The sequence below is a fragment of the Rhea pennata genome, chromosome 4 (assembly GCF_028389875.1).
Source record: "Rhea pennata isolate bPtePen1 chromosome 4, bPtePen1.pri, whole genome shotgun sequence".
Taxonomy (NCBI): domain Eukaryota; kingdom Metazoa; phylum Chordata; class Aves; order Rheiformes; family Rheidae; genus Rhea; species Rhea pennata.
Genome location: NC_084666.1, coordinates 36362733 through 36506911, shown reverse-complemented (window position 1 = coordinate 36506911; position 144179 = coordinate 36362733).

Here is a 144179-nt window from a genome sequence, read left to right as displayed (position 1 = left end):
AGATCTTGAACGGTCATGTTGACACATTTTCAACAAAAGGAATCAGTTCTAGATTTCTGAGATTTTAAAGCGTTTAGAAGGATTACTGTAGTCTGTGCACTTCTCCGTGTGCCTGTAATGCACGTTAATAGTAATCACTTCTAAATTTTAGAATGATTGATGTTTGAAAACTGTCAGTTAAAACCTGCAATGGGACTTTTTCTTCTGAGTTTCTGATACTGTTGAGTGATCTATTTAACATACTAGCAAATGGAACTTAAAGCTAAATGTAACACAACCATAGTCAATATTTTAAATGTATGTGCCTAAGCTTTTAGTCACTGAAAAATACCAATGGGCATTAGTCTCCCAGGAATGATGCAATTCCTTGTGAAGTGTTTTATCCTGAAGCAGAGCAAGGTGTTGGACAAAAGTAGTATGAAACCATCTCCAGACAGCTACAGCATATTAGCAACATAAGAAGGAACTCTTATACTTCTCTATACAGAAGGTGATCCTGTCAAAGATGGAGAAAAATATTCTGTTCTCAGGGTTATACTTTGATAAGGTTCAAGGGGTTTATATTTTCAATAATGTCCTTTTAAATTCACTGAATAGAACATGTTTTTGATATCTATTTGTATTACGAAGAGTTTCTGCAGGTCACCCAAGGAGACTTGTGCAGCATCATGGGATATTGAGCTTGTAGCTGGGCCAGTCAGTCCAGCTATCTGTATATAGTAAGAGGTAGTTTGATTTCACATTTATGACAAGTACTTTGGGAAACTTCACTGTTTCAAACTGAGGCAAAAATTTGCACTACCTTAGATAGTGCCTGCTTGCTTCCATTTCTTTGCTTTTCAGCCTTTTTCAATGGATCTTAAATTTTCTGTATTTCTTTGTCCCTCTAGAATTCATTAACTCTAGCTCTAGAGTGCAAAGGAGACAATTTAGATGTAGCAGTGTTCATATGATTCTGATTTTGAACTGAGATGTCTAATCAACACCTCGGTATGCATTAGTTTGCTCTGCATGCTGCCTAGGAAGTATAGCCTAACGATGTTTTTGATACTGCAAATATTTGCAAATGAGGGGTTTTTTGTATATATTCTCTGGGCTGGATGAACAAAGCAAATGAAACAGTTTGGCACCTCTTTTCTGATGAAATTAAAATGTTCTGAATTGTATTTCTCTTTCTCTTTCACTCATTATATTTGGACTTGTACTATTCAGAATGTTCAGAGCAATATATGTGTTTATAGGTAAAGTTGGGTGTTATTCATAGTATTTCATCTTAAAAGCACTTTTATCTATTGGTGGCATTGTCCTTATTAATGCAAACGGTGGTATTTCTGAGTCTCGTACATAGCAAAGATTGTATGAGGGTTATTAACAAGAACTTGTTACAGATTTTGTCATAAAAGTATTACAAAGAAGTACCCATTTTGTAAGATGAAACCTTTTCAGACTTCTTTCATTACTTGAAGACATAACATTGTCTTTACAGGTCTTTTGAAGTTACAGTTTTTTAGGTGGTTAAAAAACCCTCTTCCAATATTTGAAAAGATCAGCTAAAAAGATGGCTAGTCATAGAACTTCAGGGCAAAACCCAAGAGGTTTTGATCCACAGTCTGTTAACGTTCTGCACATTTGTGTTTTCATTCATACTAGTGCCTTCAAATACTTGCCTACTTTAAAAAATACATATCTTTTGTTTTATTTCACACTAAAGGTCTCATTCAGAGAGGCACTGTAAAACAGTGTATCCCCTTTATGTTGCTCTTTTTGGGAGGCAAGGAATAGTGAGGCCTAATGAGGCATTACATGAGTTATCAACATGACTTTATGGTGGACTTCAGTAGCTTTACATCAGAAACAGACTTACAAGGAAAAGACTTAAGTGAAGAGTTAGTGCACCATGATACCATCTTTCAGTGTACAGGAAGAGAAAGTTCAGTACCAAGTAAAAAATACAGATTAACAAAAGCGAATTGTTAACAAAGTGCTATGTTTATTTTGTTTAATTTATGATTACAGAATGAATTATCTCATGAATGATTTTTCAGTATTTTTGTCTAGTTTTTCAAAGATACATATTTTTAACAAACTTCAAAATAATTTATTCTAAGTACTGTAAGTAAAAACTTTCAGAAGAGCTAAGAAAAATAAATGTTTGTGAAAGGCAATTATTACAAAATATTCTCAGGGTTTTCTAACACTTGTAATGTGAACATGCTATATTGATGGTGCCAAAAGTGATTACATTAGATATATTGTCTGTAGTGTCTTTCTCTATTCCGCCTAGTTACATTTTATTTCTGCTTATATGTCATGTCATTATTTGAGCATGTTTGTCACAGAACCTTCTGAATTAAAATCAATGGGACTAGAATATTGCAATATATTTTTCCAGCTTATAATCTTTAATTCCATATACTCATTGATGACATGTCAGCCTAAGACTGAGCTTAGTCCAGTAGCTCAGATTCAGCTGTGTAATGTTTCCTCTAAAATTATGTATATATAGTTAAATATGGTAAGATATAGAGTATGAAAACAGCATAAGTAAAGTTCACTCTTATTGATAAACAAAACTCATCCCAATCACTTGTAGCAGTAGAACCTAATACTTTTTGAATTCTTAAGATGTTAGATTGGACTAGATGATCTCTAGTTAGATTGGACTAGAGGTCCCTTCCAACCTTACCAATTCTATGATTCTATGATATACCGAGGTAGTTTTGTTTACAGTGAAATGCTGCAGGCAGTATAATGAAGTTTGATTAGTTAATATGCCTTCATCCTCTCTTGCTTAGAACTGTTAGTGCAAAAATTCATGATACAGATTTTCAGAAAAAAAATTGTAATGGTATTCTTTTTCAGAAATTTTTTGTCTCCTTCTCCACTGAATAAAGTGCAAATAAAGGACATGGGTGAATATAATCACTATAATACTACAGACATATTCTGGACAATAATATAAAACTTGCATACTTAAGAAACCAGAATTAGCAGTTGGAAGCTTTGGATTTTGGATTTTATTCTTTATCATTATAGAGTTCATCAAAAATCTGAATTGCTGACCCACAGCAAATAGTTATAGTGTTTTTTTTTTTTTTTTTTTTTTTTTTTTTTTTTTAGGACATTTTGAATCAGAAAAGTGAAAATAGTGACACTTCTCATGGAGTACAAAAATTTGAAAATTTTAAAACTGGTATACTGGAGTACATAATTTGGGCTAAATCTGACATTAAACTGAGCCCAAAAGAGCCATTGTGCATTTGAAAATACAAGTACAGGAACTATATAATAAAGCTAGAGAATAGTTCAATAGAAAAAGTTCTTGCACTTTGTCAGGATACCATAGGATTGCATCTCCCCTTAGCTAAAGGAAAAATTGAGGTACAGCACAAACACGTGAAAAACTGACACCACTGAGATCAGATCAAAGTTGTGTCTTGCCCAATATCCTGTTTGATCAATTATGAATACCTAGGAAATAGTGTGAAAACAGGGCAAGTATACATTGATAGCTGCCAGCCTACTTCCACATGAGTGTCTGAATCCACTTCTGAATCCACTGGCACCTCCAGTGGATTGTTTTTCTATGAATGTCTAGTTCTTTCATTGGTTTGAAGTTGACGCCTTCCCCTTCCAGCTTCATTTAATAACCCTGTATTTTGTATTAGAAGAGGCAGTGAATTAATTGTTGGCAGTTGGCTTCATCCGTAACACTTGTGAATTTCTAGATCTTTGTCAAACCGACTGCAGTGTTAGATTTTCCAGGCTGAAAAGTTCTGGCGAATGTAGTCTATCTGATGCATGTTGGTTATAGAGCATGTATGACATCTGAATTGCAAATAGAATATGATACTGGCTGAGCCTTACAGACTAATTTCAAAATGTTCAGCAGTACAGCAAATCAAAAATTGTCATCAATTCAGTCCAAAATATTTAACTTTAATTAAAGGTTACACATATAGTGAAAATTTTGAAAACAATCAAAATGATGATTTCCTGTGAAAGATTTTGTTTTAGAAATCATCTTCTTGTGAAAAAATGTTTGGGAAAACTACCAACTGGTTCTAGATGTAGAGGATAAAGTAGATTAAGATTTTGTTTTAGAAATTATACTCTGTGAAAAATGTTGGGGAAAATTGCCAACTGGTTCCAGATGTAGAGGATAAAGTAGATTACAGAGAGACATCTCCCTTCCATTACTGTACTGCATTGCCACAATCCAGATGCACAGTCACTGCAGTGTTAATCAGAAGAATTTTAACATGATCATTTAAAAACTCTGTTTTGTATTTTGACTAAGCATCTATATTAAAAAAGAATCAATTGAATTATATATGTTGAATGTACACTTTTATCCTTTTAATTGTATTTATATACAATATGTATCTAAAAATATAAGTTGGTTATTAAATATGTTTGTAATTACATTTCAGAATTCACATTTTACTTTAGTAAGATGACTTTCACATCCTTGTAAAGAAGGCATTTTTGCATTTTGTCTTAAAATGTGAAGATTTTGAAACTTCATATCTTCTCTATAGAAATCAAGTAATATTATGTTTCAGCCCCTTTTGGAATTTACTACTTCCTTGGCTCTCATAAAGCTTTTCAGAAAAATGTTTTATGATAATGCAATTGTCACTGTTAGAAATACACTTATATTTATAATTAGATTATATGATAATATTTAGTTTTATACCATAAATTACATTTACAGTAAATTACTGTAAATTATCATTCATATGTACTTACATATTTGAATTTATGAAAAAGACATTAGTGCTATTTCTTAATACATTTCTGTCTGTCTTTATTTTTCTGAGTGATTTAGCAAGTTAGCTTAAAAGTACATGTCAGAATTAGCCCTAAATGTGCTGCAATTGCATTTCAATGCAGTAATACATTCTAAAAGAAACTTCCTGAGGTGATCTGGGATAGGTTACAATACTAGTATCACAGCTGTCTTTCTAGTTATCAATACTCATAAGTCATACAGTCTATAGTAAGAACAGTAAGTTTGAAAGGTTAGAAATACGAAGAAAACTGTGACAGAGGTGATAGATTGTATGAAATGACTATAATCTGAAGATTTTGTATAAAAGGGAATGTTTTGTGTTTGAGATACGTACCTGCATTTTTTGCCCTTAGAGGATATGCACCATATGATACATGGGGTACTTCTGAAGTGTTACCTGAGTATTTTGATAATTTTAACATTGTATGTTAAAGGGTCTGTTTAGTGTAGAACATTGATAACTGGTTTTTTGTAGAAAACTATGAGATGAAAGTTCTCTCATCACATTCTCAAATAAATTCTTATTTCTAGGTGAAAATAGTTTGGTATATTTTTTAAATCTGAATTCATCAAACAGAGAGAAGGAATCAGAGTACGCTACGTGGTAACATACTTACAAGCAATGCATTATACTCAACCAGAACTCATGGTTGATCTCAGTCACTGAATAAGCTTTAAGTACCATTCCTTGAACACCTTATGAAGCCGTAGTCTGTGAGTGATTCTGTGTGCATCTATTGCATGTTAATGCTAAGTGATCCAGCACCACATTTACAGGTATGACCCAAGAAACAGCTCAGAAATTTTAATCTTCTGAAAACACTAGAAAATAATTTTTTTATTTTTCTCACACAAGAAGTAGGTTGCAAGATATATATGTAGCTGGCTGAATAATTTATAGTAATGTGTTTTAAGATTCTTCATCTTTAAGATCCACAGAATGTTTAGGAAGATCTTAATTTTCTTGCAGATATTAATTATTCAAAATAATTTGTCAAAGTATTTGTACGAATAATTCTGTTTTATGTTCAATTCTGAGCATTCATGCTGAACTAGATAGCAATTGTTCTGATTCAACATATCTAAACAGGTTCTCCTCCTTTGTTTAATATAAGAAAGGCTTATATACTTATATTAATTAGTCTATTAAAAATAGCAATTCATTTTTCATGGCTATTATGTGAAATTTTTTAAAGTCATCAATGTAGTTCAACTATTTAAAAATTAAGGAAGATATTATTAAAAATTATTTTGCAGTATTTGCCCAATAAAAAGAATGTACATATGTATGCCCTACAAAAAAACTCAGTAGCATCCTGAGTGCATACACTGTGAATTAAATTCAAGCTTCTCCATGAATTGCTAGTAGGGACATCTCTTTGTATTTTCAAATTTTTTTTTTATGATTTGTTTCCAGCACTGTATCTTGCTTCTGTCTAACCTGTCTTTTTGGTTGGCGCTACATTGTCCCACTTTCTTCTTTGATAGAGGTCTATGCAGTATATGCAAGGTGCCAAGAAAAGCAAAAATCTAAAAAGAAATCATGAGACAGATTAAGATACTGCAAAGTGTTTGGCCTCAGCTGTCTAAGAACTGATACAATAGTATACAATTGTGCAAAACTACTTTTAAAACATCTTAATTTTAATTAATCTTGGATTCAGTTTAGCATTTGCTATTTGCTATTTGATGACTCTGATCCTTTAAGTGCACACACATTATAGAGGAAAAGGATTTTTTCCTTGCAAATGATTATTGTAAAATTTGCAGCGAAAGGAAATACTACTAACATACATATTTGTCTCAGTTTCTACCTGTAACTTTTCAACATTCAAAATTGGAGCTATATTTATTAGATATGTTTTCCAGTTTATTTAAATACGCGGTTATCAAAGAGTCTCTTTCTGGTATTTTGTCTTCTTATTTTATATAATCTCTTTTAATAATCTCACATTGTTGTGTTCTGTATAGGAACTGATACCATCTTTCAGCTGTATGTAATTCAGGAAAGGCAACAAAAACCAAAACAGAGTACTTTAAGAAAATACTGATAGTTAGTTTTATGATGAGATGTTAGTCTTCACATGCATGTTTGAAAGGAAATCAGATGTTGAGGATCGCTACTGTGACTCACATTTTTGGTTCCAATCTTGTAATTTAAAGTACATTTTATCACATGAAATGGCCCCTGCAACCGTATATGGCTGTGGTGAATGAAAAGGATTAACTAAGAGGTAGAAGTTCATCCTGTGCACACTTTTGTGAAAGGAAATAAATTAGCTCTGTTTAGAGCTAATGACTCTGTTTAGAGTCATTTTAACAGCAAAACAGAATTACAGAAGTAGAAAGATTATCTCTCAATAATAGTCATGAGCTGTTCAGAGATTGCGTAGAGTTTTTGTTAGGTGTCTAGATAGCTGTCCAGACTAGCTGTACGCTCTAAGGGTGTTCTTGCTAAATAACAGAGGCATTACAACTGGGGAAAATATTCCATATTGCCAACATTATTTGTAGCTTGAATTGTGTTTACTTTCAGTAAGTACTGAAAGTACTTAAGCTCTTTTGAAAATTTTGGTTTTAGTGTAGAGACTAGGAATGGGGGAAATGGTACACTGTGCAGAGCCCTCAGTTGGTGCTACAAGATGTTTCTTTTGTAGTTGAAAACAGCCTGGCTGGAGCAATAGAGCGCAGTCTTGTTGCAGGTGAATTTCCATTTCTGAGTCAACACTACTTAGGCTCTGTGCAGTGCTAGATTAAAATGATGAAAGATGAAAGCTGGTGACTATACCTGGCATGTGCTCTGCCATGCATATATACCCACTCTCATAGAACTGACTCTAGAATGCCTAAACATAGTGCTCTATAACATCACATACGCATACCCTGAGTAATTTGGTGAATTGAGATCAAGATTAATACCATATATTTTTCACAGAGTTGCTATGATGATTTATCTTTATGGCTGCAGTTTTCAGTAGTGCTTAGGTTTGATTTATCCAGTTAATAGCTACAGCAAAATGCCTTCTTAACTCAGTAGAAAGAAAAGTAGAAAACTCTTAGCACATTTTTGTGGTAGTTTTGTACATGTAGCAGGAATTCCTTATATATTTCTGCTAGAAGTGAATGCTCACAGCAGTAAGTGTTGTGCAACATACCCCTATTATTAATGAAGCCATGAGATTCTTGAATGGAGAGAATAATGTAAGAGATAATTAAACACGGTGCTATTATTTCTCTAGGTACTAAAATGTCCTTGTGTTTTGTAAAGTTTTTGCAGAAGTCTTCTGAAGTGTTAAGGGGCTTAAATTTCTCAGATATATAAACTTTATGCATATAATAAGTGGATGTATATTTATTATTTAGATCACTGCAGAGTTACTTGTGCATTTAGAGTAAATATTGGTAGTACCAGCATTTAGGTATTACATCCAAAACATGTAACTACTAATAGAGCAATATCAAAAGCCTAATGTCATCATTTACCAGTTGAGTTGATTTCTAATTGAAATAGTAGAAGTAAAGGACTTCTGAAGCCATTGCATTAGATCATTTATACATGTTCTCACAAGCTTCTGAGCTACATGTACCCAATTATTTTTCAATTAAAATAATAAACAAATGATATTACAAATACTTTATGCAATCTACCATAGCAGAAAGATGAATACAGAATAAATTTTCATTTGTTCATTCATATGGGGTTTATGTTGTTTTTCAGCAAGTGCCAGGCAATATGACAGACTAATGATTCTACATGTACAATTCTAAATAAAGTCACTTGGGCTTTGACATAAAATAGCCTGTTGTCTGGAAATGTCTCAATAAAAGTGTTTGGGTTTATTTCATATATCATAATTTATTTTATAGTCTACATGTAATTACTCCTGCATAGATGGCACTAACTAAACACTAACAACACTAAAAACAAAAGTATTAGTGTAATGTAAAACAATAGACCAGTAGACTTAAGATCACTGATACAGTCCAGTGTCTTGGAACATAAAGGCCATATCATGAATCTACAAATCCTCAGTAGTCTGAAGTAAGATAATGAACTATGGGTAAGCATGTAAACGGAGAAAGAATTCACTCCTGCTCCAAAGACTCAGCAATCTGTTGTGAATCTGGTTTTAAATTGTACCTCCTAAGAAGAACTTGAAAGATTTGAGATGTAGTAGTAAGGACTGGACTGGATAAACTCAACAGTGTGTTAGAGTGATTAATAATCATACAGTGTGGTGCTAGTAAGCACCAGTCTAGTCTTCTGAGTAAGAGGATGACTTGTCCTGACTTTATTTGGCTTTTAAGGCTTAGAATGACAAGATGAAGGGGAAAAATATGTAATCAGCAAAGATTGGAGTTTGACAACAGTTTAATGCTATTATATTGGAATAAGTAGAGTATTCCAGATTTCTGCAGTTTTAGAGATTAACTTGTAAGAAAGGTTTGTTTATATCTTTTATATTGAATAGGATCTTAGATTGCCATAGCTGCTCAGGTAAAGTAAAAAATAGAAAATCTGGACAGTTCACAGCAGGTTTTTTATGACACTGTTCTCCCAAGTAAGGAAAAAAGGTGGAACTGAGTGAAGGGAACAAATGTAGAAATGAGACATGCTGTTTAGTATGTTGTAAAGAGCAAAGACAGTGCAATACTTCAGAAGAAGGGCAAATGAAATCCTGAATACCTGAAGGGATTGCAAACCCAGATGCAGAAACATCCACCATGTCACAGAGCATAAATAGAAAATGTGCCTACAAATATGTGTGTGGTGCCTTTGATAATAAGTCTTTTTAAAGCATCTTTACACATTTTCTCTTTGCTTTCTTCTCCTTTCCTCAAGGAGCTAAAAATGACAGAATAGATCTGGACAGAATCACAAAGCCATCAGCTCCTGCTATCCCAGGAAATGACATCATATGAATGGATCTCACTGGTCAGGATTTTGTTTTCACTATTCTGGCTGAAGTAGTGTTCCAGAACTCCTAAGCTGTGATGGCTAGAATTTTTTCTCTGGTTTTCTGCTTACATTATTGATAGCCAGTTATACATGTTTGTTCTCGTGGCTTAGGTTTAACCTTTCTTCCATGGCATTTATTTATTAGTATAGACAGTAAACATGTTCCTTCTCAGATTTCATTTCAGTTGGCTAAGCAAATAAATTGCAAATATACTGGTTAACTATCATAAGCAGCTATTTATCTTTCTTTCCTAATTCATGAACCCAGTACTTAACGCATACATTCTAGTGGTTTAAATTGTAAGTGCATGACTCTAAATTTTGAATTTAAAGATTTCATTCCATTTCTATATGTTTCTGTTATTCTAGTGCACAAAGTCATAAAGGTCTTTTTGTAAGATCTTCCACTCCTTCTGTGTATTGAAAATACTAAAATAGCATCAGCAAACTTCATTAATACACTGAATTTTATAAGATCCACCTCATTTTAAAGATCTCCGCTAGTAATCTTCCTTCAGACTCTTAACTATATATTCTCCACATTATCACTCTTCTCACCATCACCATCTTCATCTTACTTAAGTTCTGTGAGACTGATATGAAAAGCTTAACAAGGTCCAGCTAAAAAATCTGTCACATTTATTTAAAAACTATTGTTGGCCTAACATAGTTTTGTTGGCAATCTAAAAAGATTGGCCTAACAAAAATCTCTTACCCTTTTTTTCCATGTCTTTGAACTTCCTTTGCTTCAAGATTTTTAACATCTTGTTTAGTCTAAGTTTTTCCAGATATCAAAAACAAAATTATAATAGATTTCTTCCTATGTTACAGTTATGGAGGAACACACTACTGGATTACTGTTTCTATGAGTAACATATAAACTGTTTTATTGTATGATTCCTACTATCTCTGTTGAGTTCAAAAAAAGAAAAATAGTTCTATTTTATAATAACAAATATCTCATAAATTGAACTCAGTTTTATGCTTTATTTAATTTAATTCAGATTTTGAATGATTTTTAGAGATCAAGTATTTTAAAAGAGTGGAATTTGAGGAAGCAAGATGGTAACCAAAGGAATTTAAGGCAGGAAAAGTCACCTGAGTCTGATTCTCATGTTCACTGCTACTTGTGCAATATAGAGTCCAAAAGGCTGTATAGAAATTTACTCGGTATGCTTTCATTTATCATAGGTCACAGAACTATTTCTCGTCCTTACAAAAAATGTTTTGACTAAAAGCTTCACTCTGTATAAATTTTATCTTCCAGCTATTACATATGGCACAGTACAAAGTTATGACAAATAATACAGTTCTAGAATGTCAGTGAATTATACTCGCCTCTATAAAATAGAGCATAGGCATACGTAAAACAAAATGAAAAACTGAAATGAAAACAAAATGACTGTGAAAATACTACCAGTGAGCATCTCTCCTGTATGTGAACCTGAGTGAATTAATTTATTGAAATAATATCCCAAAATAAAGTAATTACAGAAACACTGATAGAAGTGTCACTATGTGAAGAAAAATATTATCTTCTTGAATCTTACCTTCATACTCTAGAGATGAAACTGATGAATTCAAAAATTTATAGGAACAGAGCACCCGAATTTGTACATTGACAGTTATTTGAACTGTGAGTGGATTATTCAATAATACATTAATATAGCAAAAGAATGGTTAGATGAAATTTTCAAGAGTGCTGTCTATGGAACACAAACTCATGCTTATGTATTTAGTGTGTGGGAGATCTGGACAACATTTATATGTGATTGTAGAAGCTGTAGAGCAATCTGTACTTACAACTCATTGTAGTCAGCTGCAACTTGTGCTCTTTTCACTGATCTGTCCATCCTGGAGCCAGTTCTAGCATTCCTGATGTCAAAGAAGCTCATCCACAGTAAGGTCTGTTCCATCATCTCAAGCCCCTAAAAATACTATGCAATTACAGTTTTTAGGTGACAAAGACATAATTCTCCTTGGCATTTACTTATGAAAATTGTTTTAAAAAATCCAGAAGTTCTCTTTCACTCAGAAATTGTGCATTAAAAGATGAAGAAACTTTTTTGAGCTGCTAGTTCAAGATGAGAGGGAATGTTCTGGCAGATGATGAATTTTAAGAACAGTAATTATACAAGAAATAAGATATAAATATGTATCTTAGGGCATCTAGTAGACTAATTTAAAACATTTAGGGTATTATACTTCCCGTCCTTAAAATTAGGAAGTTATTAAGTGCCACTGATGCACTGTACAGCAACTATAAGATTAAAACATAGGAATTTTTTCCTTTGCCCATTGGTTTTCTGGGACTAGTCCGTTTTTATGAGGAAGCTGCTAAACATCTTAACATTTGCTTAAATTTAAGGCCCTCAGATTTCAAGGAATTAGAACAGTTACAGTGTAATAACTCCAGGTAATATGTGTGTGGGAGGGTGTTTCTTAGGAACTGAGACCCAGCTTCTTCCATAAAACTGAAAGTTACACTGATCTGCCTTTTAAAACATTTTGACATCAATAAAAGCAGTATATGAGCTATCCATATTAGTTATTATTTTAAAATAAGAAATTCACATGAATTTGGAATTCAAATGTAAAATATTAAAACTTTTATTAATTTATTACATATAGCAATTCTTTATGCCTTTGTTTCTTCAAATACAGATTATTAGCATTGTAATACAAAATGTGATCTTTTTAAAGGATGTTTCATTTTCTCTAAGTTCTCTCAAGACTTAGTTCTATCTACAGAGATATTTCAGAATTCAGTGTTGTTATTGTGGTTTTATTTAGAGATTTTATTTTTAACGTGTTATTCTGCAAGATGAACACATAACACATCATTCTAACAGCATACAATGGTCAACAAAATAAAGTTCTTTCCCAGTACAAAGTGCTTCTTTGTCATAACCATATTACTTTCCTATTTTGTTCTTTAGTACTGAATTTGACAAAAACACTCTATGTATTCAGTGGTTTTGTCTAAACTGTAAATGGGAAGCTGCAAATACAGTTTTTTTCAAATAACTTCTAAAATGACTGTAAAAATAGAGAATATAACCATAGAAAATGAGACTAATTATAAAATTAGTTTAAGAACAGCAGTGATTATTATTTTTTTAAAGATAATAAATATACAAAGTATATTGGATTTATCAGTGTATTACTTCTCTGCAAGTTCTGTTTTCCACATTGCAAATATAAGAATGAAAAGCAGTATAAAGTCTTTATGTGTGAGAACTTTTCACAACTGATTTTTTACTATTTAAAGAACATTTGTAGCAAGAGAGCAGACTTCAGCTTCCCTGTAAGATACCTGAGAGAATTGGGCTTTGTACAGAGACTGATGAATATTCTGAAGGTGAGATGGAGTGGGTCCATTCCCAGCCCACAGGCAAGCTCATAGCCACAGTACGCCTCTGCTGTACTCTTTGTTTTTCTTTACCCTTTTTGAAGGCTTTCTGTCTCACCAGATCTGTATCATCTTAAATATTATAAATTAAATAACTCTATCATCAGACATTGAAAGCTGAAAACTGTTTGCTAGCAACACAGATTTCCTTCTCTTCTAAGTGAAATTAAAGCAGAATTTTACCTGTCTAGCTACTGTGCATTCATATCCGAACAGTACTATTCACATCACTGAAGTGATCCAGAATGCTTTTGCTTGAATAGAAGTCTTAGATGTTGTCAAAGCTCTTCAAGCATCTGACAGCTGGTAGCTTTCACGAAGAGCACAGAATGAGACTTAATAAGAGATAGACTACATGGATTTCAACAAAATAAGGAACAAAGGAATTTAGGAAGAGGAGGAATTAGGGATCACAGAACTGCCATGCAGATGGGAAGAAAGGGATGTTCATGGAAGAGTAACAACCCCCACAAAAAGCAGCTGGTTATGGGAATGAGTTACTTTGATGCAGAACCTATTGTATGTGGATATAACACAGTAACACTGGAGTAAAACAAAGGAAACCAACTTTTGTAAAGAGAAAATCAGTCAGTAAAGATACCTTTATGTCACATAAGTAAAATGTAAATATTAGAATATTCCTTAAAATTTACAATTCTGAAGGGAAAATAAAAAAATGTAAGGGACTTGCATTTAATACATAGGCAGTGTTAATACGGAAAAATGCCCCAAAATCCATTGGACCCATACTATTTTATTAATATTTATTTTTTTTAAGTTGTTTTCCCAAACCTAAACAATTATTCTACTCTTGGACTTGGCATACCTACAAGGTTACAGCTGAAAATTTTTCTCTGACTTGTACAGTATGTCTGCATGCGTGTAGTGCATTATGTAGTTACATAAAGTATATAGTCTATCTGTATATCAATTTGTTTTAGAATATCTGTTAAATATATGAACTGGCAGTACAAGCAGTGGTTCTAGTTATTTAAGATGGTATCATCGATAATGACACACTTTGCATGATTTTGTTTGTTCTCCCGTGATATATATACATATGGTAGCAATTAACCAGAAGTGTTCTGAGTTTGTGCCTGGTGAGACGTTTTTTTAGGTGTTTGTACATTAGTAAATGAAACTTCTGTAGGGAAGATGTTGCCCTAGTGAGACAGCCATCATGACTGCTTTATAACTCAAGATGTTAATGATATCTTCACAATCTATGAGACACCTTTACTTCGATGTCCATGAAGTTTGAGCTCAGTGCAGAAATTCTTAAAACCAATGGAGAACATGCTAAAGGAAAAATAATGTCATGGTTCATTAGTGTGCTTCCTACACCAGGCAATGTACAAGAATTCTAGTGGCAAATCTTAGTAAATACATAAAAGTGATATGAAGAAAAAGAAAGGAATAATGTTAGCTTTGTTGGATGGTAAAGGGAATTGTTGGTATTTGTTCCATGTTGCAGGTGATTGTAGTTCCTCTCCCTGGAATATGTACTGGTTTTTTGGAGTGTAAAAAGAAATGTGATACTATTTCTTATTTTCTTGCTTCATTTGTTTAACATCTATTTCAAATTAAGCTTGGTCAAAAGATTTGGTCAAGAACTTACTCTGTAAGGTCTTATCTTTTTTCCCCAAGTATTACTATTTCTTTGCTTTTGCAGAGAAAAGGGACTCAGACTTTCTGGACTCTCTATTATGTACCTATTTATGATGGCATTCTAGCTTAATAGATCCTCTAAGAATTTTTCAGAAGATTTTGGTCAAAGATTTTGCTTCATACCATTAATAAGTAAATGACACGTAAATTCAATTGCCAGAAAATATTTTTCTTTCCTTTCCTATTCTAAAGTTGGTTTCAAAGTGCAGTCCTAATAGTAGGTCAGTTACCTGATAATTAAAACTGATGGATTTTTCTGATTATCTATTTTTCTGATTCTACCATCTACTATCTCAGTCAAAACATAAGGTAAGTGAAATTTTCAAGTACCTCAGATAATTTCCAATATTTATTGTTTCAAGGGAGAGGATCATTTATTATCTTGAAAGTTATTTTGTGATTGCTGTCTCATATAGAGCATTAAAGTCAGCACCAATGTAAGAAATTGAAACTGTTAGTCAGGTTTAAGCACCCACTTTGTATTTCTAACTTCATCCATACAGCTTGTTATATAGCAAACTTTCTTCCTCCCTCCCTCTCTCCCACCTGTAATGGTTCTGGTTTATCTCTATTGTAAATCTAAGATAGAAAGTTATGCTTTGTTGTAATTACAGAATATATGCTCTGATCTAAGAGCACAGTGAAAAGGGCATGAATTGGTATTAATCTATATAATTAAAACACAAGGAGTCTTAAAGAGGGATGTGCCAGTCTCTAGAAATTTTAAATGGTGACTTCTGATGTACTCTCTTGTAAAGTATATAGGAAACCCATTGTATCTTAGGAAATCAAAGCGAAGCTATTTTGGAAAAATACATCAAATTATCAAGGCAACACATGTCAACAGTTTTGTCTACAATACTCTAAACTACTGGATCAAAACTATCTTGGAGAGTTTTGCTACAGGAATCTTAATTTACTACCCGAGTTTGATGTAAGTTTCATGGCATTTAAGAGGTAGGTGCTTTTAAGTAGAAAAAGTCTTTAAAGATTGTTCTGTGAAATTATCCATGTTAGCCTCTTACATGACAGTGATATAAGAAGATATTTTTTCTCCACTAAATGTGTTTGAGATCCTCAGGATGTGTAAGGAAATACAACATGACTGTTGTGTAAGCATACAGATGGAAACAAACTATAGAAAATCTTGAATTTATCACAGCTCTATAAGTAACAGTTACACTAGGAGGGGAGACGGGAATTCATATGAACTTAATCTGGTGTAAATATGTTCCCAGATGTTATAAAAACTATCTTCATCTGCTGCTTCTTTGGAAAAAGAAATCAATAAAGGAAATCAGACATAACAAATAAGAATTTCAGGCCACATGATAGTAGAGAGACCTAGCTCACTTATATCCACACACCTCTCAATCAAATAATACAGATACTGCAACAGAGTAAACTGAAGACACCCTGGCAGCCAAACAGACTTTGATCACTTTTGTTCATAGGTGTGACTCATATTTCCATAGCCTCTTCTTTCTAAGTTGCTGATCTTCTCTAGACTGCAGTGTGTGTACTCAGTGAACTTAAAGCAGCCTTTACTCATTCTGCAGACAGACATTTAATGCTCACGCTGGGCCACACTGATTTGGTCTTAAAACATCAGATAAACCCTCTTTGTTACAGTTCCTTTTGTCCAGTGTATTTCACATTCTGCAGAGTAAAATTAGGCAAAAGATGAGTTAGTTTTGTAATTACAGTGTTTTCATTAATTTAATTTTATAGTAGAAGGAAAGTTTGAAGATACTAATTTGCCTACATTTGTTTTATTTTATAATAGTGGGTTTGTTTTCATGATCCATTAAGATTTTATACACAATACTTTTATAAATATATATATATATACACACATATAAAGGCCAAGAAGAGTTCACTTTTGCCCCAAAAGGATAGAGGGATGCAAAAGGCATAATGGAGACTGCCTTGGTTTTGGGCTGTTTGTAGTGGTAGACTACATATGGGAAAATGATGTAGTGGCAGAAACATGCTATGTAGCCCTTAGTTCTGCTTCTCCTCTTGGACCTGTATAGTGTCTTGTTGGATGTAAAATATGTAATTATTTGTTGTGTGTTTTGTTCAGAGTGGGCTTTGTGCAATCTGTGAAGTACTGTGTGCACCATATAAAGCTGAAGCTATATGTTGCATATTCTGGGTGTGGCATGAAGGTATGTGGGAGTTAGGGTATTTAAAGCCTGCTGAGGTAATGCTAGACAACTGTGGGCCAATAAAGAGGGCCAAACTTGGTGCTCTGTCTATACTGGCTGTTCAGCGTGATCCCTGCATCGGGCTATTCCCTAAGCTGCACCAGTTTTTGCTCAAAAAAAGAACCAAGGAAAGAAATAATATTTAAGTAACATGGATGAAAAAGTTATCAGGCCCTGGAACTGAACTGCAGGGCTGTTATTTGATAGCGTAGACAAAGCCATAGTTTGCTTCTGCTAGATCTACACTGATATTGCCTTACTCAGGAGAGTTAACCAGATCCTGTTGCTGTATCTCTAGCAGTCATAATAATTGTTGACCCATGCAGAATACATATTACACTCCCTCCTGAGAATGAAAAGCTACTGTGTTGTCTCAGGTCTCCCAGAGGCATTATGACTATCACAAGCAGAGAGCTTCTCAGAAGTTGTGGGAGTGGTGCCACCTTGCTGCAAAGTCTTTCTCTAATGCTACAGGAATTATAAATACCTTTATAAAGAACATTTCAATCTCCAGTCTGTCTAGGGAAAACCCTAAAAATAACACATCTTGTGTGGTCATTTATAGTCAGAAGTACCAGTTTAAACACAGAGTATGGAAGAAACAGGTGAAAAGTGAAGCTTTTTGTTTTCCATAGCGATGGAAAGTCACCCAAGAAGACTTGTTCACTAACACTGGGCTTAGATTTTGAGCTCTCTAGGAAGTCACTGTACAGAGGATTTCCTGAAATGCTGTCTTGTCTTCTACTGCCTTTTAGTTAATGGTGCTTTGTAATCCCTGGTATTCAAATCCAATGAGATACTTTTTCATTCCTTTTCTATTCATTTGAAATTCTTCATTATATCATTACTTGCTTTTTTTGTGACTGTGTCTAACCTTTTAGATGTAATCATTATAAAGCTTCACAGCAATAGTGATCACAGAAAAATAGCATTTTCTGTATATCAAATTCAAAACCTTTTGCAAGGTTGTGAATATTTACAATGCTTTGGGTGCAAGAAAGACAATTACCAGAAAAATACAAACATAATTCTTCAATAAATATATTATTTAATTTTCTATGGGGATATATAAATAATGATTTCCAGAAACTAAGGCTCCTTTCTGCTTTTTTCATATTTAATAGTTTACTTCTCTTTGCTGCTTTAGTAATTAAGTCTTACGACATTCCAGAAAGCATAAATCCTGCTTAATAAGATATCTTAAATGAGATATTTAAGTTTAGAGCAACCTCTTGCTGTACAAACAAAATAAAAAAAAAGACACTTACCCAGGATCTTAACAAGCTGTTTTGCTTTTACCTTTGAAACACAATTGAATGTAAAGTAACATGGTCTACTCAAACTGTTCTAGCCTGGTTGTTAACTAGAACCTCCTTTTGAAATTCATTGCCTTCAATTACTTTTTTTTTAAAGAATTTTAATTATGTGCCTGAAAAGAATAAAGATGCTCCAGGCTCCATTTGTTTATCGTGGAAGGCCTAAAAAAATGAGGACAGAGCTTCCCAGCTCATGCAGGGGTTGCAGAGAGAGAGGGATGACTTTTAATTCGACAAGTTCAGAGAGATTTCTTAGTTTGACGCGCACAGCAGGAGGTCTTTGAGCGCCTGGCAATACTTCAGCATTCTGCGCTTTGAAAGTCTTTCCCTGCAGCAGAAATTGTATCAAAAGCCAATGATAATATTCCCTGCAAGGTAAAGGACCCTACTGAAGATTTCTAGAGCTGTTTATTTATTCATCACAGTTTTTTCTTTTAGGACGTATCAGGCATATAGGTAATAATTCACATAGATGATAGAAAAATGTATTAAATAAATAAATAAATAAATAGAGATCCCTCATTAATCCTTCACCTTTCCCTAAGTTTTCTGTAGACCATGTGCACCTATAAAATTCGTTGTCATTCTCTGTCACATATTCTGCATACAGTTTTTACTTCAAACCTCAGTTTTTCCCGATTTTTAACAGAATTGTCATTTCTGGCTGTCTTCGACCCCCAACTGAGTACGTAACATGTTTATGGCCATTTCCTTCCACTAAATCCTCAAAGTGATTGATTAATTTTACAGAAGGATATTCAGTCTCTTAGGGGTCTTTTTAAACCTTAATTTTTAAAGTAGATTTGAGATAACTGTTTCAGAGCCAAGATTAAAATCTTATTTATATTCCAGTGATCAGAGTTTTAGTGTTTTTGCATTACTTTCATTTGAAAAGTATACACATATGTTTTCCTTTCTGTTTTTGTTTTGTTTTGTTTTGTTTCTGCAGCAGAGCTGGGACTGTGAGACTACGACAACCTTTCCCTTGTGTAATGTCAATGTCGGCTATCACTTTGGCAGAATCAGCCAGCTCAGTGAAGACAGAAAAACCCTCCTTCTTTCCTGTTTTTTCATCTGCTGGTGGCATTTAAATGACCTTCCCTTATAAATATTGGTGAGTGACCTCATGGGGAAAGCAGTTCCTTGGTGCAAAGGAACTTGTTTCAGAAAAACAATGGTAACCTGACAGTTTTCCATTTTTTTTCAAAGTATAAAAAAGCATATGCATTTTTTTCTCTTATTTAATAGTAAATTGAAGTATTTAATGGCATTTATTTCTCTGCACTTGAGAAACCTGGATCTTTTGCTTTGTGCTGCCTAGGTGGTATGGAATGATACAATTTTATCATAACACACCAATTCTGGCAAGATGAAATGTCCTAAGTGTAGGAATTAAGAAAGCCATAGCCTGCTTTTTGGGGCTCTCCTGATTTGGGGAGCATGTCTAGAGTGGAATCACAGCGCTGCAGAAATTCTGATACCCACAGGGCAGTCCAGGAAAGCTGTAGTAACTGTAATAGTTCCACAAGGCTGTTCTAAATTATAAAGCTTAGTACTAAAAAAAGTTTTCAGATCATTTGAGGCTATCTCAGCTGATTTATCCTGATCGAGACATGCAGTATGCCTAAAGGAGTTTTCAGTGCTGGTAACAGATGTGTAGATAGTGAAAATGCCACCTATGCCCTTAATTCAGCAATATTTACAGTATCATAATATGGAACACTACAAAGTACATACATACAAGAAAATATTTAACCTGACTGGAGTAGTTTGGAAGCTGTAGATCTGTGGAGAATCTAAGACTGGAAATCATTATACAGATACTATACAGACTGGAAATTATTATATATTTATTCTACAAATGTTGCCATAAAAGAGTCACTTAGCCAGCTGCCATTCAGTGTTATCTATGTTATTGTAATTAGTTCCTGTTCAGACTACAGTGAGATAACTGTGATGTCTGATTTATCACTCTGTATAAGTAATGTTTGGGGGTTTTTTTATTATTTTTCTTAACCACGTGTGTAGGCTATGTCAATTTTAAGGAGCTTAGCAGCTTCAAAAGAAATATTAACTGGAGAGTCATCATGGCACCAGCCTAACAAAATAATGCCTTTTCATCGGAGGAACACTTCCAGCAAAAGAAAAGGCTGATATATGTAGTGTATGGGTCTCTTGTGCAAAAAATGAGGAATGGTAGCATTTAGAAGTTCCCAAGCTATGTGTTAGGATTGTAACTGGTTTCCCTGGCTATTAGCAATGAATATCAGAGGATAGAGTGGAGAAGAGAAGGAAGAGGGCAAAAACTTAGCAGCCCTGCATGAATGACTATGTTCTATGAATGTTCATTCTTTCTCTTCCTTTCTTGCTTTCTTGCTTTCTGTAATAACTATGTCATGCTTATTGCTTATTTTTGCATTAGCATTGGCATATAGAGCTAAATCAGTTATCAGCTTTGGTTTTGAGTATTTGTGTGGCTCTCTTAGAACTGACTTTAGCTTTCATCCTTTTCAGGGGTCCTAGAAATAATGATTTCAAAAAATGAAAGAATAAATAAATATGATATTGGATGGATACATTTTCTACAGCTTTATATCTAGTAACATCATGCTAGTCAGAACCATATTCTACAACTTCTGGTTCAATGATGTATATGTTAAGGTTTTGTACTGCTTAAAACATGAGAGAGGGTGAAGTTTCAAAACATTTTGACTTTGAATGTCCTTCCTTAGTGGTGGTGCAATTTTAAAGTTGTCTATCAACTCGTTTTATTTTTTTACAGGAGGTAGCATAGCTTTACAGTAGCTATTCTGAACAACTTACTACTTGATCATTTTTGAAATTTTGCACGTATAGCTGCTTTCCTTAAAACTGAATAAACCAGAACTATTGACAGTCCTTAACGAACAGTTAAAGACATAAATAGATCCTCAGATTTTTTTTTTTCGTTTTCCATACAATATTCCAAGTATAAGCATACAGATCACAACTCATTATTTTAAATTATAATGACATTTTTGGAACTCTTGTCAGAGCAGCTGGTATACTAATCATAGATAATGGGATGATTCTAGGCTCTTTGGGGCCCATGTCAATTGCTGTATGCTCAGTAAGAGAATACAGCAGCTCTGTAGAACCTGTGATCAGAGGTGATCATTATTTTGACTGTTTATTTATCAGAGCATTTCTGATAGATCCTAGGACATGGCAACTGCTTACCAATCAGCTCTCAAAAAAATAGTGGTTTACTTGTGATTACATCTAGCATTAGAAATAAGTGACAAAAAAATCTAATAATTTCTAATATGTTTTCTAGTTTGAATTTCTCATTGATACAATCATGTACTTCGGCCTGATATGCCGGATGGTTCTATAGTCAGTAAAATACTGTTTCCATTATATGTTGCATATATTTGATATTTTGTTTCAGTTTGACATTACCGAAAGTGTAAAAGGGCTTACTTTAAGAAAGCAGCAGGAGAGAGTGAGAAATAAATGTATTACAGAATCACAGAATGGGTAAGGTTGGAAAGGACCTCTGGAGATCATCCAGTCCAACCTCCCTGCTGAAGCATGGTCACCTACAGCATGTTAGACAGGGTTGCATCCAGGCAGGTTTTGAGTAGCTCCAGAGAAGGAGACTCCACAACCTCTCTAGGCAACCTGTTCCAGTGCTCTGTCACTCTGACAGTAAAGAAGTTTTTCCTCATATTCAGGTGGAACTTCCTGTGGTTCAGTTTGTGCCTGTTGCCTCTAGTCCTTTTGCACAGGACTACTGAAAAGAGTCCAGCCCATTCCCGTTGACACCCTCCCTTCGGGTACTTATCCCCATTGATAAGATCCCCTTTCAGCCTTCTCTTCCCCAGGCTGAAGAGGCCCAGCTCTCGCAGCCATTCCTCATAGGCAGGTGCTCCAGCCCTCTGACCATCTTCATAGCCCTACGCTGGACTCTCTGCAGTAGCTCTATGTCTCTCTTGTCCTGGGGAGCCCAGAACTGGACACAGTACTGGAGATGAGGGCTCACCAGGGCTGAATAGATTGGTAGGATCTTATATCATATATAACCTGTTGTATCAGTACAGAGTTAATCCATCTCTGATTGCAGTTTTTTTAAAAGCCTTGTCTATTTTCAGAAGTTTTTGGAAAAATCCAGTCTAAGCTCTGTCACAAAAAGCTTTAAAGACAAGTTTACCCCTTTGAAGCCAGTAGCTCTGAACTACTTAATGAAGGCTTAATGAGGACACTTCCTTGCAGCTTGGTTCAAGTATTGATTGATTGCACACACTGCATTAACTTTTAGTAGTATAAACTATCATAAGTCTTAAACAGTGTTGTTGTCCCTAAGTAAAGGATTTTGCTTTAAAAGGATATACATTTTTCTTTTTATCTGTAAGTTTTCTCTCACTTTTAATATAATTTTCTTGTTCCTTCCTGAACTCTTAGGACTCTGACAAAAATGAATATGTAATACTTTTATTTAAATTAAAACTTACAAACTTCCAGCTAGGCAAAACAAACTGCTTTGGGATCTAGAACTAACAAAGCCAGATTTCTTGTAGACATGTTGTTTTCTTTCTAATTTAAGATATCTCTGCTGCAACCTCAATTTCCCTATTACTCTTATCTCCTATAACTCTCTTTGACTGAGAAACAAAAGAGCTGTGGTTAGTCTGCAGCTCTGAGTTTAAGCCCTAGCTCTCTGACCATTCCTAATTTTAGATATCTGGCCCTTGCCAGTCTCTGACTGCAGGCACAGGCTTTCCCAGAGCCAAGAACATGAGGAAAGCAAGCTTCTGAATGAGCTTCATCTTCCCCTACATACAGTCTAGATATCAGCCATACAGTATTCCTCATTTCCTCATTGATGCTGGGAAAGTTTAGAAAATAAGAGGAAATGGAAGGAGCAGAAAACTGGAGCCTCATGGTTAGTGTACTACTGAAGAAAGAAAAGATTCCAATCCTGCTCTCAAGGGCTACTCCTGTAGTTTTTACTGAATAGTCATTGAAAAAACACATTTTCATCTTATATTTTATTTGTTTTTGTATGTTATAGATTTTGCACTTATGGAAGTAGATACATTTTTGAAATTCGTTTATTCAGAATCTCAACCAGTAGAAAAAAATTCATTTTACCTATCTATATATCCTACATCATAACTTGTTTCACTTGAATCCAGTGGGAATTCAGGGACAGCATTTCTTCTTCAGTTTTTCCTGTCTTTCTGTCAGGTATGCAGATCTTCTATGTATGTTTTTCTACGATTACCCTACAAATATATGATTAAAAGGGGATTCTGGCACCTTGGTTGTATCAGACTTCGTTAAAGAAAATTCACATGCATTTAATCAAAGTGGGAATGTGTGTATACAAACAAATAAGAAAATTAATTGCTATAAAAAAGGAGGAATTTAAGGCCAAGTGAACTTCTGAATTACCAGTTTGTTGCTTTTGGTCCTGGTAACTTCTGATTGACATAGCCATTGCATTACTGTTAAAGAAACCAAAATGAATAGAGCATCAGTCTGCAGTTACACTTTTGAATGGTCAGTGATCTGTGACAAGCTGACAGCAACCTGCAGCCAAATAGAAGGTTTGCCAGCCAGCAAGATATATACAGGGATACATTAATTAGGTCTTGGCTCAATTAAATATTCAAGCAGACTAAAGTAGACATGAGAGATGAAGATAGTTTTTAAAAATTATTTTCTTTTACTGTCCTGCCTTAGGCATTTTCAAAGTTTTCACAGTTTGCAGTTTTATTTATGTCTTCTGGCTGCTGCTCACACTATTCCTCATCTGCTCACACTATTCCTTATCAGACTTTCGAGGCTCAGCTCTAGTTCACTGTATGATATGCTACAGCAACATTAGCAGACATAATGGACTAAATTACAGAGGTCTGTTTCCCTTGCATGTCCTCAGCAATATATGCCAGTACATTACTTCTGTTCTAACATAAAGCATGAACTTAAGCATATCTACAGATCTTCTTTGTCTTCAAGTCATATTCTGTGTTCTCCATTTTGTTTGTGCTGGAATTGGCTTATCTCCACAACAGTCTAGTTTGTGTGTACACATTCCCACTTTATAGGCCAGTATAGAAGGCAAATTTAGACAGACCTAAGAGGAGCCAAATTCAATCTTCAGGGCAGTGTACATGATTTTATAGATGTTGCCCTGCCCAACATATTTCTGGCATAAAGGTAAATCTAGTAGGTTATGCTAATTTATTGCTGTAGTAGAAGAGAATATACTGTATATAGTGGAAGAGAATGTGTGTTTATTTTATTAACAAAGAGAAATCCTGCTTCAACTGATGGAGTCTGACCTGCTAATCAGAACCATGTACAGATATAGATAGGATTTATTGTTTTCTGATGTCAATATTAATAGTAATAATTAACATATGATTAATTTATATATCACCATGAAATTTTGAGATGAAGTTAAATGTGTTAAACTTTCCATTGAAAAATACAGCAATAGGAAGGTAAGATTGAGAAAATTAGGTCTTTAGGGCTAAATGAGCAAATCAGTCTGGTTTAAAGTTTTCAAAGGTGCCTATGCATACCTATTTTGAAATGGAATTTAGACATTTAAGAGCCTATGATCCACTCATTTGCAGCTTTGAAACTGAACTAGTTGCTTGAGAACTTTCAAAAATCTTACTAATTTTTTTTTAATCAAACCGTACCTGAATGAAACATTCACAGCAAAGCAAGGTCCAAATCCTGCAAGTATAATAATTCCTTAAGGACTTACATGGAGGTAAAATCACTCTCAAGATATGGACAGTTAAAAAGGGGAGGCCTTTGCTCCATTGTGAAGTGCCCTTACTGTGTTAGGGCAGAAGTGTCTCAGGAGAATACTGAGGTCAGGCTAGCTCCAGGCATTGATAAATGCTAAGTTACCAGGAGCTGAACATTGGGAGAAAGTATTTTCCCCTCTAAGTGGTTCTGTACTCTCTAACAAGAAAGAAACTGGATTCAAATGAATGCACATCTTAAAAAGCAGCTATTCTTCCTCTGAAAAACTTTGTTAAGTGTTTTATTTAACTGACTAGTTTGTACGATTTCCTTTAAAAAAGAAATTAGTTGTTAATATCTTGGGAAATATTTGTGTTAAAGGTCACATTAAACAAAAGGCAAATCTAGACTATCTGAAGAGTCTGGAGAAGATGTTTAATGCAAATTCTTTTTTTAAAAAAAGATCTGTGTCACTGCAGGTCATCTCTGAATATTCTTGTTGGGGTTTCTCTGTTGGATATGCAATCTCAGCTAAATGTTTTGAAGAGGAGGAATCAAATAAATTGCCCTATTTTGGGTCTTTCTCATCTGTATACAGTTGTGAAGCTCTAGTAGACCTGAAAATTGCCCAGAGACAAACTTTAAAAAAATAGAGTGCTTTTGAGGCAGAAAATTGCTTTTCTGCAGCATGGTCTAAGGGACAGAATGTGACAGGAGGACAAGGAATTGTCACTGTGTAACGATACTGTAAGGCATATCCTACATAACAAAAGGGATCGTTTGTCTCTTTTTCTGTCATTTTAAACTACAAGAGATTTAATTGAAAAAGTTGAAGGTGTACCCCGAACCAAGAAAAAGGCATTTTAATTTACAATTAAAACTGAAAGTTCGTCCTTTTATTCACCTATAATAGCTGTACATTGCTGGGCACAATGTGGTGCGGATGTCTGTCTACCACTGCAGAAGCCTTATGCACAACAGGGAGAGTCAAGTAAAAATACAAGCTTATTGTACATACATGTCAAATGTTAGTGTGATTCTTCTAGTATAATAAGAAAAGAAAGTGGTTTGTGTTTTTGATTAGCCTCTTGATGTTTGAGAGTGGTTTTGTATGGCTTAATTTTCCTTTTTATGGCAGTCTGTATGTATAAAACAAAATGAAGAAAGGAGTGGAGAGGGAAAGAAATGTGTCATTTATATACTAAGGATTTGAGGCTTCCTTTGGGCCCATTATACATTAATGGGTCAGCTGAGATTTATTAGGATATGTATATTAATCTTTATACATATTCACATACTGTAATTGTTCCTTTGGTACTATAATGTGATTAGCTGTGAATTTGTACAATAGTAACAATAGTATGGATTTCCATATTACAGAACAGTAATAACAAATGGTTATTAAAAATGCATGTAAAGTATGGGATGTGAAATCACTTTCTAGTTTTCAGTAACACAGTTATGTTTTGTTGTTTTTAAATACCAAAATGCTTATGTCTTTACTGTAAAGTTAAATCTTTGAAATCTTGTTTGAGCAAAAATTCTGTGTTCAACAAACTGTATGAATGAGTCTAAAACTGAAAGGAGGATCAGTATTGGTTTCTCATAGAGACAGAGGTGTGGATTTTTGCATTACTATTTTTTAAAAATATAGTACAAAAGAATACAGAAAATAACAGTTATGTTCAGTAGTAAAGTTTTCCTGTATAGCAGTGGAGTTCAGTGTGGAAGGAAATATATAGATAGGATCTCTGCCTGTTCCCAGATAGGTAGCCAGATCAGCACTGATACAGATACACTCCAAAACTGAGGGAGCTTCCCTCCTGGATCTGGAATAGCATGAAAACATCATTTCAGTAGGCAATCCCTGTGTGATATACAGATACGTAGGGAGAAGAGTACAGTTACATACGAGGAGGAATAAAGAAGAACTGTTAATATTAATTTTATGAGGCTAAGTATTTTTTTGTTTCTCAGATGGTGTGAACTAGAGAAGTCATTTTCATTTCATTTAGTTTGCAGCAGTAGTAGTTCTGTATGGTACAGGGTTGTACACACTCCTCTGCTTTTCTGTCTCTTCTTTGGGATCAGAAATGGAATGAGTTCCTGAACTTGGCTCTGAGAGAGACACAGAGGCCTGATGCTGAGATCTTTTTACATTCTTCTTTTAGGATACCTACTCCTTCCTCAAAAATGGAAAAATTTCTCTCAAGCTATTTTCATATGGTAGGGGCAATATAGTAATGTTCACTTAGGAAAAGCTGATTTACTCTTGCTTTGTGATTCATTAGGGAAAGGGTGTCTTGTCTGACTTGTCTTTCCTAAGTGATCAGCTTCACAATATGTTTTGAGGAATAGGAGAAAACGAAAAAAAAGGGGGTGAGGGAAGGGGAAAATGGCCTTCCCGTTCCCTTGTGCCATTTTTTCGCAATGTCCGAACAAGTCAGTTTTTCCAGTCCTGCTTCTGCTACTGAATTCTGTCCCTTCCTGATCTTGCCACCAAGCTTTTCCTCCATCTGATCACCTCATGTATTTATTAGAATTACAGTAAATCAGTCTGGTAAAAATATATTCAAATATTTGAGTCATCTGGGGTAAATTAGTGCCAAACAATGAAACAGTCAGTGCAACCACAGCAATATAAACTTCTATTTCCAAGCACACGTTTGATAGTATCTGCCACCAAACAAGAGGCTGAATATAAGGATCATTGGGCATATCTAGAGGGTATGGTGCCCAGCCCATGTTATCTTCAGATGTACTCAGGAATTTTTTTGAGAGTGTTATTTGTCAGGACCATTCTAACAAAACTATGAGGAAAACAATGAGAATTAGGAATATTTATCATTCTATATGCCTCTGTGAATTATGTACAAGACTGTGTTTGTGAAGCAAACACCAACAGGTATGAAAAAGTAGCCATGAATATATTTTAGGAGTAAGATGAGAGCAGCAAGAATCTGACAGAACTGCAGTCATGTAATTACAGATGGGTTAAGAAGGGCATTGGCCACTTGCTTTTCCCACATCTGGCCAGTCTTGGCCATACACTGCCTTTGTACAGCTACCCTTGCCCTTTTCCCACTGAGATTTAGTCCAGATGTAGCAGAACCAACACAACTTCATTAACTTTATGAGATTTGCTAGGCATTTTGAAGGTGGTGTTCACTCTAGATGTTGTAGAAGCAGATGAAGGCATCTGCTTTTACACCTAATAGCTCTTAAGAAACAAAACCTGTTGCTGGTGTCAAGTTTTGCCACACTATGTGTAAACAGTGATCAAGACTGTTCCTGTAAATCTTAACAGCAACTGGATCTTCAAGCCAGAGAACTGCTATATATCAATAATGACAGCTGTAAAGAGAGTGAAGCCCTGCTTCTGGTAGTATCTGATTTTGAAGCTCATCTTTCCATAGTGGAAGGAATACCCATGATACATTCTATTGCTTTCTTCATGTCTGTTGTAGAATCTGGCACACACAAAATATGGTAATAGCACAACCCTTTAAAAATTTAGCTTGTTATGTATCTGTGAGTCATGGACTACATTTGAATATTTGCCCTCTGCATGTTGATGCCACTTCTTATACATATGTGAAATACAAGAACACAATTATAAGGGGAATGAAAAATAATCCTATTTATATCAAAATATCCTCATTTACTAGTCATCCAGCTGTACAAATTTAAGTATCCTTGTAGAGATAGAAAGAGCATGGAATTCCTGATTATCAAAAAGCTCTCCAGTCAAAATAATAATAGTAGACACTGTTAGCGTAACAGCAAATAATTACTTTGCTATTGTGATAGTTTTGCATATTAACAGGATGATGGAACAGAAAAAGGTACATCCATCTCCCAAGTGTATTTTCTCTGTTTCTTATGCTCTCTCCTTTTTTTTTTTTTTTTTTTTCCCCATTTTCCTATAGTCATTTCTCCCACAGAGGGAATTCTACTTTAGTTTCTTCGCAGCTTTTCAAGTTTACTGTATTCCTCTAGGATTTGGAACTGTATTGAATGCAATATACAAAATATAGTATTGGAACCTCATGTGCTTGCTCCTGGGAGCGATAGTTTGTCCATAATCCATTGTTTTTTTGTGTGAAGTTAGGAATCTTTTCCCTGACAATTATTGTGCTTTTATCAGCCCAGTTTCATTTGCTATCCTGTTGTCTGTTCATTCTCTTAATACATTTTTTTTAATCTGACTTATCTTTGCTACCTTGCACAAAATGATATCATCAGTACTCTCTCCCATTCTGTTGGTGAACTCTAATATGTTGAATATCAGTCTTGAGCATAAATTTCGGTGGTATTTATGTGCTGTGACCCCCCTTACTGAAAAGATTGAATACATACTCCTACATTTTGTTTTCTGTTTTTCAACCAGTTATTTACACATGAGAGAGACTTCATTCTTATCCTGTGATAGCCTGGTTTCTTTGAGATACTACTCCTTCAGCCTAAAGCCATTTGTTCCAAGTTCGACCCAAATGCCTTTTGCAAACTGAAGCAGACTATATCCATCAGATTTATTATCTTCATATATCACTGACACCTTCAAAGAGCTCATTAGTCATGATTTTCCTTGGCTTTCCAAAACTTCTGTGCAATTGTTCTTTAATTCTCTTCTTTCATGTATGTGTTACCATTTGCCAGATAGACTTCAGATTTACTCTTTGGTGATTCCCAAAACTCTTGCATCACAGTTCCCCTTTTTCATTCATCTTATATGAGAAAATTTTAACCAATAGATTACATGCTGCAGTGGATAGAGCAAAACCTGAAAATAATGGGGGGAAAAAATCATTCATTTTTGGCTTCATGTTCTATAAATGCTGCTTTTGCAGCTTCAACACCTGGTAGTTCAACAGGCTCCCTGATACAACCTGCTTTTGATATGTCAGAGGAAAAAAGGGATTTTTTTTCATTATACATTTGAAAAGTTTTCCTTTTACTTTCTTTGTCCTATCCTATTGTGTCCTTATATTTAATCCAATATTCTGATAATCTCGAACCTGAATGAGTTTGCATGAGCTAGAAAAAGACAAATCCACTCCAATATTCAAAACTTATGCAAAATGAACAATAGTGAGTAACTTCATTATCTGTTTTATAGCTGTTTCATTCTTGTACAAACTATAGAAAAAATAAAACCTACCTTATTCCTGCTCATGGTTACATGCAACTTAAGTAGAGGGCCTTTTGTCTTGCATTTTACATGAAGTCCATGAACATTCTGTTGAGTTCAAATGCTTCTGGAATTGCTGTAAAATGACATACAGGAGGTAGGCCTGTGCCATTTGCCAAATGTTTCTGCGAGCTGCAACTAAAGCTGCTGATGTCTCATTGGCATACTGCACTACTTCAAGGCAACTACTCTTGGCTTGCATTTATAGTCCATTTTATTTTGGTGCAAACTGATCCCATATTTTCAATTCATATTTGATCTGTCTTACTTTTTATTAATCTGTAGCTGCAAAAGGGAGCTAGTAAAAGGCAACCATTAAAAGCACAGTTCTGTGCTGTGAAATTTGAAATTTCTAAAGCAAGGTAGAATAGTCCAAACCCCATTTTAAGGCCTATGTTATTTCAGTGCAAAGAATAGGCACATATGTGCAGTAAGAAATATATTGCGGAAATAGATTAAAAGTCTTCTGAGCTGTTTACATAACTGACATAATGAGTACAGTAAGATAAAAAACATTTCATGTGATGAAATTTCATAAAATATGCTTTATTTCGTTTTGAACAAATTTTTATCATCTGCTTAATTAGTATTTTCAGTTAACTAATTTAGAGAGGAGCATTTTATAGTTGTGAATATATTCTTTTAAATAAAATTAAGTAGATCATCAAAATTCTTCATGTTGGAACATTGCTTACCCAATAACATTCCTGTCATGCTCTTCTATTCAACTGAGATACTCTTCTAGAAACTTTAGGAACTTAAATTTCCAAAAGTTTTAAAAAGATATTTTCAGCCATCTATGGTGCTTTTGCTTCTTTGACCTCATGAAAGCCCTTAGGTTGGATTCACTTGTTTGCTATTTATAAATACTTCATAGTATTTATGGAGCTTTAGAACGGGTCAAAATACCTCCAAAACTAAACACTTCTCTTTTCCATGGAAGGAAACACACTGGAAACCGTACAAGCAGTGCAGGATGTATTCAACTTAGACCTTCAACTGAATTCCATTATTTCATACTTACCCTTATACAATGATTACAGTTAAGAAGCAAATCAGGAAAGTTTCTCTTGATTAATCATTGATTGTGAAAAATGTAGTAATTCTAAATTATATTATATTAAATAAGCATTATGGATGATAATAATAACACTTTCATGTTCTGAAAGTACCTAATTGTCTACTGACTAATTTGTTTCCAAGTGTTCTGGCAAGCTTTTGCATAGAGAGCTGCCATTTCATATACAGAGAAGAAAAGTAATACATCTGAGACCCCAGAAGGACTGTGTTTCAGATGCAAGTTTAGAAATGTTCTTTAAATGTTAGGGATTGTTCTCTCAATCAGTTCTTAAAACAGAGTTCTCAGTCTTATAATGTGACTATCAGGCCATGCCTTTCTCTTTCAGGACTAATTTTCAAGGCATTGGGGCACACAGGGCCAGGACAGGCATCCTTCTTCAGCATGTGTGACAGACCAGTGCTGACAGACCAAATCTGACATAGGCTAGCATAGTCCTTATGATTGCCCTGAGGTGTTTACTGTGCTGCTGCAGCCCCCAAGGAAATGTCAGTCGGGAGTGGCAGCGCTTATTGTACTCATTGCTAGCGTAGGCCAGAAGGAAGGTTCAGTTGCTATTACCTGGGGCATATAGGTACTCAGTTTCCTCTGAACTCAGAACGCTGGCACATAACTTACACCTGGCAAAGACACTTCACATGCTAATGGTACTCACTCTGTGTGCGTGTGTGTGGGGGGGAATTATACATGATTCCTGCACCCTTTGGGACAGCACAGCCACATTCGATTACTACTAAAATTTACAACAGTCTCCTACTGACACTTACGACACACAATTTGTACAAGGATCACATTTTAAAATGTGTGACCTTTCCTTGATGACAAAATAACAGTTCCTCAGTATTCATAATGATACTGTGAATACAAAGAGAATATTATCTAAAGCATAGCTGAAAAATTCTCATGCATTACTAGTATAGTATTGTAATTTGAAAATGAGATTTCTCTGTTTCATGAAACAGTGATCTTTCAGAGTTTTTCAGGACTCCTTGCAGATGTTCAGGTGCATGATAGAGTTCAAAACAGGTTAAAATTAGGCCAAACTTTGGAAGATAAAAATGTTTATATCTCTGACATTTTGATCTGCAGGTGTGGCTGTAATCAGCAAATATATCATACTGCAGCAGCTTTGTTAGAGAACTTAAGTCTTGATACTTGAACAGCTTAGATGGAGGAGAGAGCAAAAGGGTCAAAATTCAGCGTGTTCAGGTGGATAACTATTTCCATTGAGTAAATCTAATGCACTGCATTTTACAACACAGAAGGCATCTTGCCATGCACTTTGAACAATTTTTTTTACCTAACCTCTCTGCTTATTATTCACCTTCATTCATTTTTTTTTCTTTTTCTTTTATCCTTCATTACTTTTTAAAAGCACTAGCAGGCCAACTCAAGTTTCTGGCCCCTGTAGAAATAGCAAGAGGGCAGTTCTGTGTTTCCAATGGAACAGTTTTTCTGAAGGGGTGATCTATCCCAGTGCACAATACAGAGTTAGAAAATTGTTCTTCACAAGACACACACTGCTTACAGTAACAGGAAAACAATCAATGTATTTCATATGATAAGATAAATTATTTCCAGAAGAAATAATTTGAAATTTGTATCAAAGCAGCTTCGTAATGATATTTTATTTTTCTATAAGTATTTTGTCATTTGTTCTGCTTTCACCTAGTTACCAGGTAGGTTTCCTACATGCAATTAAAACATCACTTCATGACTGAACACTAAATGATACAAATTTCCGTATTTTTATCTATAAATGATTTATTTGAGAATAGGAGGGTAAGCACAGATACATTTAACTTTGTATGCTATTTTCAAACTTTTACAAATACTGTATTTTTTTCTTCTAGCCTGCCTTTAGTAATTTTTTTAGAAAACATTTATATTATTTATGGCAAGGAACAGACTGTAATGTATTTAACAGAGAATTGTAAGCTCTCAGAGAGAACAAAAGAAAGATAAAATGTTTTAGAATTTTTCACGTCTTTTCTATGAGAAAAAAATCTGACTCAATGTGGAGACAACCTACACATAGCCTTTCTCCACTTGCCAGTCAGCCCAATGGAGCTTTCTTTTGACTCAGCTGGATATTGCTACTATTTTCAGATACAGAATGATCCTCTTTGATTTTGTACTGTATTACTGGATAAAGAGCAGGGAGGGAGAGGTGAGGCACACAGTAACTGTATTGCTGTCCATTCTACTCTTTGACCATGATCTTGTAGATACACTTGTGGTTTTTGTGTATTGTTAAGAAAAAAGAATTAAATACATTTAAATCATATTGGATGACACTAAAAGTTCTAAGGTATGAAATATAATGAATCTTTATCTAATCTATTTTTAAAGTATGATTTTAAATTGATCAAAATCTAAATTAACCTTCAATTCAGAGAAGAAAGAATTGGCAGGACTCTGTCCTTATGGATTAAGAGATATAGTTCAGTCTCTCTATATCACTGATTTCCTTTGTAAATTGTATGTTCTTTGTGAGCTTCTGTTTCTTCTGTGCAATATGTGGCTTGTATTCCTTGAGTGCTTTTAGGACTAATGTGCCATGAAGAGCTGTGGTCACATAAATACCTAAAACACTCAGTTTCCATAAACATGTAATTTTCATTTCATATCAGTTTGTATTGTTTTTATTGCCTGGCCATTAGAAGTGCGAAGAGGAAGGCTGCATGAGGCCTCTCTAATGCTTGGGCTTCAGAATATCCATGCAGTTTCAGCATTTAAGGAAATGAAGATAATTATTTTGTTCAGTTCCTCTGGAAACATATGGATTGTACACTCTTTATATCCATACCTGCCCCTAAAAGATGCCCTGGAACATCTCAGGAAGAAGCTACACTCATTTTAGTGAGGTAGCAGTGGACTCTTGATTTGGCAGAAAAATCAAGGAGGAACTCAAATGAGGCTATTCTCACGTGTCACTATTGTATACCTAGCTTGTAAGTGGTTTTGATGCCAAGTTAGACATGTATTAGAGCCTGTAACACCTTCCAATGCCAACAGCATTACTAATAATATACACATAATAAGACAGCAGTTCCTTTAGCTCTTAAGAGCAGTTCTTTGTACAACCTTTTTTTTTTTCAGTAAAACACAAAATTTATCCACTATGCCTTGTATTAAAGAGAGCAGAGGGAATATTGCTGCCTAATTAGGAAAAAAAAATCTGTTTTTCTAGTGCTGTTCTGAAGAATATTTTGTGTTTTAAAGGAAGTAGCACACAAAAGCAAAATCTACTGGATCAGAAATTGGCTATTTCGGCTATTGTCTGTTTTTAAATGACTGTTGTTTCATTTATCTGATCCACTTTCAAATTAAAACAAATTATCTAGTTACTTGTCATATTTAAGTTAAACTCAACCATTTACATCCATACTTACTTAAAGTTTATTTTCTGCCTGAAGTCTGAAAAACTCTCTACGCCCACAAGCCTGTAACTATTTACCTAAGGACGCAGTGGGCTCGTTATTAGGCTGTTCCTTTGCCACTGACTTCAGGGCCCTCAGCTTCTCTCAAGATTAGACCACCAAGAAGAGAAAATGGCAGTAAGGAGGAATATTAGTACTTCCACATTTAGAACTGTTAGGATTTTAGACCTGACATCCAGAAGATCATAAACTGACATAGTAGGAACTGCCAACTACATTTTTAATGGGCTGCTATGGACTTAGAACAAATATTGACTGAAGAAACAAATAGACAGTTTTTGCTTCCATGCCACAGGAGTGAATGTGTGTGCACCAAACTAAACTCTGTTAAATTAAGGTCAATAAATATAAGTACTTTACTGTTGCAGTTCTACTCTGCAGTACGAGAGCATTTTAATCAACAGGAGCACCAAAAATTCAATGATATTCCCATTACTGCAATTCAGGTAGTCAATAAAAAACAGAATCTAAAGTATTTCACAGTGAAGAAGATTGAATCACCCTGCTAAAAACTTTGCATCACATAATAATAATAAAACTGAATGAGTATTAAATACAAATATAATAAAAAAATTACCTTTAGGAGATGCTAATGGTCACTAGACCAAAACCTTTTTTTTTTCAGGCAGCTACAGGCACAATTCATATATCATATGTGAGTTTTCAGAGACGTTCCATATCTTGTAGTACTATTTGTAATTTTTCTGCATTTCTTTCCCTAGTATGTTCTACATAATTCTTCTGTTACCAAACAGCTCTGAACTTATAACTTTTAAATTGTTTAAATCTCTTTAAACATGTGACTTTGATATAATTTCAGATAAAAATAAGCTATTTTAATCCCTTATTGTACAAATTAACAAATTACTGGTAGTAAATTAGAACTGTCTGACACTAACAGCTGACTATGCAGTGATCTGCTGCACTTTGCCACTTTCCTTAATAGTTTGTCTTGGTTAGATTCTTTATATCAGAAGTTAGCTTAACTGTGCTTTGAGAATGTGTTAACAAGGGTGTTTGTTTACTAAAACAAGCCACATTATTAATGAAAAATTATAAGACAATATGTATTCCCTTTTCTTACTAATGTGAGAATTGGCTGATGTTCCATGTTGTAATCAGTGCTTTCAGAACTCAACTTGAGGCAAAAAAAAGGATGCAATGAATCCCTTGTCATTTCTTTGTGGTCCATTTTGGGTTTTGTGTCAACTTTATAGCACTTTTTACAACTCCATTCATCAACTCTTCTCCAACACGCCAGATGCTTGTTGGAACATGGATATGGTTCAGCCAGGCCCCCTGTGTGCCTCTCATTTAAAATGAGCTTTGATTTCACTGATAAAGCAGTAGTAATGCTTTTGAATGCAGTATAGATGTTGTTTTTAAATAGTTTAAAAAAATAACTGAGAACGTATAAAGCATTATGAATACTTACCTTCCTGTGGTTATTTATTTTGGAATATGGTTTTAAAAACTTGCACTTCCAGAAATACATACTGCTGTGAATAAAATCTATATGGTCTTTACAACTTAACTTAAAATTACGATTTTGTAAGTGTTATTATGGCAAACTGTGCACCACTGGGCAAAATGTTGATGTGATATCTTTAAGAACAAAACAAAACCAAAATCATTTAGTTGAAAGAATATTTTTTAAATGTGATTAGCTAACATACAAAACATTGAACTACATGTAACTAGCTCCATCGAAGGAAATAACTGTGGTGACGAATTACCTACAGTTTAACAGTCTCCTTCGCTTGATTACTGATATATACTGTACCACTATGCTCTGGGCAGCAGTATGCTAGTAGCATCATGGAGTTTTTGTATAAGCTGTATCCACGAGGGAGCACTTCGAAGCCCATGTCCCTTTGCATGCTATCCACACAGTGATCAGAGCTCCAGTTTCATGTTAATTCCTCTTACTGCTTGGCCAAATCAAAGCTTTCCTTCTTCCTGTCCTTGAAATCTACTGTAGTCCACTGTTTCTTTGTTGACTCTTTTGTAACACCTTTATGATCCTACATTAGCTATTTGCTTTTCCTTCTCGGTCCTATACAATCCTTTTCCTGTCTTTTCTTTTAAACCAAACTGAATTCTTAGCTTCATACATGTGCCTTTGATGCTGTGTGACTCTTTGAAGCACCCTCCCCCAGCCTGCTCCAATTCCTTTGATGGAATCAGGGAAACTAAAGGTGTTTCTTGACCCTTTGTCTTAACTCTGTCATGCCATCTTTGGAACAGGACATGAAGAGATATTGGCATTTGAGCCACTTCAAAAACCACAAAAAGCCTCCTAGTTTAAGAATAAGTTGCTGGGATGTGGAAATGGGAAACACAAAATGAGGTGTAAAACCCTGCTTCCTTTATTAACAGTACTCTCTTGTAATTCTTCTGAGACCACAGAATTCCTCCAAAGGAGATTTCATAAGAAACCCCCCAACTATTCCCTGCGTATGCACATGTATGCACACATATTTTTTAATTTTATGTCACTATGCGTAGTCTGAAAATCCAGCAGTGCTCATTCACTGACTGCCTTGGCCTTCTCCTGCAGATTCTTTATTTGCCTGTGAGGATGCTGCCTATTCCAGCCCTCAGCTGCAAAATCATTTGACTACATTTGATGTAGAAATGGAGCTGAGGGTATCATACTCCTTCATTTTTCCCTCTTCTAAGCTACCATCTTCTTGCAGGAGAGCTGACTGTCAGTGCTATGCAACCCATACCTCAAATTCAGGAGAACCTACAAGCTCTTCCAGGAACTGAAAAGAAGAGTTGCATCTTCCTTAAGCTTGCCTTGAAATCATTTCACTTATTCATGGATATTCTCTACCGCTTCGTTATCCCTTATAAATAAATCCATCACACTGAAGACAGAAATATCTAAAAGGAAAACTAGACTAGTTCTGTAGGAGAAACATGCATTTTCTTTCTTAATTATTTACAGCTCCTGCCAAAGGTAAAGAAACTAGACCTATTTCTATAAAGAGATATAAACAAATCAAGATTTTACCAATCTAATTTTTGACTGCTCTTCAATTCCACATTGGAAATGGGATTGCTAATGACATATAAATAAAATCACTCTTCCAGATAAGTTCTTTTCCAATCTCATTCCAGCAGACACTTTTATTCTATCCTACTTTAAACTTTTCTCTAGGATACTGCTTCAGGGTGCAGTTGATGCCTTTGACACTGTGGCTTGGTCAATAGTGGCAGCAGTTGCCTTGAGAAGACAGTTCCTCAGAACACCCATCCCATGTAAAAAGTCTCCTCTTTCATATTAAGGACCAGTTTAACACCCTAGGATCTTGAGGTGGCATTCTGCAACAGGCATAACACAGAGATCCTTTGTTGTGCTCCCACCAAGAAGAATCAGTTCCCTTATATCTGTATGGGCTATAGCTTTTCAGATACAAATTCTGCCTGAACAAACCAATCCAAATTCCTATGCTCACTACCTAACGTTTAGTCTCAGGTATGGGACTTCAGCACTTAAAATATCAGTGCTACAAACCATGGCACCAATGCAAAAATTCTTAAAGGCATGGTGGAGAACTCTATTTTGCCTTTTACTGCAACAACCATTATATTCCCTTTTTTTCAAGTGTTCTGCCGTTTTTCAGACTGTCCATCAAAATTGCATCACCTGTGGAAGTCTTAAGATATCTGACAAACAGATTTTGCCTGCAGTAGCCCACAACTAGACAGTCTAGTTTCTGGAGATATCATCTTCTAGCTCTATCTCTCTTAGAAACCTTATAGAAGCCTGCTTTGGTACAAATGCAGTCTTAACTGTAATAGGGTTTTACAGCAACTACCTTATCTGTATTTACAAAAAGCAATGGGTGCAGAAGACGTATTTCAAACTTACGAATCTAAACTTTTAAACTGAAGTTCAGTAAAGCCCTTGCTTCCATAAGGAAAGTTGTTTTGCAGCTCTCAGCCTATGGGAACTTCCCTAGTTCAGCTTTCACATCAGAAATACCTTCAGATCATGCTAGGCTACTCTTAGTTAGCCTATTGTCAGGAATGAACAATTCATGTCCTTTATCTTCTTATGAGGCAGCCTTTTGAATCTTTTGAATGCTGTCTTCTGCATTTATCTCTGAAAACACCCTTTGTGGTCTCTCTTCTGCAACAAGGATAGCTGAGATTCGAGCTCTCACAGTTAATTCTTTTGCACTGTTTTCCGTAAGGACAAATGGTAGCTTCCATCTGAAGCTTATACCTAAAGAGAATTCTAACTTTCATGTATTGAAGGAAGTTAACTTGCCCTTCTTTCTTAAACTTCACATTTCTTTTCTGGAAACAAATCTCCAAAAATTAGATGTCTTATAAAATGTGGACATGACCTTACAAGAACGGTCTTTTTTCATCAGAAGCTGAAAGACCCACAGAACTACCAGACTTCTCTCAAAGATGTCTGGTGTGTGAAAGAACACTATGAAAATCGCTAAATCTGAAAAGTCCACTTGGCTGCAATTCAAGCAGAAACAGTGGCTTTCCCATGAACTTCCTACTATTTGACATTTGCGGTGCAGCCACCTGGACTTTTCACACTTTTACTGAATGTTACGCACTTCCTGAAGTGGCTAGAAAAAACGCAGTCTTCGGGAAGTCCAATTCTGTCTTTACTTAACTAGAGTGTGAGGACCTCCTCCAGTTGTAAGGGTCTATGTCTTGTAAGGGTTGCTACATAGAATCTTTAGCACATAAGTGTACAATGAGACAATTGCTCCAAACAGAAAGGTGAACTCACCTGAAATTGTTACTCTTCAGGATATCTGTATGTATATTCAAAATTCCCTCACCTGACTTTCCATCTCAAAATGTTATCTGACTTCTCAGCTACATTAGCTTAGAGAAACTTAAGGACATGGTCTGCCTCTTTTATTATTCTGTGGATAGCACACAGGGGTGCATGGACTTGGAAAGTGGCTTTATGGATACTATCAAGGTAAAAAGTATTGAACAGCAATGCTAGTGCATTGCTAGCCACAGTGTGAACTAATACCTGTTTACAAAAGATAATACCTATTTACAAAAGACTGCAAGGTATCCTGTCTTTATATCTTATTGATTATTCATATCTGACAGTGGTATAGAGCTGTTACTAGGGTTAAAAATCTTTTTTAACCAAGCAAGGTAATGTACTTTTAATCTATTCTTTATGAAGGTACTAAGAAATCTGTTTATCCACGGAAAAGGCACGAATACTTCACATACATTACTAGAAAGGGCTGAAACTCAGCTCTCCATCTTTCCATGGCATAATCCATTGATTCTCTGCAATTTACAGTCCCCAAAGTATTCAGAAAAAAAAAAAATAAAGGGCTGATGTCTTCTCGTATTAGGTAGATGTTAAAGATGGTCTGTCACTTTTAATATGAGGAGATATATTTACATCCTAGCCTGAAGTCCTTCCCCCAACAACAGTCCTCAGGGCAGGTAAATATATTTTACTTACTGCATTTTAATGGTTATATTGATCTATATATCATCTTTAAATATCAAGTGAAATACTGTATTAGCTCCATTGTTCATGTAATCCAGTATTCTACTTCTAACATACACTTCTAGCATCAGATACTTCAGATGAATGTGAAAAACTGCTAAAATTGCCAGGAATAAGTTAACCTCAGACAAACGTTTCCTTCAAACTTTAATTCTCAGTAGTTGATACGTGCTAAAGAAGGATTTTTATTTTTTGTTGACCGAGTTCTTTTGAAAGGCAGGGAGGGGTTGTTCTACTTTTTTAAAGAAAAAGATGCTTGTATTTGCAGTCAGTCAACAGAGAGAACAGTCACAATAGGAGAACATTATCACTACCTGATCCACTACGGAGCCCCATTCACTTTATTGATCATTGTAAAACTCAGGTCCAGCTCCTCCATTAACATCAAACAGTGAGAAATTCACATGTGGAGTTAAATTCTCAATTGTTTCTGTCAGGAGATCTGTCAGGATCCAGGATCCATCTACTTTGTGCTGCCTGTGAAGGATAGGGTGAACAGATTAATGTAATCTGTTAATGCAATTTACTGTAGAAGTTCTTATTAGCTCTCATCTGTTTTGTAACTCTTTGCTTCTGAAATGTTCCATGTCAATAAGTATCTCAGATTAGTAAGAATGTGTGTGAGAAAGATTAACTGTTACAAGTGCTATGATAAACCTTTGTAAGTATAACATGTAACCAAGCATCTGCATATTTTTGGACTGAAAGAGTAAATAGATCTGCTTGATTTTTATTCTTTACTTTGTATCCGTTGATCACATTCTGTCATTTGTCTCAATGCTAAAACTAGCATCATTTCTATTGCAATGTTTCTGGTCTCTCCAGTTTTGCCTGCTGTGTCTAAAATCTTTTCTTTTTCTGATCTCAGATGATAGAATGGAACACACAATTTCAGAAAGCAATGCATCATTATTTTTAAATTGTATTTTCATTTCCTTCTTTTGTGTGCTGGCTTGACTGTCACAGTTTATTGTGAAGACATTTTTTATTAGGATTTTTTTTCTTTTTGAGAGATTAGTTAGTTTTGAATTTAACAGTGTGAATGAATAATTCCTGTTGTCCACTAACATTGAGTTTTTTTCAGAGTTGAATTTCATTTGTTGTAATATTGCCTCTTTGCATAGAATTCTTACTGCTTTTTGAAATTCTGTAGTATCTTCTCTTGCAATGCAAATAGTTGTGTAAAAATCTGCAAATTGGGCATCTCGTGGTTTGCCAACATAGTTTCCATATGACTTGAAGAGCTTATCTGCTAGATCTCACAAGGTATCTACTTCAACCAGTTTTCTTTACACTGAAAGCCGTAACAACACCCAATGGCTTTTCAAATGAGCAAATTGTACCCAGGTGATTTTACTGGTTGTCTTATTTTGCGTTCAGTATAGGAAAGTACAGCAATTCCAAGGTCTTAGCCAGTTTACTATGAAGGAAAATTTCTTCTCATTCTCAAGTCTGGCAATCTAAAGAGGTGAGAAAGACATCGCAAGAAAGATGTGCCTTACTGGTTCAAAGCATTAGTCTGTCCAAACCAGTGTTTTGCTCTAGTTGTGAATGCTAATGTATCATTACTGTTTGTCCATCTCCTTGACAAAGATAGCTTCTTGCCATGCTTAACCTTATTCCATCTGCGGAATTACGACTTCCAGCAGGATGCCCGTAAGCTGTGCTCTGTGTTTATGTTTCCCTGTCAGTTAGGCTGACTAATATGTTTAAGCCTTGGAGAAATAGTCCTTTTCAGATCCCCAATGTTACATGTTAAAATACAAACTGATTGTATTTTCAATTATAACAGATACAATTTTGAATTGCATCTATTGTGAATACTTAGTAGTACACATAGTATTTATTGGTGCCATATTTCATTTGCATAAAGTAAATATAATTAGGCCACTGAAATCTAGAACACTGCCAACTTTTCAGTCAGTGGTTATTACTTAGTTTTCCATCTAAGTGAGTCAAATGCTGGACTCACTTCAATTGGAAAAGAAAATTTTAGTAGCAAAAATTATTATCCATTATTTTCAAGACTTTTAAGACTATTTAAATCCTGGCTTCAAGAGATATTCCACAGGTGTCTGTCAAAGGTGAAATCACCCATGGTTACATATTATAGGCATGGAACATTTGTTGTTAGAGATGCTTGTTACTGCAGGATCAAATTTAAGTTTTATAAGTTAAAACTTTAAACATATATCTCTATGCTTCTTTCTGTAGGCTTCTAAGTAGAAATCTTGGATCTTGTTTTTCATTGTAATGGTTGTCTCCTTTTTCCACCATTTCTTCTTTAAGGCCGTGCATATTTTGCAATTCTTCCATAATACGTGTTTAAGAAACTCTGTGATAAATCTGGGAATTTTTATTTCATTATTTTTTTATTATGATATCCTTTGGACACATGCAAAAAAAACTGAATTAGATTTCTCTTTGAATTCCCAAAGGTGCTGACCTTGCATGTTAATATGTTCATTGCTAAATATGCTTACAAATTTTTATTTGTTTCTGACTCAAAAGAAGTCAAGAATAACACCTTTGGACACCTTATCTTTATCTAGAAGTTGTTCTAGACATACCACTGTTGTGATATTCCGCTAATACATTTATGGAATATACATGAAATGTTAGAATCCTGTAAGATATAAATGCCCTAGCAAATCTAATTAGTGTCAGAAGTCACCCCTGGATTATCACAAATATAGGAAAGTGCTAAAAAATATTTTTCCTCATCATGTTACTGTTTTCATTCAAAGACTGTGAAACACTGGTTCTCATGGTTTACATGCAAAGAGGATTATTTCCTGTAATATTTAAACTTTCGACATTACTGTGCTTTCACTGGAAAAATATGTAAAGCCTTCTACATAGATCTGTTCATTTTCTTGGTGATCATAAATAGCTTCTGTAAGACTTGACAGCTTGGATGTTCCCTCCTGAATTAAATTCAGGCCATTTGTTGGGTAGCAAGGGGAAACTCATATGACAGATGCCTACACCGGCAAGCCTGGAAAGGTTCTAACAGCATAATAGTTACTCTTTGGGAATTATTCTTCTCATAACAAAAGTCCATTTTCCCCTAGATAATTAAAAGAATATTAGTTTATTTCTAAGACAAGGTATAATAAAAAAGCTCTCTAAACAAATTTGTGTTTTAAAATATTACTGTACATCTACTTTGCTATACAAATTTTCCTTTGATTTATATATTTGAAAAATAATGCTATAATTTTATGATCATTAATTAAAAAGTCAATATTAAAAAAACATAAGGATGTATGTTGGGACTTTGGGACTTCTTGATGTAACATGGTACATTTGTGTTACTGTCCACAAGTTCAAAATGCATTTTCCAACAAAATATAAAGCATTCATTTCATTTAAATAATCTATAAGGATAACCTTATTATGAACTGCCTTCAAAAATGAATGTGTATTTCAAACAGCAGCTGAAGCTGTTTCATACAAAAATATATGTATTTTCAGTTGTAGAGTGGCCTGAACACAGTAAATACAATTTTCTTGTATTTAACAGTTTCATGGTGTCATCTACATCAGATATTATTTCTCAGTTAAAACAAAACTCCAAACATTTAAGAGTAAACACATGGGAAGAATGTGAATGCTTGCATCAAATTCTTTTATGTTTATTTTCTCAGGAATAAAAAATAATTTACATAATGCTTTTCATTCCTACTGTTGTACAATAGAATGGCAAAACCAAAAAATACTCTTCCTCTAAGTGGACCCATGCATCAGCTAAAACATTTCTGTACCTATAGCCACAATACTCCCTAACTCCATTATTAACATTAACATTTAAATAGCTTACCATGAGTAAGGTTTGACAAGGAAAGGTTTGACAAGGAAGAATCAGATATAAAAAAGTGAGATTTGCTTGTGTTCTTTTACAACATCTACCTCTAAGTATAACTGTAAATCCAGATGGTCAATATGTATTTAGAACTGTATTTATCTGTTTGTATTATTTAGATGCTTTATGTAGGTGCTGGGGGGGGGCTATTGCTGCAGAAATTGAAGTCTCTATATGTCTGAAAACTAGGCAATGTAATTATTTGCCTAAATATAATTTTACATATCTAATTTTAGATTCATAGTGCTGACCATAGCTTTTCAGGACATTGAATATTACAGAATTTTCAAGATAGTAAGAGACTCTTAACGTATAGATGTCCACCAACTGAGCTTTCAGTTAATTCTAGTTCATGTCTTTTCTCTGTTAGGGATCCTGAAGGCAAAAAAGTGTAACAGAAATTCTTAAAATAATAAGTGGAAATACATTTAATTTTCTGTAGAAGATAGAGTGATACATAAAGCATGCAGGTTGAATTTTTGAACCTTCAGTAATGAAATAACAACCATGTCATGTCATTCTTTTCTGCTACAGTGTCATTTATCCATACTTGACAGAAGGATCTGCCTCATTCTTTATACATTTACTTGGAGCTAGAGGCCCAGGAACTACTAATGTTACATTATACATCTTGTAGCTTAGTCACTTCAGTGGTATGTAGAAACTCATCTGCTCGGTGTTCAATTTCTGACAGTGTTCATCTAGTGCAAATGAAAAAGCTACTGCATAATTTTTTCCCCCATGAATTGATGACATCTTTCCCAGCAGGAGGAAATCTCTATCCCTGTTAGTTTTCAGCAAATAGGCAGATTGCACGTGCATATTTTTTTCAGTAAAGCCAGCCTCTCTCTTCTTCTTTCACAGAGAATCTTCTACAGGGCATAAAGAAAACAGGACAAAGAAGGAGAATTCATCTTTTCCATGCCACACATCCAAAATCTGTGATGTGAGACCCTGCTCAAAGCAGTGTAAAAAGAGAGATTTCTCTTGTCTTAAATTTTCTCTGTTGTTTTACAAGAATCTCTTTATTTCACATACTCTCATTTTTGTTTATTTAGGGGAGGAGAGAGAGAGATAAGATTTTTCTTTTTTTTAACTTCTGATACTTACTAAGGCCTCCAGCTTGTTGTCCTGTTTCCTGCCTCACTTACTGTTCTTCTTTTGTTCCACCTCATTTTTTCATTCAGTCTGTCTTAAGTAAGTTCTTTGCCTGATGACACTTGCAGAAGCAGAGAGTAGTGAATTTTTATGGATGTGCTTGATGCGCTATTTCAGCAGCTTTCAGAACTGATCAGATTTAAATTTGCCCTCCTGAAATATGGAGCCTTTATGTTCACACAGAATAAACCCGTGCCAAAAACTGAGCTGTGTAGGTAGCCTCTAAAAGAGTAAAGATGAACTAAAATGTATGGATGTGTGTTCTTCTATTGCTATTTTGATTAAAGATATTTCCTTCAAAGAATATGGCAGAGTTTTTGCTGCTGCTGCTTTCAGACATAAACATTCAGATAAAAGGCAACATGGAATCATTTTGAGACAGTCAAGTTGAAATCAAAGAGAATTTTCAACAGGTTGGCAATGCTTGTGTCTGACTGAACCGAAGTTCCATGAATGTATCATGTGATTCAGAAAATGAAGTTTTTGCAGTTATTCTTCATAAGAAAGTAAAATTAATAATTTTTATCATTCAGATGAGAAGGTTTCTGTAGCTCAGTGAATCAATTGGTAACACATGAAGAAAACCTTTTTTTTTTTTTAATCATAGTAACATATGCGATCAGTGATCTTGAGAATTCACTGAGTTTGCAGCTGGTGTGGTATATAGGACATAAAAAAGAGAGCAAAGCAGTGATTTTACTACATTAATTTCTACCTTAGTAAGTAGCAAGAGATGCTGCCAAATAATTGCAATTAATTCTGCACAGTTTGGCACAACTGTCCTTCCCTACTGTGGAGAAACCTAGATCTGAGGTAGCTGAAGATCTGAATTGGCTCTCATAACTGGAGAGAGGCGTTGCCTCCAGATGAACGTTGCGGACCATAATTTGCAGTGCATTATAGAGAAGCTCATTTGTAGGTTATATCGCTTAGGTTGTGAGCTAATGGGGCATCAGGTTTCCAGCCTTTGTTATTGTCCTTTAAGAACATGCCAGTTGTCACACAGAGGAGTCTGGGGTTTAAGAGCAGAAATCGTGTGCGTGTGCATGTGTGTGTGTGTGCGTGTGCACGCGTGTGTGTGCGTTCTTTACTTGATGGGTATGATCTTAACATTCTCATGAATTTTCTCATGAGTGTTGCCTTCATGTACAAACAAGTGCAGTCCTTTAGATTTTAGCCGTGGGCGTATTTTCCCAGTACCCATCTTACTAAAATCTATTGAACATTCCTTCATATCTTTTAAGGCACTTCCTTTTCAGCCACCGTAATTTACTGTCAAACATTTTAGAGGCAAGCCTAAAAGACATATTCTTAAGTGCTTTTTATCTGTTAATTTCAGTCTTTTCCTGAAAATTGGAAGTATTAACTTTCTTAGAGAATTGGTGAATATCATTGAGCCAGATATCTAGTCAAATATGAAGGAAGTAACCCATTTAATTTTATTTATCATATCCAAATGCAACTTAAAATGGAGTGGTTGTACACTGTTATATTGTATTCAGAAGTGCCCACAGAAAGAACCCAGTCAAACATTTGGACCGTGAACCGACACTTCAAACAATAAACATTTAATCCTAGTTAAGCAGAAGCATTCATGATAATTTTGGGTGTATTAAGTGGAATTTGTCAGCCTATTGATAAATATTAAAAGCGAAAGCAGAAAAAATATATTCAGAAAGTTAGTTTTGCCTCAGCTTTGTGCATTTTAAATCTTCTGAATTACTTTATTTGAAAGGAAATATTTAATTCAGAGAAGCAGAGATTTGCTGACATTCAATCCACTGCAGGAATAGGTAAAAATCATCCCTGTTTTTGCAGCTAAGCAGTGTAACAGTGCTGCTCCTTTTTTTTCCCCATGATATTCTGGCTATTGTGTTAGTACTAGTGGCAATAACAATAGTAGACAGTAGACCTGAAATACACTTACATTGTGTGCATTCACAGATGTAAATGCATACTACCTTTTAAAAATGCAAACAGGGTATACTGATCCGTTTCCTTAAGCAAGCTTGCATTTCCCATAGAAAAGTCATGTAAATTTCAATAGGTTGGCTTGAGAGATGGGAAAATTAAGCACTAACCAAAAGAATATTCAGGCTAGATCAAATAAAAAAGGTGATGCTGGCATTCACTTTGATTTCAGAATTCACTTGAAAGAAAAAAGAGAAATCGTCTCATTGAGGACACTTGCAAAAGCACATAGATTTTAGGGTGCTAGGGTTTTGTTTCAGGTTAATATTTAAACTGTCAGATCTCTAAATCTAGGAATAAAATTCGAAAGAAATATATTTCTTGGCAAAATTTAATATTCTTTATCTGTAGAAATACCAGACGAATGACTTTGCTTGCAATATTTAACTGTCAGGATTCAGCTTCAGCCTCATACAGTGTAGGGGCTTCATGCAGGAGTACACATCTTCACACGGTTGTGCATATTTTGTATATAGCTTCACATAATGCAGGGAGTAATTTATACTCAGATCTGCACAGCAAAGGAAGTGCCCTCCATATAGAGAAACTGTTATGTCTGTGGCACCATCTTTTCTAGCTCCAGATTATGGAAATGTCTTTTCATCTGTGCAGGGCAGCAGTTGTGATTGGGAAGCTTGAAATATAGTTCAAGGCTGTGAGGTACACATCTTCAGAAAGGGTAATTTTCCCAAGCAGAAAGACTATCCTTCAAATCTTTTCAGTGTTAGAGAGAAATCCCCAGGATGGTAAATGCAATGGAGTGGGAAGGTGTCTGCCTCTCATGCAGGCACAGAAGCAATGTACATCTCTGGACTTTAACAAAATAATACATTTAGGAGGAAATAATACATTTCAGGAAGAAAGATGAACTGAGCTATTTCGCAGTTTCACTTTTATTTCCATTATGTCCGTGAGCTCTTGAAATTTCACAGAAAATGAAAATGTGAACCACAAGATACGAAGATATGCAGAAATATTCCCTTCAGTTTTCCAAAAAGTGTTCGGTAGCTCTGGCCTAGTTTAGTTTTGATAGCTTAGTTTCTCTTGGGCAGCCATGCTTTATCCCTTGAGTTTAATTTTGCTTGACAAGTTGGGATCTTAATATTTGTTAATTAACAGTTCATTCTCTCATCAAAACTGCAGAGCTCCTGAAAGACTGGATAGTATGTCCCTCAAGTTGTGCCATACATAATTGTTGCACCTGTTATAGTGCCTTGGGGCCCTGCAAGTCCGTGGGAATTAGTTAATCCTGAAGCTGAATGTACTAGTGCTATTATTTTTCTCTACATTTAATAAATTCTTGGCCTTGATGTCCCATAAGTCATTCCTCTGCATCTCTGTTGTCATATGCTGATATCAATTTTCTGATAGTACAAGCCAAATTGTTATGGGGGTAAAGTCTATCATCATTAATTAATAGATCAGTTAAAGTGATGCTATGATCTTTATTTTATCTCTTTGATCATTTGGAGGATATCCTTCCTTTATTAATGTCATGTTCCTCAGTCCAATTAATATATTTTATAGATATTAAGTATTATATTATAAAGAAAACATTCTTTCTACATGTTTGTGTTTGCAAGATCTTCATCTATTTTTAGTTGCAGAAATGTAGTTACAGAAATAAAATTATATTGTCTCAAATTATGCAGAAACTTTTTTGATATGACCATCCAAATTAAACATTATAAATGAATGAAGGCCTTATTTGAATTTGCAAATGAGACATTGGTTAGGATGTGCAGGGGGAATGAGTGAAGATGCTCAGAAGGATTTTAATGGCAGGTTATAATGTAATTTAATTAGCCATTAAGCAGAACGGTATAGATTCATTTCATATTAGGTGCCAGGTTTTTAACTGCTTGCATTTAGAAGCACCTGGAGAAAGGGAAGAAAATGCAAAACCCTGGAAGAAAAAAGTTATCTTCCTTTACTTTCTGCCTATTTATAGCCCAGTTGTGGTTTTGGTTATGTTCTACTCTTTTTGATTTCAGAGTGATGCCTCCCATCTCTGGGCTAACACGTTTTTTGTATGTGGGTCGGCCATGTATGAGCTCTGCTTGCTTCCTTTCTGGAAGTAACATCTTCTCTCTACAGTCAAGACAGAGTTTCTTGAACCTGGTGAGAAAGGGGTGTGAACAAATTTGTACAGTCAGCACAACAACTCAATAGTCTCAAAAAATGTAGCAAAAGAATATTTATTAGACCAGAAGTTACTCTGTATGCTTATAGCAGCAATTACAAATCACGGTTATCACTGCAGTCACTGTTTTCAGACAGGGAAATGCATATCAGTAAATGAGAAGTGTGTGATTCAGAACTTGTCACTCACAAAGAAGTGTTTCTAACAAACAAAGCACAATAAAAGTAGGAAGAAAGACACAGTAGCTTCGTATCTGCGATTCACAAGAAGTACATGATACACGGAAGATATACCAATCAGCTGTCACTTCAAAAATAAGGATTTTATTTATTTTTAGCTATTTCATTGACGAAAATGGGACTCCTGAAATGGCAAGCAGTAGGATGTCTTAGGTAGCCAAGCACATCAAAATGTGGTGCATAGAGTGACTTTTACTACTCTTACTATTTAAAGACCTATTTTCAGGAGCTTATTAACTACTAGTGATCCCTGAGGAAAAATACCAAAAGCTGAGGCTCTTCTGATTCAGCGAACTTGTAATCTTTTGTATTTAGTAGTTTACTTGTAAATGTCTTAGTACTAAGAATGTAAGATGTGTAAATTGTCTTCAATTTGCAATAATGCTGCTCCTGTGAATGCACTTGGCATGTTTTGCCCTTTCTGAGCATGTTTGACTCGATTTTGTCTATATGTCTATAAGACTTCCATGAACTTGGTTTGCCTACATTTCTTTTATACTAGAGCAAAACAGCTATTCTGCTTTTTAAAGATCATACTGTACAGGCTCCCCAGACACACTTTTTCTCTACATAGGATGCCCACAGTACATTCTTAAGAGTCTGAACAGCTTTTAAAGAGTGTCTTTGCATAAAGCTGTATAAATAACTGATTATGGTGTTGTTTTTTTCAAACTGAAAACTAAATAAAAATAATTTGAGACAGATCATTTTAAAGATTTAATCTGTGAGTAAAAGACAAAACAGATCAAAAATGTTTAATTTAAGGAAATTAGATTTTCCCTTTAAAAATATGAAAGTCGAATGTTTCATCTTGAAAAAAATCATAGCTCAGGCAGCTCAGTGGCAGTGCTCAGAATTTTTACATACTTTTTTCACTCAAAAAGTTTCTGCAGAAAAAATAATTCACACATTTCTGTGGTGTGACTAAATTTTAGAGGGATTGTGAACAAGCAGGAACTTTGCAACATTTTGCAATGTCACAGGACACGAATCCTCTTTTCCCCATGTTGGCTTTTTCCAGTCACCCATTGAAGATGAACAGGGCCAAGTCCCTTTCCTGATACTGCCTTGACCAGGCAGAAGATTAAAAATAGATACAATTTCTTTTTCAAATGAATAGCAGTGTATTTCAGTTTTCTTAGATGCAAATCAGAATTTTCCTGCCCCTTAGCTTAACAGAAAAAATACGGCACCAAACACACCATTCTAATTCGAACCTTTGAGCTTCTGACTAATTATATTAAACTAAGTGAATTATCTATCTGTGTCAGTTATGACTGCTACATTAAGAGAAAAAATTTACAAATGGGGAAAGTTTGTTTCATTTACTGTAAAACATCTCTGTTTCAGACAAAAATGTTCTTAAGGCAATTGTCAATTTTTGGCTAATCAGAATAGGAATAAATTTGAAGTCTCAACTTCCATTCTCTACCACTTGCCTTTAAATTTTGTTTTGTTGATTTTGCACTACCCAGGTTTCCATGCCCTGTCTCAGTAATGAGCAAGCATAACCAATCTTCTTCAGAATAAAAACATTGTCTTCTTCATTAAGGTGGCTTTAGATAATGTTCGAATAGGTTCTCAGGGAATAAAAGACCTATGGCTGTTCACAAAACCAAAAACTGCAGGAGCAGAGTAGGGTTTGGGGTTTTGTTCATCAAGGAAACCATGAGTTTTTTAAAACCTAGAATTTACAACAACTTTCCAAGTAGTTAGAAATAAAAAGATAGTAGTTCAAAGAAACTCCTTATTATTATTATTTGTCATAGTGGGAGTTTAGCATAGCATCCTTACTAGCCACACTCTAGGAAGAAATACAATTAAAAGACTCAGAGAGAGTCTTTTACCTTTAGTAATTTTAATCAGTGATACATTTCCATAAACACATTTTTTCTGTAAACAATTTGCAAGGGAATGTATTTCATGCTGTTTTAACATGCTGAGACCAACTTTATTCTGATACATTCTGGTCTTTTAAAACAACTGAAATAGGACCCATTCTGTGCTTGCTGGAGGGCATCATGTCACAAAGATTATAAAACTATAAAAGACTGCATACTCCCTATGACTGGCCTTGAGATGTCTAAAATTACTTATTATTAGAGAGTTTGCAAATAACCCTTTCAAATCTTTCATCTGATTAAAGCTGTGGATTGTCAGTTAACATATAAGCTGTTCCCTACAGTTGATTGTATCCTAAGTACCTGTCTGAATTTTTCCACTGGTCTGATAATATGGTTCTTGTAATTGGTTTAAAAGTTAAATTTAAAACAGCTTCATGCCATCCTGTGTTTGATCTAGGATTAAACTCAGGTGTATGAACCCAGGGATCCCAGATTATTATTCTGATACATATGAAAATTTATTTTTCCTAATCAGTAGACCTTCCCTCCCCAGCCGTGTGAGAATTGAAGAGGTGTTCTTAGCCGTAGAAACAGCCTTCTGTCAAGATTTATCTGTTATCCATCAGAGATATTTACAGGTTTTAATCAAGATATTTTGTAACACTATAAGGCAGTTTTGATATTTTGAGAGATTCCATATAGTAAAACACACAAAGAATCTTAAAAAAAAAACCCAAGAGAAGTGTGTTCTTTCATTAACAAAAAGTGTGTCTGTAAAAGCAGTTTCAGCTCTAGTCAAAGTGGAAAACAAGGGTTTTTTGAACTCAAATGGAATTGCTAATTCCCTTCAGCATTTAGACCTCTAAATCTAAATCCAGGGTTTTGGCCATGCGTTTCTATTCAGTGAACTTAGACAGAAATGCATGGCATATGCCCCCTGAAATAGTATCTACCAAACAGATAGATGCACTTCAAAAATTTAGATACAATTAGTTTTGTGTTCTTATGTCAGCCATGCATGCTTTTCTGTAATCTTTGAGTAAATCCTGAAGCTCTGCTTTATCATAATAGGTCTCGTATAGGTTAGGCTGTAGCAGTCAGAAACAATCTGTATGTCCCAGACACACAGGCAAATAAAGAGAATAAGAAGTGGGGCTAAGCTGCCAAATCAGTTTGGTGACCTAGTTCCATTATAGTATTAGCAATTTTCTGCTCTCCCTGTATCATATAAGCACCAAGAAAAAAAAGTTTTCCAGAGATCACTAGCAATAATGGATGATAAATGATTTGAAATGCACAGAGCAGCAGTATCCTTTCCATAAAATAAATCACTATGAGGAATCCTGTTTCCTGAGCTACATTAACTTGCAGTATCACTGCGATGTGCTAATGGCTGTTAGTGTTTGTTCCTTCACCAAGAAATTTCAGCTTCTCTTCTTATTTGAAGACATTTCTGCAGGATTAGATCTTCTTTTCTACTCTGTCTCCCATACATGCTGGAGTTGAGTTTTCCATGACTTCTAATTAGTAGATTTTTCATACCTTAAATTCATTTTTACTTGCCAAAGATCTCAGCTCTGTAATTGAAATTTATTTTGGTTTTGCTTTTAGGTTTTAAAATACAAGTATCTGTACAATGTTACTATCTCTCAGGAGCTACGCTTGAGACTGCAGTACTTCCCAGCATTTGATTCATATTTCTAGCATCTTACCCCTTTTTTCTTCAGTAAGGTGCTAAAAAGCTTTAGCTTCATTATCTTATCTTAATTCCTTGTTTTCATTTTATCTACCAACTCAACTGAGTGAGACATGCAAGTCTGGCTAAAACTGAACTTAGAAAACCAGGGACAAGCAATGAGCACTCCTACCTCCCTCTGGGCAGGAATGGAGAGAAAACACTTCTCTCCAAAACAAGGGTCTCCTCTTTTATGTTCATTTATGTACTCCCTCCCTTCCTTTTGGCCTATTTACTACCTAACAATTAATCAAATCTATAAAACAATGAGATATTTTATGAGCTTTTTTGGCTTCTGATGGTACTTCCTCACAAAACAACTTTTTGCTGAAGGCTGGAGGTCTGACTCTCTCAACCGGTTCTTTGGCGTAACTTTTTTTAGGCTGTAGTAGTTTCCTGTTAGTAGTAATGGCTTTCTGTTATTTTAGCTTCCACTAAACTAACCACTAGCAACATGTTTTATCTTTCATTATGGATGATGCTATGAAAGGGTTATGTACAAATTAGCAGATTTCTTGCTTTTTCCATCAAATTCCCCACTCTTGCAATCTCTGTTTCTCCCTTCAGTGTCCTGTCGGTTATCACACATCACTCTGTGTGTGTGTGTGCGCGCGCATGCATGTGTGTGCATGTGTGTGCATGTGTTTATGTATATACACACACATATACATACATACATATATATTTATGTGGAGGTATTATTGAAAATATCGGGTTTTATATGTAACAATTGGATCACTGAATGTTTTTAAACAAAGGAGAAACAAAAAGAAAGTCTTTTTAAAAGAGTTGTTATTTTCTATATTTTTACTGTAAGCTTTTAGACAAATATCCACAGAATATTAATGAATTAAAAGTCGTAGTTAATCTAAATGTTTGTCAGTTTGATAAAGCCTTTTTTTCATAGACTTACTCTGTTTCAAAATGTTGTATACTACATGGGTTTTACTAGGAGCTTTTGTTATTTTATTTCATTATTGTTAAAATACTTTAATTCTATCTTGAATCAAGTTTGATTTTTTGTCTTATATCTTGTTTGTCTTTGACTACATTGGGAATGAATGTGTAAATATTAATGTGATAGCATTACACACATACTGCAGGAATAAATGGCAGGACAAGGTACAAGACAGAAGCAATTGAAGAAGTATCATAGTGACATACGGATCTTCTGGTTATAGTTCCATGTTGATGTATACAAAAAGCAAGGGCAGCAAGCTCAGTCAGTGAGTGGTATTTGTATTAATTAATTTTGATCCATTGCCATGTTTGATCAGTAGTAGAGAAGATTCAGTAAGTAACAACAGCGAGCTAGGGGAAAACAGACTGGAAATCAGTTTTTATATTATTTTTTATTGAATTAGCAAGTTGGCCGTTGTCATATGTAACTGAGTAGGTTCCACCAGGGCACAAGCTATTGCACTTCAAAACAACCTGATTGGGATGATTTCTTTTGTCACACTACTAGATGTGACCTTGTGTCCCAGTGGATGGTTGCGTTCTGTGTGACTGACTTCTTCCTTCTCCCTCTGTGCACGTGGGCCTAGTTAGTGATTCTGTCTATTAGACCAACCAAGTAAACATTGTATGCCTTTGGGGAGCAGAAATATGACACTGGCAGTGGACTGCAGTTGCTCCCTGTCACTGTTTTTTCCCCCTACTTTGCTTTCTAAAGTTTTGTTTTGCTTGATAGAGGAAAACATCTTTTGCCTGGAAGAAGGAGGTGTAAGGCAGCAGTTATCTAAACATGATACAATGCTCTAGTTTAGTTAGGATCCAAGTTGTTATGAAATGCAGGTTTAAAAAGATTTTGAACATGGTGTTTGCTTCTAGGAATGTTTTTGCTTATTACTAAAACTTATTACTCTTCTACATTCAGTGAAGTTAGACCCTGACAGAAGAGCTTTGCTTGTGTTTTCCTATATGTGAAATGCTACATATCCTTAGCAACTTAGGCATGTCATGAGTTCTCTTGGAGCCTTAGGGGTTCAGGCATGTGCCTCCTGCCCAGGAGGTTGTCATAGGTTATTGAAAAAGTCTTCTTCCAGTCCAGACACTTGTGATACTAACTCTCAAGCAGCATGTCCTGCTCTCTTTACTTCTGGATAACATTGAAGTAGTGTGTTTTTGATTCAAACATTTGCTAAGATGTCTTATACAGAATATTTTTAAAAAGAAACAAAAAAGAAAAATTGCCAAAGTGCCATCTGTTTTGTGGAGTGGGTTTCTGTCAAGCAGTATTGGATGATTTATTTTAAGAAAGTTATTTGTTTATTAAGATAAGAAATAAAAAAGGTCAATTTGCTTGACTCCTGAGTAGCTTGCAATCAGGTATCTTACTCATGTTAACTATTGTATAAATAGCATTTAAAACACATGCACTACATATTAATACAAGAAACAGATACTTACTTGTGTACATGCATATAGTGATACACAGAGAACTCTTAAAGTGCTCCTTATCATACATTGATCTATCAAGTGGGCAGTTTGGCTGTTCAAATAAGTGTTCCTTTATCAGTTTTTATATTAATAGACTCCTAAATATTTGGGGAGTTTTGTTTGTGATTTTAATAGTTAAATCTTTGTATATTAAATATGTTTAAATGCTTCGGGGCAATGAGGAATGTAGCAAAAGTCCTATTTAAATAAGGAATATTGCAAGTCAGGCAGAGTATAAATGCAGTACTTTTAAATTATGTATATTATCATTTTATCTGTGGAAATTCTACCTGCAAAGTCTGTGGTTAGGAAATTGATTTGCCATGCTAAAGTACAAAAAGTAGAATCCTTACCAAAAATAAATAAAAGGGACCAGAGTTAAAATAGTATAGAATAAACAACTTGTAACAAGATCCATGTTTCTTAAAATTAATTTTTGGTTTAAGGCATCAAAACTAGGAATGTTTTTCCATCTTTTCCATAAACCCTTTCAAAAAAAAAGAAGTGTTTTCATTAAAAATATACAATTTTTAAAAAGAGGGGGATGTTCTTTCACTCTGTGTCTATGTTTGTGTGTGTGTGTGTATACATATATGTATATATAGGTAATTGTTTTGGTTTCTTTGTATTTGCTCCCAAATCCTGAATTTGCTTTTCTTATCACTTTGTGGCCATTTTGCTAAAAATTACATAATCAGAAAAATATATTGGTGGTTATCAATACCAGAAGAGACACTAGAGAGAGTGTAAAGATAATGAATGCCTCAATAGAACCTGAATACTTTGAATAATTTGCGTAGCTGACCTGTAATGCACAAAAGAAGCAAGTACTGTTAATACATGATGAAAGTACATTTTTAGTGATAAATATACAGTAACAGGCATTTTTCCCCCATAAGCAGTTCAGCAGGAATTAAAAATAAATGTTTTCATTTGTGTAAGATTTAAGATAGGTTAAGTTATGAGGGATATTGATCATCTTGCTTCAGGATATAAAATAATTGCCATCAGAGACTGAGGAAGAATTCTGTCTCTCTCTCATGGTACAACAGGCCACATACATCATGGGCTTTTCTGTCTTCCTGTGAAGTACCAGTTATAGGTCACTGCCAGAAGCAAGGTGACGACTGGAATTGATGGACCACTATCTTTTTCAGTAACTCTGCTCTGGTTTAGTGCAAAAGTATCATCAAGAGTGAAGAAAGATCGCAGTAATCCATTCTCCAAGCTGGGAGGAGTGGCTGATACACCCAAGGGCTGTGCTGCCATTCAGAGAGACCTGGACAGGCTGAAGAGTTGGGACCTCATGAGGTTCAACAAGGGGAAGTGCAGAGTCCTGCACCTAGGGAAAAATGGTCCTTGGCACCAGTACAACCTGGGAGCTGATCTTCTGGAGAGCAGCTTGGCAGAGAAGGACCTGGGAGTGCTGGTGGACGACAAATTGACCATGAGCCAGCAATGTGCCCTTGTGGCCAAAAAAGCCAATGGTCTCCTGGGGTGCATTAGGAAGAGTGTTGCCAGCAGGTTGAGGGAGGTGATCCTGCCCCTCTACTCAGCCCTGGGGAGGCCTCATCTCCAGTACTGTGTCCAGTTCTGGGCTCCCCAGGACAAGAGAGACATGGAGCTACTGGAGAGAGTCCAGCATAGGGCTACAAAGATGGTCAGAGGGCTGGAGCACCTGCCCCATGAGAGAGCCCCATGAGCTGTGAGAGCTGGGCCTCTTCAGCCTGGGGAAGAGAAGACTGAGGGGGGATCTTGTCAGTGTGGATAAGTACCTGAAGGGAGGGTGTCAAGGGGACAGGGACAAACTCTTTTCAGTTGCCCCGTGTGACAGGACAAGAGGCAATGGGCAGAAATTGAAGCACAGGCAGTTCCACCTGACCGTGAGGGGGAATTTCTTCCCTGTGAGAGTGACGGAGCACTGGAACAGGCTGCCCAGAGAGGTTGTGGAGTCTCCTTCTCTGGAGATACTCAAAACCCGCCTGGCTGCAACCCTGTCTAACATGCTCTAGGTGACCCTGCTGAGCAGGGAGGTTGGACTAGATGATCTCCAGAGGTCCCTTCCAACCTTACTGATTCTGTGATTCTATTACTGTATTTATATAATTTATGTTCTTTACTAGAAATTTTCTGCTTCTGAATTTGATTTTTGCACTACAAGAAAGTAAATGGAACAATGTAAAAGCAACAGAAGATCACATACTAGAAAAACATGGAAATGTGCCCAAACTACTTAAGGTGAATTTGTCAAAATTTCTGTAGATTATATTATGAGCACTTTTACTCAGAATTTGAAGAGGAGTAAGTCAAAGGGATTGACTGTAAAGCAGGCACGTTATCCATTGCTATGCATAATTCCCATCGTCTTTCCCATTAAAAAAAGAACTGCTGTGTGTCTGCTGAGGCAGATCCAAGGTAGCTTTATATCTGACCCTTAGTTTAAGAGAAAAGTTTCTTTTTCTATATCTGCCTAAGGAGTAGATATTTACACTTTGATTTTTTTTCCTTCAAACTTGGTTTTGCATTGCATCTGCACCTGAAATCCCCAGCAGCCTGGCAGATTGATTCCTGTCTTGTTTGAATTCCATTATAATTCCTCATAATTAATGGCAGAAAGATGATCTAGTGCAAATCATAGGAATTTATGATCTAGGAAATCTTTTATTTTTGTTCCAGTGAATACCATAAAGAGACATTTCTGATTCATTTTTAAAGGAAAACAACTGTAAGAAATGCCAGAAAATTAATAGGAACTATCTATAAAAAACAAACCAGTTGATACTATATTTAGTATTTTAAAATGTAAGTCAAGTACATGTGAAATTAATGTGGTGTACAGTAAATGTTTCTCATATAAAAACATTTCTATCAATATGTGTTTTGTTTTGTAAAGCCAGGTGATTTCGTGTCATATGTACAACTACTAATTTCATTTTCTGAAGGCAAAATAGACTGATTTTTTATTACAAGCAGAATTCTAGTGCTTACAACTTAGTACAGAACAAAATGAATAGCTGTACTTTTAATTTCTTCAGCATGATTGGTTTATAGTGATTTGCACACAAGAAATAGTAATAAGCACATCTTACAATCACAATTACTTTTTGAATATTTATGACTAAAGTCATGGTTTGACTGCAGAAGTATAATATTTAGCTGTTTAATTATCTCTTCAGTGACCATCTGTATGTTTGTTTGAATGGTCTTGAAGGCAATATTCATTGCTTTATACAATCCCTAGTCACTACCTGTTATCAAATAATACTGCTACTATTGCTTTCTTTTACCTTTCCTCCTCTGTGGCTCATTCCTCACCATTGAGGTTCAGCGGGTCACATGAAAATGAAGATAGTGGAATTATGAGTTTGATTGGATTTCACAGTAAGAAAGAAAATCAAGTAGGACTTTTCTGTATGATCTCTTTGTAATATGGTATAGCAGTTGCTGAACATCATTGAGTCTATTCCATTGCCCCTTTACTGTTGGCACGCATAACGCGTATGTATTAATGGCGTTAAAGAATGTAAATGTAGGAAAGAAAGATACTAGCCCAGACTACCAGTAAAGGATCCCTCATTCTAGAAATTTTCATTACAAGATCGTTAATTGCATGTAAAACAGTTATCAGTTGGCACTAGTGATTCTGTAAACAGAATGTCAATCTCATTTACTCAAAGTCTGTAAGGAATTTGTGACAGTGTATTTGAGAATTCTGTTCTTACTGTGCTCCTAATTTTTGAGAAGTTGTTAATACAGAGTACATGAACAGAACTACGGAAAAGCTGTACTTTTCCTTATCACATATTCTTAGAAAATTCTAACATATCAATATTACTGCATTATTCTTGCTCCAAACTAATTATGGCTGAAACATAGCTGAAAATGAATGCTGTGCTTCCAAACCAAATAACAAATTTTCACTGATCTGCTAAGATCAGTGGTTATTTTCTTTGTTTACTTTTGTTTTGTTTTCCTGTGCCTGGTATCTACAGTTGTCTGGAACAATTGTGCATGGTTTCTAATGTGCTGTTTTGTTTTCTTTTTTGTTATGCCTGTTGGTACGTAACTCTTAATTGCCGTCTCATCAAAACATAAACTTACTGGTTAGTATAAATCTGTTTTGTCACTTTTAATTTTATGTAATTTTTTTTTAATGTAAGAATTGTTGAATCCACCCTCTGCAGAATTTTTTCTTAGAAACCAGGATCCACTAGGGGCTGGGTTTTTCCAAGCAGATTGAATGGCCTTAAAATTTTAATAGTTTTAGCAAATTCTGAGCAAATTCTCTTTTTTAAAACAGGAGAATTGAGGGAGCCATACATTGTTTTAACTGGTTGACCAAATATATAAGCATTATTTTAGATCCTTTTTTCTCAAAAACTTTCATTATTGCTAAAATGGAGCTAATTTTGAGTAGTAGTATAGGAAGGAATCCAAACAGTCCCTAAAAATATCAGTGGTATTCTCTAGGAATTTTGTAGATTTTTGCATATAGTTAGTGATCAAGTCAACTCAACTGTATGATTTTTTTTTTTTTTTGTATCCCTTATGAAACAAATAATAGAAATACTTGTGGTAAATGCGTCTTAAACAGATGTGTAACAACCAGTTAGATTCATAGCTTTTTAAACCCTATTTTTGATATGCAGTATGAATGGAAATTATTGTTGTGCTGAATTTGCCATATAAGCTTGAAATGTTAGTGTCAGTGCACAAATATTGTGGAGTCAGCCACAATACAGCTTTCTTTTTCTCAATAAACACTGCAGCTTTTCCTTTTCTTGGGTACTTTTGAATACTCACTCCCTTTTAATTAATTATGAAATTTTAATATCCTTACTTTTTCCAAGTAAGAAACTCCTGGGAGCACTTTCAGGAAATTTAATTTAACTCATATCCTTTGCTATCATCCTTATTCAAATTGAGTAAGAGGCAGAACGTTCCCCAAGAACGTACTTTGGCTTTCATTACATTATGTAAGCTAGATTATCATGTAATAGAAGTTGCTCTTTTGACCATGTTCACTAACACAGTATTTCAAGTATATTTATAAACCACATTCTGTATCTTCTGTCTCTTTGTCAAGTGACAGTTTATTTCAGTGATCTCTATGGGCTCTGCTGTGTGCAACAGGTTGTCATCCCGTTTTCCCTTTGTGATCTTCATAGTATAAAGCAGTAAGGGAGAACTCTGCACCTTCTACTGCTTATATAGGAATTCTCAACCTTACAATCTTTAAATCATTGCTTTTTACTTTGTATGGTTGAGTTAGATTATAGACATATCATGCCTAGAGCCTATATCTCAAAACACTTCATGCTGCTTGTGTATCCTTTGCATAGCTTCAGATAAAGTATTTGGGAGCTTGGCAGTTGTTAACTTGACTCCTGTAAATCTTGGATTTTAAGTTTATCATTCACCTGGAGAAGTGACACTATCTTCAAATTGTTTACTTATACACCATTTCATCTGGGGTATTAGTCCTCAGGAGTAGAGGCTATATAATTACTCTCTCTCAAAATCTTTCAGAGGTACAAGCTGGAATTTGCTTTGCTCCTTTCCCTTTTCACTTGTAGTTTTAAAAGTCTGTTTCTAGAGATGCAGAAGATAGTTTGATATACTAGATGTCACCTCTGGTACTTAATGTCACTATTTGGCTCATTTGTAGGTTAAATTCCTCACTAAATTGACTCAGCATGTAGCTTTTGAGTTCCTCCATCTGCTGGCCAACATATTTTTTACCTACCTGTACATCAGCAAATATGCTTGATAAAATAAATTGTCGAGATTAATGCTTATCATTCATTATGGCTGAAACTGGATATGGCAGCCTCTGGAGGGGGGGGAATGGCTTTGATATTATGAGATACTGTATTCTCCAAATCCATCATTTAAGGATGCTCTAACTTCCACATTTAGCAAGGCAGTGAATTCAGAGTCCTTGACTAGCTGACCACTGATGATAGCAGATTTATATTGGTATTTGAATAGTTTTGGGAACCCTGGAAGAAGGACTTCAGGCAGCCTAAAATAATGTAAATTCCAAGTAACAAAGGCAAAGTTTGGACAATTATAAGTAAAGGTGCTAGGAATGTCAAGAAAGAGAAGAAGAGAAAGTACTTTTGGATAGTTTACAGAAGTATTTGCCTTGCCAACCTCTTGACTGATGCTACTGGGTTATTCCCTGGGAAACACAGTAGATACATTGTCTGTGTCATATGACTTTATGCCAGCATTTGAAAAGAGAAAAGCCAGCAAGCCAACCAATAGCAGCACTTGTAATAGAGTGAGAATCCGTTAAAATAGAAGTTATCAATTTATGCACACTACCAAGTAAGTAGCTGTATCCAGAGACATAATGGCATATGGTGTACTTCCAGCCACACTGAAGTAAACCCCACCTGCTGAGAGAACAGGCAGGGGAACCAGACTTACAGAGAAGACTGTAAATGTGAACACTCCTCTTGCTGTTTTTCTGGATAAGGGATGTTTCAGTTTGATTACATCTATCTTCACTTATTATAGACAGCCTTTCATGTGCTAATTTTTGAAAGTTGCCTAGCAATTTATTTCCGTCAACCTTCATGTTTATTACCATCTAGTTTTGGAGGCATTTTTATGCCTGATCATGCACATACAACAACACAGTACATAACAAAGAGACATAAAGATGTACTGATTGCAATAAGGTATTAAAAATATTTAAACTTCACGTGGTCAAAAAAGCCTTGAAATTCAGCAATAATGCTGGAGTAGGCAGGAAACATCAGGAAATGCCAGTGCTGTAGATTGTCAGATGCTTCAGATTACGACAGAACCAATTCTGCAGACTTCATACTGCCATATGTGTATGACAGGTATGCACAGTATATTATTTTTTATTTCTCTAGTTCCCTGTGACTAACTGTTATACACCACTGGTTTCTCAAGGTGTTTCACAAGTCTGTGTGAGTGTGTTCGCACACAAAGGAAAGCAGTCATCTTTGCAGTGTTCTGCAAAAGCTGCAACAACTGAGGACACACACTTTCCTTTATTCACATGCAGATTTTGAACTGACAAAATAGGCTTTTGATGGCATCTTTTCCTTCAGTGAATAAATAAAGCTGGTGCTTGTATTGCTCTGTTAACAGTACTTATGGAGAAAATTAAGTGCTTGTGTCCTGTCTCTTAATACTTCAGGCACCAAGCCACATTATCTATAGGATAAGTCTGCTAGTTCCATTACCATGAAATCACCAATTTAATGCATGGGAATCGTCTTCTCATTTCCTGAATTTATTCAGATGCAATTTATACCTGTTTCTTCTTTTTCCACCACGGTCCCAATGTGTTATTGTGGTGTTGTTCACTATTAAAAACTGCGTATACTTTATTGAAAGTATGATTGATTAGGCAGGCAATAGAAGTTACATGTCAATTACTGCTAGTAAAAACTGTTTAATGAAACATTTCCTTATTGACTCAGCCGCATTCGAAATCTAAAGTGCATCATTGGAGATGTAGTCTAGCCAAAGCATTCAACCCGGAAGGGAGGCTATAAGCATGAAGGACTCAGAACTAAACAACTTTGAGGCACTGTAGCAACGCTGGTAGTCATAGAGATTATTAAAGCAAAACGTCTTAATGCTTATCAGTCAATTTTTGCTAAATTTTTTGTTCAGTAAAAGGTTGCAATATTTGATTTTTCTTCCTTGGTGGAGAGGGCAGGCATTAGGTAAGAAAACTGGAATTTCCCACTGGAGGGAAATCCAGATTTCTGTTGAGCATTAATTGCAGTGTGCCTTCATATAGGGCCAGATATGTTTGACCTGTACTTTGATTTATTCTTCCTTTAGCTGGAAAAATCATGGGAAAATGTAAGACCATGAAAGCAAATGAATATGTGGCAAGTTGAGGCTGCTACTGACTGTATTACTAAGGGCTACAGCTCTGAGCTAACAGGGAACTTTTCAGATGAGTGGCTTTCAAGCCAGGTCTCTCTCAGGATGAGGATTAAGTATTCAAGTAATATACACAAAAGAATAGACTAACTGGGTCAGAGCAAAGCCATACTACAAGGCAAGTGTCTTGTTCTAGTTGTACTCAGTAGTGGATGCTAGGAAAAGAGTAAAAGAACAGAACTACTACCCTCAGCTTGCAGCAATCTACAGCTTAGAGAAATCCCTGAACCAGAAGTTGTATTTTTCAGTTTAATAGCTCTTGATTAATTTTTCTTGTATGAATCTGTCCATTTCATGTCCTTTGCATTTGTCCATGCTGTGGCATGCAGATTTGGAGTGTAGCAATGGAAGTTCCTTTTGATCTTACCGTTTTTGTTGGCTTAATTTTAATATTTATGTTGTAATTATAGTTCCTGTTTTAGTGCACATTTATAAACTACTCTATACTTTATTTTGAAGTAGAAGAGGGGCAAAAAAGAACTGTTAGCATCTGGCAACCACACCTTGATTCATTCTAGCCCCCAGAGTCTTGGTATGGTGCATTAATTTTTCAGTTTGTAATTTGCCAGCTGCATTTAATGGAACCAATTTTCATTACATCTGTTCTATGGTTCAAAGAGCTCTTTTCGTTGCCAAAGGGGGCCAGCTTCACACAGATTCAGAGAAGGTGCTAATATACTGTATCTTGAAGTATTAGATAACTAGGGATGGTTCCAGTTTTACAGCAGACAGATTATTTTGATATAGACAAATTCTATATTCCTGACTTGCCACTATTAGAATTCAAATTTAAAATGTATAAGTCTCTTCCTCAGGAACCATATATTGATTTTGATTTCGTTTTCCTCATAATAACCACTGATTACTTATCTTTTTAATAAGGGATATTTTTTCTGTTTATTAGTGAAAGAAGACATAATTATACTCAAGGAAATCCTGTTTATAAATTAAGTTGAAAAAACTTTTCGTGTGTAATACTGAACATATACAAAGTATAGCTCTGTGTAATTTTCAGTTCTAAGGCGGGCATTTTCTATACCGAAACAAACTTGCATTACCAGGACATATCTGCACACGTTGTGCATAATTTTAATCTTCGTAAAATGTGTAGTTGTTGTATAGTATTAAATTCAAGTTTCCTATTGACAGCAACTTTCAATGAAAAGGTTTTTCCTCATGGGCTGAAGTAAATTTGAAATGTTCTACTACACTTTGAAGTTCTAAAGCATCAGCCATATGAGAATTATAAAGCATTAATCCTGAAGAGTTTCCACCTGACAGTCATGAAATAGCATAGCAGTGTGAAAAGTGACTCAGTTTTACTTCCTCGGGCAATGCCTTCCTTTTTCTCTGCCGCTTCAGAAGTATCATGCATCATGCCATATTGAGAAGATGGCCTTGCAATGACTAGACCCTTTTGAAATCACTGAAGCCTATAGTATCACTATATTTATCTAAGACATTTCAATGACATTTATAAAAGCTGTTTATACTCAGAGTTTTGTACTAGTTGATAACTCATTTGAAACTTGCTCCAGAAACATAATCAAGAACTAATTTTCACTGTGTTGTCTTAAACAACTGTGGTTCGTAAGGCTAAAGGCATAAGACAAGGGGCAAACATAGTATTAGCCAGTTCATACGCAGTGTAAGAATATTACATACAAGATAATGTATGCACAATACTCTCCTGTGTTTGGCTGGCTTCCAGTTGGTATCAGTGGGGACAGGATCAGGCCCTAAAATAGCAGATTTTCATCTCAGGAAATGTTTTTTTTTCTTTTCTGTGAAGTACTTCTGAAGTTTTTCTGAAGGACAAAAGCATGCAGTCGCTGTGCCTCTTCGACGTTAGCAATATACCTGTTCTGTTTCAAAGGATGGTATTTGAAGGTTCTGGACTGTTTTTTCTCTTTATTGTAATGTATTGCTTATATTTTTTTTCAAGAGAACTTTATAAGAAAACCCATGAAGTAACCCTGGATTTGTACCAGGTTCATTCAGATCCGAGTCGAAAGTAGGGCAAGAAATGTGAGTTCATGATCTTACAGTAATGGGATGAGTGCTAACACAGGCAAAATATGTTTATGCATTTTCAGCAATATACTGAAGGCAACAAGGGACCTGTCTCCTAGTATAAGCAAGACTAATCACAGGTTTACCATCTATCCTCCCTTTATGCTTTAGATCAGGTATTTCATAAGGTCCATTTTTTTTTAGGTTTTGGATACTAAAAATATAATTCCTTTTTCCAAATAAGGAAAAAAAAAGTCTTCCAAGAATTCTAATCTCTTGTCTTTTTTTATTACTTAGGAGCAGGAGAAGAAAAGGAATCCTAGCAGTTAGTGCACACACTGGCAAACCACAGGACAGTGCTGTTTCTGCCTTCCCCTGTCACCCCCAGTTTATTTTATGTGCTAAGCTAATGATCATATTTACATTTTCTGAAAGTAAAAACAAGTCCTTGCAGTGGTTGGTTGTATTTTTGACAATGAAGCTGACTGAATGGAGATCTGAATATGAATTACCCTTTATGGAGTACCATTTCATGGAAGAGAAATGAAGAGGATGTAGAGTGAGGTGAAAAAGGACTTTCACTCCAGGTCTAAATTTCAGCTGAAAGATTCTGTATTGCAGAATATATACCGAAAGTCAGGAAGGGAAATGAAGGCTTTTTGAGTGTTTCTCTATTGCATTAAATGGTATGGAGAAATGCTTCTTACACACTTTAAATTAAAATTCACTGCAAAAGACACAGCTGGTAGTGTCTGTTACCTTGTGCATTGCCACAACTAGAGATGAACAAAACAAGAAAAGATCATAAAGTGTGGTCAAATAAAACAAAGTTTACCAGGTTTCTTTGAACCACCTGAGCTTTCCTGTATACAATATGTAATCTGATTCCTGCTACATACATCCTATTTTATTTTTTAATCCTTGGTTTATTGTATGCAGATGTTTGTGAAATTAGTTGTTTATATATGAAAAATTTAAAATATTTCCACTGCAAAGACATAGAAATATATGCATGTGTAAATGTAGCAGTTTTTGCACAAGTACATAGAAATATAAATCACATTTCAAAGGACTTGATCAGTAAGCTGGTCAGTAAGCTGTGGTCATTTGTAAATGTGTTTTGTCTTTTCTGCTACCAAACAAAGCCTGAATACTTGGTAGCATCAAAATTTTCACATTCCATCCTTTTCTTGCATCCTTTGTTAGCAAAAGAGTCACCATATGAAGCTCTTGCCAGTTTTCCACTAGCTTTCTTTAATTTGCTGTCTCAAAATTGCTTTAGTTACTATTCCAATTTAGAGTAGCTGTAAAAATAGTGGAAGGGAAGCAAAGGGAGCAGAATTAGGTACTTTAAAATGTGACAGATTCCAGCCTGTAGCTTCAGGTTCACTTCATGTCACATCCTGAAAACATAGTGTCTTAAATAAAAATCTGTCTAAGAGGACCTCAATAATGAAATTTCAGCCTAATTTCTTTCAAATAAATTCAGCAAAATATTCAAATATTAAGATGATGTTCAGCTGTGTTTCTCCACTTTATGTAAGCAGGAATAAAATTTGTTTCCCTGCTGAGTATATATTAAATACTAAGTTTACTGAAATATAATATTTTTAGGATTCTTACAGACCAAACATGAAAGTAATAGAAATGTATGGATATTTGCTTTGGATAGGCCCACCTATTTCTAGGAAAAGTTATATGTTCCAGATTAATAAACAAACGGAGAGACTGGGAACTGAGAGTACTACTAAGAGAATGGTGTTCACAGCATATGAGCTCCCCTTGTTTTTATTTACTACTGTGTGTCTTCTGTTCTCTGGAGTTCAGTTCTGTTGTCCAGTTCTACTGGAGTTGCCTAACTTGTCTGTGGAAATAGTCCTCGATAATTCAGGTGAGAGAGAAACTAGCATCAGTCAGAAAGGACATTTCTAGTCTAGTAAAGAACACACAGAGCTCAGTGTATATTTGTCATGTCATCGCTCCTTAAGGGCTTTGTCTCCTTTCCAAAACACACAACCTCTGTGTGTTCACATATTCATACGTACTATTCCAAAATGCAGTGCTGCCTTCTTTGATAATAGAGACCTGCCTTCATGCTGAGTAGGGCTTGGTCCTCACATGGACTTTCCGTGGTGTATCTTCTGATTGCAGTCAAATTCCTATGATCTAACTATAAAACAAGGGCATTGTTTTGTCAAAATCAATATGCTGAAAGCTGAAGGAAATAAGTAAAAATAAGTTATATTGGTATGTGATATTACTAATCAATCAAATAGTTGCACCAGTTTCTTAGAACAGATGGATGCAATAAATACAAATCTATTTATCATCATCTGGACTCAGTGACATAATAAAACACATACAGATACAACAAAGGATGTAGAAACCAACAATGCAAAGCCTAAATGTTAGGTTCTCCCTCCTGCCTTCTGCAAAGGTCAATGCTAAATCCTAATCTACAGTGTCATGTTTCCTCCCATGTCTGTTTTCACTTTTTGCCTCTTCTCCCCCACCCCCCATCCCCAGCCTATAAATTGTTTAGAGGGCAAAAAGGAAGGGCTAGGAAAAAGCAATCTGAGATTCAAATTTTGGACTCTTAAGTTGAACACTGAAATTCCCTCATCTTGATTAGTACCATAGGGTATCCTGTAGATGATGTCAGGAAGAAGGGGGTGGGAGGGAGCAGTATTTATCCCTTTTGTGGCACATCTTAAAAGTAAACATAGTACTTTCTCATCATATATTTTGTGGAGACCAGTCTCTAAGGTGTGTGTTTGCAGGTGATCTGAACTGGTTTCAGACCTTTAGAGAAAGACCTAAATTCTGCAGTAAGTCAGGATGGGTCCCAGGTGAAGTACTGAGGACTTCAAGAGAGGGGCTGTTCTAGGTGTGTGCGAAAGAATGCACACCAGCGGCTTGCATAGATTTGGGGCACCTTTCAGAATAAGTGGCATCTCTACAGCCATTTTTATTAGTCTAGTTTTGAACTAAACTGCATGAATGTCAACCCTCAACCCACTTAGGTGGCTAAGCTTTTTGAATTCTCCAAGGTTACTATATTTTCATTTTGGAGATTAAAAAATGCTCAAAACTGTATGCTACATAGTTAAAAGATAGCACATGTATGATAAGTTTTATAAATATAGACAGATCTAGTGCAAGTTGGTAGTAGAGTCTAACCAGTATTTTGACTCAGATTCTTTTGGATATGTGTTAGTGTTAAAAAATGTACATGTTAAATGACCCAGATATCTGTCAATTATGATTGTGACAGCAGTAAGCTTACAAAGTTTCTTTGTTTCATTTCAGCTCTTTTCTCAAAATTGATCTTTATTTTAATTCTGTTCTTCAAAGACGCTGTGATCACTCTCAGCTTAGAATCATACAGGAGTTTAGCTAGAACAGTGTATACCTTTTGCTTGAAAAGAACAGAACAGTTTGGTAGTGCAGAGTAGTCTCTGTTAGTAGATGCAGAACTGTGCAACTGGAGCTTCATGAAATTTCTCTTTTTAACTTGAAATGAAATAGATGATAATCATTAATTTGTGTATATTTCACCCTAAAATGTCTTAGAGCTTAATTTTTTACATTCATATTTCTGTACAGACCTACGGCATGACATCAATATGCTGGTGATTCTGAGTTTGATCTTAGGCAAGATCAAATCAAACAATCAGCAAGATTGAGCATTACATGCATCAGTGAAGTTGATCTCTAAATCTTCCGAAGTTTATTTTTCTAATAATTTTGTCTTCTTCAGAAACAAATTGGGTTAGTTTGCATAATCTTCTTTAAATAAACCAGGATCATTTAATATTTTCATTTTTGTTTAGTTAAACTAAAATGGTTTAATTATTCCATCAATTTACAAAGTATTTGAAGCAAATCCACTATTCCTAAACTGTGTATTTGCTTTTTCTTCCAGTAGTACATGCTTTCATTTGCCGTTCACTCCACTGGTATTCCATCTAACTGCAAATAGCTTGAATACCATTAATGCTTATCCTTTTTAGCACGACCGGCTGAATATCACTAGGCATGCTAATTTTAATACGTTTAAGTTGTCTAACTAGTCTTTAATCTCCTGTCTTTCCCAAGACTTTCTCATGACTCCTTTCCTCATTACCTACCGATTATAAGAATCTATTTTTCATTATGATTTTCAGTGAGGACAGAGACAAAAATTCTCTTTCACCTATCTTTCCTCCTCTTAGTGAGTTACTCTCTCTGTTTCCTCTGAGCTTTCCTTATGTTCCTCTTGCTTTTTGTGTACCTGTAATGCAGTCTGGTCTTCTTTCACACCCGTTGGAAAACATCTTTTTGTACCTTAACTGGTACAATGGTTAGCTTTTGTTAATGTATGTGATCTTATGCAAAAGCTCTTCTTTTCTAACATTAATCTTTTGGGCCTTTCAAGTTGCCCTGCCAGCACAGATTAAGCTATAGGACTGAGGCCACAGAATGAGCTCCTTAAGACAGAGATTTTGTCTGATTTATAACTGTAAAATGCATTATGAGTGCTAACATAACTAGTTGTTTTCCTTGTTTGTATGCAAAGAAATACCTTTTTCAGTAATGCTAAAGAGACTTGATGTAGTTGTTAACATGAATTTCTGTTCTAATGTTACTTTTTTCATAAACAGTTTTACATTTTTCATGAACATATTTGAATGGCACTGAAAGCAGTAATCTGCTTATAGTCTTATTTGTCATTAGTCCAGTTACATGTAAACAACCATAATAGTTATGTTCAAATATACAACAGATTAATTTCTGCATAATAATATGGAGGATCCCACTGACTTGAGAGAGTTAGGACTATATGGCAAAATTTGACCAATTAAAAATGAATTAGCGTACTGTTAATATAACTGAAAAACGTTGCATATAAAGAAGGCTAAAATAAAAGGCTGATTTAAATCATTGCATTATGTTAAAAAAATTAAATTCTTTCTGAGTTTGATGGTGCAGTATGTAATGGTGTTACTCCGCAAAGTTTTAGTTCAGTTAAATGTCTCATTAAGAAAAATCAACTCACTGATTTATTGTTTTGTAGACTAAATTCTAATGAGTGAAATTTCAGTAATGAGTAAAATCCATTTCCCAGAGAGTAATTTTTCTTTTGCTGTGGCTGAATGTATTTGTAATAAGCATGTTTAGATTTAAAATTATTATTACTTCTAGATTGGGTATTATTTAACATATATAGAAGGAAGATTTTCATGAAAATTAGAAGAATTATTCTTTATTTTATTTTTAAAGTCTTAATTATGCTGTGCATGTTCAAAACTGAGTTGGACTGCTACCTTGCAGAAGTAAGTAGCTGTGCATATTGTAAATTTTAGTTAAATAGTCCATCAGACATATATATCAACTGGAAATTGTCAAGTTATTTGGATTTATTGTCATGGCATTTTTAGATTAGTCTAATTTTTGGCATTCCCAGTTGTGAGTACTTTGACATTAAAACATTAATTCCCTTTAAATAATCTTGCATTTACCTTTTATTTTTCTGATGCAATAGTATTATGCTGGCATTATTTCCTAGTAAGGAATTGGACAATGGTATGTGGAAAGACAAAAAGCAGATAATAAGAGAATTGAAACATATCTTGCTAATTTACTGCATTTTTCACTAACTTATATTCACTTGTGTATTCATTTACTTATATTATGAAGAGAAAAGTGAAATGGATATAAATAGTGGGTACATTAATAGGAACAAGAGACAAATTAAAGAGAACAGGAGGACCATCAAAGACAGATGCACACCTTATGTTGAGAGCTAAAGTGGGAAGGAGAACACGACATGATATGACAAGGCATCACCAAAAAAGTGGGAGAGCAAGTGTCATGGGAAAGAGGATAAGGAGAAAACTCGGATGCTCTGTAGCACCTACATATTCCCTACCTGCCAGCATCTGTTGTCTGAGATTGATGAGGCAGAAGGATCTGCTCTATTGTGCTAAACGACAAGTTCCTCTTATTGCAGCACAGTAGCAAGAATCAGGGACTAATGCAAGGACCATTTGGGAAGGCAACTGTTCGGTCTTGAAAATGCCCAAAGAGAACCTGGAAATCGTAAATTCTGGGTCATTAACATTTAGGAGTTCTAAAAATATTTTGACTAGATGCGATTCTGCCAGCTGAAGGCTGCTCGTAGCTTAATGCTGGTGAAATCTGTTGCTGTTGAGGGTTCAGTGTTTTCTTTGATCATCCACTTTGAATCTTGCAGCTCCTGTGCCTACTAGAGGTATACTGTAAGGAGTCTCTGCTCCTGTTTGGGTGAATCTGCTTAGCTGCCATGGTAGGTGATAGGCCAACATCCTATTGATATGAAATTAATCTTTAGGTGTCTGGTCCTTAAAGCACAACATACACATGCACCCCTTTCTCAGTTTTACAAACTCAATATCAACGAGTTTTTGAATATTTTTGCAAAAAAAGTTGCTCTTTTTATATTTTCCTCAACATGGTAATGAACATCATTTAAAAGACAGTCCTCAAATATATTTTTCTATTAAAACCTGGAGGAAAACAGTAACAAATGTTTAAAATGAATCACTTCCAAGCATTTTGGAATGAAAACAAACGTTTGCATTTGGAGTCGTTTTCTGCTCAGAAGTAGAATTTTCTGTTTCAACAGACTGTATCTAGCAGATACTTAAGAACAGGTTTAGACAGAATACATTATGAAAACTGTGATAAAACAGTGGGCTTTTGTAAAAATGCTAAAACAATCCTAAAACAAAGGGTTTCATTTTGAAGGACGCAATTGCAATACCTGCATTGAATTTACTAGTCATTAAGAGAATAATGGCTACTCACATTTCCCAAATGCCAGTAGGCCCATGTTTAGAGAAGTCTTTATTAGGAAAATGACCAGGCATAAAAAGTCCTTCCCTTACAAGTGTAGGCACTTAATTGACTGCTCTGATCATTAAAATAAATTAGACTACATTCTCCACAACTCCCCATGGAACTTTTATCTCAAGAGAGAATTGTAAAGCAATTCATTGTTGGAATACAAAGCAGAAAACCATGTTTTCTGTCAAGTGGCTGTGCCAAAGTATATGCATTTCTTTTTTACCCTTGCTCTTTATCTATCCTCCTTTACATCAGGTTATTTGAACTGTGTTCACTTTACCTTTCCTTCTCTCTCCTTTTCTGCAGGTGGAGTTCAAAGTCTACTTCAATGTAATAAACTAGTAAGTTTATTTTTGAAGATGCAACAAAATACATTTTACCAAAAAAAAAGCCTTACATTTTCAGAAATAACTGTCAAGAGATTTTTTTTTTTGGTGTAGCAATACAAGTAAATGAGTTTTTCCATGATAACTTTCCATGGTGCATTTCTTTTTTCGTGGCTGCTTACCTAATTTTACGTTTCACTTGTTAATGTTTTATATCTTCCCTTCAAAGTCCATTATAGTAGCACAGTGTCACCCATGTTTTCACCATAAAAAGCAGCATCAAGCAAATAATGATGTCAACCTTGTTTTCAAACATTCTGTGTCTGTGTAGCTTCTTTTGAATTACTTTGTTTAAGGTGATCTTGAAAACTTCCTTTTTCTGTTGTCTTTTGAGCTACCACATAAATATTGGAATAACAGGCCTTGAAGGTACTTCAAGAGGTCGTTTAATCTACTGTACATGGCAGAATCTGCTGTGCTCCTGTCATTTCTGTCAGCCATATTTCTAATATGTTCTTCAAAATCACTAACCTCTTCAGACAAATTATTATGATGCCTTACAATACTTATCATTTGAAATCTTTTTCCTAATGTCTAACTTTAATCTTTCTTGCTACAGTTAAAATACAGAAGAATATTTCCTTTCTCTGTGTTCATGTGTTCCCCCTCACTCTTTGCTCCTCCAGCTAACCTTTTATCCTTCTTCTTCTTCTTCTTTGTCTAAATTCATATTTTTTAGGCCTGAGTTGTATCAACAGGCCATCTTGAACTTCTGTTCCTAAAACCTGACCCCAGACAGCTGGGCTGTTACCAGTGCCAGGCAGAATGGAAGGTTTATTTCACATGTCTTGCAAGCTGTCTTTCAATTCTTGTTCCCAATCTGATCACCTTTTTGGTAGCAACACAGTATTTGTTGACTCATGTTGAGCATGCATTCCTCTGTAACCCCACAATCCCTTCTACAAAATTATCATCAAAATAATCCCTGTCATGCAGCTGGTCATTCTTTCCTAAGTGGCAAGATGTCACTGATCAAAGTATTTGATCAACTTCTTGATCTCCCCGCTACTGCTCTAAGGCATAAAAATAGTTTTAATCATAAAGGGACAAATGTTCAGTTTAATCTTTCATTTAGGAGTTATACAGTAGCATAAAGGTATGCTGCTCTGATTTTATGGATTGTTTCAGTCTGGAAATTGTATATTCTGTAACACTTGCAAACTGTTTTCATTAGTTGTCAGATATTCAAGGATGTATTCATGGGGGTGTGTGCATTTATATGTGTGTATGTATAATATGATTGTTTATAAAATCCTTATCTTATGGAAGTTATTTTCAAAAGAGACATTAAAAATGACAGTGTCTTCATGTGGTCAGATTTCTTAAAGGACCTCAAATATCAAGCATCAGCTTAATGTTGCCTCTTTTCATTATATCTCCAGTTTCGTCTTTGATGGTTCATTAATTTATCCTTTGAATTGCAGCTAGCAACCTTTATGCAGTTTTCATAATAAGATAATACTTGATTTTATTGCTACAAATTAATTTTAAGAGAAATTACATGTGTACTATGCAGAGATCAAAAACTCAGACATATATGAGTATGTAGAAAGGATAATCACAGGAACAGAAATAATGTGTCTTCACAATGGCATGATTTTGTTTTCTTTTGATCAAAATACCTTTTAACATCAGTCTGCTGGGCAGGTGAATGAATAGTTTTAAGGTAGTCTTTCACCTTCTCTCTTTCCACGGATTTAATCTCCTTAGAAATATCTCAGTTAGAGGGTTGTTTTTGTTTTCATCAGGAAAGAGAAATAATGATATATCCCAGATGTTTTAGGGATATAAGACTGTATTTCAGTCAAACTCGACCTTCTGAATTATGATATTGTGTATTTTTAGTGATATAAAGAGAGTTGCAACACTTTAAGACAAGTTGTTACATTCCTGGCTATGATCTATTTTCTCTTTAATGTAGAAGGTTAAAATAATTCCTTGCTTCTCCCAAATACAAACTTTTCCAAACTGAAATAAACAAATGAGGGAGGCAATGAAAGTAAAGTTATTTTTAGAAAAATAAGCTAGAGCATTTGTATCCACATGAACAATTATTCAAATTCTACTGGTTGGATTCTGTCAGAAATGTATGACTGAATCTGAACCATTTAAATTGGCCCTGTCAACCTGAGGTTCCAGATTTAGGATGTGACATTTAGGGGATGAAGGTGGATAAGGATCTTACGTGTATCTCCTCAAAATCAACTGATTTTTCCCTGGAAAATTGTTTAGTAACCTCTAATTACTAAAATTTGGTTATGCTAAAGCTAGAATTGTTTGAAAACCTAATTCTGCTTAAATATTAAATACTATGCTGAGCCTTTGGTAGGTGCTCATGAGAACTAAAAAGAGTGCATGTGACACCTGTGCTTTTTCTTAGCTATAGGTTCTCTCTGCCACAAAAGGGAGGGAAGGGATCTTTCAGCTCTCTTTCCTCTCTAGCTGTCCCTTACTTACCAGCTATGCCATCCTGTCCCATCCCTTTCATTAGCCGTGGTATTTGTTTAACCCTTTTCTGAGCTGTTGAACTCTTTAATAAAAACAGCTGAATTTTATCTGAGTTTGCTGCATTTTCCTGCCATTTTAGCAAGTTCAGCTTGCTTTCAGAGGGGTCCAATGCTAGCATGGTAATGGGGGGGCATGGAATAGGGGAATGAGAACTTGCACTTTTAATGACTGTGAAAATGGTTCAGTGGGTCTTTTGGAGCCATAATCTCAGTAGACTGAGTGAAAACACTGCTTTTCCCTGCAAACCTTATTTTAGTTGTCTCCATAAACGATCATTTCTTCAAAATGATGATTGTCAAAAAGGCAGCTTTTATCTCACTTGTAAGATATTTATCCCTGATATATACTAATCAAGATGTACTTTGTTACTGTCACAAACAAGATCATTTAATTAAATGATCAAATAGAAAAAGTCATCACCAACAAAGACTGAATAAGCAATAGAAAATGCATATTATTTCTGTTTGCACAACACAATATCTTTTGGTAAGGTAAAGGAAATACAGTCCTTTGACACATTTGCACAACCATGCAACATCAAGTGCACTCAGCTCAAATTTGCATTTAACTCGCAAGGTATGGCTAAAAAGTAATGTTAAGAGGAAAATAGCTGTTTTGATGTCAAGCAGGAATACAGCTCCAAGAGCACAGCGAAGAGAGACTTCAGCAGTTACAGGGACAAATATTTGTTTGTTTTGGCCAACATGCAAAATAACATGGTTTTGAATGTTTTGACAGAGAAGATTTTGGTGGAAGGGGTGGGGGGAAATTGGCAGTGGCGGTGAGTTTTTTCACATTTTCTGGCAACTAGTGGAGTTTTATCCTGTCTGGTTTTAGGCTGTTGGTTTGATTTTTTTTTCCCCTTTCTCCTTTATTCCCTTCAGTATTCGATGGTTTGTTGGTGATCTTTCATTAATTTTGACATTTTTATGGGGTTTTTTAGCTGTTGATTTCTGTTCTGTAGTCTTGCTCTGGAGGAACTGCTGTCTAGTACGTAGGATACACCTGACACAGTCAGTGATAGTTCTGAATGTCATAATTGGTTGTCATTGTAATCATGCAACTCAGCAGAAAAACTACTGCATGTAAATGGCATGTGTAATTGATGTATAGGAACACAGAATATGCTCCCTGGTATATAGTATATTACCACTGTGACAAAACGGTCATTTTGACCTGCCTCTGCAGAACATAAGATATATTTGGTTTCTAAAATAATGACTCTAAATAGACCTTAAAAGCAGGCAGTTTGCCAGATTTAACTGTTACATAAGCTGTTACAAACGAGTTGCTGGTTTTTATTAATCCATAGAAACTTTTTTTTAGGAAGGTAAGAGAATGTGTAGTATAAATCTGTACATATTAGCATAAGTATTAGCATATAGGACTAATTTAAGAGGTTATTCATCAAAATGTATTTCATTTAAATAGCCATCCTCTACCTTACAATAACAATTACCATTCTTCACCAAACATCAAAGCAATAAAGCACAGAATATAAGCACTGTAGATCAAAGAGGGAAAAAAGCATCTTTCAAAATGAAGACTTGGCAGAAATAATGAGTATTTGAACTTGAAGACTGAATTAGTGAGCTGAGCCAATGTGGTGGCTACTGCATCCTGCTGTTGTGTAAGATTCGGATTTTGTAGCTGTTTTGACCTTCTATTCTCTGAGCAGGCTTTGCCAGAGTTACCGCAGGAGTAGTATTCTCCATCTCTAAGAATTGCTGAAATTGCTCACAAGACTTTCTTCTCTCAGTTTCATAAGATAAGGGTGAGAAATGACATTTGCTCTGGGAAAAATTGCAGTTTAAGAGGTAGTGGAAAAACTCAAGACTTCACTTAAAATAAATCAGCATCCTGAGTTTATGGCTCCGAGCAGTGAAAACTTCCCATGATACATTTCATAGCTTAGCAATATATTTGTTTTGCTTTTCCAAAAGATTTTTCAGATCTGTCGAGAAAGCGCTAACAAGGGAACTTGCACATTTGCTCAGCTGTGTAAACTGTTTGAATCTGAAGAGTCCACATTTCTACAGAATTTTTCCCATTTATTGTAACCACAAGAAAAAAATCTGTAATACTGGACTGGATAGACAAACCTAAAGTATATAAATTCATTGAACCTGGAACATCACAGATATTGTTCATGCTTTTGTTACAATGTGTCAAGAAGGAAGAATGATGTAAACAATTGTACTCTTGAAAAATTGTATTAATCTTAATATGCTTAATTGTAAACATTTTAAGCTGACAGAAAGACTATGTCTTGAGCTTTCCATTGGTAAAAATAAAAGAATTAAAAATAAAAAAGAATTCACTATAGAAAAATGATCCATGATATTTTCTACCTAGAAGGAGGGAGATGGTTAAGTGTGAGTGCCTAATAAAATTCTTCCTTCTGTTAATTTAATCATGAGATGGTTGATCTTGATTTTGTTTGAGCAATACTGGCTTGTGCAGAGTTAGCTTTCTGATTTACTGGATACCATAAAGTTACGAAAAATATAGTTTATTTTCTTTTGATGGATGTGTCCTCTGTCATATGAACAACCTGAGATTGGAAAGCAGACATATATGACAAATCATTTCCAGATAAGCAAAAACAAAGAAAATCTTGACTGTTGTCTGAAATATCAGAGCTTATTTTTAGGTTTGCAAGATTCATTTTCATTTTGAGAGATATAAGGCTTTTCTTATTCTTTTTAGAAGTACTGTGTACTTGTACAGTGTCTCTGTTTGAGCTTGTAATGAAGAACTTTTGATCAACACTAAAAAGGTCTAATGGTTGAGTCCTTGCATACAAAACTTCTGATGAGAATAAACTTCAAGGTCTCAGAGAGCGCTTATCAGATGTGCTGTATGAATAAGTTTCAGGTCCCAGAGTAGATAGCATAAATCTTTTTGGTTGAGCTTGGTGAGTGCAAAGCTTAATATCCAAAGGCCTGCAATCTTTTTGAAGGTGATTATAATTCAGCTCCAGCTTTGCATCTGGGATAAAGGTTCCCCTTGAACACAAAGTGTGTTACATGCTTGTGTGCTAGTGATCAAAATACCCACAGGATTTTTGCTTTTGCAATTCTTAAACCTCCAAAATGATGTTAAATGCTGTAACCAATCAACTAAGCTGTAAATTAAATTATTGTAGATTGAAGGCATAGTTCTACCTCATATGCCAAAAACTAATTTTAGTCATAATATTTCTGCTACTATACTCCATTGTGTAGCATAACTCAAGAGGCTTACTGAAAGTTTGTAAACAGTATGTTAAGATTCTGTGATAATTTTTTCCTTTTAATTGTACATTGTGGTAAAGATTATTGCCTGAGGAAAAAATAATAGTTTTCCAAACTAACGTAGGGGGATAGCTGTTCATCCATGCTTATTTAGGATAATTCTAAAGGGAATTTCTAAAGGAATTATCTTACTGTACCATTCAGGCTTTGGAGATTTTGTTGTCGTTGATAAGGAGTACCTTATTGCTTTATGATCTAATTATTTTGAATTTTCACTTAAATAGCAATCCCAAGCTTGTCAGTTTGACAATTTCATTTATAAGTTATTTATTATGAATTTTATGTTGTTTGTTGTGAACTGTATGTTTTAGTAATGCTAATTGTCTTCAACCTCTCACTAGCAAAATACTACAGATAGTAGTGCCAATTAGCATGATAGTGATTCAAAAAAATAGTTTCTCTTTGAAACTATATACTGCCCTATTAACATCACAAAAAAGATTTTGTATGTTAAACAGGTTGAGTGTAGTGTCAAAATTTCATAGCATGTACTGCTGAAGGTTTGCTCCAGGTTTTAAAAGAGTATGTCAAAAACAATAAATTGAAACATAGCTAGAAATAAATTCACCACATACTTTTTTATCCTTGCTTTTTCTTCGATTATTTAGTAACATACTAATTTGCAAAATTCAGTCATTTGCATGAAGTCTTCTCATTATGGTGAAAATTTATGAGATTAGGGGACGTATACACTTTGTTTTTCTTATTTTAAATTCAAAGGCTTCTATAATGAAAAGTATTATCTGATCTGTATGGTTGGAGAGGCAGACTCACAGAGTCAATTTATTCATCTTAACTTTTTTGCCTGGACTGAGCATTATTACTATCCCTTCAAAATACTTTAATCAGCACTTGGCAATTTTTTATTCTATCTGTTTCGCAAAAAAACCTGACCTATCATCACATTCATGTGAAAAAGCAATATTATATGAGATTACATATGATTTTGGATATTCTTATGTGTCCATAGACAGTTCCCAGGGTATGTTTCTATTCACACTCATTGAACTTGCCTTCTCTGGAGGAGTCCTGTTTTTTACCTTGAAATTCTGTTTTCCTTATAAATGAAGAATTTTAAATATTAAATATAGGCATGGTCATGAATGTTGCAAACATGGAGCAATTTAAATTTAGGCAGATTCTTCTCATTCAGTATATAGGAATTAATCTTTCATCCTGTCATATTCAGGGCTTTTTGACATTCTGAGAGCAAATAGTTGCATAAATACATTTGAGATGCTTAAGGGTATCAGAGATACCCACACGGGGCTTTCAGATCTGCACTTTTTGGTGTAACAGCAGGAGGCCAGCATATATGGGGGCATCTCAGATGGCATTAGGTGCCTTTGTTTATGCAGCTGAATCACATCCTAATTCTATAACCAGCCTAAAGGGCATGCCTTTATTTCCCAGAGATTTCATGTAGTTTTTGATCAATTTAAGTTCCACAAAGTCACAACAACAGAATAAACATTCAAAGATTCCTGACCAGTACACAGGTATATTGGTAAGTCAGTTCCAATATATACCCTATAAAACAGTTAAAAGCTTTCTGGATGTTGGTGTTTTAAAAAGAAATTAATTGATTTTTAATCCTTCATAAATTATAAAAATCAGGATGATTATTTCAGCCATTCATGGCATTTGTTTGAAAGTACTGCATAACTGCCAATCTCTGAATTTTGGAATTTGCTTAAAATTAAGTAGAAAAATTAAAGAAAAATACTTTTGCAATCTTGTCCTCTATCATCATTATTTTTAAAATCTTTCTCTTCACCTTTCTTCCATATCGTGTCCCTTTTTAAAAGTTATTGCTAAATTTGCTTTTTTGCTGCTGATCTGTGACCTTTGAATTTTTCACAGGCTGTTCCTCTCCACTACACCAAACGCACACTTCTTCCCTGTCTCTTCCTCACCCTTGAGAATTCAGCCTGACCCACAACTTTGCCTGTCTTTTCTCCTATAAAGTAAGAGCCAGAAACTTTTCTTTGCCAGTCATGTCAGCTATTGTAACTGGATACAAACTTTGCATTTTATATACTTTACATTAGAGCTTCAAAGACTTCAACCATGTTTACTCTGTAAGCATTTCAAAGTCATAAAATTTCACGTAAAATAATAAAATCCCATACAAAATCCCTTTCTAATCACTACGTGGCCAGCTGTTAAGACAGAGACATAAGCAAAGCTTGTATTTCTGAGATATTCAGTCCTTTGTCACATTTTTGCAACTCAACCTCTAAACCTTGGTCAAATCTAGTTTAAACCTACTTTAACTGAGCAGTTTCACCTCTTCTTGGAAGAAAATTAGTAAGATCTTTTTGCTTCAATCTAACTACTTCACTAGAAAAGAAAAAAAAAAAGCCATTTTTGCTTGGAACAAAACTCCAGTCTCCGTAGTCCACTGTTGCGCTGTTTCTTCAAGAATGTTCAGGAATAATTATGAGGAAAACACTGAAATCCTTTTCAGGCAGGAGTTCTTTCACCGCTCTCCTTTCTATTTGTGCAAGAAGTATAAGCAGTTTGTGGAGTAAACTCTGGCAGCCAGGGCTTCTTTACATGGAAGTAAGACCATCACAGGACAGAAGGGTCCTGAGAAATGCAAGCAGAGGTGCTTCACTCTGCCAAGGTAGTAACATCTAAAGACATACAGAGAAGCAGAACTATAGGTGCTTACCCTCCCTGAACTGTCTAAGGGATGAGGCATGGTTCTTGTGAACTGCAGTGTTGGCTCTGAATACCTGAATTCTGCCTGAACAGCACTTCAGTTTCCTAAGTAGTTGTCTAGATCTCTCATCTAATCACTTAACCAAACCAGAATCTCACTTGCTTCCCAAAGAGTTGTACTCCACTATGTTATTACATCTTGTGCTGTGATTTTGGATGCTATTGTTTGTGATGAAACTTAGTATGAGTGTTTTCACCAGATTCTGAAGAGACTGTCAAAATGTTGGGAGAAGAAACAGGAGCAATATGATCTGAAATTGCATTCCCTTCTGAAATCCTTGGCACTTTGCAACAGAAAGCTTTAGTATTATTTATTTGATAAATACTTTTATAATATCTCATCCTTTGAGAATGACCATCTGTATATTTTTCCCTGATTGGAGATGGTGTCAGTATAACGCATGCTGCATTTACGGCTGGTGGCAAGTTCTTGGCTGACTGTAGCCAGCAGGGGTGCTTACAAATGCAACAGTCAAACTCTTTCCCTGAGAGACCATGCTTCTTCTTTACAAGGTCCAGCTTCCACTGACTTAGTGATCAATCTGATATCTTGTTTCAAACTCACTGTTTTGAGCAGGTACATTAGACAACATCAAACCAGCCTCCAAGAAGGCTTGTTATGTATGAATATCCTTGACCTTACGCAAGCTGTTATGGATGTGGTTCAGGTAGCATTTTTGTCGTGTTGTGAGGGGCAAAATTGTAGTTGAACTTAGAACACCTGCTGCTTTTTTTTGGAGCATAGGTAATGTACTGCTACTGAGAAAAAGGCAGAGGGGAAGGCAAATGGGAATAAATCCCACTGCTTGCACTACCTGGGGCCTTAAAGCACTCTTTTTTTTTCCTCCAAATAAACAGACTATTTCTCAAGTTTTGCAAGAACATCTTCATTTAGGAAAATTCATTGTTGTTTTTTAACTGATACCTTTTTTGACCAGTTTTGCCCTTTATAGTAATTGAAACTGACAATTCAAAGAATAAAATCCACAAAGCATATAGCAAGAAAATCTGTACTGAATGACCTGTAGGGTACAATGTTAACTTTAATCACCTTAATCCTTAGCCACAATTACCTCATCTGACCACCTACTTCCTCCAGTTGCTATCTCTGAGAGCTTGCCTTCCTTCTGAGGCGGCTAAATAGCACACCCTTGTTGAAATCATTGATTTCAGCTGGAGTGCTTAGCGCGAAAGACACTTAGCCCTTTGTATTAGGTATTTAAAATAAGACCATTTAGTGATGCTAATACTTAGTGTCAGTTTGCTATGTGTTTTTTAATCAGGAATCAGATGCATTGCATGGTTTAATATAAAAGGACTAAGAAATGTCTCTCTAGATGGTAGTGGTGATATAGCTTTCTCAAGACTTATAATTAAATAAGTAGAAGTTGTTCAATTGTAGTCTGAAATCTGGTTTACTGATATGTTTATATGTATCTGTTGCAGTCCTGTTGTGCTATTTTTGGTAGATTTAGGATGACAATATAAGTAAATCTGATCAGTATGGAAAAATCAGGACAGTCTTGAATATCTTAGTTTATGCAGAAACTTTAGCAACTGTTGTCAATATTTTTCAATTCATTAAAGTAGACTAAAGAATTTTTATGCAGCTGTTAGTTAAATTAAAATAAGAATGTTATTGTAAAGCACATAACACTTCCTTATGACAGTATATTTTGATACCGGCGCAAAACCTTTGTTATTGAATTTTACATATTCACTCCACATTGAAATGAGCCAACTTGTAAAAATAATCATTGTGACTGTAAACATTGATTCATGTCTATATTCTTAGTATACTGTACTATAATTACATTGATAAAAATTAAAGCCAATCACTTATTTTTTCAAGTTTAGTTGTTTAAAGTCAATGTTAAAATTATAGAGCTTTTGGCACTTAAGACACAATGATGGACACTATAAACACACCTAGAATGTGCATTTGCAAAGACTATTTTGAGAGACATGCAGATGGGGTAGCAAATATATTCAGTGTTGTTAAAGGAATAAACTCTGATGAATCTGAGCAAGAGAAGCGTGTAGTGCCCCTTCTACTTGATAGCTTGAAAATGATAGGTACTCATGAGGAGGTGTTAGAAATGGATTGGAATCAGTCAGCCAGCAATTCTAATAAACATGTAAGCCTGAGATTTCTACAAATTGATTTCTTTTGACAATTTAAAAACACAGCTGAATATGGCAGACCTCGGCAGTATCAAGAACAAAGGCTGTAAAGTGAGATTGTTGTGAACACATGCTTCTGTAGCAATGCTGAAACTCCAGGCATGCAGAAATGTTCAGTGTAATTAATATATCAACCTGAAGGATCCTTTATACATTTCTGTGCTTATTATTATCCAAAATAGAGCGTCCTCACTGTATTCTCTCTGAGTACTGTGATTCGTTTCCTACAGATTCACAGTGAGCTCCACTTCTGAATTAATTGGTGTATCCATATATATGCATGCTTGTGTGTATGTGTGTGTTGTCTCTAAAGAAACAATGCCTTCAGCCAAAAATTTCAGTATTCCTAATGTCTTTCCTCAATATGACATGAGTATCTAATATGGATTTTATTCACCCAGAAACCTGATTGAACAAAAAAATGTCTGGCACAATCTGAAGTTCAGTACATTTGGAGTTTGATGAAAGAACAGGCAGCACAAAATCAAGTGGCAAGCGTTTACAGATGAGAATATTTTATCATTAACCCCAGAATTCAAAGTTGTTATCTGTTATCATCAGTTCTGAGAGAGTAAACATGATTTCACTATATCCTGTGCTGTGCTGTCCTATAATATCTCTCTTGCTGAGGTATGTAAACTTTTATGGCAATGAGGCATGTTTTCCATTGAATTCAGGAGTGAGCAAAGGGCAACAATTTTTTATTTCCATCTTCACATTGGGAAACACAGGAAAAGCCAGAGGAGAGCATTCTATAATTGCCTTCGGGAACAGCTGCCTCTAGCCACGTAGTGTCTGACAGATTAGACTTAACACCTATCTCGTTCAATGCATCATGTCTTTAACTGAGTGGCCTCTAGACCTTTGTCCACATGTGCTGGTCCCAAAGAATATTGTTGTTTGTGGCTTTGGGGCCGTAAGCCTTAAGTATCCATCCTCTTTTGGAAATGTGTGAGTATTCTCGTGCAAAAATATAGATACATCTGAAATAGTGTAATTGGCAAAATGGAATTTGGTTTCTGTGCTGTTTGCAGTATCAAGCAAGTGATTAAATAGTGTCAAAATTCTGAGATACACAGTGAAAACTTCCTATCATTACTTAATTAGTGATTTTTTAAAAAAAAAAATCATTAAATAATCTCCCCTAGCAGTAATGAAAATTCATGACTTTCTTGGACCCAAGAAAAGTATACTATACTTCTAACCTCAAGTTAAAAACATAAACCGTAACTGAATTTTTATTTTATAAAAGGAGGCCCTGGAAGCAAGCACAGGAAGTATGTACATGGCTAAGTATACTCTTTTTCAGACTTTGTCTTAAAATGTGCTTAGTATTACTGACGCATGCTGCCAAAATTCAACTCCCATTGTAGCCAGTGAGATTTCAGTGTGCTGAACATCTCTTGGAAGGTAGCATGCCCTTACCAGATCAATCTCATAAAAAGAAAAAAATATCTGAAAATAAATATGTGCAGTATCCAACAAAAGGTTTCTATAAAGCTCTTGGTGAGATAACTTGAATATCCAGTGATGGCTGTGGCAAAAATGAATACATCCAGCAGAGTTTTTGAACAATTGATTTAACAAAGGAAGCTAAAGGAAAGTCTCCATCTGTGGAGGACACTGCTTGTGCTGAATACTTTAGAAGAATAATAAATTTATACAAATAACATTTGCTGTGGTTAAAAGCCATATTAATTACATCTGTATCCACTTCAGTTTCCTATCATAACTGGGAGGTATGCTGATGTTTAAATAGGAGTAATATCCTTTAACTCTCAAACCTTCAGACAAAATTCTACACTGCTGAAAAGGTTTATTCATCCAAATCTCTTTGCTGGTCCAGGGCTAACGTGTTTGATTTATTTTTAAATAGTTTACAGAAGTTTACAAAAGAACATTTTAAAACGTACCTCACAAAATGTCCTAGATTCATTTCATATCTCTCACTACAATATGATTATGAATAGAAGTAAATGTTAGAGGTTGCAAAGACATAATCTTATTATTTCATCTTTCTTTGCTCTGAAGAGTACATATTCATTGTTTCCATGTTAGCAGTTCTAACTTCAAGACTATGAAGGATTAATTCATATTCTTAAAATTTCATATTCTGTTATATCTAGGCAACAGCCACAGGCCCTCTAGACAGAATCACTAAAGATGATGCAGCAGATTTCAGTCAAAAAGTTTCAAAATTTTATACCATCAGAAGATTTTTACCCTTTGAGAATCAGTCAGACATTCTCAGTATCATTGACTTAGAAGTAAGCACATTTCTTAGGTTCCTAGTATAACATGCTCCCCAGGCAAAAATTTCATGGCAGAAGGAATTTTCCTTGGAAATGGGCAATCAGCTTAAAAAAAAAAAAAAAAAAAGAAAAAAAAAGAAAGAAAGAAAAAAGAAAAGAATCTCTTTATTATCGCTTGGCCAGAGTCATAGAAATTACTACAATCTCTCATATCTGTTTTTCACTTAAGACTCTTAAATGTTTTGTGCTTTGCTAAGCAGGAAGGGAAGAAGAAGAAGAAGGGAAAGAAACTTTAATCCACTGAGTATCGTATGTCAAAGGAAAAATTTCTTCTTGGAGAAAAAAACAGGAATAGGACCTTTTAAGGAAGAAAAAAAAAACATTTGCACCAGAAGCCAAGAAGTGTACTAAATAGAGGACTTTGGCTATCAAAAGAGAGGAAGTATTTATGTTAAGCATCTGAACTGATCACACTATAAATTGGTTTTATTTAAGTAGATGATGGGCCCATGCACTTGGGGAAAGATAAATTTTACTGTTGTGTGTTATGTGTGTGTGTATGTGTTTGGGAGTGCAAATGAAGCACAAGCAGTTCCACCTGAATGTGAGGAGGAATTTCTTCCCTGTGAGAGTGCCGGAGCACTGGAACAGGTTGCCCACAGAGATTGTGGAGTCTCCTTCTCTGGAGATGTTCAAGGCCCGCCTGGCTGCAACCCTGTCTAACATGCTCTAGGTGACCCTGCTGAGCAGGGAGGTTGGACTAGATGATCTGCAGAGGTCCCTTCCAACCTTACTGAGTCTGTGATTCTGTGATTCTGTGAAATGCACAGATACATATATATCAATAAAATACCATGCTAGAAGTAATTACGACCATTAGAACTGTTTTACTGAATAATGGAACATAAAGTAATTGTTCAATTACTGAACAATTGGCTTATAAAGCTGTGGCGAAAAAAATCAGTTTTCACTTAGTCATTTTAACCATTATGGCTTAGGCTGTGATTCTGCAAATTGCAATAATGTGGATAGTCTCTTTCCATACAAAGAACTGCATCAAGAGTTTTAAATATTGCAGTTTTGTCAGGAATTGGCTATTACAAATATAAATTACCTGCAGCTATGTTATAAATACTATTTCATAGTACTGAAACACCAAGTATAAGAAACACAATAAGCCCTTTCCATTTGTGATGTTACCTTTCTTTTAATTCAATTTATGGAGCATAGTATTAATTTTTAAAATGTATGAAGGATTTGTGTGTGTGTGTGTAAGCAAGTGCATATGCTGTAACCATATATAAACTGTCCTAAACAGATCTATTTTGAGCAAAGGAGACAAGTAACAAATACCAAAGGTATTTCAGCATCAGCCTACTCTAAAATAGAAGTTTTAAAAGTAGAAGTCACTTTAGTAACAATCCTAGGAAATGTCAGAGTAGCTTCACAGCAACATTATGAGATTTCACTGAGACACTTTTATTTTGTGAAGAATTAAGGAAAAGTAGGGTCATGTACAGTAATTCATATTATATGTGAACTTGAAGTGTTATATTTAGCTAATTTTGTTAGTATTCCTTTTAAAAGTAGTAACTAACCTAAATGGGTTTCTTAGCAAAGAATCATTCTACAATAAATTTTAAAATTGTATATTTCAAATATCTTTTTAAATATAAATATATTTTAGGTATATATTTTTTGTTGTATTAAACTTCAGATATTGGATTTCACTTTAAACAAAATATTAATCATACCAAATGCGGTACAGGATTTCCTGGAGTCATGAAAAAATAGTATCAATAAATGCTAGGTGAGGAAAACATGAAATATTCTATAAATTAAACTGAATAGTTCTATTCAACTCACTATATATTTTCATGCAGAATTGAGTTTAGAGAAGCGCTTTGCTAATTTATTATTGGAAAGGCCCTTGCTGGCTAAGTCAAGCAAGAAAATTACCCCCAAAGCCCACAAGATTTATAATGCTTAGAAAACAAAAAGAAAAAAAATCCAACAAAAGAAAGGGGCAATTCAAAACCTAATGAGACATTTTAGGCCTCATTTACATCTCTAACCTGATGCATTTCTTCAAAACGTTTTTTTCTTGCTAATTTACATACTAAAAGCTCTTTTTAACTTACCAAAATGATGATGAGATTGCTAACACTATACTGAAGTTAGCATTACTTTAAAAGCCATATGTAGTCACTTTAAAGGACGACTATTTTAGCATTTTTTAAATTCACACCTCTATTAAAAGTTGATGATGCAACCAAGTACCTTTTGATTGAAATATGACACCTGTAATTTTTAAAACAGCTCATTCCTAGGAGACATGATAGTTTTATCAGTGAATGGGCTTTTTTTGCTAGCTATGTCTCTTTTTGTTTGTGTGATCAAGCAAGAATTATAAAAAACTAAAGTATGGATAAATATTCTGACTGGATGAGCTTGATCTAGTTGATACTGCCTATCTGGATTTCCTGAAGGCTTTTAACAAAACCTCTTGTCAAAGGCTTTTAGGGAAATTAAGCAGCCATGACATGAGGAAGGTCCCTGCATGGATAAGTAATTGGTAGAAAAAACAAACAAGGCATATGCCCGGTGTAAAGCAACTTCTAAAACTAAGGGTCCATTCACAGGAGGATATGCTGTCTGATGGCAAGGGTCCTCACACACATATATGTTTAGAGGATCAGTCTTCTAGTTCTGTTTGTATTTTAATTTTGCAACTGCATATCTGAAACAGAGAGCAGCTGCCCCTGTGAAAACTATCACCTGCTATTTTCAGAACTGGAATAGACAGATATAAGAAATGTTGTTAAAATAACAAGAGGTAAATGAATATCAGTTTATTCTTAATTGCATGTTCATTTTTAATTTGGTTCAACGGTTATAATATTTCGTATTATAAATCTTGTTTTGAAGTGAGTAATGGAAATATTTAAAGCATAAAAGAAATAATTTAGAAAGAAAAGTTTATAATGCATTTAAAGGAAGCAGAAACAAAATAAGTAGTAACAATGAATTTTTTAATAAAATTATATAATCTTCAATAAAAAGCTGTACATTAATTGGCAAAAGCTCACTAAGAAATAAAATTTACCTCCTTTTCTATAACAGCAGCAGCTTATCTATAATGGATTCCTTATTTCTATTGCCTAAATAACCAAAAAATAATCTAATAATTATTTAATTTTATATATATAATAATTATTATTAATTAATGACCTAAATAACAAACAGGTGGTGCTTTTAACAAAGCTTAGGTGCAAATAAGTATGATGACTGTTATGGTATAGAAAGCAAATATGCTAAGGACCTAAATTCCTGCTCAGGCATAACTTTACCAGAGGTAAGTGCTATTTAGAATAAATGCTTACCTAAGAATTGTTAAATTTTTCATGCACAGCCCTGAAGCGAGAAGTCTGTCACCTGAAATTATCTTATGCTTTGTGTGTTTTCACACTTTTGTTAACAGTGAACTGTTAATTGATATGCATGGGAGACACTGAATAAAGTAAGATTTTGGACAACATGCTGCCACTGTCTGGATTGAAACCCCACAAGGCTTCCTCCACCAACTGATATTAAGTAACCTTTATTTTTATCTTAGATTTTTGCAACATGCTTTAAGTGCATGAAAACTCTTGAGCCTGTTGACCAACTTTAGTCAAATAAAACAGAGGGGTGGGAAATCTAAAAGGATGTTTCTACAGGTTCCCTGAATATAGGTAGCGGGAGAGAGGAGACAATTCGAAATTGATGCCCCAGCTAGGTAAATGGTGTAAAATGAACTTAAGTATATTATTGGAATTTGAGAATCTCCTTAGATGTTAGACGCTTAGAATGAAAGTCATAGAAAATTTTACTTTAGAAATGTGCTGCTTATGGATGTATTTGTTTTGTGAAAAAGTGAGATGATCTTACGATTCTTTAGATGTGAGCTGCACAGTACCTGGTAATATTAGAACCCCTAGAAAACCTCCAAGAGCTGAACTCAGCCCTTTGACTTACGCAGTTGTTATCCTAGGTGCGTGTGGTACACATATTATTGTTAGCCCTACAGATGAATTTGTCTAGCAGTGCTGCCTGAGGCATATATCCTCATCTGTAGTATGTTGAAGTATTAGAGCAAGGCCTGAAAAGGGTACCCAAAATGTTGCTTGCTAAAAATGTGAGCCCCTGTGTCCAGTATACATTTCTGAAAATCTGACCTTAGTTACTGCCTATTTCTAGAGGCACCTTTACTCCAAATACTCTATTTTTTAGCCTAAAGTTTGAAGAACCTAAATTTGTTTTTTCTTTGCATGACTAAAGTGTCTTGGCCTCGGAGGACAGAAAAATTTTGTGTTTTGCGCATGCCTAAGCATTTTTAGATAGCCAGTGCTTATGTCCAAGTCCAAGAAGGCAATCAAGCCATCAAAGCTTCTGAGGCTACATTCTGCACGTCAACGAAACCAGATTGTCACATCTACGGGGTTAAGGAATGCCCTAAATACTAGATATGACAAGCTGTTTCTGCGTTGAGAGGATTTATCCTCCTCCTAAAAGTATGCACTGTGCAGAAAAGAATTCCAGGTTCCCTGGGCCAGCAAAGTAGCAAAAATACAAGTGTAAATTTGTAGCCTGGTGACAGGAACAGTAGGGCAGGAATAAAGAGCCTTGGCCTTCAGGTGTTTGTTTTCTATGTAGTGACTACATAAAAACTAGTTCTGTAAGACACTGTGTGTCTGCACCTTGATTTTCTCTGCTTCCTTCCTCCCCACAAGGCAAATCTCCTGAATAAACAGGAACACTTTTTTTTCCCCCCAGAACTTTAAACAGGAAGGGAGTGCATCGTCCTGGAACAGCGCTGAGGAAAAAAAAAACAGGACTGTCTTGTTCCTCACTTGTTGAAAGAAAGGCTTCCATCCCCAGCTTTTGAAGATACTCTTAGAGTTAAGATCCCAGACTGAAGTAGGCCCCACTATAGCCTTAATGCTGTGAGGTTTTAGGCATCAAAGGGAAGCTGCAAACACACAGTCTTAGCATTGCCCCAGTAGCTAGCTGTGGATACGTACACACAGAGTGGGTTTCCCCTAAGCAGCTCCCAGCTCAGGGTTTGAATTGTCTTGTGCCCTGCTCTGAAGCACCAAACTCCTGCTGCCCTGCATCAGAAGGCTCCATGCCTCATACAGGGATCTGAACTCTGTATAGCATGCCAGTTGTCTAAATATTAATTATTATAGTGCTTAGCTTTTAGCCATTTAAGTCCCTTCTAGCTATTTGGTTGATCAATGATCATTTGAAAAATGAGAAACTTTCTTCATCACTTATAATAAGAACCTTGTCAGCTGCAGGGAATTTTTAAGGTCTTGCAGAGTGCAAGCGCACCTTTTTTAGAGATTTCAAAATCTTGCTGGATTGACTTCCATGACAGTGACCTTTCACTGTTTTCCTGCTTTATAAACCTCTCTGTCAGAGTTATTTTTGGCAGTTCTTACCCCTTCTGTTTCTTCCCTTAACCTACTACATTTATGTTGGTGTACAGAACTCGTGTTAATTCTGCCCATATGGTCTCAGTGAGTTAATCCATTTCTAGATTGTTGTACGTCAGTGCTGAGCACTCTCAAATATTTTCTTGTGCATTTCCATCTGGAAGTCAACATCTCACCTCCTGTCTTTCTTAATATTTTTTCATAGCAATTTCGTAGATTCTTCAAAACACAAGGAAAATCAAATTGCATCCTTTTAAAATATGTTTCTTTTACTTTGCCTTTTTCTGTATCACTGAGAACTGCTACCTAATCCTCCCAGACATTTAATTTTATTTGAAATTATATTTCGAATAAAAAAAATGCCTGAAGCTGTATTTTCCTTTTAAAATTTGTTTTTATTATTACTAGAGCTTGGTGAGTGAGGGAGGACAAACCTGTATTGTTTACTATCACTGTTAATATGGAAATTAATATTTTTTCCCAAATATCAACATTTTCCATTTATAAATAATACATGATCCTCACAGTTCAGTCTCCAGTGCTTTTGGCAGTAATAATTTCAGAATTTTCTTATTTAGACTAAATAATTATTATCAATATTGCAACATCTTAACTGGATTTTACTTTATAACTCTATAGAACCAAGCTGTTCCACTTTCCCCATGGAAAGGGAACTGATAGCACTCATCATGCAGCTGTATTTTTTCAAGGAATCTGAAATAAGTAAAGTTCCCCTTTTTTATTCTTTTTTGCTTCCTCTGTTCTTTTAGCAAAACATATTTGATGTCTCCAAATTTTCACAATAAATTGAATGTCAGCTTCACCTTACAGAATTTTCAGTTTATTTCACTATGGACAGAAACTTTGTTATAAGCTTTTACGAAAATGAATTGCAGTAAACATATCCTTTTGAAAGTTTTATTGGCTAGTCTTTTTAATTATGTTTTTCTTTCTCCTTCTTTTATAAAAGATTAACTTTTAAATATTGAAAATGATGATATTGCTATATAGCTGATATTCTTGTGGTTGTCCAAATCAAGAAATGATAGGAAAAATACCTGAGAATGGATATCCATAATAAAAGAGTTCAGTTCAGTTATGATTTTTGAAATTCAGTTTATTTGCTCTTTTTTCATTTCAAAATTAAAGAAATGTGTTTAAGTGCTTATTTTATGTTTCATTGCTGAAACTGTTAGAATTGTAAGACCGTACAGTGATAAATTCTCAAGAGTAGGGCTAATGCCACATGCCTCATCACTTCTTGATTGTGGCTATGAAACTACTATAACTGACCCAGAAGAGTGGTTACTCTGCTGCTTTTGGCAGCATATAGTATCTGTGGTAAGTGCTGCTGCATATAGGACATGCACTGCAGTGGGGAGTGCCAGTCACCCTGTCCCCCAATAAATCAATGCCTATTTGAGAATCCTAAGACCTCTTTAAGGCCTCCCTTGAGCCTGGCAATGGCTGGGGTTAAAAGAAAGATTACTTATATCCGTCTGATCACTAGCTGATGCATTGACCTTTTAAATCCGTTAGCAACAGCATAAATTGAATAATCTGCAAACTGCTATAAATTATAGTAGAAGATCCACAGTAGGGAAATTAAAAGATCCCATTTACTCATACCCATGTTTCTTAGCCACCGCTGAAAGATTTGGTCTTATACTCGCTGATAACATTTATTAAAAGCTGTGATTTTGGAAAACCCTGGATAAATTTACATTATCTTGATAACACAAAACAGTTGTAGTTAATCAATAAATGTCTATTGTTTATGTGATGTAAAATGTAAGGACATGATTCCTCAAAAGTGGACTTCAAGGAGTTTTACATGCTGTTGCTATTGATTTTTTCTTGCACAAGTCATAGCAGGTATTCTGTATATTACAAAAAGAAACTCTAGACATGAACTGAAACATGTTGTGTATTATCAAGCAATGGCATGTCTAGCTGTTGTTCAGTGTTAGTAAGAAGGCTCTTTAGAGAGAAATTTATATAGAAATTTATTATTTACTTATGAAAAGGAAACTGCTGTAGGTATACTTACAACTTGGCATCAGTGTCTTGAAATTAAGGTCAGTTGAATAATAATTTTTAACTAAACCAAATGATAAGCATCAAAAATCAAAAAAGAGTCTAGCACCTCACGACCTGTAATCAAAAGGATACAAAAAAAAATCCTAACATTTTTGTTCCTTTCAGTCCTAGAGAGTAGCTCAACTCTGCTTAAACATAAGCCTCTGAAAGTAATACATGATTTCCAATAACAGGAGCAAAATGCTCTGCTACATCTGCTACAGAGTGAAGAGTTGCTGTGCTAATTCAATTCTGTGGTGAATGGAAGCATAATTATTATTGTAAAATCATGTAAATTCTGTCTGTAAAGCAGAAGGAAAAGGGCAAGAATTGTTAATGCCACAGGACAACATGTTCAACTACATTTTCCTTGAATTAAAACTAAATTGATGAATCAGTACTGGATGGAAAAGATACCAAAAAACCCCGGGGAATCTTTGTGCACTCAGTTAATTGGGGCACCTGTGTAGAATAGCCAAGAGTTAATATATCCCACCCCTCCACAAACCAAACTCTTGAGTACCTAATGTCAAATGACTTCTGAAGGATGGGGAGAAGAAAGGTTTTGGTTCTGCAAAAAGTCAGAAGAAGAAGTGTGAGCATTGTTTTCCATAATTCTGGTTATCACTGCAGAAGCCTACCTGACAAGCGTGTTCCATGCAATTATCAAGTAGCCCGGGAGCCTGCATAGTAGACATCCCACCTGCTGGTCTGGGGGTAAGGATTTCTGTGACTTCTCCCATATCCTGAGATGCAGGTTCAGTTACATCTGCTTCTCCTATTTAAATATACAGCTGCTGCATGTTATAAATATCATCTTCTGTAGTATAAAATAAAACTTTTGTGGACAGTTGCAAGCCATATGTTCTCAAAGAAAAATCTTTTCCAGATGAACTTGTGAAGTCAGTTTGGCCTTTTTTCAAAATTAATGTGTAGCTGCCAGATTTTACATGGTATTCATCACTTGTTTTTGTCACATCTCTGATTCTATTTTGTATGAATCCTAACCTAATCTTAATAGTGATTTCAAATAGTAGAAAAACCTTAATTTTGAATATCTTTTTGTTATCATTTTTTATTTAAGTAAAACGATATTAAAAAGAGATCTTAACCTTTTGTATTTCATCCCATTTGTTTCAATTAAATGAACATGTAAATTTACTTAGCATAGAGTAACAGATGTGAGTGTCTGGGTTGCTGGAATAGGCAGAGTAGCTTTGTGGAATCAACCATTTCTCAGTTTCTCATAATTTAGTGAAATTTGGTTTAAAAGGTAACAATTTACCACTGTTCTTTGCCTCATCACATGACCCATATAATGTCTTCTGTTTGTTGACTGGTCCTCGTTAGCATGGATTTTGTGATATTTTCAACACTTCACTTGGTATTAGGCTGAGAAACCACCATTTTGTTTACTATTATCTACTAAATAGCTGTCAAATGGCAAAGCCTTTTGGTTACTGAATTTGAGTATTTAATTGCTTACTTTATGTATATGCATAGCAATTAAAAGACTAGTCATGAGCACAAAGTTCAAGCACCAAAATAGCTGTGTGCAGAGCTAAGGCCTTAGCAATGGAAACTTCCATATTCTATTACTCCGACAGACGTACTGTGTAGTAAAATCATATTATGGTGAGCAGCATCACATGGAACTTAATGGAATTGTTGTTACAAAGAAACAGTATCCAACAGTGTGATTTGCATCATGCTGTGTGAGCTGCCTACACTTTACAGCAGTTGGTTCTGTCTCTGTAATTTATTGCTCTAGAAACCATTATAATAATACAAGAAATACCGCAGCAAGTGTAGAGGAAAGAACACATCACAGTCAGACTGTAATGACTATTTAGACTATTTAAACTCACTCAGCTTGTTTTACATTAGAAAAGCAAGACCTATTCAATTACTTATTTGTGCATTTTATTTGGCTTTCTGGTTTCAGTTTGGTTGAGATTAAATACAATATTATGTATTTTAAGATATTTATGATAATAACTTCTCAAAAACGCAAAGCAAGGTCTAAATATAAAATTGTAAAAATGAAAATTTCCACCTTGAAAAAAGATGTTAGTTGCCATGTAAGACAGCGTCTAACGCTCATTAAGTGTTCCACAATGTACAGTAAAAGTAGGCTGAAATTTCTGTGCATTAACTATATAGTCCATTATGATACTCTTTTAAAACCTAATGACAGTTAATATAAGACCTTTATGAACTCCTTCCTCATTAAATAGGAGGGATAGAGCCAGGAAGTTTTTGTACCCCAATTCTTTTCATTGGTGTGGTGATCAGCAGGAGGCGAATATAAGAAAGAAATGACTTGAGGCTACTGAGAATCCCACAATGAACCAAGCTGGGCCTTCCAACTGGTGGCTTGATATTGTCTTTTCAGTCTTAAATTGCCTAGGACATGGCCCATAACTTTTACCCTCTGAAATTTTTATCCTACTTCTGTCAGCACACAGCTTGCCTCTGGTATTTGTGCTGTCGAGAAGAATGCAGAGCAAGTTTTCTCAAGATTGTTGTCATTTTATCTTCTATGCGATAAAACTGATCTGCATACTACTTCCTTAGGTTGCTAAATGCTTTCTTTACCATGAAGAAGTTATGCAAGAGTAAACATCTGTATCACACCATGAGAGCTTTATCTTTTCATTCTTTTTTCTCCTTTGAATTTCTTCCGACTGAGTCAGTTCTCCCTCCTTTCTGTTTTCTATCTCGATTCTCAAGTCTATGAAAATCATAATCTAAGTGTGGTTGACACAAATCTTTTGGTCCTAGAATGATTTAAATAATTTGTACGTTTTTTTGCATTGCCTCTTTCCCAAACTTTTCTTTTCTGTCTCTATTACTCAGTGGTTCCAATCCAGTGAACATTCATTCTCTCTTCTGGCAGAGCTCATTTACAAATCCTAAATGCTTCTGTCTGTCAGTTTACATATTTGCCTCTTCTGTTTCCATTGTTCTTCGTTCCCAGAGCTCTTCTCTGTCGCATCTTTGCTTCTGGCCTGTTTCCACCTTTCCTTAAGCTATTTCCACATTTCATTCGTATTCACTGTTTCCAAAGTTCTAACATAAGTCACGTCCTTAACCTCCTAGCATAAGTAATTTCTCGTTTGACTTACTCTCCTTTCAAAAGCGTACATAGCTTTACTACCATGTTTACCCTTTCCTTGTGGATATTTAACAGGCAGTGTACATTTTCCACTTTATCCTTTAGCTGTTGCATGGATTTATGTTCACGTTTTCTTCATGTTTTTTCATGTTATCTTCATGTTTTCTGAAGCTGGCACAGTAGCTAGATATACAAAAACATGGCGTCCCACATGAAATAATATTGTAACAAAACTCCAGGATGGGAGAAAACTGCATGTTCCTTAGGGCCCTGTTCTTGATATTTCTGTTCTGGTGTCAAGGTAATACCTCACAGTGATGGGACAGATTGTAAGGAGTAACTGCTAGGACCAATCCTGATTTCATTTTCACTGATGCAACCTGAAGGGAACAAAATGCTTAAATGTCAGAGCATTTTCACCAAGTCAGTAAAGATCTCCTTAGAAATATAATCAGAAGACTGACCAACTAGAAACTCCAAGGGCAAAAATATATTTCCCTCTATTCATTTATTGATTGATTTATTTTTTTTCTATGAAATCTTTTTCAGAGATTTTTTTATATTAAAAAAAAAGTATTGCTGATTCTCTTTTAAGCCCTGGAGTTCATATATTCATTTTGAACATAAAATACAGCAAATGCAAAATATAAGGTACATGTCAATTTAATTATCATAAAATAGTGTGGTGATTACTTTTGGTCTGCTGACAGAATATAGTGAATTTGAATCATTTAATTAACGAGGGGAAAAAAGGCTTTAGTTCCATCCAGTAGTTCCTGTGAGGATAAAGATAGTTTATGAAGGAGTTCATGTAAATACTAAATGTATTCCTCAGTTAAGGTAAGGATACCATCATTTTCACAGATGGATAATCACCTTAACTGAAGAGAGAGATCAGAAAGTTACTTATGTGTATGTTACATTTATTAGCACAATCTGATATCATATGAAGTACTTTGACTAAAGACCAAAAAGCAGCAGTTTCATCAGGTTTTCCAGAACTGTTGGAAAAGCTAAAGAAGCCACAGGCTACAGAGAGAAGCAAAAAAAAGCAATAAAATTGTTAATGTAATTGATAATTAACCAGATTACCAACCTGCATTTTATCTGTTTTGTTTTTCTCACTACAGCATTTACTATTTATTTAGAAAACTACAGCTAAAAGGCTTACAACAAGGTAGTGGTGAGCTTCATATTTTCCTCCATAGGTAGATTTTTTAGAGGCTGCATTAATTTGTTTTGCTTAAAATGCAATATTGGAATTTTTCTCTTTCCTTCTTTAAATCTTTTAGATATATTTCATAAACATGTGTTCCTGACAAGCCTGTAATTTTCCCAAATTGCTGTTTAGTCAAATACATTATTTCGGTAGAGCTGGGCTGTTGCATTTCACTCGGTTAAATTATTAAATTTTATTTTTACAAATTGTTAAAAGACTTGATATGCAAGAGTGACATCTAGTTTAGGATTGATCTTTGGTATTTACTTTCCTCTTCCTATTCCCAGAAAAAAAAATTTCTTCTGCAATAATACCAAGTAAGATGCCAGAATTAGAATATTAATTCTAATGTTTCATATTAGAATTAGCAAGAAGTTCACATTTTGTTAGGGCTGCTTTGAGTGTAGAAATACTTGTACAGATCTAGCCTTCACTAGTCATTTTCTTAAACAGTTCTGAGTCAACCCATGAACCTTGCTCACACACCAAAGCTTATTTGCCAACCAGGCATTAAAATCAGCGTAAAACATATCAGATTCTATCTGATGTGGGGCATCATCTGTACCATTTCTAGTACTTTATTAAACTTCTTTTCCATTTCTTTATCTGCAATTTATGAATATATGTTATATGAAACATAAGCATTTGAATTTTCTTCCCACTTTTTACAGTCAACAAATAGACAAAAGTGTGACTTTACATAACTGGCTAGTTCTCTATTATTGTTATGGTTGTCATGAGTCAAAATGTTCTCTCTCTCTCTCTCTTTTTTTTTTTTTTTTTTTTTTTTTGTAATCATATAGTCCCTAGCTTTTTAGAAATCTTGCAAATTTATTCTCATACTTCAGAGTGTATCCTACACTTTGATGACTATTTTTATTCTTTTCTGTTTTCACGACTTAGTTTCATTAGCTCAGCTTCTCTTCTGTCTTGGTCATTGCTTTGATCTGCTCATACGTACTAAAACATGCTCACTTATCTTCAGAAATCTGAACGATGCCAACACCTTCCATCCATTTAAACAATCCTTAGTGCATACCTTAGTGCAACATAACTTATGAACATAATGGAGTTATGTCGTCAGATACCACTATGCCTAAGATCAACAGGTAGTTTTAGAGCTACAGCATAGAAACAGAAGGTAGAGACCTGCTGTGCATGCTGCCAGTAGTTAGAAGGGAAATCTCTTTTGGAGGAAGCTGGCTTTAAGTCACCTGCATTCCCAGTCGTACTTGGGACGCCATCCCGTGTAATAGAGCTCTGTTATACAATAATTTAATTAACGAGGGGAAAAAAGGCTTTAGTTCCATCCAGTAGTTCCTGTGAGGATAAAGATAGTTTATGAAGGAGTTCATGTAAATACTAAATGTATTCCTCAGTTAAGGTAAGGATACCATCATTTTCACAGATGGATAATCACCTTAATGGCAAATTAATATAATGATAAAAGGTTAGAGGCTGCAGTTTCCGTCCTTATCAAAGTATTTTCATCTCAGCCCAAAACTTTAATTGCAAATATTTCTCCTCATCTACTCACTGATTCCTTTTTTTCCATTTTATGACAATCAGTAAACATTTTTAAAAATTAATGGAGATCTCAGAGCAGGTCAGCTGACTTTTTGCTGACTCCAGTATGACTGACAAGTGGCAGTGTATATTGTGTTTCTAGATCTAGAAGACAGAGAAAGATATGGTTTAATTTCCATCCTTACTTGTAGGAAGAGGGCTGTTTTTTTTTTCTTCAGACATTATGTTGAGAGAAAGCATCAAATAGCTGAGTTTTAAAGAAGCATATTTCAATTTATTAGTGATCTAATGTGGTTTTTAGGATACATCCCTTTGGTGGGATAGGTTTACCTATGACTAAGAAATATATTCATTTCACCATGCCACCAACTTCTCTATTTCCATTTGTTCTTTTGTTAGGAAGACTTTTTTTTACTGACTCATTTTTAATAAACATCATCCAGTAAACTCCATAAGATATTGTTAGTTATTAGTATCTACAAATATCATTCCTGTCTTCAGGCACTAATAATCACTATGCAATTGTTACGCAGCTTACATTTATCTTAACATCTTTGCCTCAACCTGCTAACCCAGCTAATGTTGTCTTAGCTTTTGTACTGCAGCAGTGTTTAGTGATCACTGTAAGACCATTGGTGGTATGACTTCTCCAAAATAAGAGTAAGAGAGAACCCATGCACCACGAAGTTTAAACGCTTGCTAAAAATAGAGCCAACAGGAAGAGCCAAAAATCAGAAGATGCAGCAGAGGGTATCCTTAATGAAAATGCCAGATTATTTATATTATTCAAATAGAACATGAGTAGTTACCTGCTTGCCCATTATCTTCTGGTAATTTTCCATGCACATTACAGTAAGTAGGGTTCTGAGCAGGGATTTTATTTACTGCACAGCAGTGATTGAATGGGCTGTTTCTGGGAGTGTGTCCTGTATGTAGAGGGTTCAGTGGAAATAAAGATACAAGCGATGAAAGCAAAATGGACAATGAGATGATAAAGCTTGTGCATGTATAAATAAGACAAAAGATTAAACCTGAAAGATAATTTATAGTAGTTACCAGAAGTGAGGAAGGGTGTCCTGGACAGAACGATGAGCCAAGTCTTAGTAATATGGCTTTGATTGACTGAAGTCACTCAGCTGAGGGTTTGGACCAGACAGGTAAGAAAGGTCAATTTTTTTTTTTTTTAAGGAGGGGGGAATAATGAAGGAGAGGAGAAGAGAAAAATAGCGAGATTTTTACTTTGGGGACCGTAGGCAAGCGTACAAAGCACGTAGAGTAATATGAAGTACTCTGTCGCTCTGAGAAATTGCAAACAAATTAACAGCCCCCAAAAAAGTGTGCAGTGCCTGTCTGCTCTGGTCTCTGTCTAGCTCAGAAATAAAAAATCCATAGTTTTGTTAAGATGATCAGATAACTCAGGTTGTAAGGGACCTCAGAATGCCGTAATCTGATTTTGGATTATTATTTTAATAATTCAAATAATAATCATTTTTATAGTAATTTATAATAACCTCAGGTCAGAAGATGAAACCTAGTCCTACACGTATAGGAAAAAAGTGAGTTTCCAGTATCACAGTCAAGAGAACCTTTACCATGGGGTATGTAGTGCTTTTGCTCATAGCAACTAGCAGATATTACACTGATCTTTTCATTAATAAATTGTCTTGTGTGAATAATACAGTACACCCCAACCAATATACTTAGCTCAGGTTGGGTTGCTGTTTATCAAGGTATGCAAGATTCTTGAGCCCCAGAAGTGACTCACTGAGGCAGCAGTCTGAGATTATTTTAGCTATCAAGGTCATCAGCTGTAGAGGAAATACTAGGAAATGGGGATGGCATCCTACATCCTCTTCTGTCTTCCTTCGGTATTAATTTAGTGTCTAAATTACTTAAAATGTGTTTGATTTAATACCAAGCAAGATGTGATAGAGGGATACGGCTGGATACACGGAGAAGTTTAAGGAAAGAGTGAGGCATACCGGTCAAGGAAGATGGAGTCAGATGGATAGCAGAGATCAAGGGGACAATGAGACGATACTGACCAATGTAATAGAAATTGGGCTCAGACAGTTGTAACCGAAGTATTGTGAAGTTTTGTGTCTATGTGTATGCATGTGTATCATACAATGTGGAAAAGGAGTACTTTTAACAGGACTTTTGAAGGAGAGAGGTATCTTCATAGTACGTGGGAGACATTAGAGTGGGAAAAAGACTATGTCGAAGTTTAGCTGATCTTACAAAAAGATCTCTGCAAGGGACTTATTCATCCAGATAACTAATACTCAGTCTCTCATAACCTATTCAGTCTCTTCATACTGAACTCTTCCACATCAAACGTAGGTGACTTTCGTGACTGTCTTGGCCACACTTTCTAGCATATCTGGTATATTAAAACGGTATCACTCGCCAGCTCCAATGAAGATGAACATTGTATTATAACATCTGTTTTGATCTAGTGAAAATCTTTCTATTGGACAACTCCTTGCATGCTATTCAATTAGCTTCTGCTTATGTTTTTCTGTTCTACACATCTTTGAAGATATTTCCACGGTTCTTTATTCTGAGAACCATACCCTATTTTTATTACACACATTTTCATGAAGGTTCGGTAGTATCCTTCCTTATATGTTTTGTGAAAAATATATCCTGAGAACAGTTAATCACTGTTGCACAACCTCTGTCTGTGCTACTGGAGCCTATTATTAATAACAGTACAAGAAATAAAAAAGTAGTGCTTCTGTAACAGGGTGACTAGCACACCACCTTTATCCTTGAGGAAGATTGTTTTATCAGAAATTCCTCACTGGCTACACGTTTTCATTTTTTTCTTGTAGAAACAGATCTTTAAAACCCTTAGGCGCTACTTAATTCTCATTATTACTGGAACTAGAGCAGTCAGCTCCACATTCAAACAGGCCTGAGATTCTCAACATAGCTTATAGTGATTTCAAAGGTCTCAGCTCATCAGCAGGTATATTCAATGGGTGAATGGGAGCATTTAATGAACAGAGTATTTTGGTAGTAAAAAAATAAAAGATCTGCTCATAACATTTTAGAAACTCCTCCTTCCACAAATAATCAACCAAAGAAGGTGGCTGCTCTTTGGTTAAGGCACTGTCCTGAGAATCAGAAGATATAAAGCCCCGTTTACAATAAATAGCTACATTTAAGGAATAATAACATAACTTTAAAATGCTGCAGCACTAACGTCTTCATGTTTATGTCCATTATAAGTTCAGTAGAGGATTCTTCTGGAAGAATTATACAAAGGTTTGTTTTCTGGTCTCAGCTCAGGCACAGAATATCTTGTGATGCTGTTAAAATTGCTCTCTAACTCAGCTTCCGCATGTGTAAGGCAGATCAATAATTCTTCCCTTACTCAGAGGCACTGTAAGTCATTCATCAATGTTTGTCAGATGATGTTGATGACAATCACCATAATAAAGCACACTCAAAAATCATATGAAAATTAAAAAGCTTTGGGTTGAAAGAGAACACGTGACAGGATGGAAAATCTCCCAGCTGCATGACACTTTGATACTAATACAAAAATACATATGTAAGTCAAAAAAGACAGAATGCAAGTATCTAAATGATTGATTAACACGTCTAAAAAGAAAATGAAGATTTCTTGTAACGGATGACTAAAAATGTCTTAAACTGTAAAATGGTTCACTTTAAAAGTCATAATTTAAAAAATTCAAACAATAAATTCAACTATAAATTAAACTTTCAGTTGAAGTCCACATGCTTTTCCACTGATGATGAAAAGAAACTACTTATGTGAATACCAGACAGTAGCAGTGAACTTTTGCTTTCTCTGCTCTTTGGCAGAGTAAGTGTAGTTTTCTTTCACATGTTTCATTTCTGGGGATTATTTTCTGGGAACAGAAAGAGAATTTGGCGGTTTACATATAATAAAGTGATACACCTGATTGCAACCAGTGACTATATTAAATGTATTTTCTTCTTGTGATAGTGCAGCTTGGGATGAGAGAAGACTTGGGGATTCTATTGTGAAAATGCTATCCATCGACTAAAAACATAAAATCCAAAGAATTCTAAAAGAGTGCTTTTTCTTGATCCTCGGAAGATAGCTATAGGATATTTTTTTGCTACCAAGGCGTATTTGAGATGTGAGAAACATTAACAATGAGGAGGGCTTTAGGTCAGGTTCACTGTGCATCATAGATGGCATTATCTGCTGATTTAGCCGGGCTGAAAACTGCTGAAAAATAATCCTTTTTGTGCCCTTGTCAGTGGCTTTGGCCTAGAGTAATAGAAAATCAGCTTTACCTGAGTCAGATAATCATTACAAAATGAATTTTGTTCTTGACTCACAGAAATAATTGAGAGAGAAAGATATTTGATAGGTGTGATGAATATTATTTTAACTTAAAGCTTTCTGAGATGTATAAAATACTAAGTGCTGCTGATAATTGAGCAACTGTATGCAACTGTAAATTAGCTACTTGAACTGAAAAGAGATGATTACTGCAAGCACACCCCCCCCCCCCGAAAACTTGCTATTCTCTTCTTTAGCATTCACAAGGGGCATTCAGTTAATCATACTGAGGTCTCTCCCTTCGTGCTGCAGTAGCTGATTACCCAGCAGGAGGTGCAGTTCCAGCAGGGTAAGTCAGAATGGTGTTGGTCGTTCCCTGGGGAGGGACATCCTGTAAAAACACCAAGGTTGAGAACTGTCATATTCACAGCAGTAGGTGCATTTTCCTCAGAAATTAATGGAGCAAGCTGGGCAAAATGTTTTTAAACTACATCTTCCCTAGAGTAAGATGCAAATTCAAAGCTCTTTTGTAGCATTGGAATGAAAGTTGAAGATAAGACTTTTTAGTTTTTGACATTGATGATATAGGCAACACTACCACTACGAATATTAAATTGAAATGAAAGATAAGTGGGGCAGATGTTATTCTGGCAGATCCCAAATGCAGTCCTAACTATTTCAGATCAGGTTTAAATAAGATGCTTTTAATTCTGGTTATTGCAGAGTATTTGTCATAGATTCTTTCCTTCGCTATTTTTATGAATAGATAAATGATAGATTTTTTTCTGAAACAGGAGGATTTAAAGGAATCTTGCCATCTAGGCTGCCATACAACAAAAGAAGATTTGAAAAAGGAGTGAAGTGTTGAGCATTTTTTTTCAGCTGCAGTCTACATGCTGTTCAGCATCATGAAAAAATCCTAGGCTGCTTTCCCTGTTGTAGGCAATGGAACACAAAGTGATTGTGATCTGTTTACAGGAAGATTTAAAAGCAGCTTTGAGCACCTTGTTTCCTCTGTCCTCTTGAACACAGGCATTAGAAGGGTCTGTTTATAATACATAATTTCTATAGAATTCTTACTAATAGAGCAAGTAAATCCTCTAGGATTGGCTCTAATAGATTATATAAGGCCTGTACAACTGTTCATGAGTGCCCTCTACTTCTTCTTGTCAGTTCTTTCAGTCTTACCACCTTTCTTTGCTCCAGCAGAGTGTTTCTTTGTTCCTCTTCTTTGACTTCTGTATAGGGTTATACCATGCCTAATATCACATTATTAAAAGAACCTGAATGCCAGACCTGAAATATACCTAGTTTGACATACTGTCTGTGAGTGGTCAACACCAGATGTCCAGAAGAGTTAAAAGACAGGGAGAGAACTTTCCCAAAAACCTATTTCAGTCTCAGCTAATGTCCAGCTCAAGGACTTCCTGATCTAGAAGTGGTATCTCTGGGTCAGAACATCCCCTTAAGTGTATATAGTCAGACTCCATTTCTTCTAGAACAATTTAGGTCCTGCTAACCCTGACAGTCCACTTCCTAAAACAGGAATAAAAATGTGACTGAAAATGTGCAGGGATACAAAACTAACAAGACTTCATTTGGTCTTCATTTCTGCATACTTTTTTGCCTCCATCCAGTAATTAATATAAGGTAAATATTATTACGAAGCCAAATCAGTAGTTCAACTGATAACCTTTAAAAATTGTTGTAATACACTTAAGAAAGTAAGCATTCTGACTTTCTTAAAGTATTACCCCAATTTCATTTGTCACCGTGTCTGTAGGTACATTTCCATCTTTCTATTTAATGCATGCATTTATTAGATAAACCATAAATGAAAGTCATCAGTATTAGATATGAGGCACTATATCTTTTTTAATTATTTGTTTCTTATTTCTGTTTTGATACACTTAATATTTTTTCATGGCCACAAGTAAAACATAGGCTGATAATTCTAGAAAACAGGGACAGGACATCAGATGACACATGGGAAAGATTATATCAATTGGAAGGAATTTTGTGTCACCAAATAGTGTATTAAAAACTGGAGTCATATCTCCAAAAGCCAAGTGACAGAACCTACATTATCCTTTAATAGGACCCAGTTGCTCATGAACATCTGGGAGGCTAGCTTATTAATGAGGTTCTTCTTCCTGGTCATCTTAAGATTTTTCTTCCCTAGTCATCTTAATTCTGCCAGGTTGTAAATTATGCAGTTATCTGGGTAAATTAGAGTTAAATTGCTATTTGCAGCCACTCTGTGAGATTGTTTGTTCTATAAAGAAATTAACATAGTAGGTTTCTAACCTCTCCGGACGTTTTCCTAGATAAATTCATTGCATACTTCCAGCAATGTGCTTAAGGATAAATATACTTTAAAACCCAGTGTGAATTAATAGGCGATTGATATGTTGAAACAAATAAGATCTTAGTAGGGAAGACATCTCAAGTATCTAATCAGTCCACCCTCACAGGAAGATAGGTTCAAATCAAAACTCTAGTCTGAAAATTCCCTAAGCTCTGGCCTGCCGTATTTTGCAATGCAGACCTGATCCAGACTTTGCAGTCTGTGCTCATTTCTTTTAACACCTTCCAATTACTTCTGATTTCAACTGCACAATACATTTTGTGTTAATAACTGCACATATATTGACTATGCACATTTACACTGATTCTTCTGGCTAAAGAATATACCCTCACCTACAGTAACGCTCCTTAATATGTTGCAGTGTTTAAATTTAGATATGTGAGGCTCCCACTAGACAACAAGTTATTAAAACATCTGCCTTTCCATAAGCCATTCTGTTCTCTGCCATTCCACATGTCCTTTTCTACTTCACCAGGCAAAATTGCCCAATCTAAATTTCAGCTCAAGTGTTTGATGGCTTTCACGCTGAGCTCAAACTGTTAGTGCTTCCCTGAGAGAATAGAATTGAAACAGGATTTAATCTAAAATAACAAAATAGAATAAAGGTTTTACATATAAATAAGTAATGCCCTGTATATTTTTATGCACATTTTTCCCCAGATTTTGCATGCAGTGAAGTTAAATGTTAAAATGCATAGAAAACCCAGAGTTGACAGAAAAGAATGTCAGTGCATTTGTTGCCTGAGTGCCCAATTAATGCCTATCCTAAAGTGTATTTTAGTTCAAATTTATAGTAACTGTTACTTCAAAATATATTGGAAAAATAGCGTTGCCATTGTTATCTTTGTCTGAGACTGTTGCGTGCTTGTTGGCTTTTTTTACACAGTGGTATTATCAATTAGCACATCCAAGGACTTTATCTGGTGTTTTCAGTAACAATAGCTATTTTTTGTATACACTTGCTGTTCATGGAAGATACAGATTTTGAGTTAGATCTTTTCATGGAATGTGAATATCTCACTTTATAATAATAACACAAAAAATGAATTACTTGTTAGCAATAGATATTTCAATGTTCAGTGACGGGACACTAAAAAAAATTCTGGACTTCTGCAATAAAAGATTATGGAATTGATTCCTATTGCTAGCTAAAATCATGTGCTTGATAAATGAAACAGAGCAGGGTCAAGTTGTCACTTACCTTTCCTTTTTTTCCACATCTAGATAAATGATCATTAATCACACCTTCTTAGATAACAAAGATTTTAGTTTTGTTATCACTGTGGTGGTGGTGAAGGCTTAACACATCCTGGGCTGCATTAGCAACAGCATAGCCAGGAGGTTGAGGGAGGTGATTATTCCTCTCTGCTCAGCACTTGTAAGGCTGCAGCTGGAGTAGAGTCCAGTTCTATCCCCCAACTGCAAGAGCGACATTAACAAACTGGAATGTGCTGTACAAGGGGAAGCTGAGGACGCTGAGTTTCTTCAGCTTGCAGAAGAGAAAGCTAAGAGAAGCTTCTTAGTTTAAGACAGAAGATTGCTGTCTTAAACTATCTATCTGTTAAGAAGATGGAGCTAGGCTCTTAAGAGTTGCATACTGAAAGGACAAGAGGTAATGGTCACAAGTTGGAGCAAGGGAAGTGCCAACTGGATGTGAAAAGTACTTTTTTTGTGAAGCAAGAGGGAGCATAAGCAGTGGAACAGCTTCCTCAAAGAGGATGTGAAATGTCTATCCTCAGAGATGTTCGAAACCTAGCTGGACAACACCCTGGGCAACTTGTTATAATTTGGAGTTGACCTTGCTTTAATTACAGTACTGGGCTAGATACTTCCAGAGATCCCTTCCATCCTAAACTAATCTGTGATTGATTCCGCAAATAAATTGCTGCAACAAGTCTTTGGAAGCAAAATGAGAGTGGAGTTTTCCTTTGGTTAGCTTCTGAGTTGTCACAGATAGGAGTGCCATCAGTTAATGATTCACTCAGTTTGGCTTTCCTAATGGGAAATGTCTGCATAGGGCAAATACAATAAACTACTTACTACCTTTTGCTACCATGCTCAGCAGATGAAGCTTAACTGGAAAGTATCACCTTTCTTGATGACAGGAAGTTTTTAAAACACCTTTTCTGGGGGTTTCAGGTATAATTTTAACATTCACAGAAAATAAGAGTTTTTGAAAGTGTGTTGCTGTCATCACGTATGTTATCAGACACACAGCATATGCTTGCAGACTACATTGGCACTATTTAACTTTGTCAGACATGAACAAATTGAAGACCTGATAAAATACGTTCCTAAAAAGGAAACAAAACTGTAACTGTAGTAAAAAATCAGGTAGTTTAATTGTATTTCTGCCACAAATGTGAATAATGGGTATTATTTTTGAATGAAGTTTATTATTTGCCCCCTTCATTTCTAATTTTAAGTTCCTCATTTGTCAAGCACAAAGTCACTAAAATTATCACTCATTTCCTTAATTTATGCTGTTTCTGAGCCTTCATTATAATATTAGATATATATATATATTTTTAAGTCAGCTGGTATTACTCAGCCATCTCAGTTTGTCTCGCTGGGGTACCTGAATTAATGAAGAATAAAGCATAAAAAATTAGAAGTTCTTATAATGAACTTTTTAAGGACATCTTAAATCTACTAATATAATTTTTGGTCTTGTATAGTGAAATAACGTAGGCATGTGAGTAGAAAGCTCATAATAATAGTATGCATGAGCCTCAATATAGACATTTGCCTACTCTATGTAACCTAGCATATTGCCCAGTTACATAATTTTATTAATGTCCTGTGGATACAGTGTTTATCTGAAGCTGAATGAAAGTCCAGAAACTTCCAATTATTTTCAATTTTGTACTTGTTTGATTAGAGTGCTATTGTCTGTAATTTTTACAGGGTTTTTTTTGAATCTTCAAAGTGTGTGATTCATGCCTTGAAAAGGGGTTGTTTTGTGTTTCTCAGCACTGCTTTTTTTTTATCCCTGCCAGTTATAACCTGATAACCTGATTTCATACTGTGCTTTAGCACAACAATACAGTCATCAAACTAAAGCAACACAGTAAGTGGGCACATTAGCCATCATTTTACTTGATCACTTGGGAGAGATTAAATTTATTCATTTTCAGAGCAGATAATGAAATATTTAAAACAAGTTAGAGTAAACGGCGGCAGCATTTTGAAGTTCTGACATGCTCTTGGCCAAACCAGTATACTATATGCTGCACGTATAAGACTCTTGTGTAGATGTTTGGGAAATTTCTGCGGGTTTTTTTGTATCATTTGCATTTGGTTTCTCTAAAGTGAAATCCATTCAGTTTTACTGAACTGTAATTCTGGTAATTTACAGTATTTACATGCTGTGGTTAGATTGAAATCAGTCCTTAATTCAAATTCAATCTAAATTTACAGCATAGTAATTAGGGCTTTGTAACTGACACTGGGGGCCTATTGATTTAATGAAAAACTTAACCTTACAGTAAGTGTTTAATTAGTTGCTGCAGTAGATTCCACACTGTCCTAAATTGTGGACTTTGGAGAATTAGGTACTAATTTAAATTACACTACTATATAAAGATCAGAACTATTTTTTTTAACATGTAGCCCTACAGATGAATTAATTTCTCAGTCTTTGAAAAGGATAACAGAAAAAGACAGTAATGAAAGCAATTTCCTACCCTGCCTGAATTCATGTATAGCCATGGAAGCAGTCCTGGAAATGATTACCCGTCTCAATAAAATATTGATTTAAAGAGTTAGAAAAATTATAAGTCAGTGAGATTTTCTTCATAGCATTTTTACCCCAGGAGATAAAATTTGAAATAGTATGTATGACTACATATTGAAGATGTCTTGAAGCTGAAATAAAGAAATGTTCTAACTATAAAAAACAGTGTGTTTGTCTTTATAACTGAAGAGATATGTGACAGAAAGCATGTGTAAACATCACTTTTATACGAAGAAAACCTTAGTTAAATTAGTATTTTAATTTATAAAATATTCAAGTGTAGTAAACAAATATTTTATTTCCCAAATCCATAAAATACCTCAATGTAGATAAATCCCATAAGGTTGCACATTTAGGAAGAATGAATTACCGGTAAGAGTAGGTGCTACTTTCTTCCTACTTCTCCTCTCTTTTGTTGGTATCCCCTGGTACAGCATGCAGAAGTTACGACTCTATGTTGTTCTCCAGATCCACCATTAACATTTTGACTTGATATATAACCATTGGAGCAAATTATCGTACATCAACAGCTCCATGGCAACAGTCTGTCGGTGCACACTTATCTCAGAGCCTTTGCAAGTAAGCTTACACCTCTTCTAGTGAGCATTGAACTACCCTGGAGCCAGTTACCATGGCATAATAGCCTTTTATCTTGCTGCCTGTGTGATCCTCCTGGCCCCTGCTAAGCACAAGGTATTTCAATGTAGAAGGTACTCCTAATATGCCAGCTTTTTAACCATGGGGAGCACCTAGAAAGTCATCTTAGATTTCAGTAATTACGATTCCACTTTACAGTTGCCTAATCAACCTCAATTCATCTTCCATTTGCACCCTGCACTTGGTTTTGTGGGAAGAGTGTAAACGATCGTTCAACCAAGCAGTTGAATACCATATTGCATAAATACAGAGACCAAATTAAGATTAAACCGGGACACTAAATTTGACATTCCCTGGTCTTTTTAGGGGTGCCTTTAAAGGTCTTTTCTTGGGGGCTGGCAAATTTCTGTTTCCAGCAAACTGATCTACTAGTCCTACTTGCTCTTTCACTTCCCTTCTCCCTCTCATACCTTATAATAATAGGATGGATGTGTCTGGTGGTACTGTGTGTGCTGCCTGAGAATTACGAATTCAGGAGACAGGAGAGGTTTAAGTAAAGAGATTATGTGGTGAGGGAAAGGTAACTGGAGGTTGGGAGCTAGCCTAGACTCCCTCTATTTCCTTCGTATTCTCTGTGCATATGGTGACATGCCATTAGGGCCCAGTGCAGTCAGTGACCGTGCTAGGGGAGCTGTTGCTGCAAGTATGAGACATATTATGATAGTTTGCAAAGTTTTATGTTGCCACGAACAAGGAAGAAGGAGCAGGAAGGTAATCTGAGAGACACATGCCTATGGAAAATTACACTTTTTCAGACACTTGGGAACTAGACACTGATCAAATAAAACAATGATGTTTTCCAAAGTAATTGTCTTAAGTATGCTTTATAATAACAAAGTGAAGTAAGAGAAATATAGCAATAACTTAATCCTCACAATGCAACAGGCAGTGTACAGGTGTAATATTGAGGCACAGGGGGGCAATATAATTTCCCTGTTTTTGCAGGAAATCTGTAGCAGTCTTAAGCACATAACTTATCTGGCTGTTTCATTGGATGTAACTTATGATTGTCAGAGACAGTGAGGCTGGCAATCAAAGAGATGTACAACTCCTGTTTTGTTCTGTTTCAGGAACTACATTTCTCCATGATAAAACCTTTTAAAAATTCACTTCGGACTGCATCTCTACAGAGCTGCCACTGTGCTGAACAAGGCTTGGTATGAAATTTAATTTCAGTATATTTCTGAAAAACATTTTTTCTTATAAAATTCAGCTAAGGTCTCAGCTACTTTTGTGTTTTATTAAAATTATTAATTATTTTACTTAAAGATACTGCTTTTCCAAAAGTAATAGAATTCTTTCTTTAGTGTGCTAACTGTAATGGATTTAATAGGTAATTGGTGCATACTAATGATTCTGTTATCCCAGTCATGTTTTTTTTTCCTTCATTTCTGGAGATAGCCTGGATATAGTAATTATCTTGTCTGAGATTTTTACACATAAACCATGGAGGTGAGGAATTTGATGATACGCTTTTCCAATATTTTGTCTCTGCTAGTAAAGAGATGAGAAAAAAGGTTATTTTGTCTTGCCTTGTTCCCCTATTTGTGAAGAAAAGCATAAATAAAACACAGGCATAAAAGAAGAGGTATTAACCTATCTCAATATTTGCTGTGAAAATACATCATATCTAATCTTATTTTAATATTTTAATCAGAAAGTAGCTCTCAAGATAAAAAGTTGTCTTTCTTGCCATCACTGACTAAGCTAGAATGGAATGTAGAGTTCCTGGTCACAGTCTTGGTCCTTATAGCCTAAGCTATGCTGTTTCCCCAGCTCTTTATGCTGTTGTGAATAAGACTGCACAGTGTCACACTAACCACTTCTACATTCAGAAATGATATCTGGCTTCTGCCTGAATTAACGTTGCAACTGACTGATGTGCATCACTAGCAAAAACAGTTCTTAAAGCTGGAAGTCAATGTGCAGCTTACTTGGCAGGTCAAAAACACAGCTGTAACAAGTAGATTAATTTCAAATCTTGCTATTTCAAGTAAAAGATCATTTTTTTCCGTAGAAGGGAAGAGGAATACAGCATCTAAACAATTTTAACCTGTCTCTGTGTAGAGTGCTGTGCTACATGTGAAAGGAGTAAGGACAGAGAAAGGAAAGGTGATACTGTCTGTATGATCAGGTAGACAAAACTTCAAAATAAAATAGGAAGAAAGAGATGAAGAACACTGAAAAGTCCACATAAAGTAGTGAAACTTAAAGACACAGAATTACTTACATGGAGTCTGACAGCAGATAAGCCACCAGTTCCATTTTTTAACGTACTCTATCTAGGCCAGGTTTTACCATGGCTACCCCTTTGCAAAAATGTTTTTCCAGAAAAAGGAGACTTAGGCATAAAATATTTAGAGTCCTAGAGCCTCCCTTCCATCTAGACATTTTTGTCAGTGATTACTAGTTTTGCTGGGTTAGCATAGCTTATTTGCAAAAGCAGCCTCTTTAATCAGGATAGTTAAGCATGATTTCAGCGTGGAAACTTGCCATTATTCTTACTGTCCCAATCTTTTCCCCATTAGTAAGTTGAAATATAACAAAAGTGCATTATATGAAATAATATAATACTAAGGGTAATGCCTAGAATATAGCGGCAGTAGACACTGCACCTTCAGCCTTTTTTGTTTTTTTCCGTATAGAACAGCCAAATTAGAAGCAACATTACCTCCATCTCTGTAGGCTGATCTGGGATAGATTCCCAAGAAAATTAGGTTAGCGGGAAGATTTCTGTGTCATAAGGATCCTTGGAATATGTCTTTTCAGGAAGTGCTGGCAGTTGAAGACACTCAAAATTTTGCTCAATTGTGGCTGATGGCCAAAGTGATAGGCTGGCTCTCAGAATAACAGAACACAGAGCTCGCTTAAAGCCAATTTTATTTCTTCAGTCTTCCAGCAGATCTTTACTGGAATGCATAATACAGCCTTCTTCATCTGGAGACACAGTAAATGCTTTGGAAACCACAGATTACTATGTCATTATGAAATACATAGAGACACAAAGTAAAAATTAAATATATGCTAGACTTAATAACTGATTTTATTTACCTGCACACTTAAAAACATAAAATTCAGGAAATAGGCAAATGTTTATTATTTTGGTGTTCCAAGAGAGACTTACAGATTTCCCATTCCTAGGACTTCCCCAATGTTCCACATTCTAGTAAAGCAAATTTATATTGTGGTAATTTGAAACTCTGTTCTTAATATTGTGTTACAGTTTTATTATGCACTACTATTTTGTGAAGATCCTAATTTATCTACAGACACTCACTAGAGTTAAAAGAAACAACAAAAATAGTTCCTGTCAAAAGAGGAATTTTTAAACAATATTTTTAACAATTTTAAACAAATAGAATCCTGTCTAATTTTCAGACTACTCAGTTAGTTCTTCTCACATCATCAAAATACGTCAGGTTATATACTCAATCTCTAATAAAATTTTTTCTATATTTAGTAAACAAGAAAAAATAATTTATACCAGCATAAGACATATTTGTGATTTCCTGCTTCAGAGAGAGCCAGATTAATGTCTTGACTTTCCAGGGCTCAGGCCAGGACAACACACCCTGTGTTTTTGACAGGCTAGTCACAGATGGCACAACACAGGTTGAGAGGAAGGCAGAAGTAATATTATGTGACATTTAAGAGTTGTGTTATCCTGCATTCTGTCAGACTTTTAACTACTCAGGACCATTCATTTTTTTCATGAAAAACAGAAATAATACAAAATTGACCTATATTGATCTTTTCTATATCCACAGTCCCTTGGAAACTAGCAAAACAACTCATTCTTCCTAAAGCAAAATATCCCTGTTACATTTGGGATATGTTCAACCACAGTAAATCAATGATAGTGTAAGCATAGGCATATTTCACAAAATCGACAGGGAAAAGGGAAGGTGGTATGTTCTTTCCAATTTTCTTGTTACCTTATGGTCTGAATATTAGGATGCTTGTTCATATTTTGGAAAACTAGTTTCAATTTCCTTCTCTTTCAATTCAGAGATCTGAATTGAAATTCAGATTCAAATCAGAAGTCCTCATTGCTGATGAATTCTCTCTCGATTTGCTGATGTTGGTTGCTCTTGCCCTTCCACTGTTGCTGTTGTTGCTGCTGCAGATGAAATGTAGGCTGACTACAGATGAGTAGCTGAATACTGCCTTGACTTGCTGTCATTAAATATATATAAAATATATAAAATGTAATGAAATAAACAAAATCAGAGATCTATATCAAACCTACTGTAAAGATTCAGGCTAGGTATGTGCAGCCACTAAAGCTGTACTCAAGTCTAACAGATGAGAGTGTATTTTATGTTGTTTGGGTACCAGGAGAATTTCCTTGGTCTCATGCAGCTTATTTACAAACCTTAAATCCTATAGAATACTGTGGATAAAATAGGGGGGAAATGGCCCTTTTAGACTTTTGAACATAGAACCTCTGTGTTACAATTTCAAAGCCTCTGAAATATAAGAACCTAAGACATCATCAGTATTCCCTCAAGCTTTCATTTGAGCTATGTTTGAACAAATTTTAATGCAGTTTTTTTAACTCTTCACAGAGTGGAAGTATGTAAATCTGAAAGAGTTTGAGAGGGTTATTCTTCCAAAATAATTTTCTTAATTTCTACTATTTTTCGATTTTCTGAATGGATATCCTGCAGTAACCTTCATGTTCTAGCCTTCAGAAATACAAAGATTTGTTAGACCAGGTTTTTGGAATTTTGTTTATTGCAACTTAGAATCTTAACTGTCTGTTAAGTGCCCTTGATAACATAATATTGTTTGCATTCTCAAGAACATCACTCTGTGACTGGAGAAAGGACTTTTCCTTTATAAATGGATCATGTTGTCATAAAATACCACTACAGTAACATAGATATGTAGTTTGTGGCTTGTGATAGTTTATATGTATGATCAGGCAAGTCTCTGTCTCTTCTAATATGAGATTTTTCCCTCTGTGTTTGCATGTGGCAAGTGAAAGGAAAAAAGAGTAACAGTTTTTCTATCTAAAAACATAATGACTTAAATAGTGTAAAACTTTCCACAAGATCATGGAATTTCTACTTCAGTGTCACCAGAAATAAATGTGATCGAATGGTAAGACTGCTTTACTCTCCAATTTTAAATTTGTGGCACTTCTGCCCATGGCAGAATCAGCACATTTGAAAGTTCAATTCACATAATAGCAGAAAAGGTAGAAATATTGCAGAGCAGTTCACTGTGTAGTTGATACATCAGCTGCTTTTGAATGTTTTGCATTTTTTCATAATTTCCTACCAGACATATATACTATATTTCCATACGCTTCCAGTGACTCTGCTGTTACAGTAGTGTTATAACTAAAAAGACATTTTAGTATTTAAAATTTAATGAACAGTTTTCATTCGTACAGTGAAAGCCTAAGTACTTTTTTTTATAATAAAACATTGTTAAAATCATTCTTCCCAAGAAAACATTAAAATATACTCTGTATATGTTTTTAATAGATGTAGCACAAAAACAATTAATAATTTACTGGTTGTCCACTGACTTTCTATCAAACATCCAAGCTCCATGCAAAATTTTTTTTCTTGGTCTTTCAATAGCTTTTCTTCAGATGTATAATACCTATTTGTTACTATAATACAGGGGTTTTATTTCAAAATATGTGCTCTAATAGTTTTACAAACACAGCAGACACCAGTTGCCTGCCTCTCAACTTTCAACCACCTGTTTTTTCTACGGTGAGCTGTTTTCTCTATGGTTAGGTCCTTGAAAACAGCAGTATGATCTATTCAGTAATCACAGAAGAAACTTACCTTACTTGGATTTCTGAAGTCTAATTTAAGCTAAAAGTCAGAATATGTACCTGTCATGACTAATTTCATGTTGAAGATTGCAATCCTCTCATTTGCAGCTGTTTTAAACCAGAATAGTCTAATACAAAAAAGACAAAAAATTCTTCCTGACACAGTTATTAAGAAAGTAGCTAAAATCACTTGAAGGAGTTACTAAGTCCAACTTGCCTTAATGCAGTCTTTTTTAAAGTTATTACTTACTGAATATGACTGCCTTAGATACTGAAAGGGAATTGTATTTTGCAGAGCTGAACATGTAGGTCACTAAATTACATTTGCAAATCCTAAGGTTATCTGGTGTCCACACTGCAGACATCATTCTGTAAGAAAAGACTTTGCAGTCAACTCCCATCTGAAACCAGTTGCTAGCAATTGAGGAGAAATGCACATGTTCTGATCCTCTGAGAGCCAAGAAGCTGCGAGGGCCTCCTGCCTGCCTGGCTGACCGCTCAAGATGTGTGGCTCCTGGCCCATGCTGGCTAGTCATCAGTAGATGCAGCCGTATGCATTCTGTCCATAAGTCACATGCAAGCTGGCTGGCCAGTCAGACAGCCAGGAAGAAAGTTTGTGCATGCTAATTAAGTGCAGAAGCAACTGAACTTTGATATTCTGACTGGTCCAGCCGTATTCCTAATCTTTGTAAATATAATAGGGCTACCTCTGCACAAGAGGATTACTCTTTTGTACTTAGATTTGTTTGTCTGCTTTCCGAGTTTTCTGGCAAAGCAGCGTCTGTGCCACCTTCTGATATTTAGGAGGGAGAAATGCAGACTATATTGCAGTTTTTGAACAGGAAAGGGGAGAAGGAGGGGAACAAGCCACTTGCAAGAAGTGAGGCAAGAACGGAGAGGTGGAAATAAGTATCTTACTAGAATAGAAGGGAGAGTAAGGTTATTGCTTCAGAAAGATGAGAGCTGGATAGCTTAGCAGGGGTAACAGAGAAGGCCTGAACATTTATTACAGGCCAGTGTACCCTCTTTTTGTGAAAATTGTCCCTTTTAACAATATTGAGATACTGTCTTCATGGAAAATCACTTTTAAAGAGCAAATAGAGTATTTTCATCATTACTTTGGAAATGTGCCTCCTCCATTTGTGTTCCAATTACTTCTGCTACTTGTTTGTACTGCCAAGAAATTGCACTGTTCAGGTCAACATAAATCTGCTAAGAAATCTGAAACTGTTAACTTGATCTCCTTCAGGAAGATGTACATAATTATATAAAATGGGCAGGTTGGGAGAGCTACTATTCAGACAGGTTTATGCTCTGTCACTCTCTCTGTTGAGTATAGCAGTCTTTCTGAGTGTATAGCTTCTTAAGCTATAAATTTTTCCCACAGTTCAAAATGTATTTTGTTTTCTGGGTATAATTAAGCAGACAAGAGAGCCAAATGAGCTACTGGAACCTAATGTTGAAAAAACCTTGAAAAAACCACTGGTTGAATCTTTGCATGCTATGCTGTCTGTACACCTGAAAATGGTTACTTTATGGCTCAGGTTAAGGTGCAGCAAAAATTTCGTGAGCGTAATCATACTTGAAAAATGTCTGTGCATGACAGAATTCTTCTAACAGCTGAACCAGGAAGATTTCTGTCATTTCTCCAAAGATATCAGAGCTAATATCTTTTTCATGTAGAATACTTTGTGCACTCCCAGAGGTGTGCAATTCTTAAAACCTCAGAGATTTTTGATAAACATTCAGATAACAATAAGCTTGTTAAATTTATCTTATAATCTCATTAATCTGTGACTATGTTTCCATTTCATTTCAGAGAAGGACTGGGAGAATCACTGAGCCACATTCATTATATGTTACTATCACATTTGCTAGATTTCTTGATGTGAATAACTGCCGGTATCTGTGAGGTTATATTTTGTACAGACTTCATGTTTTGGGAAGTTCATGTTTTGATTACATAAGACCCTTAACAAAAAAGTGTGGTAGACTGAAAAAAAGAGATTATTTCAATTCAGAACATTAATTAACACCGATTTGCTCTGAAATGTTTGAAAGTGCATGCAATATTCACATACCAAATGAATTCATTAAAGACCAGTGTGATTACAGTGAATGTCAAATGAATTAATAACAATAGGACCTTTAAGTGCTACCATTAATTTCACAGTGTGTTGCTGTTTTGTACTTATGGGCTCTGAAGTTAAATGACACTCTACAGTTGCCCTAGTAGATTAATTGTGCATTAATAATCTATGGGTGGCCCAGCAATCTGGTGGGCACTTACATTTCATTGATACCTGGTTATTGAGTATCATCTTCATTTACAGTTTTCAGTTGGAAATGAAGGGCTAATTTTAGGCTTAAATTAGGCTTGCAATATTTCTTCTACATTTGATTACAGTTCTTAAAGCAGGATTACATACTTTTTTTTTCCATTCTAGTTCCACTTTCAAAGTTGAATTTTAATAAAGATTAATCCCATTTTTTTGTTTTTGTTTGTTTCCTATCTGGGAAGTATACCAGTCATTTCTGCCTGCTAGTAGACATCCTGGTCTGCTTAGATTTATGGAATGAAATGGTCTCTGCAGGTCCGACTAATTCAGTTTTTCTTTGTTGTTGTTTTGTTTTGTCTCTTTATGGTATTTAGATCTGTTAAGTTTATGAGGATACCATTGTTAAAAATATATGCTTTCATTCAAAGCTCAGAAAGAATATGCCAGTTTATTTATCCAACGTATGTCCTGCCATGAGAGTAATAGAGCCAAACGTGACCAGAGATGAAAAGAGAAATCATTTTTAATAGATTATTAACTAATCAGTTACACGTTTTCCTCCCTTAATATTCTACTTGTGTTAAAAATGTCATCTCACATATGCACGCATGTGTGAATTCTTAAAGTAGGTGAACTAATTTTATTGTAGTTAGGCCTTTATATTTTGAAAGAAAACTTTATTTGACAAAGTAATCTGAGTGTTTGTTTGCTTTCCTTAAATGACACAGTAATTTTGTAAGCTATTCCAAGCTGGGTGGAGATCTGTAGAAATTCAAGGTTTAACCATGCGGGTCAGAATTTGGAAAGAGATACAGAGAGAGAAAGAAAAAATAAGATGGAATTTTGGTTACATCCAAAAGTTCTGAAGAAAAGTTTGTGTGCCCCAAATTTTGTCTCATTTTACCAACTTGCATCAATTCTCCTGACAAAAGATACTATCCTTCTTTACAAACATTAGCTCTTTCTACTTTGAGAACATCATTCCTACAGTGAGACTAATACTTTAGCATTTGAGTCAGGCCACAGTTTGTGATACAGTTGTACAGTGTTGCTATGTACCTGTCACCTCTCTTTTTCTCACACAAATACAAACACACAGATGCAAACAGTCTGATCATCATATGGGAAAGAAGAAAAGTCTAAAAATGAGGCAGTCTAATCTCTAGTTGCTTTTTAATTTCTTTGATTGATTTTTTCTTTAGCCAAGAGAAAGTCGACTTATTTTAGACCCAGTTAGGAATCAGATTGTGCATGCTAGAACTCGCACTATTGGGTGCGATCATTGGACAGATTCCTGAAACCTCTTTTGGAGACACTCATACAAAGGCAATTTAATCAGACAATGATTTGAACTTCAGAACATGAACAGTGCATCCCCATTTCCTTGAAGATAGAAAATTGTATCCTAATGATACTTTACTGATAAATTGTGCAGCATTCTTATTTATCTCAAAGTTGTTTAGTGTCTTGGTCACGCAGAAATGAAATGGCTTGGATTCTTCTCACTCTATCCAGGTCCAAATATCTGTTTCCTCCTCCAAAAGCCAAGATATATTAGTGGATTCCTTAACTGTCCAGATTTTGTGTTGTCCAAACAATACCTGACTGAGGGCGTATCTTCCTTTCAAATGTGTGATATCTTTTAATTTAGGGGAATATTTTTAAACAATTCTGGACTAAAGTCAGCATGTATTAGAAGTTGTTTAAAGAAAAGAATAGGGAGTGTTATAGGTAATCTTCATTAAATTTATCATAATTGATCAAACTAATAAGCCATTCATGAACTATGTGTATATGATAAAAGTCATTAATAAAAGTTATTAAGTTGCTAATTGTTTAGGTATTGTAATTCTACCTCATTTTTGTAGGTCAGACCCAAGCTTATTATTTGGTAATACACATTTGAACACTGAGATATTCTATTTACATCTAATTGGAGTTGATCAATGACCCATCAGTCACATTCTTTTAATTTCATCCATTAAACACTCTCTCCATGTCAAATTTCCCATGCTATTTATCCATTTAAAAGCAAAAGAGTAAATGACTTAACAGTATTTCGAATGTAAGTTTAGAGAAAATATTGTAATCCTGAAGCTCCTTCTAAATCTAGAAATGTTCCACCTGGTAAAAACATTGCTTTGACTAAGAAGCATTTCTGGCATGTTATACATTCTGGTACATAACGATGAGCAGCTAGTGCCAGGTTCTGAGGATACTGCATGTGCACACAGAGTACACACATGCGTGGATATGCATGCAGAGTTTGGATTGCAGGTTGTGGGTGTGGGTAAGTAAAGCCAGATCATCAACCAAATCTTGGTACACTTGAGATATTTACAATCTATACATTATGTTGGCCTCTGCTTTATAAATCAAATATTTATCACATATCATAAGGGAATTGCAGGGCTGACAAGAACCCAGTGCTGCCACAGAGAAAGGCATTATTTTCTCCATAAGCTGTATGTATCTCCTATTCGCTTGCCCAGTTTAAGTGAATCTGCCCTTACCTCCTTCTACCTTATCATCACTCCGTGCACTGACCGGAAAGAAGTATAAGGCAACATTTTTAGGCTGTCACAGTACTATGTTGGGACTCAGTAAATAATGGGAAACATGGTCAACAACGGGAGTTAACAAAGTACTGTGCTTAAACCATCCTTATTAGAAAGTGGTATGAAATATGGAACAGGACTAAAAATCTTTCCTCAGAAAGACTACTATAGCTGGGCAGGTTGAAAAATACAGCAATTTAGAATTTTGTGATTTCAGGTAATCTAGATATTCAAAACTGTCAATAAGTCTCAAATGGTGCATTTTTGTATTAGTCTATCATTATGAGACTTCATTGAAAAAGCATCTTTTTTAGCATCTCTGACATTACTTGAAAGCTATCGATTCAAAGATAGTTGAGTATCAACGTTTCTCTCATGGAAGTTGAGTAGAAGAAATAAAATGGGACAGGTTTAGCTCAGTTGGTTAGAGCATGGTGCTGCTAATGCCAAGGTTGCGGATTCAGTCCCCGCATGGGCTACGCTGAGGGTTGGACTAGATGACCTCCAGAGGTCCCTTCCAACCCTATGATTCTATGAAAAAAGCTTTTATTAATCTTCTTATTAAATATAGCACCTATTGTAAGTTTCCTTGATAAATTACAGCTCTATTCATAATACTTCCAGACTAGTTTCATTGTACCTAACTGATGGAGTACACTTTACTTGGGAAAGTCACTTGCTTTTAGTAGAGGAATCTAAAAGTATGGTCTTCAGGCTGTTTTTCAGCAGTATTTCATTTAACCATTAAATAAAAATGGGTTCTCTCCTTGCAGAGATGCAGGATGCAGGATAATATTTTGATCTGAAAGGGTAGAGGGAATGAGTTGTTCACCTTTTGTATTATTTCATGCCATTTTTTAAAAACATTTTGATATCATCTGCCTCCCAACCTCCTTGTTCATTAACAACAGCTGTGTGCCCACACAGTCCCTGCACCACAGGTGACAGGCTCTTTGGAGACTAAATATGGCTCTATACTTCCTGCAAATACTTTGAAGCATTTTCAACTATCTAGTCTTCTGCAGCTGACAGCAATGGAGGAGATCAGCCAATCCAGAAGCTAAAGCAAGCAGTGCGCACGTACGTTCCCAATTTTGCCCTTAAATCTGAGCACAATCTTCTCTATTTGTCTTCTGTTCCTTCTCCTCTGGTAGCCCAGCTACCTCAGGCTCTCCTCTTTGACTGAATAAGGACCTACCAAACAAATATCTGAAATATAATAATGAGCAAAACTAGCGTCCAGTTAGGGAGTTTATTTTAATGTGGCAATTGGTAACTGACCAGTATCGTTGAGATAGTCAAGGAAAAAATCTCACTTTAGATTCACCTTTTCTTGGGACTTTTTTTTCAGTTTTGAAGAACAACAGCAATGTGCAAAGATAAGTAATATAATAGTGTTGCATAATATAATTTTCCCTAGTATTTGAAAATCTTCTGAAATGTAAGAAAGTGTATCGGATCACAAAAATCCATAATTTCCCATTTTTGTTTGGGTTTTCCTCAGTATAAGTTTTACTAGTGAAATCCTACTAAACATACATGCTTAAAGCAGGGATTCTACCTAATAATAGAAAAACTTTGCCTCAGACACATGCAGAATAAATGCAAATATAATTTTGCACAGTGGCCCAGGTCCCACTAAACACATTTTTGTACCAGATACATCTCTTGTGCCCTCAGTTTTCTTTCCTGGGTGTTACCAGCAACAGTCAAGAATCACTGGTACTGTTGAGATCATGCTCTTATCTTGATCACCTTTATTTACTGAGCCTGTTCCTCCTTCACACCCACTGTTTTGCTCTTCCCACAATCTCAGATAACATGCTTGTATACAGACTCGTATCCAGTCCAAATGTTATGCCAGATTTATCCATTTGGCAAAGTTGTGTGCTTCTTTGGAGAAATCAACACTCTTCAGAGCCAAAAGATTACTTTCAGGTAGAATTTTTTACCAAGTCTTTTTTTATGAAAAAGAAACTTCTTGTGTTTTGTCCTGCCAATGACAACAATGAGATCCTGAGTTCTTCTAGGTGGGGTAGGTCCAGTGTTCAGTTTATATCATCCAAGACCCCATCCAGCACAGATGTCTTACTCTATTCTTTGCCTGCCAGAACAATAGATATAAAAATCTACTGAAAGAGAGGAATTTTCTCATTAATTTGGCACCTGCTAGAGATCTCATCTATTAGCTTGTATTGTTGCAAATGCAGCTTGCCCTCCTGACAGTAAGGTAGGCCTAGTTAGCAGTAAGATTGGAGATAACGGACTGTACGAGTTTTCACTACATATTTTGCCATGCTGCGCTTAGACTTCTATCCCCGTTTCTGTTTTTTGTTCAAGAAGTGATATGGTATGGACTTTAAGGGCCCTTGTAAATTCCCAGTAAAATATTCAACCAGTATTGACTATTTGGAGTTTATCTCTCCCTGCTGTTTAGCTTGGAGGGGACAAGACTACCATTGAGGTACATGATAAAAGTGATGTGAATGGGAGCAACAACTAGCCTCCAATTGCAATCTGTGGATATTGGAAATTGGAGAAAAAATTATCTGAAGCAGAACAAGGTTCAAATTTTGTTTTCTTTTTTTAAGAGTCTCACAGAAGAGTTTGAAAAATCCTCTGTTAAACTCTAGGTTGGGCTGTAGTACATTTTTCAGCACACTGGACTACCCTAGCAGACTAGATCAATGCAGTGCAATGCTCATATAGTTCTGTCTTAATTTTAAATAAAAACATTATTCTTCATTAACAGGGAGAAGGAATTAGTATAAAATCTTCTGCTTAAGAGATTAGGATATACAGAACATTGCAATTTTTCTTTTTAAGTGATTGAGTGAACTAGAGAAAGGGGGACCCAAACAGGAAAAAGCTCCATCTCTTAGTCACAAGAACAGACATGTGCTGCTCTGTTAGAATCTGGATACTCACCAGGGATCTTACTGGCTCAATGCATCAAGAAGAAATGTCTGTCAAGCTCCTACAAACTTTGCTTTCCCAAACAACTGCCATATGCTAGCATAAAGACATATGAATCAAGCCCTAAAATTGTGAGATTTGAAGATATTTGTAGATTTATAAAAAAATTTCCATTAGATCTTTTCATTTCCTCAGTTTCCTAGGCATGTCATAATAGTAGTGGAGTGCTCAGTAATGCGAATTAAATTCTCAGGATCAAGCGGGCAGAATTTATTTTGTTTCCATCTCATTTCTTTTTTAACCTTTTGATTTGATGGTGTTTTGCCATTAGAGGAAGTTCAGGTCAGATTCTGATGAATCACAACACTTGGTGCTGTCCAGGAAGTCATTAAGCCGACTGACACCGGGCTCCAAACTGACATGGCACATCTTCACTGCCAGTGTTGATATTCAATATTAAAAACAGTTCACTGACTGCTTCAAGGCAAGCATCATCATTAAAAAGGTACTTAAACAAGCTGCCTCCCTCTCTCTGCACTAAATGTCTTCAAGAAATACGCCTAACAGTTCCTCGGGACTGCTTTAAGCCATAGGGAGAAGAGTGTTTTATTCACCCACTAGTCTGTCAGACTTCAGTTCCCACAGACATCAGCTACACCATCTTTGCGAGCCTGCGTGCCAGCCAATCCATACAGAAGCACTGTGTCAAATGGTTAAATAAATAAATAATGTGCAGGAGGCCTGGAGCCAAAATACTCTCCCCTTGCACCAGTGGGAAAGGTGGTAGGAGAGGAAGCCTGTGTTCTAATGCTGCTAATACTAATAAAAAAGGCAAGGACAGTAAGCTCTGCATGTTTGTCATCTAACACTACATCTCAACATCTAGTGATGTGTTAAATGTGTATGAAATCGCCTTTTCATATTTTTCTGGACCTATCTACAAATGCTTCCTAACACAGATGGAACCCTTTCTTCCTGCACATATTAATTCATTTGTTATTTATGCACTTCTGATCTTTGTGACATTTTGTCCTTTGGCCTGCCACCAAGTCATTTTTTATACATGTTCTGAGGAAAGGTGGCCCTTGCCCTGCAGTCAGCCTCACAAATCCCTGACACACACATATGCATTTTTTATTGTTCTCACATGTTGCTTAACAGTCTGCGTGATTCCTGCTTTACAGCACAGCAGATGGATTCCTGCATAGCGGTGAAATGGATGAGATGTTCAAATCGATTGTTTTATCAACAATCAGTTGCAGATATAAATCATCTAAATGAGAGAAATTAATGGTGTTTGCAAACATGATGTTAATTAAAGAACATAGCTAGCGCTTTTTTTCCCTCCTTTTTTCCCCCTGCACACGATTTTTGTTACCCATGACATCTTTCATTATTGACTCATGCCCCAAAGAAAAGGCGATTAAAATCTGCTTTTGTTTGATGTAGCTTTTATTGAAGAAAGAAATAGATCTTTCTGAAGCTTCCTGGTGAGATGAAAGTCTAATTATCTCCACAAATGAAAGGAAAAGCTTTAATTAGGCCTGTGCTGAATCTGCGCACTGTGAATTTGTGCATTGTGATGGATGGAGCCCACATCTCCTCAGTGACTGCAGCTGAAATAATGAAGAAAGAGAAGAGGTAACCTGCTCCCATGATTCAGCTGGCAGAGCAGACTTGGAGGTACACCTGTGTTGTGAGAGCGTGCCCAGAGCAGCTGCCACAGGCCATGTTTCTGTGCAGTGCATTCGGCTGTTTTACAGCCTCCTCCTGAGCTTTGATCTCTTTTCAGACAGCAGGGGTCCTAACAAATCAAGCTTTTCATGTTTCACTCAGTTTCACTCTCTTTTGCCTCACCATTCGTACTTGAACTCCAAAGAGGATGGATAAAATATTGTCTTTTTCTGAAGCAATTAATGATCAGCAGCGGACATGAGTGAAGTGGGCATTATGCCTTACACAAGGTATTTTAAAGTTGACTGTGGTGCCAAGGCTGCGAAAGAATCTGAATTTTCATTATTTATTTAGCTGTTTAATTAAATTCCTTATTTATGCTTTTAAATACCTTTGTGCGTAACACTTTGTCTGCTGTGCACTTCTTTTTTTTGCAATGTTGTAATGTCTACCTGGTTAGAAAAGGTGACATTCTGGGATAGTGTTAGACTGCTAATGGCCCCCAGGGAGAAATTTGAATGATGACAAATAATGTACTATCCCAGTTTTTATACCATTCCTAATCTATTTTTACCATGTTGCATGCAGCTTACTCTGTCTCATGTAGTCCAGCTGATACCAGGAAGGTCAAAGCACTACTTATTCACATCACTTGCAGCCAACATATTCTTCTTTGTGAGTCATAAAGCACCTTTGACATCAAGGGCAGTCAAGGAGATTACTCGCACACCTCTCTGGACAGGATAGCAGTAAAAACAGGGAAGAAGCAATTGAAGACCGAGTTAAATCGTCATGAGCAATCTAGTCTTTTATTCTTTCTGTCAGTGTGCTCTGTCTTGTTTAGAGTACGTTGCTTTAATTGTATAGCAGTCTCTGGAAGTGAGGCACTCAGCGGTCAGTTGGAAACATGCAGAAAAGGAAGAATGTGGGATAAATGGGAACGTGTCCTGTGTTGATCTGTTTGTTTAAGGAAAGGAGTCATCAGAAAAAGCAAGCTCTCTTTTGAAGCAAACATTTTTGCAGTTAGAGATATGGCATCTAAAGCCTGAAACTGGCGAGAATGATGTTGATTCTGAGTGATTCAACAAAGTGATAATATGAATTTTAATTTGGTCTATGTGAAACAAATCTCTGCATTAGAGTTCTCTGTATGAATGCAGCTTTATCTCCTGCTATTCCAACAATTTCATACATTAGCAAGTTACTTGCAAACAGACCTCTACCTATGTGTATTTTGTCATTTGTTTAGAGACCTTAAAAGTATCTGGCACTTGTCTTAGTCTGAAATACCTAGGTTTGTCCTTTCCACTCTCCCTCCCCCATCCCATTTCACAGTTTCTTTGTGTAGATTTGTCTCCTTTGTTTATGCCTTTGTAAGTATCTCCCTAGTGTTAGAACTGAGTTCACAGAGCTGAAGTCAAAAACCTGCCTTATACAATATTCTAATCCTTAGGCCATCAGTACCAACATCCAAGCCTGGTGCCCTAAAATTGCAGGGATGACGGTGAAGGTATAAAAGCCCCCAAGTTCAATATGGGAGAAAAAAGCCAGGGGAAATGCTGTAACATGAAGCGCAGGTCTGAGCTAGGGGGCACAAACAGGGGGAAGAGGGGAGGCAGTGGAATTCATGTTAGAATGCTGTGCAGAGACGAATTGTAGACAGTAAATTAGGAATGAGCACTGCGAGAACACATCTGAATCAGACCCTCCAATTAACTGTCCTCTTTCCTTCTTTCAAGTTTGATTTCCTTTTAACCTTTTATTTTATTCTTTTGATCTCAGCCTCTTTTTCTTCTTGTTTAAGTGAAGAGCACTGGTGCAATAATTTTTGTTGAGGAGGTGCTTTCATTGTCAGCCACCATTTCCAGGCATAGCAAGTGATGAGCCAAAATTGGAAATATGCATGTATACCATCATTCAGAATATGAATCTAATCAAAATGTGAGACCTGAGACAATGTGTCTGAGCCATATCAGTACCAACTCTTTACACATGTACCACCACCTTGAGGGAAATGCAAATACATTACAAAATGAAAACAAAATCAACAAGGTCTTTCAAAGTTGAAATTGAATGCTACTTTTTTTAATTTCTACTTATTATACCACTTTGAAAAAGGTTTTTTGCACATGTACACACATTTACAGCAATGCAAGTTTAACAGCAGAACACAGTACAAAGCAAGAGCAGTAGTATTTAGCTGTTTTATGCTGGAAAATGGCGAAACTGGACATTACCTTGTAAAGAACCTTACAACTTCCCCTTACACACCCCCTTTTTGTGCTCAGTCTACAATGCTACATAGTTGTTTCTGAGAGCTTAAGGATAACCAGAAAAATCCCTTCAAGGGGCTATTGTGCAGTTGCATGAATGCATGAGAACTCTGTACTTCAGCATTAGTAAAGTTACTATAGTTTCTACATGTACTTTTGGAAACTTAGAGCAACTCTGGCCTTCCCCCAGGTAAAAGCCACCCCTGTTTTGTGAAGTAACTTGAGCTAAATTGCTGTAGATCTTGTCAGAATTAACAGAACTACTGTCTGTTTTGGGGGTCACCCCTTGCTATACTTCTAGAAGACTATAGAAAGAAAAATACTTTGTGGAGGTGTTCTAGTATCTTGTCTCCTGCAAGGGCTTAAAGAGCTTGGTGCAAAGTGAGAGTCTCCACAGAAACCTTGGTGGCTTATCAAAATATGAGTGATCCTGGGACATAAACTAATTGTGCAGGAAGAAGCTCTTGCTATGCCTTCAGGGGTAAATGTGAAGCTAGAAGATGCAAGACTAATTCCTTAGGGAAAGAATGTAATGGGTAAGAGGCCATAAATAGAAAAAGGGAATAATCTAAGGATATTTATCCTAAAGGATAACGCAACAATTAAAAAAATAAATATATGTTTTCCACTAACCTATCCACAGCTAACTGCTTAGAAATTGTGTAAGAAGTAATGAGGTTAAAACTAAGTTCATCTATTTTCTTGCAGATATGATATTCCCTATAACGGTAGCAGTGTTTATATGTGAAGTGCTTAATTCCTGTGATAAGATGAACACATGATTTTTTTTTCTGAGAACACTATTGACTGCCCCTTGCATTTTATGACATACACATTACACTCTAAAATGATTCAACATTTATGATTTTGAAGTTTTCAGATTGAGATAAGCTAGGTAGGCTCACTTTACTGTGAATATCTGCTAATTTTTAGTGCTTCAGAATGTACATGTTTTTCTGTCCTTCTGTCTGTGTCTTACACAGACCATATACAGCTAAGAAATATTATGGAGTGACTTGCTTGTAGTAATTATATTTACCAAAATGAACAGGAAACAATGAAAAATAACCAAGCTCATAAAGCACATCTTGTTGTTTTTAAAAATACGGGATTTTTTTTCATAATCTTAGGGACATATCAACAAGCTGAAGTGCTTATGATAGTCACAAACTTCCTTGAAACAGAGTGGATGTTGTGAAAGTAGGACCTGTGGCATTTTGTTCCTGGTTTAGCAACCATAAGATAAAAAGAACTACAAAGGAATACAGCAGCCTTATTTACTTCTTCAGTAAATTATTGATTTACTTTTCTGTTCTCTGAACAGTATATTACGCACAAGTCAGTATTATTCTGGAGTTTGTAATTCTGTGTTAATATACAAATATTTTAGGATATATTTAGTTATAAAACCTCTAGTGTAAGATGAAATGCTACGCAGACATTCCTCTAAACTGAAAGAAGAAACTAAACTAAAAGAAAGAAGTAGTGTTAAAATGAAACTGTGGTCGGAAACAAAGGAAATTTCTCTGTATATTCTTCTTTCAGGTTGATATCGTGATTTCACTTTAGCTGTGGCATTTTCTGGACTACTATACGGGTAGATCCATGAAAGTGTGGCTCTAGAACCTCCAAGATTTATAGATGTTGTTAAGCTAAATCTGAGCAGTAGGAAACACTCCATATTGAGGTTTCTAGAGATTTTGTACTTCTGATAATCACACTTTAAAACTCTCTTAGATAAGGATTTGTAAAGAAGCAGAAGGTAACCAATCTGGAATGACTTCTTACTGAATTCTAAATAAATACTCTGGTTGTTCACCTCACATTACCCTGATATTCTCATATTACTGTTAAAATTCAAAAATGATGTTACAACTGATGTTCTTGTTTGTGTGGAATTAGACAAACATTTTCTTGTTCACACATATCATTACACAAATCAGCTTGGAGCTAAAAAAAGATGTCAGATAACTCTTTATTAGAGAGCTCTAAAACTCCACTATTACTACATGCAGTATTTTTATTAAGAATGCTGAGTAAGAAAGTAGTTTCTTCATTGCAGTATTACTAATAAGCAAAACCAGAACATTTAACCAGTAGTTATTGTTTTCATGAGCCTAACAGATTTTATTGACCTTGAAATCTTGATACTCAAAAGTACACTGAAGTTCAAAAGTCCCAATGTGTGTAGGGTTGAAATGAATCAAAATGAATTGATGATTAATTTCCATTTTCTTGAGGAGAATCATTTTCTCTCATCTCCAAAACTGCCTCCGGATCCTCCTTTTGTTTGTAACATTTCATGGCTCCTCCTTCCTCAGCTGTGTATTTTGTTACAAAAGTAATTTTGATAGGGAAGGATACCTAATACAGAACACCCTTCTATCTCACTTGTTTGAGCACTCTTTAGGATCTAACAGGTACGACATCACTCCTCATGGCACTGTGAAATTACAGAGAGCCATTTTCCTTCTGACAACCACCAGCCGATTGTATAAGAGCTGAAAAGCTTCTCAGAATTCCTTAACCTTATGTTTCCTTATCTGCAGTTCAGTTTCATGCCTGATTTCCCAGAATTTGCTTAGCATTTTCAGAAGGATGTCATTCACCCACTAGTTGTAGCTCGATTTGGATTCGTAAGTCTTCTGAAAAGAGAAAGTGATATGATTCTGCATACCTATCAACGCATGATATTGTCATATGATATTCTTCTCATGAAAATACGATGGAAGAACTGAGTCCTCCCATCCACCAGAAAACTCTGAACCAAATTAAGGATGAACATTCTGGATGTTCTTTTGCAAAGGTACAAACTGGGACTAGCCATCTGGCACCTCTTGAAGCTCTTTAAACACAGAATTTTTGTTGGAGAAAGCAAGTCTTCTAAGGATCTGTTTACTTTTTTTTTTTTTTTTTTTTTTTTAATGGCTCTATACCATATCCTTGCATTTTAGATGAGTGGCTGAATTCTGCATGCCAGCAGAAACATACTAGAGGTTTCTACTTCACAGGGTGCTCCATATCCTGTTAAGGAACTTGCTGAATATTGCAAGCAGGCATCCAGCAAGGGCACGGTTGCAGTCATCACTGCTTCAGCAGCTGTAGCTAGATGCATGGGCGAGAAACCTGCTGGGATTCCTCAGCACCTGTCCTGTGCTCGGAGAAGTTGTTTACTTTTTGTGTGAGGCACCACCTTTCACCTCTTTTATCTAGCAAAAAGTGATTAGCTATAATTTCTAGGCTCATGTTAAGTTATAAATTTGGTAGGGGACAGTGGTTCACTCAGGGGAACATGCCACAGCCAGCAAGCAGTTTGCACTTAGGAAGCTAAAAGCCACTGTTGTCTATAGAGTTCGAACCCATGCACCCCCATCCCATCTCATACACAACTGGAGATTTTAGAAGAGTCATAACCTTTTAATAAAATGACCTAACTATCACAAACAGGACTTTTTGTTCACACTGAAGCTGAAAAATGGGCATTTCTTCAGTTTCACATTTTTTGCAAATAACAAGTAGATGATTACATATTGCAGGTGGAGCAAATACTGTAGGTGTTGCGTTTGTGGATGGTACTAAGTAGAACAAAGAATAAATGTAAAACAGATTATTAAGTAGGTTCTGTATAAATATACCACGGCAAGTGCTTGAGGCTAGCCAGGAGCTGCTGAAGGTTATGTTTGAGAGATTACACAATTTCCAAACTTAAAAATATTAACTACAAAATAATATTTAATTACATTTGCTCTTTGGTTACAGGTTAAATCTCAGTGTAAAATACTCCAGTATTTATATTTCCTGATATAATTAGGCACTCTCCAAAATGGCCAAACTTACAACTACCTATTACATCTGAGGAAACCTGTGGGAGACCCTGACATGTTTTGCAATCATGTTTTTGTGTTCATCAGAAAAAATCATTTTAAAACAATATGGGAGGGGCAATCCTTATCTTTAAGGCAACTGTTGGATAATTGACCTCCTTTAGCATTTAATTTCTCAAGCCTCTAGGAAGCTTAATTTTGAACATCAAAGAGGTACCTGTGGAAGAAACTGTTCCAGACTAGTGAGTAAACAAATTAGAGTTAATAGGGTCATTAGCTTTTGTGGTAAAATTTCAAACTGGGTATTCCTCACTAAGGAATGTAAATGTCAATGTTTCTAAGTCTTCTGAAATATAATTAGACATGGAACTTGAATAGAAATGTAACATATCCTGATAATAAATAATATTTTCCATATTCTGGGCATTATTTTATTACTATTAGGGAGTCATTCCTGTTTTTCTGGTCATGTAGATTACTTGCCAAATAGAACAGAAAAATGTACAAAGCTACTCAGTTAATAATACACTCTAACCATTAAGGATGCTGTATGCACTGTATAATATAGTTACTTTTAGAGTAGTAGCAATAGCTTTGTTTAACCCCTGGATCTCTAAGTAGGAATATGAAAGCTAAAAAAACTCTACCCAACAACTTAACATTTCCTCATTTAGATGATGATGGATGACCTGCTCATCTCTGTTTTTCTCTTGGTTCTATGGTTACATAATAGGTGTATTTGTTGATTGCATTTGAAACAGAGAAGGCAGCAAATTCAGTTCCTGCATCTTATTTCACTTCTTGTACAATACCGAAGTCTTTTATTTATCATTGCATATGGTAGTAGAAATACTGCTCCGTATCTTCCACCAAACTCTGCCAAGCCCCTAGTCTACCCACATTTCCACATCTTTTCCCATGTATCTACCTGCAGGCTATGATCTCTGTCATATCTGTTTCCCCTACCTACAGTCATAAAATTCTTGTTCTTAATTCTTGCCAGCTGCAACAAGCTGCTGGAACTGGGTGCGGGCAGGGAAAGTTCCTTATTTTAGATTATGACTCTGGGTAATTTAAAACTGTAGAGTTTACTCTGTGAGTTCAATACTCAGTAGTGGCTTCTTTTTAATCCAGAAAACTGGCTGTTGCTACAAGTGTCATAATTTAAATAGTTAAAGAGAGGGAGAAAAACCTCATAAAGATATCGGATCAGTATAACAGTTTGTGGGATATTAACTGATGAATTAACAGGAAACACCGTATGCATTTAACATAGAAGGAAAACAAATATTTGCCAGAAGTGCCAAAGGAGAATTGCAGAAAATATTTAGACTGGAAAACTGCAGATGGGCAAGCACATCCAGTGGTAAACCACCTCCTCACTGTGAAAACTGATTTGTACCAGCAGGGTCTGAGTGAGTGCTACAGTGAATTCTACCAAAAAGGGGAGGGTGGGCAGAGGGAAGAGAAAGGCGTTTTAAATAATTGATCATAGCTGTGTCTGTAGTTACAAGCACTGGATTCTTAAGTTATTAGTCTGAAGGAGCAAAGACTTTACAAATATTAACTTTCTTCACTATATATATTAACAGGAAGTTTAAAGAAACATTCCCATTTGGCTATCATAAATCGTTTTGCTATTGTGATAACCTAGTGTAGTGGATTGATTTCACTTCTTAATCTCTTTTTTCCCTCAATAGCAACAATTTCTTTTTGCTTAAGTTACATAATAAAAGTAAAAAACTCAAATGCTTTTTATGTAATGTGAATCATGTTTAAGTGATGTTTCAAAAAAATCTTTATCCATTAGGAGAAAGCTTTTTGCACTAGGCAAGCTTTTATGACTGAGTTTTTGACAAGGTGGTTCTAGTTTCCATTTGTTATTGGTCTCTAACAATATGCTTCAAATAAGAATCTTCTGTTTACTTCTGTAAGAGTCTCTCTTAGACATTTACAAGCATTCATTTTTAATGAATTCACTGTTAGTTTTAGTTCAGCTTTCTGCAATATTTTGGATAAGAACATTACTATTTCTACGTGATAATAATTTATTCCTCGCTATAATCCAGAACATTAAAGGGTATAACTGCTTCCATTTCCCTGACTTACTGACTTACTCATGGAAACACCACAACATCGAATCAAGATCGCACAAGAAAACTATCACAAATTTGGGAACATGTGCCAATCTCCTGACATCTAATCTTTCTATGTATATTCAACTGTAAGATTAATTTAGCCTAACTTTACCCATTTATTCTTCCTTCTGTAGTCAATGCAAAAACACAGGCATCTCCAGAGGACAAGTCATCCTGTCAAAAAACATTCAATATTTAGACAAATAAAGTTAGGTAAGAGAAACCATCCTTGGAGATCACCTGGCTTTTCACAAATCTAGTCAATCAAGAAGATAAATGCTTCTTTACTGCTCCACGGAAATGATACATGGTCCAATATATCTCATCAAAGAATACATTGAGCAAGGAACAAGACTTGCTTCTAATGTTCTGGTATTCTGATTTTTACTTTTGATTGTAATCTGGACTGTGAAGTATTCTGGAAAAACTTTGCTCTTCTAAGATTGTTAATACTACACTATTTTGCTGGACATAGTGACAATACTACTTTTAAAACTTCAAGTAAAGGCAAATACTAACAGAATAAATGATGTGTTCTGAATACTTGGGTGGAATGAAAAAGAACATTTCTGCATTTTCTTAATTTTTAAGTAAGATATTTGCTTAAACACCCTTGACAACTTCTTTCTCTCTCTTTTAGGGGGTAATGGGATAGGCACAAACCAAGATTAATTTCTTCAAAACTAGGGGCAAAATATAAGTTGCACTATAGCCCATTTTATGAGGGATTAAGCTAGCTATCAAATCCTCTCTAAGCATCTTCATGTATGGTGCGTTATGGGCCCTGCACTTAGCCAATAGGGGATGTCCTTTTAAAAAATCCTGAACTATTTAAGGCATAAGAACAGATACAATTTATTCCCACAACTGTTAAGATTTAATAGACAAAAGGACACACTTTTTGTGGAACATGATAAAAAATGTAGAGTTCCATAGCAAGCTGAGATGTTTCAATCATGCATGTACAGATCAAAGTAAGTTATGAAGAATGTAACTTTCTATAGCAGATTTTAACCTATTCCTAAACATACCTCAGAGCTCTTTCCCATTTATGTGCTTGATCCCCCTCTACGGCCTCTGTGTCAGAATCTCAGGCTAGAAACTCTCTTTACAGGGTGCAGAAGTGCTAATCCCCATCTTGAGCATATCATCCCTCGGGCAGCCTGACATAGATAAGTAAGAGGTGATCTTGCATTAACCTTCCACCCTAAGGGAATAAAATGACAATGAAACAACTACAATGGATAATGAGACAAGGAGGGCAGATTTCTTGTGATTTAGCCATGAATTCTTAGGAACTTACTTAGTAAACATGAAGCCTTTCAATAATGCAATACCAGTTCAAATAATAAATGGAGTAAATGTGAACAGACGCACAAGCCCAGACATACAGTTGAATATAACCCTAGAAGAGGAGTCCTGATAATTGGTTAAGTTTGTTCTTATGCTTGGCTACCGCTTGGCAGACAAACGGCTTTCCCACAACAATATTAAAAATGTAATTATTCACTGGCTTGATTTAGCTGACATCCTTAGGGAGAATCAGTGAAGCAACTGAAACCCCAGAAACTTACAGTTGTAAACAACTACAAGATTCAGTGTTTCGCTTAATGCTGCCTGTGATGGTGCACCACATGCATAATAGCAACCTAGAAAACTTGACATTGTGCTGTGTTAACAAAATAGAGAAAATGTTTATGTACTTACTTCTGTGGCATTTTTTGGCATGTTTCTACCAACAAGAAACTACAGTCATGACTTCCTTATTAGAGTTCCTAGTGATTAAGTAAAATGCAAAAAGTAAATATCTAGTGGAATGACTGAGCAAGTAACTCAAAGAGCATGTAAAAAAAAAGAAAAAAAAATTGTACATACTGAGTTACAAGCAAGTAATAATCTGGCTGCAACTGAATTTACCTCTTTAAAGTATTGATAATAAAGGTTAGCACAAAAAGACAGATAAGAGTAAAGCAAAACAGCGTAGGTAAAAGACTGTTTCTCCAAAGGTACATGTTGTGAAAACACAATGTTAATAGCTTCCTTTTTGCCTTCTCATGTTGACAGTTTGGGCTCACCAAAGGTTACATTTATGCCGAAATTATGTCAGGGCATTTTGAACACCAAAGCCCTAGGCATCTCAGGAAGTTTTCAAGTACTTTTTTTACCTGAATTAAAGTTGCAGTGTAAATTAATATAATAAAAGCAATCTTCATTAATTATCTGTTCAACTGATGTTTGCACTTTCTTATACTTTAGTCTTCATTAGCACATAGGAAAGCAAATATCCCACAGGATGTGCTTCATGTGTTCTCATGTTTTACTCCTGTCTCTCTGGAGTTCTTAACAGCTCAAGAAATAGTCTTCTTCAATGGAAGTGTATAGCACTGGAGGCTTTTATCTGAATGCTTCAGATGAAATCAAAAGGCAAAGTCTGAGCAGCCATGGGCCGAAGAGAGATACATCTATTTAAGTGTGTGACCTCAGTTATACATTACTTGAGTGCCTCTACAGCACTTGAGCTACGTCCCGTAGGACTTACTGTGAATTACATTCATGTTCTACTTGTTGAAATGCACCAGCCTTTCTTATATCAGGCGGGTTTGGGTTTGTTTTTTATTATTCCTTTATATGAAAATCATAACAACATGTCATTTACAACTTTAAGCAACAGTGTCTCTTATAAATGTCATAAATAGTTTAGCATTTACTTGCCACACATTCAAACCACGCATGTATTACTCGATTGCACATAGTAGTCTTTTGCAATCAGTCTTCTTCTAATGCTTAGAAATACTTGATTCGGAAGAATGGAAATCTATATGACAAGGCATATAATGAAAGGAAATGCAGGCTACATAGAAGCTCTTCCTTTGTCAAAAAAGATTGGCGCGCCAGCAATGTGTATAAAGGTCTTGATGTTCATAAACTCTACTTAAAAACAGATTTTGAAAACTGGAGGAGGCACGAAATACTGTTTAGTCTTAATTATACTTATTATAGTTAACTTACATGGAAAGACTTACTGTATACCCAGCCTGAACAATCTCCATAAAACTCTAACCTTGTGGACATTTACCTAACCCTGTGTTTAGATCTCATTGCCTGTGTGTTGTAAGGTTCACTGCAATTTTGCAGACTCTGATCATCATTTTGAGTTTTAGCTGCTCTGGCACACATGCTCTGGCATACATGCTGTCTTTCTGCTGAGGAACTAGATCCTACACTGCACTTTTTCCTGGCATCTGGGTGCAATCCATACTTTTTTAACACTTCCAAGGTAGCTTAAATAGAGTCTTTCCAGAGCTATTAACCTTTGTAGTCATTTTGATTTTACAGTTTATTTCTTTGGAGATACTGGCACAAAGAGGGAGAAATTTGAGTTTTGGATAAGTTCCAGAAAACGTATCCAAAAATTTTTCACTTTAGTTCACATAACCAACAAAGACATTTGGGAAAAATAATGAACATCTAATAATAAATACTTCACTACTCAAATTTCCTTCTTTTATTTATTTATTTATTTATTGAGACTATGGAGTTTAAAATCAAATTCTTTTTAGGAGCTCAGAATTTTTCCTTTCTTTTACTTGGTTTCTCCAAACTTAAGCCTTATCCAAATCTATAATGTTCATTTTCCTTTGTCTAGAGATTCCCTTATGAGATTCATCAGATCAGTTCTTTTGCTTATCCCACTCACATGCAAGGTCCATTGACAGGTCAACCCAACAGAAACAGTTTAATTGCTCTGCTTGTGTTCTGCATGGTACATATTGTATAGCTGATACACAAACACTGAAATGACATGACACTCTATCCAGACATTGCTGTGATTACCAGAAACACTACTTTCTGTTTTTGGGGAGTCACTTTGAAAAGAAGTTGACTCCATAAAGTTAAATGACAAGTCATACAAGATAAAATAGTCAAACTGAGTCACAAATGCTGCTTCATAAAAGTAAAAATGGAGCTCTGTCACATTATTCATGTAGCTCTATGCCAGTTCTCTTCCCTGCAGGATCCTGTTCACTCTTAATGAATGAATTTAATGAAATGGAAGGGTTGATTGCTGCTTAACTTAAACATTGACTGTGATTTTATATCAGTATGTGTCCTATGAAATTTTCAGTAATAAAGATGGACACATATATAGCTTACAAACATAAACAAAATATGATGCCATAAGCATTTAGCTTCTCGTGTTCAAATGTACAACTATCACTGGCAATCATAGGAGAAAAGTCTGTGATATCCCTCTTACAGGGCAGATGAGGTTGGTGGGATGATTCTGTGAATGCCAACTTATTTCAAACACTTTGTAGTGTTTTTTTGTACGAACATGAATCTCCTAACACTCCCTGACGGGTGTAGGCACTTGGTTCTGCAAACTTGTAATGTGACCTGTGAGAATAACATGCCTGACAAGTGACACTACTCCAAAAGTAGGTCTGGCCATGAGGTTCTGAAAGGCTGAATTCAATTAGTCTGTTTGGGGCCTTCTATATTTTTGATTTCTAGGAAAAAAAAAAAAAAAAAAAAAAAAAACTACTCCCCCAAAAACATCTTGTGTCACTATCAGAACTGTAAAAGCATGACATTTTATGATCGTGCATACACTAATAATTGGGAAAAAAATAAAAACAAGTTAAACTTTGGGAAAAAACATCTTTATTAACACAGCTGCAGCTGTGTCTTTTCAGTCCTATGTCTTCATGACAAGATGAAGACCAAAGTACAATTAAAGGGGTGGACTGGAGAAAAGGAAAAAAAGAAAAAATATAATTTGGACATTGATAATTTTGCAGATATTCAAAAGTAGGATAAATCTCATTAAATGAAACTTAGTAAATTGTTTTAGTTACAGTAGTAAAGGCTAAGTTACTCTAAGTGTGAAGGATCTCTCTGCAACTTTCTTATGTTTTTCTCACATTATTAAATGTCCTCACATTTAAACTGTTCTAAGGATGAATCACCACTGATTCATACAATATCTTTCATCCAGTAGGTCTACAATATATGCATTATATGCATATTGCATTATATGCAATATATGCCATATATAGCCTTACATTGCTTTTACTGATTACTCGTGCTAATACAAATTCCTCGTATAAGTACATTTTCTCTCAAACCTCAACTATATACTACATTGCCAACCAATTTAGTGTTTACAAAACGATGTTTCCTCTGTAAGCCCCAAGGCATAAGACAGAAATATTTTCACTTCTAGAGAACAGTAGGTCAGAAACTTGAATCTCATCAGGCTGAGGGTGACAAAGATTTACTGGTTTACGATGTATGAAATAAATTGGTGATGTCTGAATTGTCAGATCTCCCAGTCTGCTAATGTCTGTATCCCAGAACCACTTACCAGGGTTGCTACCATGCTGGGAATCTCAGAAAACGTACCAGGACCTTGACTAACTGGCTATGGAGACTGAAGTCTGCAGCTTATAAAAGTGGTCCCTTCAGGGGTAGAACATATTCATTTAATATCGTTTTATAATTTGCACTATTCCTACTCATGCTGTTGAAAAGATTATTTGAATCTCAGAACCTGTCAATTTGGCATTTTTCATAAGAATCAAATCAGTTTTTAAAAAGTAAGAAAGTTACTTTCTCTGTTTCTCTCATTTTGATTGATTATCTATGGTTCCACAGCATATTACATGATCACAGCAATGTTCTTTGGAGATATAATCATCAAAGAGCATTACTCAGCTGGGGAAGTACATGTGAGAGGTGTAAATAATGAAACAGAACAGGGGGCCATTAAATATATATTTTTTTTGTTTTCTGTGCTGGGAGGCTGGTTTACAAGGTAGGAGGTATGCTGTTAAAAAAAAAAAAAAAAAAAAAAAAGAATCTTTAAAATGCAGTCCTTTTAACCAATCCATCTGTTCAGATTGGGAGCCCTGCAGACCTGGCAAACCTTGAAGGTTTAACAGTGTTCATTTTGGCTCTCAGAGATGCCGGTATTCCCAGTGGCTCAGAAAGCTCTAGTTTAGATGTTAGGAAGTATATTCCCAAATCAGATGGTGAATTTTTAAAATTGTATGGTCCTTATAATCCAAGTTACGTAGTGCAAAGTGTTTTGTAAAGCCTGTTTCTATGTAGCACAGCAAATATAAAAGCTTGTAACTGTTAATTAAAGATTGATTTAGAGGAGAGAGGAAAATAAGAAGCAAAGTGTTCAAACATATATGTTCAAGCCTTATAGCAGAGTTGAAAAGCAACTGATTGCGTATGGATAATTGCCATGACTCAGTTTGGCAGACCCATATTATAATCAGAGTTGCATGGTGCCCCTTAAACTGTTCAAACATGGAGCTCCAAAATTCATTTCAAGAAAGGCCAGCTGCTCTGTGAAACTTCGTTACCTGTTTGTTAAAAAATGTTTGTGTGTGTTACTATTTCTTCTTTTTTAAAAAAACGGAAAATGTTTCCATGATTTTCTTTTTAATGAAATCTCCGATTTAAACACTACAATACTACCACTGATCTGAAATCTCTGATATTGAGTCATCCAGTATTGGGCTCATACTACTTTTATATCTATATAAAATAAGAGTCATTAGGACTAAGCTAAAAGTAATCCCCACAGAAGGCTATGATTCTTACTTATACACTAGCTCTTCACCATTCTTTCCACATAAAGGAATTATGTTGTGTACAAATATAATTAACTTGGCCTGAGTGATATAAGGGGATTTTTGTGGAGTGAGAATTAGACCTATTAGGGTTCAACAATTAAAACATTGCAAGTGCGATCAGAATAAGGGCTACTATACAGATCACTGCTGTTGATTTTCATATCATTTAGGAAGTTGGCATGATATTAAGCTGTTCAAAACTTGAAAGCAAAATTTATAAGATCTAGCGCTGAAGCCATAATGAAAAATACGAATAGACAGAAAAACTAGGATGTGTATGTCTGAGTCTAGCTTTGTGGATGTTGAGTGGATTACTGCTCCTACCGTACTCTAAATGGTAAACTAAAATTTGTCTATCAGCCTGAGGTTAGGTCAGCTAAAACACATGTGTAAAGAAGTTTTGTTTTGAACCTAGAATCTGGACTTTGGACTTTTTCTTTTCTCAGTCACGGGCTTTTGCAATCCAGCACTGTCACTTACTTGTAGGATTTGATCTGATATTGTTTGTGTACCAATTCTGCTGACATTTACATATGTGAAAAAGTGGTTTTAAATTCTCCACTTGAATTTAGAATCATTTCACACCCACTTTTACACTTACTTATTGAAATGTAAATGGCAAAATACCAGGTAACAAAGATTTTGACCTTAATATGTCACACACCATGTGATCTTTGTTTTGACTTTTAATATAAATGAAAAAAAAGATTCTGTCCTTTCCTTAAAGTCATATTAAGCAGCTAATACTGAAAAATGGTGCTTTGGACAGAGTGAATTTTCAGATGAATATGTACACACAATTTTTACACATATCATTTTTGTGACTGAAATAATATTAAATCGAATTTTTATTTTTGAAAACTTTAAATTTCATATACAGTATGAAAGTGATGCTAAATAATAAATCAAAATCCATATCCTACCTATCAAGAAGCAAGAATGCAAGGCGTGAGAAACCTTTTAATTTAGTACAGAGCAGTCTCTCGTGCATAACTGCTTTCCTCAGATCAAACCATACTTTTTAACCTCAAACAAGAAAAGAAAACCTAGAGTCTTGATAAAAAGGATAGCTAGAACATTCTTTAACAGAGATGGAAATAGCTTGATACAGAACTCAAAAAAATCAAAAAGCATTAGGCATTTTTTGAGTTACTGTTTAATCTTGCAGGTAAACCATGCATCTCTAAAGTATGCAAACCATCTTATATTAGGAAAAGATACAGGAAAGAGCATAAGGATTTAAAAAGAAAGAAGAAGAAAAGCAAAAGGAAAGGGGAAAAAAAGAGCTGGAAGAGGAAGCCTAGATCTCCTAACTGGGACAGCTATAAAAAAATGCTAATTGCATGCCTATCTGTGAAGAGGGCCACATTTATATTGCTTGTTAACAGAAACATTTTCTGAGGCAGTATGCTCATTCTGCTCCTCTAATGTTAGCACATGTGGATGTGAAATTTATCCATACTGATATATTGAAAAAATTCCCAGCCTTCCTTTTTTTAGTAAATGTAAGTTGCAGCTTAGAGTGCTGATGGTATCAAACTGTGTGACGATGGAGAACAGCAGTCATGCCAACAGTATGAGACTTTTTTTCTCTAACCTTTTAAATCTCATTGCAGACTGGTAGGACAAATTATTTTATCTATATCATCCTTACTGTGGCTTCTAGTCATAAACATAAAGTCCAGAATAGTATTTGACTGGTTAGGGACCTTGCTACCAAGCTGATATGTGCAAGTTATGAAGCGTTATCATTAGATGAGATAGAATCACATGGTCACATTTCCTTAAAAGTTGCATTTCACACTTTTTTTTTTTTTTTTTTTTTTTTTTTTTTTTTAAGTTTAGTTCAGTATGACAAGGATAAGGATGAGAACAGTTGGTTTGGATGATATTCCACTTCTCTCTGAGGCATAAACCTCTGGGGCATTCATCAAATGACATTCATCTTACCTTGAAGTTAAGCAGCAAAATAACTAAATTCTGCCTGTGCAGTACTTCTGTATGGAACCCTTGGCATTCCTCATTTACTGATGGGAAGCTAGTATAATAGGACACCAACAGCTATAAAAATTTGGCAAACAGCATAAACTAAAGGATTAAAAGCAAACTTTCAAGGGCTTATAATACTGTAATTGAAAGAACTGCATTCATCTACTTTTTTTACTACATATTGTTTCCTTAATTTGACCTTAGCAAGTCAAAAAAAAAAAAAAAAAAAAACACTGAATATATTGTTTCCTTAATTTGTCCAGTGGATAGGAAAAATACAATTATGTTGTTTTAAGGCAACATCCTAAATATCAAACTAAAATGTATTAAAGTATTATTTCTTTCTGTGTGCCCAGAGAAATATACTTCTATAAGTCAGGACAGCAAAATGACTGAGTAGTCCTACACATACTAGGTAATAAATAAGATGGATGAATAATTGAAATCTTGTATTATGTGAGCACCAATAGATTAATTTTTACTAGCGAACTTATTTCCAGTAATGATCTTGGGAAGTAATCTCTCATCAGCAAGCTGTCACAGTGAAGAAAAGTGTTTTAGACTTTTGCTTAAAGTTGTACTAACCAAGTTGTGCTCTTGTGTTCTGTACTTCCTATTTTTCTTTCCTTCAACTGCATATGAAGCCAGACAAGCAATGCTCATAAGCTATTGAAAGCCCTTTTAAAAATATCCTACAACACAGTTTGCTAATCCAACAACATTTTGAGGTGGCACTGAACTTTCTAAACAGAAATAGGGTACTTTTTCTTTTGTATGCTCTTTGTAATAAAAAAAGAAATGTATTTTGTCATAAGCATAACTTTTCATAACATGAAAGGGAAATTGATCTTTTTGTCTGTTGATGCACACAGGAAAAGGTTGTCTGGAAATGTAATGTTTTTTGGAATAATTCACTTATGAGATCATCTTGCAAAATTTGAATACTACACGGAAAGCCATAAATCACTGATAAATAATTTGCTGTTAAGTATGGAGGTAACTCATGGTGTGTTTGGGCTCTGGATTCTTAATTTGAATTTGGTATTTTGACTGTTCCTGAAACACCATTTGTTTGGATGTTTTTGCCTGTCATTCTAGTTTGAAAGCCATCTTCTCAGCTGGATGCCTGGATCTGTGTAGTTTTGTATAGCCACAAGCATTTAGCCTACTCTAGTCTAGATTAGAGCCTTAATTAAGATCTCTTAGAACTAATCTTAGTTTTTTTGTGTACAGAACCAAAAATAAACAAGCACACATTAAATAGCATGAAACTATAAAACTGTGGCTGGAGTAATTGATGCTCTGCATAATATAGATTAGAGCATAAAAAGATTGTGATTACAGAGATTCGATGTTAAATTTTTTTAAAAAACAGAATGACTAATGGCTGCTAGTTTGCATATTGGAAATCTCAAGTGAAAAGACATAACATGTTTAACTAAAACCCAGCTAATTAGAGCAGAAGTAGATTCAGTTCAAGATCTGAGACGTTGTTATACACCATAAAGCTGTTAACCTGAGAAAAATGAGAGCTGAAGTAATCAAATGAAGTAGCTGATTTTTTTTTAATCTGCATTTCAGAAGATCTATAGTATCTTGTTCTATTTCATTCTCATGTTTTTTGCAGGTAGGTAAACCAAGTTTGTAAAGTAAGAATATATACCCCAACTTAAAATCTTGGAGAAATTCAACGT